Consider the following 138,791-nt stretch of genomic DNA (forward strand, 5'->3'; position numbering starts at 1 on the left):
GTCAATGGGAGGTGACGTCTAGATGGGGTTTGGGCACCAAAGGCTGATAGTGAAATTTCCTCTGTTTGGGTGGGCAAAACTCCGAGTTGCTTCGTTAGATCGGTGGTAATAAAGGACCGTTGAGCTCCTTCATCAAGAAGGATATTGGCGTCACATGTTAGTTGCCCTGTGCTGACAGTTGCAATTGCTGTTTTTAGGAGGGAAACATGCCGTACTGTTGCGGAATGGGTGGATGGGACAAGGGTTGCATGGGTAGATGTTGATTGTTGTGTATTTGCCATAGAGGAGGGAACCTGAGGATTGCTTTGTGTGTTTTGAGGAGTAGGGAGGGAAGGTTGGGGTGGAAATGTAGGGGGAGGAGGTGGTGGTTGGGGTGTAAATGTAGGGGGAGGAGGTGGTGTTGTTGATTGGGGACATAGGGTAGTATGGTGTTTACTCTTACATTTCAGACAACGGAATTTTGATTGGCAGTTAGATGATTTGTGATTTCCCAGGCAATTGAAACACAGTTTTTCCCTTTTTACTATTGACCATCTCTCTTGACAATCCTTTACAACATTACAGTTGTGGGTAGGGTGTGGTCCTTTGCAGTAGGCACATCGTTTTATGACATTTCCTGGCTTGTGCTTGGTGGTATAATGCTGGTTCCCTTGTGTTTGTGTTAGAAATGAACCCGCTGTTGTGTGTTTAGGTGATGGTAGTTTGGCTTGCATGAGGCTGGAATGAGCACCAGCTTCTAGAATTCTTATTTCTTTACGAATAGATTCTCTTAGTTGTGTAAATTTCCATTCATGACTGTCATGGTCGCGGGCCAAGTTTGTTCGGACTTGCTGTGGCAATTTCCCCAGAATGATTGGGACTAGGAGGTCTCCATAATTGCTGTGGGATTTTCCAAGAGATTCCAAACCCCTGATGTGGTTCTTCATTGTGTCATAGAATAGTTGTAAACTTGCTAGTTCATAGTTGGGGTTTGGCAATTCAAGTAAACAGTGCATGTGCGCATTAATCACTTTGGTTGGGTCACCGAATCTTTCCTTTAGGAGTTGGACAGCTTTGGTATAGTTGTGATTTGTAAGGGGAAACCCTGTAATAGCTCTTGATGCATCCCCCACCAGTTGGGCCTTAAGATAACTAAACTTTTGTACATCCCCTAGGGTTGGATTGGTGTGGACTGTGGCTTCAAATGAGTCCCAGAATGTAAACCACTGTAGTGGGTTCCCAGAAAATGTTGGAAGGTTTAATTTTGGTAAACGACTATTTTGATTGAGAGGGCTAGGGTGATGGGGGGTAGTTGATGGTGGGGTTGTTGGAAGTACTGGTGTAACAACTGGGGTTTCTATTTGTAATTGAGTCTCTGTAGGAGGGGGGACAGTCTCTTGTTGAGCAATCTCATTAGGGGTCCCCGAGTGTGTTTGATCATTTGTGTTGACGGATGTTGAGGAGGTTTGATCTCTTGCATTTTCTACGACTACTTGAGGTACTTCAGAGGGAGGGTTACTCGGAGACAACTTAGTTGATTGAAAGCGTTCAATAGTGCTACTTATCTGTGCTATTGTCTCGTCAATTTCTTCTTTGATGTCTTCAGATTGGAATATTTCTTTCTCGAGTTCTTTCGGTTCTTCGACCAACGCTACGATTTTTTCGTCCAGTTCTTCCAGAATCGACCTTTTCCGAGTCAATTGATCAATGATTCGCTTTATCGATGTAATATCACTGTCCGTTAGAGAATCCTCTTTCGTTAGAATATTTGCCGCCTTCTTGATTGTTTGTGTCAAATGGGCTCGATAGCCCGCTCGTGATGCTTGCAATTTTTGTAGATTTTCCGCCATAATCCTGGTCACGGCACCAAATTATGTAGAGTATAATATATATGACGGAAAGGATTTGATAACTTTGTTTTATTTCGTGGATTAGATCGATAGAAATAGTACAAACGTGAAACATGTAAACTAGAATTCTATTGTCGTTAGCGGAACACATGTTCTCCACTTTGCGCGCATGCGCTAAGAGTACTGAACTATATATGTGTCACTGGAATGTTCACATATCTTCGACAAAAACTTTTCCCATGTGAGGAATGGTCCCAGAGACACTGAATGATTCACTTCGTTTTGTTAAACATATTTATAAACATAATAATATACAAAGGTTTTCTTCTGATCTCACTCGCTCGCTCCATGTTCAAAAATGACAAAAGCACATGTTATTGTTCTCTTCCATGAATTAACATAATTTCACTATAAATGTCAATCCCAGCTCCCGCGCTGTCTCACAGTTTCTAACACCCTCCCCCATTAAAGTGTCCTGGCTGACAGCTTTAATGTCACTCATCGTCCTTCGTTTCATTCCTCTTCTTCTTCGTTCATTACAATTCCGACTATACGATTTCTTGCCGTTACTTTCGCTGCTCTCGAAGGTCTCTCACTAGCGCCTTGCTTATCGTTATTTCCCTCATTAGGAGTTGCTAAACTGGATTTCATTATCCCGACAAGCCTCTCGAAGAAGCCACCCCACCAGGGGGCTCTAGACAAATTAAATTGCCAAGTTATCCTCTGCGTCGTTTAGGTAGTTAAACAAGTCCGTATCCTTAGTAAGACTGTCTAGCCACTGTTTGGTCGCTTTTAAGGTTAACGCATTATCACTCACGATCTTGTTTGGTGTACCGCAACTAGCAACGAACTCTTTAAACCCTTTCTTGAATTCGTCAGCGTCCATGCTCTTGCTCAACTTCAGATGAACGGCTCTTGTCGTAGAGCAGGTGTAAAGAGCAACGTAAGCCTTGCTCGTTGACTTTCGGTTATCTCTGTAGAGAAGGGGGCCAGCAAAGTCCATCATATACAAGTACTGAACATCAGGAAAATGAATTCGTGCGACTTTTTTATAGTGCGTGGCACATTTTTCATAACTCAAGAATAATTTGTAACTCAAAAATAACACTGTAACATTTTCAACTATCATATCACCGTATGAATACCATTGCCATCGTCTACAGGATAATCTCATTAATGGTGTTTGTGAAAGCTACTGAATTGATCGACCAAACTTTAACACTAATATTTTCCCTTTTAGTTTTAGCTTGGCAGGAATAACTATTTTTCGCCGATGATTCATTTTACCTTTTTCAAAAGTATTACGGGTTTGCCTTATTAGCTCAGTGGCTTTTCCCATGCAGCATCAATCCTATCAATATACATGCAAGGAGGAGATCTAGTATGCATAAATGTAGACGTTGTAGGCATGTCAACAATGAAGACCTTGTCAATCATCATAATTATACAAGTACTGAACATAAGGAAAATGAATTCGTGTGACTTTTTTATAGTGCGTGGCACATTTTTCATAACCCAAGAATAATTTGTAACTAAAAAATAACATGTAACATTTTCAACTATCATATCACCGTATGATTACCATTGCCATCGTCTACAGAAATCTCATTAACTGTGTTAGTGAAAGCTACTGAATTGATCGACCAAACTTTAACACTAATATTTTCCCTTTTAGTTTTAGCTTGGCAGGAATAACTATTTTTCGCCGATGATTCATTTTACCTTTTTCAAAAGTATTACGGGTTTGCCTTATTAGCTCAGTGGTTAGAGCACTGGTCTCGTAAACCAGGGGTCCGGAGTTCAACTCTCTGATAAGGCTTGATTTTTTTAACTGTGTATGGTAAGGGTGAGTAAAAGACTTAAATATTTGTGATCATTACGCATTTAATAATCGCCGTGAAAAAATTTACCTGCAAAATACGTTTTTTGAAACTATTTATTTTGTTTACATTTCTATTTGCGCAAGCTTTTTTTCTGGGTGCCTCCTTAGCTCAGTGGTTAGAGCACTGGTCTAGTGAACCAGGGGCCCAGAGTTCAAATCTCTGAGGAGGCTTTCCACATTTTCCACTTAAACTTAATAAATATCTACGAACATGAACGAGTGTTTTGACCGGCTTCTTGTATATAACGATACTGAACAAAGTTTCATGACTTAATCTTTATAAATCAATATCTATAATAATTCATTGTGTTTTATTGTGTTCTATTGTAATCATCAACCAATAGCAAAGCTTGTTCATATAGGTAAGTACCTACACCTTAAACTTGGGCATGGTAAATAATGAAACTTCTTGTGTAGCCTCATAGTTCAGCTCCGTGGTAAAAATGTTTAGAACTGAATGAAACCAATTCCGTTGTTCTAGACTCTAGGGTTAAAACCTAGTTTGTTATCGTGTTTAAAAAAAATCGTCTTTTTTCTACCATTGCTCCTGTTTGTCTGCTCTCGGTACTAACAATGATTTAAGATACCTACAAGTCTTTTTTCACTCAATGTAACTTGGCTTGTAATAAATATGACATGAAAAGATTTTTATATTTTCCATGCATGCATGCTATACATCGCCTTTATTGTGAGCGTTGAAATATGCGAAAAAGAAAACTTCCCGTGTTCTGCACTTGGCTTGCTGGTCTAGTGGTATGATTCTCGCTTAGGGTGCGAGAGGTCACGGGTTCGATTCCCGTGCAAGCCCAGTTCGCCTCTCTTGCCTGAACTGAAGAGAACGGCCCTTGACAACAATTCGTTGATGGTCTAATTATGTTGTATTTTCTTGAGAAAAAAATGTGGTACGTGTTCTCGTTCAAACATTGGATGCACTCTCTCAACTTAATCTACGTATCAACCTCATACAAAGATTGTGCGCTAGGATTTTGCATCAATGTAATTATATAGACAGTGTCCACGCATGTTTTTTACGCGTGCATGCCTCTTTAGCTCAGTGGTTAGAGCACTAGCCTTGTAAACGAGGGGCCCAGAGTTCGAATCTTTGACGAGGCTCTTCACATTTTCCACCTAAACTCAATAAGTATTTGATTTCTATACTAATTCATTGTATTTTATTGTGTTCTATTGTTATCATCAACCAAGAGCAAAGCTTGTTCACATAGGTAACGTACGTAACCCTTACACTTGGGCATGGTAAATAATGAAACTTCTTGTGTAGGCTCATCTTATATAAGTTCTAATTTGAAATAAAAAAGCGTGTAATATCTTATACTGTAGAGAACAACTAATAAAAATAAAAACTTAACGTCCAGGGCCAAAACTGCTAAGGCTTGAAATCAGAATTAGCAGCCATTGATTGCAGTTGAATTGCTGTCTCGGATATGCTGCTGAATGCTCAATCACTGATGCATGATTATTTACACACCCTGTGAACTGCCTGCTTTCTATCAATAATCAATTGCTATGATAAAAGCTTCCGCCAACCGTCACAGCGAGTTCCACGAGACCCTTTGCTTTTTTTTCAGTCTTATTATAATTCCAAAATTCTGCTGGCAATTGAAAAGCAGTTGGGAAGGCGTACCAATTCCAGAGAACCTATTAATGTGCCCACAACGTAAAATCTGTGGTAAACTAAAAAGGTAAGTTCCAAGCTATCCGTCTTAAAGCAAAATGAGCGACTCCTAACCAATTATGTAATCGTGGCCGAGTGGTTAAGGCGTCAGACTTGAAATTTTTTGGGATATTCCCGCGCAGGTTTAAATCCTACGACTACGACTCTTGATAGTCCGAAAGATGTTCATGTAACACGGAGAAATTGTTTGCCACAAGGTGGAATTTCGTTTCAAAACATACGACATAATATTTTTTTTCATTTTTTAAAAAATACCAGTCAGAGCAGTTAAAATTTCTAATACTTGATGTGAAATGGTTAATGTTATACCCTTTTAACGCAAATTTATGCATTCCCATTCGGTTACAAAAAAATAATGTAAATAAACATGGTGATTTGGACTAAAACGTAATTACCTCTTGTCAAAGGGACTTCTATTCAGAAATTATTGCTTTTTTATAGGCTTGTTTTCAACAGCAAAATGGGATGCTTTCCGCACGAATTAACGGAAGTCTCTTGAACCTTAGTTTTTCATGTAATATACCGGATTTTTTTAAAATTACACCGAAAGATAATGAACTAATTCCCAGGTGTGGCTTGCTGGTCTAGTGGTATGATTCTCGCTTTGGGTGCGAGAGGTCACGGGTTCGATTCCCGTGCAAGCCCTGATTGCCCTCATAACTTGAAATTTTTGCGCGATTGAGTTTCTTTCTTAGCTTTTAAGAAAAAAGCAGTGTTGAACTCAAGTTGCAATCTCCCGATAAAACTTTTCCCATGCAGCATCAATCCTATCAATATACATGCAAGGAGGAGATCTAGTATGAATAAATGTAGACGTTGTAGGCATGTCAACAATGAAGACCTTGTCAATCATCATATACAAGTACTGAACATCAGGAAAATGAATTCGTGCGACTTTTTTATAGTGCGTGGCACATTTTTCATAACCCAAGAATAATTTGTAACTCAAAAATAACACTGTAACATTTTCAACTATCATATCACCGTATGATTACCATTGCCATCGTTACAAGATAATCTCAGTAACGGTGTTTGTGAAAGCTACAGAATTGATCGACCAAAATTTAACACTAATATTTTTCCTTTTAGGTTTAGCTTGGCAGGAATAACTATTTTTCGCCGATGATTCATTTTACCTTTTTCAAAAGTATTACAGGTGTGCCTTATTAGCTCTGTGGTTAGAGCACTGGTCTCGTAAACCAGGGGTCCAAAGTTCAACTCTCTGATCAGGCTTGATTTTTTTTAACTGTGTATGGTAAGGGTGAGTAAAAGACTTAAATATTTGTGATCATTACGCATTTAATAATCGCCGTGAAAAAATTTACCTGCAAAATACGTTTTTTGAAACATTTGTTTACATTTCTATTGCGCAAGCTTTTTTTTGGGTGCCTCCTTAGTTCAGTGGTTAGAGCACTGGTCTAGTAAACCAGGGGTCCAGAGTTCGAATCTCTGAGGAGGCTTTCCACATTTTCAACTTAAACTTAATAAGTATCTACGAATATGAACGAAAGTTTTGACCGGCTTCTTGTATACAACGATACTGAACAAAGTTTCATGACTTGTTCTTTATAAATCAATATCTATAATAATTCATTGGGTTTTATTGACATGTGTTCCATTGTTATCATCAACCAAGAGCAAAGCTTGTTCATATAGGTAACGTATACCTAACCCTTAAACTTGGGCATGGTAAATAATGAAACTTCTTATGTAGGCTCATCTTATATAAGTTCTAATTTGAAATAAAAAAGCGTGTAATATCTTATACTTTAGAGAACAACTAATAAAAAAAAACTTAACCCCATGACCAAAACTGCTAAGGCTCGAAATCAGAATTAGCAGCCATTGATTGCAGTTAATTGCTGTCTCGGATATGCTGCTGAAGCTGTGATAACAATCACTGATGCATGATCTATTTACACGCCCTGTGAACTGCCTGATTTCTATCATGCAATAATTAATTCCTATGATAAAAGCTTCCGCCAACCGTCACAGCGAGTTCCCCGAGACCCTTTCTTTTTTCTCAGTCTTATTATAATTCCAAAATTCTGCTGGCAATTGAAAAGCAGTTTGGAAGGCATACCAATTCCAGAGAACCTATTAATGTGCCCACGACGTAAAATCTGTGGTAAAATAAACAGGTAAGTTCCAAGCTATCCGTGGTAAAGCAAAATAAGCGACTCCTAAGCAATTATGTAGTCGTGGCCGAGTGGTTAAGGCGACAGACTTGAAATCTGTTGGGATATTCCCGCGCAGGTTCAAATCCTGCCGACTACGACTCTTAATAGTCCGAAAGATGATCATGTAACACGGAGAAGTTGTTTGCCATCAGGTGGAATTTCGTTTGAAAACATACGACATAATATTTTTTTTCATTTTTTAAAAAATACCAGTCAGAGCAGTTAAAATTTCTAATACTTGATGTGAAATGGTTAATATTATACCCTTTTAACGCAAATTTATGCATTCCCATTCGGTTACAAAAAAATAATGTAAATAAACATGGTGATTGGACTAAAACGTAATTACCTCTTGTCAAAGGGACCTATATTCAGAAATTATTGCTTTTTTATAGGCTTGTTTTCAAAAGCAAAATGGGATGTTTTCCGCACGAATTAACGGAAGTCTCTTGAACCTTAGTTTTTCATGTAATATACCGGATTTTTTTAAAATTACACCGAAAGATAATGAACTATTTCCCCAGGTGTGGCTTGCTGGTCTAGTGGTATGATTCTCGCTTTGGGTGCGAGAGGTCACGGGTTCGATTCCCGTGCAAGCCCTGATTGCCCTCATAACTTGAAATTTTTGCGCGCGATTGAGTTTCTTTCTTAGCTTTTAAGAAAAAAAGCAGTGTTGAACTCAAGTTGCAATCTCCCGATAAAACTTTTCCCATGCAGCATCAATCCTATCAATATACATGCAAGGAGGAGATCTAGTATGCATAAATGTAGACGTTGTAGGCATGTCAACAATGAAGACCTTGTCAATCATCATATACAAGTACTGAACATCAGGAAAATGAATTCGTGCGACTTTTTTATAGTGCGTGGCACATTTTTCATAACCCAAGAATAATTTGTAACTCAAAAATAACACTGTAACATTTTCAACTATCATATCACCGTATGATTACCATTCCATCGTTACAGATAATCTCAGTAACGGTGTTTGTGAAAGCTACAGAATTGATCGACCAAACTTTAACACTAATATTTTTCCTTTTAGTTTAGCTTGGCAGGAATAACTATTTTTCGCCGATGATTCATTTTACCTTTTTCAAAAGTTTACAGGTTTGCCTTATTAGCTCAGTGGTTAGAGCACTGGTCTCGTAAACCAGGGGTCCGGAGTTCAACTCTCTGATAAGGCTTGATTTTTTTAACTGTGTATGGTAAGGGTGAGTAAAAGACTTAAATATTTGTGATCATTACGCATTTAATAATCGCCGTGAAAAAATTTACCTGCAAAATACGTTTTTTGAAACATTTGTTTACATTTCTATTCGCGCAAGTTTTTTTTCTGGGTGCCTCCTTAGCTCAGTGGTTAGAGCACTGGTCTAGTAAACCAGGGGTCCAGAGTTCGAATCTCTGAGGAGGCTTTCCACATTTTCAACTTAAACTTAATAAGTATCTACGAACATGAACGAGTGTTTTGACCGGCTTCTTGTATATAACGATACTGAACAAAGTTTCATGACTTGTTCTTTATAAATCAATATCTATAATAATTCATTGGGTTTTATTGACATGTGTTCCATTGTTATCATCAACCAAGAGCAAAGCTTGTTCATATAGGTAACGTATACCTAACCCTTAAACTTGGGCATGGTAAATAATGAAACTTCTTATGTAGGCTCATCTTATATAAGTTCTAATTTGAAAAAAAAAGCGTGTAATATCTTATACTTAGAGAACAACTAATAAAAATAAAAACTTAACCCCATGACCAAAACTGCTAAGGCTCGAAATCAGAATTAGCAGCCATTGATTGCAGTTTAATTGCTGTCTCGGATATGCTGCTGAATGCTGTGCACAATCACTGATGCATGATCTATTTACACGCCCTGTGAACTGCCTGATTTCTATCATAATAATTAATTCCTATGATAAAAGCTTCCGCCAACCGTCACAGCGAGTTCCCCGAGACCCTTTCTTTTTTCTCAGTCTTATTATAATTCCAAAATTCTGCTGGCAATTGAAAAGCAGTTTGGAAGGCATACCAATTCCAGAGAACCTATTAATGTGCCCACGACGTAAAATCTGTGGTAAAATAAACAGGTAAGTTCCAAGCTATCCGTGGTAAAGCAAAATAAGCGACTCCTAAGCAATTATGTAGTCGTGGCCGAGTGGTTAAGGCGACAGACTTGAAATCTGTTGGGATATTCCCGCGCAGGTTCAAATCCTGCCGACTACGACTCTTAATAGTCCGAAAGATGATCATGTAACACGGAGAAGTTGTTTGCCACCAGGTGGAATTTCGTTTGAAAACATACGACATATTTTTTTTCATTTTTTAAAAAATACCAGTCAGAGCAGTTAAAATTTCTAATACTTGATGTGAAATGGTTAATATTATACCCTTTTAACGCAAATTTATGCATTCCCATTCGGTTACAAAAAAATAATGTATATAAACATGGTGATTGGACTAAAACGTAATTACCTCTTGTCAAAGGGACCTATATTCAGAAATTATTGCTTTTTTATAGGATTGTTTTCAACAGCAAAATGGGATGTTTTCCGCACGAATTAACGGAAGTCTCTTGAACCTTAGTTTTTCATGTAATATACCGGATTTTTTTAAAATTAAACCGAAAGATAATGAACTATTCCCCAGGTGTGGCTTGCTGGTCTAGTGGTATGATTCTCGCTTTGGGTGCGAGAGGTCACGGGTTCGATTCCCGTGCAAGCCCTGATGCCCTCATAACTTAAATTTTTGCGCGATTGAGTTTCTTTCTTAGCTTTTAAGAAAAGAAGCAGTGTTGAACTCAAGTTGCAATCTCCCGATAAAACTTTTCCCATGCAGCATCAATCCTATCAATATACATGCAAGGAGGAGATCTAGTATGCATAAATGTAGACGTTGTAGGCATGTCAACAATGAAGACCTTGTCAATCATCATATACAAGTACTGAACATCAGGAAAATGAATTCGTGCGACTTTTTTATAGTGCGTGGCACATTTTTCATAACCCAAGAATAATTTGTAACTCAAAAATAACACTGTAACATTTTCAACTATCATATCACCGTATGATTACCATTTCCATCGTTACAAGATAATCTCATTAACGGTGTTTGTGAAAGCTACAGAATTGATCGACCAAATTTAACACTAATATTTTTCCTTTTAGTTTAGCTTGGCAGGAATAACTATTTTTCGCCGATGATTCATTTTACCTTTTTCAAAAGTTTACGGTTTGCCTTATTAGCTCTGTGGTTAGAGCACTGGTCTCGTAAACCAGGGGTCCGGAGTTCAACTCTCTGATCAGGCTTGATTTTTTTAACTGTGTATGGTAAGGGTGAGTAAAAGACTTAAATATTTGTGATCATTACGCATTTAATAATCGCCGTGAAAAAATTTACCTGCAAAATACGTTTTTTGAAACATTTGTTTACATTTCTATTGCGCAAGTTTTTTTTCTGGGTGCCTCCTTAGCTCAGTGGTTAGAGCACTGGTCTAGTAAACCAGGGGTCCAGAGTTCGAATCTCTGAGGAGGCTTTCCACATTTTCAACTTAAACTTAATAAGTATCTACGAACATGAACGAGTGTTTTGACCGGCTTCTTGTATATAACGATACTGAACAAAGTTTCATGACTTGTTCTTTATAAATCAATATCTATAATAATTCATTGGGTTTTATTGACATGTGTTCCATTGTTATCATCAACCAAGAGCAAAGCTTGTTCATATAGGTAACGTATACCTAACCCTTAAACTTGGGCATGGTAAATAATGAAACTTCTTATGTAGGCTCATCTTATATAAGTTCTAATTTGAAATAAAAAAGCGTGTAATATCTTATACTGTAGAGAACAACTAATAAAAATAAAAACTTAACCCCATGACCAAAACTGCTAAGGCTCGAAATCAGAATTAGCAGCCATTGATTGCAGTTTAATTGCTGTCTCGGATATGCTGCTGAATGCTGTGATGCACAATCACTGATGCATGATCTATTTACACGCCCTGTGAACTGCCTGATTTCTATCATCAATAATTAATTCCTATGATAAAAGCTTCCGCCAACCGTCACAGCGAGTTCCCCGAGACCCTTTCTTTTTTCTCAGTCTTATTATAATTCCAAAATTCTGCTGGCAATTGAAAAGCAGTTTGGAAGGCATACCAATTCCAGAGAACCTATTAATGTGCCCACGACGTAAAATCTGTGGTAAAATAAACAGGTAAGTTCCAAGCTATCCGTGGTAAAGCAAAATAAGCGACTCCTAAGCAATTATGTAGTCGTGGCCGAGTGGTTAAGGCGACAGACTTGAAATCTGTTGGGATATTCCCGCGCAGGTTCAAATCCTGCCGACTACGACTTTTAATAGTCCGAAAGATGATCATGTAACACGGAGAAGTTGTTTGCCACCAGGTGGAATTTCGTTTGAAAACATACGACATAATTTTTTTTCATTTTTTAAAAAATACCAGTCAGAGCAGTTAAAATTTCTAATACTTGATGTGAAATGGTTAATATTATACCCTTTTAACGCAAATTTATGCATTCCCATTCGGTTACAAAAAAATAATGTAAATAAACATGGTGATTGGACTAAAACGTAATTACCTCTTGTCAAAGGGACCTATATTCAGAAATTATTGCTTTTTTATAGGCTTGTTTTCAACAGCAAAATGGGATGTTTTCCGCACGAATTAACGGAAGTCTCTTGAACCTTAGTTTTTCATGTAATATACCGGATTTTTTAAAATTACACCGAAAGATAATGAACTAATTCCCCAGGTGTGGCTTGCTGGTCTAGTGGTATGATTCTCGCTTTGGGTGCGAGAGGTCACGGGTTCGATTCCCGTGCAAGCCCTGATTGCCCTCATAACTTGAAATTTTTGCGCGATTGAGTTTCCTTCTTAGCTTTTAAGAAAAAAAGCAGTGTTGAACTCAAGTTGCAATCTCCCGATAAAACTTTTCCCATGCAGCATCAATCCTATCAATATACATGCAAGGAGGAGATCTAGTATGCATAAATGTAGACGTTGTAGGCATGTCAACAATGAAGACCTTGTCAATCATCATATACAAGTACTAAACATCAGAAAATGAATTCGTGCGACTTTTTTATAGTGCGTGGCACATTTTTCATAACCCAAGAATAATTTGTAACTCAAAAATAACACTGTAACATTTTCAACTATCATATCACCGTATGATTACCATTCCATCGTTTCACAGATAATCTCAGTAACGGTGTTTGTGAAAGCTACAGAATTGATCGACCAAACTTTAACACTAATATTTTTCCTTTTAGTTTTAGCTTGGCAGGAATAACTATTTTTCGCCGATGATTCATTTTACCTTTTTCAAAAGTTTACAGGTTTGCCTTATTAGCTCAGTGGTTAGAGCACTGGTCTCGTAAACCAGGGGTCCGGAGTTCAACTCTCTGATAAGGCTTGATTTTTTTAACTGTGTATGGTAAGGGTGAGTAAAAGACTTAAATATTTGTGATCATTACGCATTTAATAATCGCCGTGAAAAAATTTACCTGCAAAATACGTTTTTTGAAACATTTGTTTACATTTCTATTCGCGCAAGCTTTTTTTCTGGGTGCCTCCTTAGCTCAGTGGTTAGAGCAGTGGTCTAGTAAACCAGGGGTCCAGAGTTCGAATCTCTGAGGAGGCTTTCCACATTTTCAACTTAAACTTAAAAAGTATCTACGAACATGAACGAGTGTTTTGACCGGCTTCTTGTATATAGCGATACTGAACAAAGTTTCATGACTTGTTCTTTATAAATCAATATCTATAATAATTCATTGGGTTTTATTGACATGTGTTCCATTGTTATCATCAACCAAGAGCAAAGCTTGTTCATATAGGTAACGTATACCTAACCCTTAAACTTGGGCATGGTAAATAATGAAACTTCTTATGTAGGCTCATCTTATATAAGTTCTAATTTGAAATAAAAAAGCGTGTAATATCTTATACTTAGAGAACAACTAATAAAAATAAAAACTTAACCCCATGACCAAAACTGCTAAGGCTCGAAATCAGAATTAGCAGCCATGATTGCAGTTTAATTGCTGTCTCGGATATGCTGCTGAATGCTGTGATGCACAATCACTGATGCATGATCTATTTACACGCCCTGTGAACTGCCTGATTTCTATCATCAATAATTAATTCCTATGATAAAAGCTTCCGCCAACCGTCACAGCGAGTTCCCCGAGACCCTTTTTTTTTCTCAGTCTTATTATAATTCCAAAATTCTGCTGGCAATTGAAAAGCAGTTTGGAAGGCATACCAATTCCAGAGAACCTATTAATGTGCCCACGACGTAAAATCTGTGGTAAAATAAACAGGTAAGTTCCAAGCTATCCGTGGTAAAGCAAAATAAGCGACTCCTAAGCAATTATGTAGTCGTGGCCGAGTGGTTAAGGCGACAGACTTGAAATCTGTTGGGATATTCCCGCGCAGGTTCAAATCCTGCCGACTACGACTCTTAATAGTCCGAAAGATGATCATGTAACACGGAGAAGTTGTTTGCCCCAGGTGGAATTTCGTTTGAAAACATACGACATAATATTTTTTTTCATTTTTTAAAAATACCAGTCAGAGCAGTTAAAATTTCTAATACTTGATGTGAAATGGTTAATATTATACCCTTTTAACGCAAATTTATGCATTCCCATTCGGTTACAAAAAAATAATGTAAATAAACATGGTGATTGGACTAAAACGTAATTACCTCTTGTCAAAGGGACCTATTCAGAAATTATTGCTTTTTTATAGGCTTGTTTTCAACAGCAAAATGGGATGTTTTCCGCACGAATTAACGGAAGTCTCTTGAACCTTAGTTTTTCATGTAATATACCGGATTTTTTTAAAATTACACCGAAAGATAATGAACTAATTCCCCAGGTGTGGCTTGCTGGTCTAGTGGTATGATTCTCGCTTTGGGTGCGAGAGGTCACGGGTTCGATTCCCGTGCAAGCCCTGATTGCCCTCATAACTTAAAATTTTTGCGCGATTGAGTTTCTTTCTTAGCTTTTAAGAAAAAAAGCAGTGTTGAACTCAAGTTGCAATCTCCCGATAAAACTTTTCCCATGCAGCATCAATCCTATCAATATACATGCAAGGAGGAGATCTAGTATATGCATAAATGTAGACGTTGTAGGCATGTCAACAATGAAGACCTTGTCAATCATCATATACAAGTACTGAACATCAGGAAAATGAATTCGTGCGACTTTTTTATAGTGCGTGGCACATTTTTCATAACCCAAGAATAATTTGTAACTCAAAAATAACACTGTAACATTTTCAACTATCATATCACCGTATGATTACCATTTCCATCGTTTACAAGATAATCTCATTAACGGTGTTTGTGAAAGCTACAGAATTGATCGACCAAAATTTAACACTAATATTTTTCCTTTTAGGTTTAGCTTGGCAGGAATAACTATTTTTCGCCGATGATTCATTTTACCTTTTTCAAAAGTTTTACAGGTTTGCCTTATTAGCTCTGTGGTTAGAGCACTGGTCTCGTAAACCAGGGGTACGGAGTTCAACTCTCTGATCAGGCTTGATTTTTTTTAACTGTGTATGGTAAGGGTGAGTAAAAGACTTAAATATTTGTGATCATTACGCATTTAATAATCGCCGTGAAAAAATTTACCTGCAAAATACGTTTTTTGAAACATTTGTTTACATTTCTATTTGCGCAAGCTTTTTTTTCTGGGTGCCTCCTTAGCTCAGTGGTTAGAGCACTGGTCTAGTAAACCAGGGGTCCAGAGTTCGAATCTCTGAGGAGGCTTTCCACATTTTCAACTTAAACTTAATAAGTATCTACGAACATGAACGAGTGTTTTGACCGCGCTTCTTGTATAACGATACTGAACAAAGTTTCATGACTTGTTCTTTATAAATCAATATCCATAATAATTCATTGGGTTTTATTGACATGTGTTCCATTGTTATCATCAACCAAGAGCAAAGCTTGTTCATATAGGTAACGTATACCTAACCCTTAAACTTGGGCATGGTAAATAATGAAACTTCTTATGTAGGCTCATCTTATATAAGTTCTAATTTGAAATAAAAAAGCGTGTAATATCTTATACTTTAGAGAAAACTAATAAAAATAAAAACTTAACCCCATTAACAAAACTGCTAAGGCTCGAAATCAGAATTAGCAGCCATTGATTGCAGTTTAATTGCTGTCTCGGATATGCTGCTGAATGCTGTGATGAACAATCACTGATGCATGATCTATTTACACGCCCTGTGAACTGCCTGATTTCTATCATGCAATAATTAATTCCTATGATAAAAGCTTCCGCCAACCGTCACAGCGAGTTCCCCGAGACCTTTCTTTTTTCTCAGTCTTATTATAATTCCAAAATTCTGCTGGCAATTGAAAAGCAGTTTGGAAGGCATACCAATTCCAGAGAACCTATTAATGTGCCCACGACGTAAATCTGTGGTAAATAAACAGGTAAGTTCCAAGCTATCCGTGGTAAGCAAAATAAGCGACTCCTAAGCAATTATGTAGTCGTGGCCGAGTGGTTAAGGCGACAGACTTGAAATCTGTTGGATATTCCCGCGCAGGTTCAAATCCTGCCGACTACGACTCTTAATAGTCCGAAAGATGATCATGTAACACGGAGAAGTTGTTTGCCATCAGGTGGAATTTCGTCTCAAAACATACGACTTAATATTTTTTTTCATTTTTTAAAAAATACCAGTCAGAGCAGTTAAAATTTCTAATACTTGATGTGAAATGGTTAATATTATACCCTTTTAACGCAAATTTATGCATTCCCATTCGGTTACAAAAAAAATAATGTAAATAAACATGGTGATTGGACTAAAACGTATTACCTCTTGTCAAAGGGACCTATATTCAGAAATTATTGCTTTTTTATAGGATTGTTTTCAACAGCAAAATGGGATGTTTTCCGCACGAATTAACGGAAGTCTCTTGAACCTTAGTTTTTCATGTAATATACCGGATTTTTTTAAAATTAAACCGAAAGATAATGAACTAATTCCCCAGGTGTGGCTTGCTGGTCTAGTGGTATGATTCTCGCTTTGGGTGCGAGAGGTCACGGGTTCGATTCCCGTGCAAGCCCTGATTGCCCTCATAACTTGAAATTTTTGCGCGATTGAGTTTCTTTCTTAGCTTTTAAGAAAAAAAGCAGTGTTGAACTCAAGTTGCAATCTCCCGATAAAACTTTTCCCATGCAGCATCAATCCTATCAATATACATGCAAGGAGGAGATCTAGTATGCATAAATGTAGACGTTGTAGCCATGTCAACAATGAAGACCTTGTCAATCATCATATACAAGTACTGAACATCAGGAAAATGAATTCGTGCGACTTTTTTATAGTGCGTGGCACATTTTTCATAACCCAAGAATAATTTGTAACTCAAAAATAACACTGTAACATTTTCAACTATCATATCACCGTATGATTACCATTTCCATCGTTTACAAGATAATCTCATTAACGGTGTTTGTGAAAGCTACAGAATTGATCGACCAAAATTTAACACTAATATTTTTCCTTTTAGGTTTAGCTTGGCAGGAATAACTATTTTTCGCCGATGATTCATTTTACCTTTTTCAAAAGTTTTACAGGTTTGCCTTATTAGCTCTGTGGTTAGAGCACTGGTCTCGTAAACCAGGGGTACGGAGTTCAACTCTCTGATCAGGCTTGATTTTTTTTAACTGTGTATGGTAAGGGTGAGTAAAAGACTTAAATATTTGTGATCATTACGCATTTAATAATCGCCGTGAAAAAATTTACCTGCAAAATACGTTTTTTGAAACATTTGTTTACATTTCTATTTGCGCAAGCTTTTTTTTCTGGGTGCCTCCTTAGCTCAGTGGTTAGAGCACTGGTCTAGTAAACCAGGGGTCCAGAGTTCGAATCTCTGAGGAGGCTTTCCACATTTTCAACTTAAACTTAATAAGTATCTACGAACATGAACGAGTGTTTTGACCGGCTTCTTGTATATAACGATACTGAACAAAGTTTCATGACTTGTTCTTTATAAATCAATATCTATAATAATTCATTGGGTTTTATTGACATGTGTTCCATTGTTATCATCAACCAAGAGCAAAGCTTGTTCATATAGGTAACGTATACCTAACCCTTAAACTTGGGCATGGTAAATAATGAAACTTCTTATGTAGGCTCATCTTATATAAGTTCTAATTTGAAATAAAAAAGCGTGTAATATCTTATACTTTAGAGAACAACTAGTAAAAATAAAAACTTAACCCCATGACCAAAACTGCTAAGGCTCGAAATCAGAATTAGCAGCCATTGATTGCAGTTTAATTGCTGTCTCGGATATGCTGCTGAATCACTGTTAATTTTGAAGTGTTAAAATAGCACCACCGTAGGTGCCAAATCAACACCATGCAGTGGTGTTAAATCGAAAGTGCTATTTTGGCACCAACTTCGGTGCTAATTTAACACCACTAAATCTGGCATTACGCTAAAAGTGTCAATATGACACCATATTACCAGCACCATTGCAAGGTGCCAAAATAACACCTCTTTTGCCGACGGAAAGTGTTAAAATAACGCCATTTAGGGAGTTAAATAATGGGGTGTCAAAATAACACCAAATGGCGGATTGGCCGGGAAAGAGCACTTTTGATTTTATTTAAGGTATTGGAAAATAAATTTGTATTTTCGAATGAGATGATATTGGAACAAAATTCCCGTGCGTTTTCGCACAACTATTCATCTAAAAGACGACATGCAAATTCGGCTTGTTGCTATAAATACGTCAGATACGTTTCTATATAAAAAACCCCGAGATACATCGATAGTGATCCATTGTCCTTTTTATTTTACCAAACTATGTTATTTTGTGCTATGTATTGATTGCTACAAAGTAAATATTTCGCAATCGCCTATGCATATGTATGTCCATATAAGGAACGAAATATGACACGTGGTCGGCGCTTGCATGCAAATATTTTTAGCGCGTCGTTTGAAAACTGTTTTGAATCGTTTATTCATCGAGATGTTCATGCTGCTGTGTTGAAGACGTTTTGAGCGTATTTACTCAACTATTTTGGTACTTGGTAATATCCTGAACAACAACGGGCTCCCATAAGGAAATTTCAAGGCAATTGGTTGTGGTATTATCTCAGAAATATCTTGGTAAGTGTTTGAATTTGATCATGCAAATACAGACATACAGTATCCATGTTCGCTCAAAGTCAAACGGCCAAATCGCTAAACAAATGTGTGTTATTTTTTTATTCTAGAGAAGCCAAATGACATATTCTACTTTACGATCTCTTCAGCAAGCTGTGGTCAAAGAAAATATCATTGCAATAATAGGTATCTATTCATATTTACTTTACCGTAATTTTTTCGCTTGTCTCTTTATATTATTGACATAATTTAGCGATATTTTACCCTGTATCAACGATTGTCCGTGCTCTATTTTAATATATTAACGATAATCCTTGCTCTATTTTGATAAATTTGATGTTAGAGGGCAAGTTATTTGTTTAAAATCAATGCCTGTGTATGTCTTTTGATAAAATTATTACTGTAAGAAATATAATCTCCTACAGATTACCTGAGAGTCCCATTTTAGCCTGCCATTTTTCAAATTCACATTTATGTCCGTGCTCTATTTTAATATATTAACGATAATCCTTGCTCTATTTTGATAAATTTGATGTTAGAGGGCAAGTTATTTGTTTAAAATCAATGCCTGTGTATGTCTTTTGATAAAATTATTACTGTAAGAAATATAATCTCCTACAGATTACCTGAGAGTCCCATTTTAGCCTGCCATTTTTCAAATTCACATTTATATTTTAGTCAAATAACAAAGTATGTTTCCATAATTTGGTAAAATCATTTTCTTTTGCAAGTAAGGTTTGCAACTGAACACATTCTATTAATTTTGTTGCAGGTAAGGACAGAATTTGGAAGTGAAATGTGCAAGAGCAAATTGGTCCATGGTATGGCTGGCAAATTTCAATCAGGAATGCCAAAAATTGTGCCAAGAAGTATGTATTGGTTCTTTCAAGAAACAAGATTAGCTGCACAGAGAATCAGGTAACTCATGCAATTAATATACTATAATTTTCCCAAGGACAAAATTACAATGTCACCTGTAGTTTATTGCCCCACAATTTAGACTGTCTTTACCCAATACTTAGTGTGCCTATTATAGTTTTGGTAACCTAACTAGATTTTCTGCTATTGATATTTGATAAACAATTTGTTTTTCAAAACAGACATTCAGAGCACAGCTAGTGCTTTAGGTCTAACTGAAGGAGAATCTCTCCTCTTTATGTTAAGAAACCATGTGGGCTGATTTCACTTTTCAAATTTATCTTAGGTTGATGACTCCATATACAGATGAGGACATACAAATAATAAAAAATGGCTATGGAAGAACATGCTGGGAAGTGAGTTTCTGTCGATAAATTTATAAGAACTTGACATTGCTTGTCGAAAATTGTAATGTTGCATTATAAGAACTTGACATTGATTGTCGAAAATTGTAAATATTTGTCTGGTTGTTTTTGTAAATAGTCCTACAGAAGCAATTGTAAATATGCAACTGTGACCAAATATATTGATTTTTTGTTCCCTTGTATAAGTGTCATTAATTTTGATTTAGATATGATTACTGATGTAAGAACTGCATATTAAATTGCAGTAGGTAAAAAGGTGCTGCTTTAACACCAAATGTAGTGCTATTTAAACACCCAAAGGTGTTATTCTGACACCAGAATGGGTGTTAATTTAGCACCAGGGATTGGAGTTAATTTAGCACCCAGGTCATGGTGTTAAAATAGCACCTCGATAGGTGTTATTTTTGCCATATTCATTCAACACCTTTTTTGGTGCTATAATGACACCTTCAAATTAACAGTGATGCTGTGATGAACAATCACTGATGCATGATCTATTTACACGCCCTGTGAACTGCCTGATTTCTATCATGCAATAATTAATTCCTATGATAAAAGCTTCCGCCAACCGTCACAGCGAGTTCCCCGAGACCCTTTCTTTTTTCTCAGTCTTATTATAATTCCAAAATTCTGCTGGCAATTGAAAAGCAGTTTGGAAGGCATACCAATTCCAGAGAACCTATTAATGTGCCCACGACGTAAAATCTGTGGTAAAATAAACAGGTAAGTTCCAAGCTATCCGTGGTAAAGCAAAATAAGCGACTCCTAAGCAATTATGTAGTCGTGGCCGAGTGGTTAAGGCGACAGACTTGAAATCTGTTGGGATATTCCCGCGCAGGTTCAAATCCTGCCGACTACGACTCTTAATAGTCCGAAAGATGATCATGTAACACGGAGAAGTTGTTTGCCATCTGGTGGAATTTCGTCTCAAAACATACGACTTAATAATTTTTTTCATTTTTTAAAAAATACCAGTCAGAGCAGTTAAAATTTCTAATACTTGATGTGAAATGGTTAATATTATACCCTTTTAACGCAAATTTATGCATTCCCATTCGGTTACAAAAAAATTATGTAAATAAACATGGTGATTGGACTAAAACGTAATTACCTCTTGTCAAAGGGACCTATATTCAGAAATTATTGCTTTTTTATAGGCTTGTTTTCAACAGCAAAATGGGATGTTTTCCGCACGAATTAACGGAAGTCTCTTGAACCTTAGTTTTTCATGTAATATACCGGATTTTTTTAAAATTACACGAAAGATAATGAACTATTCCCCAGGTGTGGCTTGCTGGTCTAGTGGTATGATTCTCGCTTTGGGTGCGAGAGGTCACGGGTTCGATTCCCGTGCAAGCCCTAATTGCCCCAATAACTTGAAATTTTTGCGCGATTGAGTTTCTTTCCTAGCTTTTAAAAAAAAAAGCAGTGTTGAACTCAAGTTGCAATCTCCCGATAAAACTTTTCCCATGCAGCATCAATCCTATCAATATACATGCAAGGAGGAGATCTAGTATGCATAAATGTAGACGTTGTAGGCATGTCAACAATGAAGACCTTGTCAATCATCATATACAAGTACTGAACATCAGGAAAATGAATTCGTGCGACTTTTTTATAGTGCGTGGCACATTTTTCATAACCCAAGAATAATTTGTAACTCAAAAATAACACTGTAACATTTTCAACTATCATATCACCGTATGATTACCATTGCATCGTCTACAGGATAATCTCAGTAACGGTGTTTGTGAAAGCTACAGAATTGATCGACCAAACTTAAACACTAATATTTTTCCTTTTAGTTTTAGCTTGGCAGGAATAACTATTTTTCGCCGATGATTCATTTTACCTTTTTCAAAAGTATTACGGGTTTGCCTTATTAGCTCAGTGGTTAGAGCACTGGTCTCGTAAACCAGGGGTCCGGAGTTCAACTCTCTGATAAGGCTTGATTTTTTTAACTGTGTATGGTAAGGGTGAGTAAAAGACTTAAATATTTGTGATCATTACGCATTTAATAATCGCCGTGAAAAAATTTACCTGCAAAATACGTTTTTTGAAACATTTGTTTACATTTCTATTCGCGCAAGGTTTTTTTTCTCGGTGCCTCCTTAGCTCAGTGGTTAGAGCACTGGTCTAGTAAACCAGGGGTCCAGAGTTCGAATCTCTGAGGAGGCTTTCCACATTTTCAACTTAAACTTAATAAGTATCTACGAACATGAACGAATGTTTTGACCGGCTTCTTGTATATAACGATACTGAACAAAGTTTCATGACTTGTTCTTTATAAATCAAAATCTATAATAATTCATTGGGTTTTATTGACATGTGTTCCATTGTTATCATCAACCAAGAGCAAAGCTTGTTCATATAGGTAACGTATACCTAACCCTTAAACTTGGGCATGGTAAATAATGAAACTTCTTATGTAGGCTCATCTTATATAAGTTCTAATTTGAAATAAAAAAGCGTGTAATATCTTATACTTTAGAGAACAACCAATAAAAATAAAAACTTAACCCCCATGACCAAAACTGCTAAGGCTCGAAATCAGAATTAGCAGCCATTGATTGCAGTTTAATTGCTGTCTCGGATATGCTGCTGAATGCTGTGATGAACAATCACTGATGCATGATCTATTTACACGCCCTGTGAACTGCCTGATTTCTATCAATAATTAATTCCTATGATAAAAGCTTCCGCCAACCGTCACAGCGAGTTCCCCGAGACCCTTTCTTTTTTCTCAGTCTTATTATAATTCCAAAATTCTGCTGGCAATTGAAAAGCAGTTTGGAAGGCATACCAATTCCAGAGAACCTATTAATGTGCCCACGACGTAAAATCTGTGGTAAACTAAACAAGTAAGTTCCAAGCTATCCGTGTTAAAGCAAAATAAGCGACTCCTAAGCAATTTTGTAGTCGTGGTCGAGTGGTTAAGGCGACAGACTTGAAATGTGTTGGGATAATCCCGCGCAGGTTCAAATCCTGCCGACTACAACCCACTATAGTCTGGATGATGTTCATAGAAATTGTTTGCCACCAGGTGGAATTTCGTTTCAAATTTCAAAACATACGACATAATATTTTTTTAATTTTTTAGAAAATACCAGTCAGAGCAGTTAAAATTTCTAATACTTGATGTGAAATGGTTAATATTATACCCTTTTAACGCAAATTTATGCATTTCCATTCGGTTACTAAAAAAATGTAAAACAGGTATGCACGATCAGGGAGTGTAGCTCAGTGGTAGAGCATTCGACTCCACATGCATGTTCTAAAAATTTGTAAAAACGGGGGTCCATACCTGGAATACAGGGAATATAATTACTTTATCTTAATAATGGGCGTGCATAGATATACTGTAGAGCCAGGAATTTCTCAGTAATTTTTTTAGGTGTTTATGTCCTGTGGTGTAATGGTTAGCACTTCGGGCTCTGAGTAGGATAAATTATATAGTTGCTATAGCTGCCCATATACTTTTGTAAATACAAAAGTATGCAAAAGCCTCATCAGAGAGTTGAACTCTGGACCCCTGGTTTACAAAACCAGTGCTCTAGCCACTGAGCTAATGAGGCGTATGTGCAAGCTTAACACGAATATAATTGTATGAATACTTAATCTTAATAATGTGCATGCGCGTAGCAAACTACATAATTATATATTATCCAGCCAACATTCGTCAGTAAGTTTGATAGATTTTTAGGGTCTGTGGTGTAATGGTTATCACTTCGGACTCTGACTTCGAGAATCGGAGTTCAATTTTTGGTAGAAACTCTTTGAAATAATTCATTCTCCGTCTTTATGTATTTTTTTATTTCAGACTTTCTCTTACAGGTGTCTAAGAATATAGCATATGACAGGTATGCTGCATGGAACGCTCAGAGAGAGTAGCATATAGTGGTAGAGGATCCGACTACAGGTTGACAGGTCACTGGGGTCAGTGGTTCAACTCCGCTCGCTCCTTCCTGTTCTATAAATTAAAGAAAAATTAAATATTTTTATGGTACCCATTAGTGCATGAAAAATCCCAATTTATTTTCGTGGAAAAAAGCCGTACGTTTGATAAACAATCCATGCAGTTTAGGTTTTTTGAATGACTCTCTGGGACACGTTCTATAATAATAGGGACCTTACGCATGTAGGACGGCAACACGACGACGACGCGGCTGAAATTCTCCTTTAAATAGATGCTATAGCAAAGTGGTTGTTGTATATTATTAATTGTACCGATTTAGTGAGATATAAGGCGTTAAAAACATTGTGTTCATGTTTAAGGACAATTCTATAGAGCCTAATTCGAAGTAGGGCTCGCTGGGTCCTGAAATGCAACCGTTCTAGGCAAGACGTAAAAAACGACGTTTTCCCGTTGTAAACAGAACGAAAACAACGTCTAAAACCCATCAAGGGTCTTTAATTATTCATTTCTTTTCAATGACCCATTGTATTGATAGCCGTCGTCGTCGTGTTCGCGTCCTACATGCGTAAGGTCCGTATTATATTTGTAAACCAGGGCTCCATACCTGGAATAGGGGGAATATATGTAAATACTTCATCTTAATAATGTGCGTGTATATAGACTATACATCACAGCGCGGGTCAGATGTATATGATGAGTCGTCAAAAGATTGCAGAATACGTATTCGGAAGAAAAATTGAACTTTTTCATGCTATTCAAAAGGTTTCTCTTTGATAGCGGTACAGAAATACACGATTGGGAACCAGCGATTAGATTTCCAGGTCGAAATGTCTCAAACACCAATTTCTGCTGTGTCTTTCAGTAAATAGTTAGGTTCTGTTGTGTAATGGTTAGCACTTCGGACTCTGAATCCGGGAATCCGAGTTCAATTCTCGGTAGAACCTTGCTGGAACTGTTAATTTTATGTCTTTATGTAAATTTTTTAGCTCAGGTTTTCTCTTATAGCCCATTTGAGAAAAAATACATGTTTTTGAATAAGATTTCGAAAAGATCTTTTTTATTGAAATGATAAGTTTAGCAGGAAATGGTTTCGATCCATTGACCTCTGGGTTATGGGCCCAGCACGCTTCCACTGCGCCACCCTGCTTGCTACACACTGCTTCTATGCTATGAACATAAAACTTGTGCTATTTCGAATAAGGTAAGAACAGCAAGAAATGTTGTTTTAGGAGAATAGCTTCAAACAGGTATGCACGATCAGGGAGTGTAGCTCAGTGGTAGAGCATTCGACTGCAGATCGAGAGGTCAGTGGTTCAACTCCGCTCGCTGCCTTCTCTTTTATCAATGAAAAAAAATCCAACATTTTTATCGTACTAATTTGTGAATTAAAAAACCCAAATTTATTTTCGTTCCAACAATCCGTTTGATTGATAAATAATCCTTGCAGTTTAGTGTTTTTTCAATGACTCTCTGGGACACATGCATGTTCTATAAATTTGTAAAACGGGAGTCCATACCTGGAATACAGGGAATATAATCACTTTATCTTAATAATGGGCGTGCATAGATATACTACTGTTGAGCCAGGAATTTCTCAGTAATTTTTCTATATATACTTTTGTAAATACAAAAGTATGCAAAAGCCTCATCAGAGAGTTGAACTCTGGACCCCTGGTTTACAAGACCAGTGCTCTAACCACTGAGCTAATGAGGCGTATGTGCAAGCTTAACACGAATATAATTATATAAATACTTTATCTTAATAATGTGCATGCGCGAAGCAAACTACATAATTTTATACTATGCAGTCAACATTCGTCAGTAAGTTTGATAGATTTTTAGGGTCTGTGGTGTAATGGTTATCACTTCGGACTCTGAATTCGAGAATCGGAGTTCAATTCCTGGTAGAAACTCTTTTAAAACATTCATTCTCCGTCTTTATGTATTTTTTTATTTAAAGCTTTCTCTTACAGGTATCTAAGAATATAGCATATGACAGGTATGCTGCATGGAATGCTCAGAAAGAGTAGCATATAGTGGTAGAGCATCCGACTGCAGGTTGACAGGTCACTGGGGTCAGTGGTTCAACTCCGCTCGCTCCTTCCTGTTTTATAAACTAAAGAAAAATTAAATATTTTTATGGAACCCATTAGTGCATGAAAAATCCCAATTTATTTTCGTGGGAAAAAGCCGTACGTTTGATAAACAATCCATGCAGTTTAGGTTTTTTGAATGACTCTCTGGGACACATGCATGTTCTATATTATATTTGTAAACCAGGGCTCCATACCTCGAATAGGGGGAATATATGTAAATACTTCATCTTAATAATGTGCGTGTATATAGACTATACATCACAGCGCGGGTCAGATGTATATGATGAGTCGTCAAAAGATTGCAGAATACGTATTCGGAAGAAAAATTGAACTTTTTCATGCTATTCAAAAGGTTTCTCTTTGATAGCGGTACAGAAATACACGATTAGGAACCAGCGATTAGATTTCCGGGTTGAAATGTCTCAAACACCAATTTCTGCTGTGTCTTTCAGTAAATCGTTAGGTTCTGTGGTGTAATGGTTATCACTTCGGACTCTGATTTCGAGAATCGGAGTTCAACTCTTGGTAGAAACTGTTTGAAAACATTCATTCTCCGCCTTTATGTATTTTTTTATTTCAGGCTTTCTCTTACAAATATCTAAGAATATAGCATATGAAAGGTATGCTGCATGGAACGCTCAGAGAGAGTAGCATATAGTGGTAGAGCATCCGACTGCTGGTTGACAGGTCACTGGGGTCAGTGGTTCAATTCCGCTCGCTCCTTCCTGTTCTATAAATGAAAGAAAAATTAAACATTTTTATGGTACCCATTAGTGCATGAAAAATCCCAATTTATTTTCGTGGGGAAAAGCCGTACGCTTGATAAACAATCCATGCAGTTTAGGTTTTTTGAATGACTCTCTGGGACACATGCATGTTCTATATTATATTTGTAAACCAGGGCTCCATACCTCGAATAGGGGGAATATATGTAAATACTTCATCTTAATAATGTGCGTGTATATAGACTATACCTCACAGCGCGGGTCAGATGTATATGATGAGTCGTCAAAAGATTGCAGAATACGTATTCGGAAGAAAAATTGAACTTTTTCATGCTATTCAAAAGGTTTCTCTTTGATAGCGGTACAGAAATACACGATTGGGAACCAGCGATTAGATTTCCAGGTTGAAATGTCTCAAACACCAATTTCTGCTGTGTCTTTCTGTAGATGGTTAGGTTCTGTGGTGTAATGGTTAGCACTTCGGACTCTGAATCCGGGAATCCGAGTTCAATTCTCGGTAGAACCTTGCTGGAACTGTTAATTTTATGTCTTTATGTAAATTTTTTAGCTCTGGTTTTCTCTTATAGCCCATTTGAGAAAAAATATATGTTTTTGAATAAGATTTCGAAAAGATCTTTTTTATTGAAATGATAACTTTAGCAGGAAATGGTTTCGATCCATTGACCTCTGGGTTTTGGGCCTAGCACGCTTCCACTGCGCCGCCCTGCTTGCTACACACTGCATCTATGCTATGAATATAAAACTTGTGCTATTTCGAATAAGGTAAGAACAGCAAGAAATGTTGTTTTAGGAGAATAGCATCAAACAGGTATGCACGATCAGGGAGTGTAGCTCAGTGGTAGAGCATTCGACTGCACATCGAGAGGTCAGTGGTTCAACTCCGCTCGCTCCCTTCTCTTTTATCAATGAAAAAAATTCCAACATTTTTATCGTACTAATTTGTGAATTAAAAAACCCAAATTTATTTTGGTTGCAACAATCCGTTTGATTGATAAATAATCCTTGCAGTTTAGTGTTTTTTCAATGACTCTCTGGGACACATGCATGTTCTATAAATTTGTAAAACGGGAGTCCATACCTGGAATACAGGGAATATAATTACTTTATCTTAATAATGGGCGTGCATAGATATACTAGTGTAGAGCCAGGAATTTCTCAGTAATTTTTCTAGGTGTTTAGTTCCTGTTGTGTAATGGTTAGCACTTCGGGCTCTGAGTAGGATAAATTATATAGTTGCTATAGTTGCCTATATACTTTTGTAAATACAAAAGTATGCAAAAGCCTCATCAGAGAGTTGAACTCTGGACCCCTGGTTTACAAGACCAGTGCTCTAACCACTGAGCTAATGAGGCGTATGTGCAAGCTTAACACGAATATAATTATATAAATACTTTATCTTAATAATGTGCATGCGCGAAGCAAACTACATAATTTTATATTATGCAGTCAACATTCGTCAGTAAGTTTGATAGATTTTTAGGGTCTGTGGTGTAATGGTTATCACTTCGGACTCTGACTTCGAGAATCGGAGTTCAATTCCTGGTAGAAACTCTTTGAAAACATTCATTCTCCGTCTTTATGTATTTTTTTATTTCAAGCTTTCTCTTACAGGTATCTAAGAATATAGCATATGACAGGTATGCTGCATGGAATGCTCAGAAAGAGTAGCATATAGTGGTAGAGCATCCGACTGCAGGTTGACAGGTCACTGGGGTCAGTGGTTCAACTCCGCTCGCTCCTTCCTATTTTATAAACTAAAGAAAAATTAAATATTTTCATGGAACCCATTAGTGCATGAAAAATCCCAATTTATTTTCGTGGGAAAAAGCCGTACGTTTGATAAACAATCCATGCAGTTTAGGTTTTTTGAATGACTCTCTGGGACACATGCATGTTCTATATTATATTTGTAAACCAGGGCTCCATACCTCGAATAGGGGGAATATATGTAAATACTTCATTTTAATAATGTGCGTGTATATAGACTATACATCACAGCGCGGGTCAGATGTATATGATGAGTCGTCAAAAGATTGCAGAATACGTATTCGGAAGAAAAATTGAACTTTTTCATGCTATTCAAAAGGTTTCTCTTTGATAGCGGTACAGAAATACACGATTAGGAACCAGCGATTAGATTTCCAGGTTGAAATGTCTCAAACACCAATTTCTGCTGTGTCTTTCAGTAAATCGTTAGGTTCTGTGGTGTAATGGTTATCACTTCGGACTCTGACTTCGAGAATCGGAGTTCAACTCTTGGTAGAAACTCTTTGAAAACATTCATTCTCCGCCTTTATGTATTTTTTTATTTCAGGCTTTCTCTTACAGGTATCTAAGAATATAGCATATGAAAGGTATGCTGCATGGAACGCTCAGAGAGAGTAGCATATAGTGGTAGAGCATCCGACTGCTGGTTGACAGGTCACTGGGGTCAGTGGTTCAACTCCGCTCGCTCCTTCCTATTTTATAAACTAAAGAAAAATTAAATATTTTCATGGAACCCATTAGTGCATGAAAAATCCCAATTTATTTTCGTGGGAAAAAGCCGTACGTTTGATAAACAATCCATGCAGTTTAGGTTTTTTGAATGACTCTCTGGGACACATGCATGTTCTATATTATATTTGTAAACCAGGGCTCCATACCTCGAATAGGGGAATATATGTAAATACTTCATTTTAATAATGTGCTGTATATAGACTATACATCACAGCGCGGGTCAGATGTATATGATGAGTCGTCAAAAGATTGCAGAATACGTATTCGGAAGAAAAATTGAACTTTTTCATGCTATTCAAAAGGTTTCTCTTTGATAGCGGTACAGAAATACACGATTAGGAACCAGCGATTAGATTTCCAGGTTGAAATGTCTCAAACACCAATTTCTGCTGTGTCTTTCAGTAAATCGTTAGGTTCTGTGGTGTAATGGTTATCACTTCGGACTCTGACTTCGAGAATCGGAGTTCAACTCTTGGTAGAAACTCTTTGAAAACATTCATTCTCCGCCTTTATGTATTTTTTATTTCAGGCTTTCTCTTACAGGTATCTAAGATATAGCATATGAAAGGTATGCTGCATGGAACGCTCAGAGAGAGTAGCATATAGTGGTAGAGCATCCGACTGCTGGTTGACAGGTCACTGGGGTCAGTGGTTCAATTCCGCTCGCTACTTCCTGTTCTATAAATGAAAGAAAAATTAAACATTTTTATGGTACCCATTAGTGCATGAAAAATCCCAATTTATTTTCGTGGGGAAAAGCCGTACGTTTGATAAACAATCCATGGAGTTTATGTTTTTTGAATGACTCTCTGGGACACATGCATGTTCTATATTATATTTGTAAACCAGGGCTCCATACCTCGAATAGGGAATATATGTAAATACTTCATCTTAATAATGTGCGTGTATTAGACTATACATCACAGCGCGGGTCAGTGTATATGATGGTCGTCAAAGATTGCAGATACGTATTCGGAAGAAAAATTGAACTTTTTCATGCTATTCAAAAGGTTTCTCTTTGATAGCGGTACAGAAATACACGATTGGGAACCAACGATTAGATTTCCGGGTTGAAATGTCTCAAACACCAATTTCTGCTGTGTCTTTCTGTAGATGGTTAGGTTCTGTGGTGTAATGGTTAGCACTTCGGACTCTGAATCCGGGAATCCGAGTTCAATTCTCGGTAGAACCTTGCTGGAACTGTTAATTTTATGTCTTTATGTAAATTTTTTAGCTCTGGTTTTCTCTTATAGCCCATTGAGAAAAATATATGTTTTTGAATAAGATTACGAAAAGATCTTTTTTATTGAAATGATAACTTTAGCAGGAAAAGGTTTCGATCCATTGACCTCTGGGTTTTGGGCCTAGCACGCTTCCACTGCGCCACCCTGCTTGCTACACACTGCTTCTATGCTATGAATATAAAACTTGTGCTATTTCGAATAAGGTAAGAACAGCAAGAAATGTGTTTTAGGAGTAGCATCAAACAGGTATGCACGATCAGGGAGTGTAGCTCAGTGGTAGAGCATTCGACTGCAGATCGAGAGGTCAGTGGTTCAACTCCGCTCGCTCCCTTCTCTTTTATCAATGAAAAAAATCCAACATTTTTCTTACTAATTTGTGAATTAAAAAACCCAAATTTATTTTGGTTGCACAATCCGTTTGATTGATAAATAATCCTTGCAGTTTAGTGTTTTTCAATGACTCTCTGGGACACATGCATGTTCTTAATTTGTAAAACGGGGTCCATACCTGGAATACAGGGAATATAATTACTTTATCTTTAATAATGGGCTGCATAGATATACTACTGTGAGCCAGGAATTTCTCAGTAATTTTTCTAGGTGTTTAGTTCCTGTTGTGTAATGGTTAGCACTTCGGGCTCTGAGTAGGATAAATTATATAGTTGCCATAGTTGCCTATTACTTTGTGAATACAAAAGTATGCAAAGCCTCATCAGAGAGTTGAACTCTGGACCCCTGGTTTACAAGACCAGTGCTCTAACCACTGAGCTAATGAGGCGTATGTGCAAGCTTAACACGAATATAATTATATGAATACTTTATCTTAATAATGTGCATGCGCGAAGCAAACTACATAATTATATACTCTGCAGCCAACATTCGTCAGTAAGTTTGATAGATTTTTAGGGTCTGTGGTGTAATGGTTATCACTTCGGACTCTGACTTCGAGAATAGGAGTTCAACTCTTGGTAGAAACTCTTTGAAAACATTCATTCTCCGCCTTTATGTATTTTTTATTTCAGGCTTTCTCTTACAGGTATCTAAGAATATAGCATATGACAGGTATGCTGCATGGAACGCTCAGAGAGAGTAGCATATAGTGGTAGAGCATCCGACTGCTGGTTGACAGGTCACTGGGGTCAGTGGTTCAACTCCGCTCGCTCCTTCCTGTTCTATAAATGAAAGAAAAATTAAACATTTTTATGGTACCCATTAGTGCATGAAAAATCCCAATTTATTTTCGTGCGAAAAAACCGTACGTTTGATAAACAATCCATGCAGTTTAAGTTTTTTGAATGACTCTCTGGGACACATGCATGTTCTATATTATATTTGTAAACCAGGGCTCCATACCTCGAATAGGGGGAATATATGTAAATACTTCATCTTAATAATGTGCGTGTATATAGACTATACATCACAGCGCGGGTCAGATGTATATGATGAGTCGTCAAAAGATTGCAGAATACGTATTCGGAAGAAAAATTGAACTTTTTCATGCTATTCAAAAGGTCTCTCTTTGATAGCGGTACAGAAATACACGATTGGGAACCAGCGATTAGATTTCCGGGTTGAAATGTCTCAAACACCAATTTCTGCTGTGTCTTTCAGTAAATAGTTAGGTTCTGTGGTGTAATGGTTATCACTTCGGACTCTGACTTCGAGAATCGGAGTTCAACTCTTGGTAGAAACTCTTTGAAAACGTTCATTCTCCGCCTTTATGTATTTTTTTATTTCAGGCTTTCTCTTACAGGTATCTAAGAATATAGCATATGACAGGTATGCTGCATGGAACGCTCAGAGAGAGTAGCATATAGTGGTAGAGCATCCGACTGCTGGTTGACAGGTCACTGGGGTCAGTGGTTCAACTCCGCTCGCTCCTTCCTGTTCTATAAATGAAAGAAAAATTAAACATTTTTATGGTACCCATTAGTGCATGAAAAATCCCAATTTATTTTCGTGGGAAAAAGCCGTACGTTTGATAAACATTCCATGCAGATTAGGTTTTTTGAATGACTCTCTGGGACACATGCATGTTCTATATTAAATTTGTAAACCAGGGCTCCATACCTGGAATAGGGGGAATATATGTAAATACTTCATCTTAATAATGTGCATGTATCTAGACTATACATCACAGCGCGGGTCAGATGTATATGATGAGTAGTCAAAAGATTGCAGAATACGTATTCGGAAGAAAAATTGAACTTTTTCATGCTATTCAAAAGGTTTCTCTTTGATAGCGGTACAGAAATACACGATTAGGAACCAGCGATTAGATTTCCGGGTTGAAATGTCTCAAACAACAATTTCTGCTGTGTCTTTCAGTAAATCGTTAGGTTCTGTGGTGTAATGGTTATCACTTCGGACTCTGACTTCGAGAATCTGAGTTCAACTCTTGGTAGAAACTCTTTGAAAACATTCATTCTCCGCCTTTATGTATTTTTTTATTTCAGGCTTTCTCTTACAGGTATCTAATAATATAGCATATGAAAGGTATGCTGCATGGAACGCTCAGAGAGAGTAGCATATAGTGGTAGAGCATCCGACTGCAGGTTGACAGGTCACTGGGGTCAGTGGTTCAACTCCGCTCGCTCCTTCCTTTTCTATAAATGAAAGAAAAATTAAACATTTTTATGGTACCCATTAGTGCATGAAAAATCCCAATTTATTTTCTTAACACGAATATAATTGTATGAATACATTATCTTAATAATGTGCATGCGCGTAGCAAACTACATAATTATATATTATGCAGACACATTCGTCAGTAAGTTTGATAGATTTTTAGGGTCTGTGGTGTAATGGTTATCACTTTGGACTCTGACTTCGAGAATCGGAGTTCAATTTTTGGTAGAAACTCTTTGAAATCATTCATTCTCCGTCTTTATGTATTTTTTTATTTCAGACTTTCTCTTACAGGTGTCTAAGAATATAGCATATGACAGGTATGCTGCATGGAACGCTCAGAGAGAGTAGCATATAGTGGTAGAGCATCCGACTGCTGGTTGACAGGTGACTGCGGTCAGTGGTTCTACTCCGCTCGCTCCTTCCTGTTCTATAAATTAAAGAAAAATTAAATATTTTTATGGTACCCATTAGTGCATGAAAAATCCCAATTTATTTTCGTGGGAAAAAGCCGTACGTTTGATAAACAATCCATGCAGTTTAGGTTTTTTGAATGACTCTCTGGGACACATGCATGTTCTATTTTATTTGTAAACCAGGGCTCCATACCTCGAATAGGGGGAATATATGTAAATACTTCATCTTAATAATGTGCGTGTATATAGACTATACATCACAGCGTTGGTCAGATGTATATGATGAGTCGTCAAAAGATTGCAGAATACGTATTCGGAAGAAAAATTGAACTTTTTCATGCTATTCAAAAGGTTTCTCTTTGATAGAGGTACAGAAATACACGATTAGGAACCAGCGATTAGATTTCCGGGTTGAAATGTCTCAAACACCAATTTCTGCTCTGTCTTTCTGTAGATGGTTAGGTTCTGTGGTGTAATGGTTAGCACTTCGGACTCTGAATCCGGGAATCCGAGTTCAATTCTCGGTAGAACCAGCAGAAACTTTCAGCAGAAACTGTTAATTTTATGTCTTTATGTAAATTTTTTTAGCTCTGGTTTTCTCTTATAGCCCATTTGAGAAAAAATACCTATTTTTGAATAAGATTTCGAAAATATCTTTTTTATTGAAATGATAACTTTAGCAGGAAATGGTTTCGATCCATCGACCTCTGGGTTATGGGCCCAGCACGCTTCCACTGCGCCACCCTGCTTGCTACGCACTGCTTCTATGCCATGAATATAAAACTTTTGCTATTTCGAATAAGGTAAGAACAGCAAGAAATGTTGTTTTAGGAGAATAGCATCAAACAGGTATGCACCATCAGGGAGTGTAGCTCAGTGGTAGAGCATTCGACTGCAGATCGAGAGGTCAGTGGTTCAACTCCGCTCGCTCCCTTCTCTTTTATCAATGAAAAAAAATCCAACATTTTTATCGTACTAATTAGTGAATTAAAAAACCCAAATTTATTTTCGTTCCAACAATCCGTTTGATTGATAAATAATCCTTGCAGTTTAGTGTTTTTTCAATGACTCTCTGGGACACATGCATGTTCTATAAATTTATAAAACGGGAGTCCATACCTGGAATACAGGGAATATAATTACTTTATCTTAATAATGGGCGTGCATAGATATACTGTAGAGCCAGGAATTTCTCAGTAATTTTTCTAGGTGTTTATGTCCTGTGGTGTAATGGTTAGCACTTCGGGCTCTGAGTAGGATAAATTATATAGTTGCTAGAGTTGAACTCTGGACCCCTGGTTTACAAGACCAGTGCTCTAACCACTGAGCTAATGAGGCGTATGTGCAAGCTTAACACGAATATATACTTTATCTTAATACTTTATCTTAATCCGGGAATTTCTCAGTAATTTTTCTAGGTGTTTATGTCCTGTGGTGTAATGGTTTATTACTTCGGGCTCTTAGTAGGATAAATTATATAGTTGCTATAGTTGCCTATATACTTTTGTAAATACAAAAGTATGCAAAAGCCTCATCAGAGAGTTTAAGATATACTTAATCTTAATAATGTGCATGCGCGTAGCAAACTACATAATTATTGACTTCGAGAATCGGAGTTCAATTTTTGGTAGAAACTCTTTGAAATCATTCATTCTCCGTCTTTATGTATTTTTTTATTTCAGGCTTTCTCTTACAGGTATCTAAGAATATAGCATATGACAGGTATGCTGCATGGAACGCTCAGAGAGAGTAGCATATAGTGGTAGAGCATCCGACTGCAGGTTGACAGGTCACCGCGGGGTCAGTGGTTCAACTCCGCTCGCTCCTTCCTGTTTTATAAACTAAAGAAAAATTAAATATTTTTATGGTACCCATTAGTGCATGAAAAATCCCAACTTATTTTCGTGGGAAAAAGCCGTACGTTTGATAAACAATCCATGCAGTTTAGGTTTTTTGAATGACTCTCTGGGACACTTGCATATTCTATATTATATTTTTAAACCAGGGCTCCATACCTGGAATAGGGGGAATATATGTAAATACTTCATCTTAATAATGTGCGTGTATATAGACTATACATCACAGCCCGGGTCAGATGTATATGATGAGTCGTCAAAAGATTGCAGAATACGTATTCGGAAGAAAAATTGAACTTTTTCATGCTATTCAAAAGGTTTTTCTTTGATAGCGGTACAGAAATACACGATTAGGAACCAGCGATTAGATTTCCGGGTTAAAATGTCTCAAACACCAATTTCTGCTGTGTCTTTCACGGTAAATGGTTAGGTTCTGTGGTGTAATGGTTAGCACTTCGGACTCTGAATCCGGGAATCCGAGTTCAATTCTCGGTAGAACCTTGCTGGAACTGTTAATTTTAATTCTTTATGTAAATTTTTTATCTCTCGTTTTCTCTTATAGCCCATTTGAGAAAAAATATATGTTTTTAAATAAGATTTCGAAAAGATCTTTTTTATTGAAATGATAACTTTAGCAGGAAATGGTTTCGATCCATTGGCCTCTAGGTTATGGGCCCAGCACGCTTCCACTGCGCCACCCTGCTTGCTACACACTGCTTCTATGCTATGAATATAAAACTTGTGCTATTTCGAATAAGGTAAGAACAGCAAGAAATGTTCTTTTAGGAGAAGAGCATCAAACAGGTATGCACGATCAGGGAGTGTAGCTCAGTGGTAGAGCATTCGACTGCAGATCGAGAGGTCAGTGGTTCAACTCCGCTCGCTCCCTTATCTTTTATGAATGAAAGAAAAATCCAACATTTTTATCGTACTAATTAGTGAATTAAAAAACCCAAATTTATTTTCGTTGCAACAATCCATTTGATTGATAAATAATCCTTGCAGTTTAGTGTTTTTTCAATGACTCTCTGGGACACATGCATGTTCTATAAATTTGTAAAACGGGAGTCCATACCTGGAATACAGGGAATATAATTACTTTATCTTAATAATATACGTGCATAGATATACTGTAGAGCCAGGAATTTCTCAGTACTCTTTCTAGGTGTTTATGTCCTGTGGTGTAATGTTTAGCACTTCGGGCTTTGAGTAGGATAAATTATATAGTTGCTATAGTTGCCTATATACTTTTGTAAATACAAAAGTATGCAAAAGCCTCATCAGGGAGTTGAACTCTGGACTTCTGGTTTATAAGACCAGTGCTCTAACCACTGAGCTAATGAGGCGTATGTGCAAGCTTAACACGAATATAATTATATGAATACTTTATCTTAATAATGTGCATGCGCGAAGCAAACTACATAATTTAATACTATGCAGTCAACATTCGTCAGTAAGTTTGATAGATTTTTAGGGTCTGTGGTGTAATGGTTATCACTTTGGATTCTGACTTCGAGAATCGGAGTTCAATTCTTGGTAGAAACTCTTTGAAATCATTCATTCTCCGTCTTTATGTATTTTTTTATTTCAGGCTTTCTCTTACAGGTATCTAAGAATATAGCATATGACAGGTATGCTGCATGGAACGCTCAGAGAGAGTAGCATATAGTGGTAGAGCATCCGACTGCAGGTTGACAGGTCACTGGGGTCAGTGGTTCAACTCCGCTCGCCCCTTCCTGTTCTATAAATTAAAGAAAAGTTAAATATTTTTATGGTACCTATTAGTGCATGAAAATTCCCAATTTATTTTCGTGGCGAACTGCCGTACGTTTGATAAACAATCCATGCAATTTAGGTTTTTTGAATGACTCTCTGGGACACATGAATGTTCTATATTATATTTGTAAACCAGAGCACCATACCATGAAGAGGGGAATATATATATAAAAATACTTCATCTTAATAATGTGCGTGTATAGACTATACATCACATTACAGGTCACATGTGTATGATGAGCTGTCAAAAAAAAAAGCAGTGCTAAACTCAAGTTGCAATCTCCAGATAAACTTTTTCCATGCAGTATCAATCCTATCAATATACATGCAAGGAGGAGATCTAGTATGCATAAATGTTGACGTTGTAGACCCTATCAATCATATACAAGTACTGAACATCAGGAAAATGAATTCGTGCGACTTTTTTACAGTCCGTGGCACATTTTTTATAACTCAAGAATAATTTGTAACTCAAAAATAACACTGTAGAATTTTCGACAATCATATCACCGTATGATTACCATTGCCATCGTCTAAAGGATAATCTCAGTAAAGGTGTTTGTGAAAGCTACTGAATTGATCGACCAAACTTTAACACTAATGTTTTCCCTTTTAGGTTTAGCTTATCAGGAATAACTATTTTTCGCCGGTGATTCATTTTACCTTTTTCAGAAAAGTTACGGATTTGCCTTATTAGCTCAGTGGTTAGAGGACTGGTCTCGTAAACCAGGGGTCCGGAGTTCAACTCTCTGAAAAGGCTTAATTTTTTTTAACTGTCTATGGTAAGGGTGAGTAAAAGACTTAAATATTTTTTATCATTACGCATTTAATAATCGCCGTGAAAAAAATTACCTTCAAAATATGTTTTTTGAAACATTTGTTTATATTTCTATTTGCGCATACATTTCTTTCAGGGTGCATCCTTAGCTCAGTGGTTAGAGCACTGGTCTTGTAAGCCAGGGGTCCAGAGTTCAAATCTCTGAGGAGGCTTTCCACATTTTCCACCTAAACTTAATAAGTATCTACGAACATGAACGGTGTTTTGACCGGCTTATTGTATATAACGATACTGAACAAAGTTTCATGACTTGTTCTTTATAAATCAATATCTATAATAATTCATTGTGTTTTATTGTGTTCTATTGTTATCATCAACCAAGAGCAAAGCTTGTTCATATAGGTAACGTACCTACACCTTAAACTTGGGCATGGTAAATAATGAAATTTCTTGTGTAGCCTCATAGTTCAGCTTTGCGGTAAAAATGTTTAGAACTGAATGAAACCAATTCCGTTGTTCTAGTCTCTAGGGTTAAAACCTAGTTTGTTATCGTGTTTAAAAATAATCGTCTTTTTTCTACCATTGCTCCTGTTTGTCTGCTCTCGGTACTAACAGTGATTTAAGATACCTACAAGTCTTTTTTCACTCAGAGTAACTTGGGTTGTAATAAATATGACATGAAAAGATTTTTATATTTTCCATGCATGCATGCTATACATCGCCTTTATTGTGAGCGTTGAAATATGCGAAAAAGAAAACTTCCCGTATTCTGCACTTGGCTTGCTGGTCTAGTGGTATGATTCACTCTCAGGGTGCGAGAGGTCACGGGTTCGATTCCCGTGCAAGCCCAGTTCGCCTCTCTTGCTTGAACTGAAGAGAACGGCCCTTGACAACAATTCGCTGATGGTCTAATTATGTTGTATTTTCTTGAGAAAAAAATGTGGTACGTGTTCTCGTTCAAACATTAGATGCACTCTCTCAACTTAATCTACGTATCAACCTCATACAAAGATTGTGCGCTAGGATTTTTCATCAATGTAATTATATCGACAGTGTCCACGCATGTTATTTACGCGTGCATGCCTCTTTAGCTCAGTGGTTAGAGCACTAACCTTGTAAACGAGGGGCCCAGAGTTCGAATCTTTGACGAGGCTCTTCACATTTTCCACCTAAACTCAATAAGTATTTGATTTCTATACTAATTCATTGTATTTTATTGTGTTCTATTGTTATCATCAACCAAGTGCAAAGCTTGTTCACATAGGTAACGTATATACCTAACCCTTACACTTGGGCATGGTAAATAATGAAACTTCTTGTGTAGGCTCATCTTATATAAGTTCTAATTTGAAATAAAAAAGCGTGTAATATCTTATACTGTAGAGAACCACTAATAAAAATAAAAACTTAACGTCCAGGGCCAAAACTGCTAAGGCTTGAAATCAGAATTAGCACCCATTGATTGCAGTTGAATTGCTGTCTCGGATATGCTGCTGAATGCTCAATCACTGATGCATGATTATTTACACGCCCTGTGAACTGCCTGATTTCTATCAATAATCAATTCCTATGATAAAAGCTTCCGCCAACCGTCACCGCGAGTTCCACGAAACCCTTTGCTTTTTTTTCAGTCTTATTATAATTCCAAAATTCTGCTAGCAATTGAAAAGCAGATGCGAAGGCGTACCAATTCCAGAGAACCTATTAATGTGCCCACGACGTTAAATCTGTGGTAAACTAAACAGGTAAGTTCCAAGCTATCCGTGTTAAAGCAAAATAAGCGACTCCTAAGTAATTATGTAGTCGTGGCAGAATGGTTAAGGCGACAGACTTGAAATCTGTTGGGATATTCCCGCGCAGGTTCAAATCCTTCCGACTACGACTCTTAATAGTCCGAAAGATGATCATCTAACACGGAGAAATTGTTTGCCACCAGGTGGAATTTCGTTTCAAAACATACGACATAATATTTTTTTTTCATTTTTTAAAAAATACCAGTCAGAGCAGTTAAAATTTCTAATACTTGACGTGAAATGGTTAATATTATACCCTTTTAACGCAAATTTATGCATTCCCATTCGGTTACAAAAAAATAATGTAAATAAACATGGTGATTGGACTAAAACGTAATTACCTCTTGTCAAAGGGATCTCTATTCAGAAATTATTGCTTTTTTATAGGCTTGTTTTCAACAGCAAAATGGGATGTTTTCCGCACGAATTAACGGAAGTCTCTTGAACCTTAGTTTTTCATGTAATATACCGGATTTTTTTAAAATTAACCGAAAGATAATGAACTATTCCCCAGGTGTGGCTTGCTGGTCTAGTGGTATGATTCTCGCTTTGGGTGCGAGAGGTCACGGGTTCGATTCCGTGGAAGCCCTGATTGCCCTCATAACTTGAAATTTTTGCGCGATTGAGTTTCTTTCTTAGCTTTTAAGAAAAAAAGCAGTGTTGAACTCAAGTTGCAATCTCCCGATAAAACTTTTCCCATGCAGCATCAATCCTATCAATATACATGCAAGGAGGAGATCTAGTATATGCATAAATGTAGACGTTGTAGGCATGTCAACAATGAAGACCTTGTTGAATCATCATATACAAGTACTGAACATCAGGAAATGATTTCGTGCGACTTTTTTATAGTGCTTGGCACATTTTTCATAACCCAAGAATAATTTGTAGCTCAAAAATAACACTGTAACATTTTCAACTATCATATCACCGTATGATTACCATTGCCATCGTCTACAGGATAATCTCAGCAACGGTGTTTGTGAAAGCTACAGAATTGATCGACCAAACTTTAACACTAATATTTTTCCGTTTAGTTTGGGCTTGGCAGGAATAACTATTTTTCACCGATGATTCATTTTACCTTTTTCAAAAGTATTACGGGTTTGCCTTATTAGCTTAGTGGTTAGAGCAATGGTCTCGTAAACCAGGGGTCCGGAGTTCAACTCTCTGATAAGGCTTGATTTTTTTTAACTGTATGGTAAGGGTGACTAAAAGACTTAAATATTTGTGATCATTCGCATTTAATAATCGCCGTAAAAAAATTTACCTGCAAAATACGTTTTTTGAAACATTTGTTTACATTTCTATTTGCGCATGTTTTTTTTCTGGGTGCCTCCTTAGCTCAGTGGTTAGAGCACTGGTCTAGTAAACCAGGGGTCCCGAGTTCGAATCTCTGAGGAGGCTTTCCACATTTTCAACTTAAACTTAATAAGTATCTACGAACATGAACGAGTGTTTTGACCGGCTTCTTGTATATAACGATACTGAACAAAGTTTCATGACTTAATCTTTATAAATCAATATCTGTAATAATTCATTGTGTTTTATTGTGTTCTATTGTTATCATCAACCAATAGCAAAGCTTGTTCATATAGGTAACGTACCTACCGCTTAAGGTGGCTCGATACAGTTTCTCGAATTTTTTTTGGGCTCATTTTAAACAGGGATATTAAGCACCTAAATATTTCACTATAAGGCTAAAAGTTAATATACTTTGCAGGAAACATATCTAGAGCGGAAATATTCTCAGAATTTTTGCCTGGCAGCCGTTACCATGGCAACAGAGACGTTTCAAAATGGCCGCCAAACAAGGTTTTATCGTATTTATATCACAAACGAGTTCGGTGACCCCCACTTTTTTTTGCATTAAACGTTTACGCTATAGATTATTTATCTATGAAAAAGTTTTAAAAAAATTCTAACATGGGGGAATTTTTTAAAAAGCAAAAATAACGTTTTTGTAAATAGAAAAAATTCCCCATGTTAGAATTTTTTTAAAACTTTTTCATAGATAAATAATCTATAGCGTAAACGTTTAATGCAAAAAAAAGTGGGGGTCACCGAACTCGTTTGTGATATAAATACGATAAAACCTTGTTTGGCGGCCATTTTGAAACGTCTCTGTTGCCATGGTAACGGGTGCCAGGCAAAAATTCTGAGAATATTTCCGCTCTAGATATGTTTCCTGCAAAGTATATTAACTTTTAGCCTTATAGTGAAATATTTAGGTGCTTAATATCCCTGTTTAAAATGAGCCCAAAAAAAATTCGAGAAACTGTATCGAGCCACCTTAAACTTGGGCATGGTAAATAATGAAACTTCTTGTGTAGCCTCATAGTTCAGCTCCGCGGTAAAAATGTTTAGAACTGAATGAAACCAATTCCGTCGTTCTAGACTTTAGGGTTAAACCTAGTTTGTTATCGTGTTTACAATTATCGTCTTTTTTCTACCATTGCGTTTGTCTGGTCTCGGTACTAACAGTGATTTAAGATTCCTAAAAGTCTTTTTTCACTCAGAGTAACTTGGCTTGTAATAAATATGACATGAAAAGATTTTTATATTTTCCATGCATGCATGCTATACATCGCCTTTATTGTGAGCGATGAAATATGCGAAAAAGAAAACTTCCCGTGTTCTGTACTTGGCTTGCTGGTCTAGTGGTATGATTCTCGCTTAGGGTGCGAGAGGTCACGCGTTCGATTCCCGTGCAAGCCCGGTTCGCCTCTCTCGCTTGAACTGAAGAGAACAGTCTTTGGCTTTGACAGGGTTGAGACCTTGGAATGCATATGTAGATGATCTGGTAGCTAGAGCGAGCAAACGACTGTACTTTCTACGTGTATGCCGTAAAGCAAATCTTCCTTCTGAAATTGGTGTGACCACATATATAACTAAAATACGCCCTCTTCTTGAATACGCTTCACCAATTTGGGGTGGGATCCCTAACTACTTGGCTAAGGATTTACAACACATTCAAAATCGGGCCATGAATATCGTTGGTCTCCCTAGAGATACACTAGAGACTCTTGAGGCAAGGAGAGATTTGCACACAAACAAGGCGTTTAAAGTACCTATATCAACCTCAGGGAAATAACCTACTTAGATAGATTAGACGATTTTCAGAACATTTGCAATATATTTGATAAGTCGAAGATTTGATCTTCATGTACTTTTCGGGCCTCAAAGTTGGCTTTTTTCGTGTTTGACCGTGAGGTGCTGTGAGTGGGAACTAGTTGCCCTTTTTCACCTGAAGTGACGTACATTGAAGAACACGCTAATTTTGTAAACAAGAAACACGTCGTTTTAGCGAAAAACGAACCAAAAAGTTTATATACTACAAGATTTCGTAGTTTATTGCTGCAATATTTCTATATTTTAAAGCGTTTTTCTTGTTTACAAAATTAGCGTGTTCTCCAATGGCAACTAGTTCCCACTCACAGCACGTCACGGTCAAACACGAAAAAAGCCAACTTTGAGGCCCGAAAAGTACATGAAGATCAAATTTTCGACTTATCAAATATATTGAAAATGTTCTTAAAATCGTCTAATCTATCTCAGTATGTTATTTCCCTGAGGTTGATATAGGCACTTTAAACGGTCGGTTAGCTCCTTGTAAAACGACACATCAAGCTCGTACTTGTCAAAATAACAATGCATTCTTACAGCAAACACTGAAAAGGAAAATATAGACACCTACCACTTCAAAGATTATAAACTACGAGTCGTTCCTATTTTACAAACTGTTTCTGTGCTGTGACGATCTTTAAATCTTTTATTATTGTTTTAATATTTGACTCCATGATTTCATTTGATATTTTTAAAAAATAGTTTGCAAAATGACGTTTAAATGCTGACGCTCTCATGCATATATTTTTTTAAATGAATAACTACGCTGGTTAAATGGTCTAATATGGTCCTATGTAAACTGGAAAGTATATGATTGGTGATCATATATACAAACATTAAAAAATTTAACCACGTTTTAGTTATGATACCAAATATTTTGAAACATAGACAAGCACGCTGATTTAATGGCCAAATGATTGTCCCATATTAATTTGTAAGCCTGTTTTGTGGTCATATCAAATCAGACTAGCGATAATTGATTTATTTTTCTATCAACTGTTCCTGGTTTGAATTTGAAGTCTGTATCATTCCACACGAAATGATGAACCTTTAAACCTTTAGAATTTACCTACATCGAATGAAGGCAAAAAATCATAACAGATTTAACCACACATATTCCCGGCATTACCATCATTATACACATTAACCGCGCGTGGTCTTTTCGGCTACCTCTGTAGCTCAGTTTGCAAAAACGCTGCACCAGCATCGCCAAAGCGTAGGTTCGATTCCTGACGGAAGACCGAAACGTTGATAAAATTTTTATCATCTGTTTTTGGCTTTCATTTGAAGTGTGTATAATTCCACTCGAAATTAGGACCTTCTTTAAGAGTATAAGCAAATAACCATGCTTTTTGGTTAGGATGTCGAATATTTTGGATAAATAGAGAAAAACCTTTTTTCCGGTTTCTTTATGGGCATGTTCCGATACGGCTACTGAAGAAAAATATGATGTCACTTCAAAACGTGACTTCATTAAAAAAATAGAACCATGCTTTGGTTACGATCTAAAATGTTTTGGCATGGATAGCCAGGCTGGTTAAATGATTTAATTCGGGTCCTATTTAAAGTTTCAATTTTCAAGCATGTTTGCTGCTCATATACAAACATTATTTAAACAATAACCATGCTTTGGTTATGATGTCAAATATTTTGAAATGAATAACCACGCTGGTTAAATGGTCTAATATGGTCGTTTGTAAACTTGAAAGCATAATTGGTGCTCATATACAAACATTAAACAATATAACCATGCTTTGGCTAGCTATGATGTCAAATATTTTGAAATGAATAACCACGCTGGTTAAATGGTCTAATATGGTCGTATGTAAACTTGAAAGCATAATTGGTGCTCATATACAAACATTAAACAATATAACCATGCTTGGTTATGATGTCAAATATTTTGAAATGAATAACCACGCTGGTAATTAAATGGTCTAATATGGTCGTCTGTAAACTTGAAAGCATAATTGGTGCTCATATACAAACATTAAACAATATAACCATGCTTTGGTTACGATGTCAAATATTTTAAAATGAATAACCACCCTGGTTAAATGGTCTAACATGGTCGTATGTAAACTTGAAAGCGTAATTGGTGCTCATATACAAACATTAAACAATATAACCATGCTTTGGTTATGATGTCAAATATTTTGAAATGAATAACCACGCTGGTTAAATGGTCTAATAGATAACTTTCACCGAAGCACGAGAACGAACGAATAGCTTCATTAATATCATTAATATCATTAACGCGACGAAAGAATTGTGAAATCCTCATTCCCCAGAGGTTGGCTTTTATTATGTGATCAAATCAAAATAAGCACAGCTGTTAAAGCATGGATATCAGTATACATAGCCAATTTATAAATACGTGTTTTTTTTCAACATCAAGTAAAAAATCCGCAGTCATTAAACTAGCCTATTGTTAGAAGTTCTAAAACCCTGTAGCACTGGGCTAAGCGCTAGAATGCGTGAATAATGACAGCAAAGATTAAAAGTATTGAATTTTGGTGAACATATATAACATGTGTAATTTAGCTTTTTCTTACAAGCAACAATTTTACCCTTTTACAATGTTTGTATCTAAGAAAGGCAACCCTTTTTTATGAACACCACTTTGTCTTTGCTTAATAACACAAATATAGGGAATATGGAATATATGAGGTTTTTAATCGTATCCTAACAGCACAATTGTCCACAGGGTCATTGTTATTGAATAAATAAATATAGGGTTGGCAAACAATAGGGGTTTTATTTATGTGCGCTTTTTTGGGGTATTACAAACAAACAACTTTGGTAAATTACTAAAGATGGCAAATGAAATGCAAGTTCTGAATATAGCCCTAATACATTTGAATAATGTTGTTATGTGTTTAACATCAGTATATTTGCCGACTCTTCAAGCAGTAGCGCAAGAGGAATACGACGTGATTAGGAATAACGAGTCAATCCAATCACTTCTTCGTTCTTTCACTCATTGCACTGGCAGCTACATGCGGGCATATACATATACCCAGACCGCGAGTGGAACATACACTGCATCCCAACTTTGTCCATTCTAATTTCCGTGGGAATAACTTTTTCGAAGAATTGGAAACTTGCGAGCATTTATTTTGGAGCTTGACTGGAGAAAGCATCGAATCCTTTCGACGAATAGTTAATGATGTGACACTACATTTACAAATGTTCACCCGTCGTCGGAGACTAAGGATTCGTGACAACCCCTTTTCACTTGATATTCGAAATCGGATACTCATGTTTATCATCTGGCTTCGAATGTATCCTGAACTTGTCATGCTTAGCGGATTGTTCATGGTTAGTCCAGTGACGGTTGAAAGAGAGATAAGATTTTTACTTCCTGTTTTGTGAAGTTACTTTAAACGTTTTGTAAAATGGCGTACGGAAGAAGAATGGTTGGCTATAGCAAATGAGTGGGACATGTTTCCAGGTGCTGTAGCAGTCATTGATGGAACTCGTCATCAAATACAAAGACCACAAACTGAGCCTCAGCAGGATTTTTACAGTGGACACTCTAGATACCATAACGTTTCCACTCAAGTTATCATGGACAACAAAGCCAATATTGTCTTTATTCAGTCGGGGTTCTTGGGTCAGAACAACGACAGTGGCCAACATGCCTTCCATAGGAACTGGTCAAAATCTTCATTTGCCTGCTGGTGTTTACATTTTAGCTGACAAAGGATATCCCTGCATTTATCCTTTTCTCATGCCCTATAGACAGGTTGTGGTGATTTGAGGAAACAATTGTTCAACAGAGAGTTTTCAAAATGTCGAATACGCATCGAACATTGCATCAGAAGAGTTAAAGAATACGGAGCCATACACCATATTTGGCGTCATGAGCGTTGGATGTTTCCAATTGTCAATGAACTTTGTGCTTTTTTGGCCCAGAGAGATATTGAACTGTCGCAAAACTTTTAATGCCGTTACTGCAATGCATTAGTTTACAGAATAGTTCACAACTGAATTAACGTTAAATAATTTCCTGATTTGACAAATTTAAGTTTTCATTATTGTCATCATTATTGTCATCATACATTTTGCATGTTAAAATGGAATTATACGTTTGAGTAGTTTATGCAGCACTTTTGAACTGTACTTTTGCTTCAGTTAGTATTAAGGTAACGTAACTTCACTCAAAATTTATAACCTGGAGCAGGTTGCATCAGGCCCTTTTAGCTTAAAATATAGCATATGACAGGTATGCTGCATGGAACGCTCAGAGAGATTAGCATATAGTGGTACAGCATCCGACTGCAGGTTGACAGGTCACTGGGTTCAGTGGTTCAACTCCGCTCGCTCCTTCCTGTTCTGTAAATTAAATAAAAATTAAATATTTTTATGGTACCCATTAGTGTATGAAAAATCCCAATTTATTTTCGTGGGAAAAAGCCGTACGTTTGATAAACAATCCATGCAGATTAGGTTTTTTGAATGACTCTCTGGGACACATGCATGTTCTATATTATATTTGTAAACCAGGGCTCCATACCTCGAACAGGGGGAATATATGTAAATACTTCATCCTAATAATGTGCGTGTATATAGACTATACATCACAGCGCGGGTCAGATGTATATGATGAGTCGTCAAAAGATTGCAGAATACGTATTCGGAAGAAAAATTGAACTTTTTCATGCTATTCAAAAGGTTTCTCTTTGATAGCGGTACAGAAATACACCATTGAGAACCAGCCATTATATTTCCGGGTTGATATGTCTCAAACACCAATTTCTGCTGTGTCTTTCTGTAGATGGTTAGGTTCTGTGGTGTAATGGTTTGCACTTCGGACTCTGAATCCGGGAATCCGAGTTCAATTCTCGGTAGAACCTTGCTGGAACTGTTAATTTTATGTCTTTACGTAAATTTTTTAGCTCTGGTTTTCTCTTATAGCCCATTTGAGAAAAAATACATGTTTTTGAATAAGATTTCGAAAAGATCTTTTTTATTGAAATGATAAGTTTAGCAGGAAATGGCTTCGATCCATTGACCTCTGGGTTATGGGCCCAGCACGCTTCCACTGCGCCACCCTGCTTGCTACACACTGCTTCTATGCTATTAATATAAAACTTGTGCTATTTCGAAAAAGGTAAGAACAGCAAGAAATGTTCTTTTATGAGAATAGCATCAAACAGGTATGCACGATCAGGGAGTGTAGCTCTGTGGTAGAGCATTCAACTGCAAATCGAGAGGTCAGTGGTTCAACTCCGGTCGCTCCCTTCTCTTTTATAAATGAAAAAAAAAATCCAACATTTTTATCGTACTAATTAGTGAATTAAAAAACCCAAATTTATTTTCGTTCCAACAATCCGTTTGATTGATAAATAATCCTTGCAGTTTAGTCTTTTTTCAATGACTCTCTGGGACACATACATGTTCTATAAATTTGTAAAACGGGAGTCCATACCTGGAATACCGGGAATAAAATTACTTTATCTTAATAATGGGCGTGCATAGATATACTGTAGTGCCAGGAATTTCTCAGTAATTTTTCTAGGTGTTTAGTTCCTGTTGTGTAATGGTTAGCACTTCGGGCTCTGAGTAGGATAAATTATATAGTTGCCATAGTTGCCTATATACTTTTGTAAATACAAAAGTATGCAAAAGCCTCATCAGAGAGTTGAGCTCTGGACCCCTGGTTTACAAGACCAGTGCTCTAACCACTGAGCTAATGAGGCGTATGTGCAAGCTTAACACGAATATAATTATATGAATACTTTATCTTAATAATGTGCATGCGCGAAGCAAACTACATAATTTTATACTATGCAGTCAACATTCGTCAGTAAGTTTGATAGATTTTTAGGGTCTGTGGTGTAATGGTTATCACTTCGGACTCTGACTTCGAGAATCGGAGTTCAATTCCTGGTAGAAACTCTTTTAAAACATTCATTCTCCGTCTTTATGAATTTTTTTATTTCAAGCTTTCTCTTACAGGTATCTAAGAATATAGCATATGACAGGTATGCTGCATGAAATGCTCAGAGAGAGTAGCATATAGTGGTGGAGCATTCGACTGCAGGTAGACAGGTCACTGGGGTCAGTGGTTCAACTCCGCTCGCTCCTTCCTGTTCTATAAATGAAAGAAAAATTAAACATTTTTATGGTACCCATTAGTGCATGAAAAATCCCAATTTATTTTCGTGGGAAAAAGCCGTACGTTTGATAAACAGTCCATGCAGATTAGGTTTTTTGAATGACTCTCTGGGACACATGCATGTTCTATATTATATTTGTAAAAAAGGGCTCCATACCTCGAACAGGGGGAATATATGTAAATACTTCATCCTAATAATGTGCGTGTATATAGACTATACATCACAGCGCGGGTCAGATGTATATGATGAGTCGTCAAAAGATTGCAGAATACGTATTCGGAAGAAAAATTGAACTTTTTCATGCTATTCAAAAGGTTTCTCTTTGATAGCGGTACAGAAATACACCATTGAGAACCAGCCATTATATTTCCGGGTTGATATGTCTCAAACACCAATTTCTGCTGTGTCTTTCTGTAGATGGTTAGGTTCTGTGGTGTAATGGTTAACACTTCGGACTCTGAATCCGGGAATCCGAGTTCAATTCTCGGTAGAACCTTGCTGGAACTGTTAATTTTATGTCTTTATGTAAATTTTTTAGCTCTGGTTTTCTCTTATAGCCCATTTGAGAAAAAATATATGTTTTTGAATAAGATTTCGAAAAGATCTTTTTTATTGAAATGATAAGTTTAGCAGGAAATGGTTTCGATCCATTGACCTCTGGGTTTTGGGCCCAGCACGCTTCCACTGCGCCACCCTGCTTGCTACACACTGCTTCAATGCTATGAATATAAAACTTGTGCTATTTCGAATAAGGTAAGAACAGCAAGAAATGTTGTTTTAGGAGAATAGCATCAAACAGGTATGCACGATCAGGGAGTGTAGCTCAGTGGTAGAGCATTCGACTGCAGATCGAGAGGTCAGTGGTTCAACTCCGCTCGCTCCCTTCTCTTTTATCAATGAAAAAAAATCCAACATTTTTACACGAATATAATTATATGAATACTTTATCTTAATAATGTGAATGCGCGAAGCAAACTACATAATTTTATATATGCAGTCAACATTCGTCAGTCAGTTTGATAGATTTTTAGGGTCTGTGGTGTAATGGTTATCACTTCGGACTCTGACTTCGAGAATCGGAGTTCAACTCTTGGTAGAAACTCTTTGAAAACATTCATTCTCCGCCTTTATATATTTTTTTATTTCAGGCTTTCTCTTACAGGTATCTAAGAATATAGCATATGACAGGTATGCTGCATGGAATGCTCAGAGAGAGTAGCATATAGTGGTAGAGCATCCGACTTCTGGTTGACAGGTCACTGGGGTCAGTGGTTCAACTCCGCTCGCTCCTTCCTGTTCTATAAATGAAAGAAAAATTAAACATTTTTATGGTACCCATTAGTGCATGAAAAATCCCAATTTATTTTCGTGGGAAAAAGCCGTACGTTTGATAAACAATCCATGCAGTTTAGGTTTTTTGAATGACTCTCTGGGACACATGCATGTTCTATATTATATTTGTAAACCAGGGCTCCATACCTCGAATAGGGGGAATATATGTAAATACTTCATCTTAATAATGTGCGTGTATATAGACTATACATCACAGCGCGGGTCAGATGTATATGATGAGTCGTCAAAAGATTGCAGAATACGTATTCGGAAGAAAAATTGAACTTTTTCATGCTATTCAAAAGGTTTCACTTTGATAGCGGTACAGAAATACACGATTGGGAACCAGCGATTGGATTTCCGGGTTGAAATGTCTGAAACACCAATTTCTGCTGTGTCTTTCAGTAGATGGTTAGGTTCTGTGGTGTAATGGTTAACACTTCGGAGACCGAATCCGGGAATCCGAGTTCAACTCTCGGTAGAACCTTGCTGGAACTGTTAATTTTATGTCTTTATGTAAATTTTTTAGCTTTGGTTTTCTCTTATAGCCCATTTGAGAAAAAATATATGTTTTTGAATAAGATTTCGAAAAGATCTTTTTTATTGAAATGATAAGTTTAGCAGGAAATGGTTTCGATCCATTGACCTCTGGGTTTTGGGCCCAGCACGCTTCCACTGCGCCACCCTGCTTGCTACACACTGCTTCAATGCTATGAATATAAAACTTGTGCTATTTCGAATAAGGTAAGAACAGCAAGAAATGTTGTTTTAGGAGAATAGCATCAAACAGGTATGCACGATCAGGGAGTGTAGCTCAGTGGTAGAGCATTCGACTGCAGATCGAGAGGTCAGTGGTTCAACTCCGCTCGCTCCCTTCTCTTTTATCAATGAAAAAAAATCCAACATTTTTACACGAATATAATTATATGAATACTTTATCTTAATAATGTGAATGCGCGAAGCAAACTACATAATTTTATATTATGCAGTCAACATTCGTCAGTCAGTTTGATAGATTTTTAGGGTCTGTGGTGTAATGGTTATCACTTCGGACTCTGACTTCGAGAATCGGAGTTCAACTCTTGGTAGAAACTCTTTGAAAACATTCATTCTCCGCCTTTATATATTTTTTTATTTCAGGCTTTCTCTTACAGGTATCTAAGAATATAGCATATGACAGGTATGCTGCATGGAATGCTCAGAGAGAGTAGCATATAGTGGTAGAGCATCCGACTTCTGGTTGACAGGTCACTGGGGTCAGTGGTTCAACTCCGCTCGCTCCTTCCTGTTCTATAAATGAAAGAAAATTAAACATTTTTATGGTACCCATTAGTGCATGAAAAATCCCAATTTATTTTCGTGGGAAAAAGCCGTACGTTTGATAAACAATCCATGCAGTTTAGGTTTTTTGAATGACTCTCTGGGACACATGCATGTTCTATATTATATTTGTAAACCAGGGCTCCATACCTCGAATAGGGGGAATATATGTAAATACTTCATCTTAATAATGTGCGTGTATATAGACTATACATCACAGCGCGGGTCAGATGTATATGATGAGTCGTCAAAAGATTGCAGAATACGTATTCGGAAGAAAAATTGAACTTTTTCATGCTATTCAAAAGGTTTCTCTTTGATAGCGGTACAGAAATACACGATTGGGAACCAGCGATTGATTTCCGGGTTGAAATGTCTCAAACACCAATTTCTGCTGTGTCTTTCTGTAGATGGTTAGGTTCTGTGGTGTAATGGTTAGCACTTCGGAGACCTGAATCCGGGAATCCGAGTTCAATCTCGGTAGAACCTTGCTGGAACTGTTAATTTTATGTCTTTATGTAAATTTTTTAGCTTTGGTTTTCTCTTATAGCCCATTTGAGAAAAAATATATGTTTTTGAATAAGATTTCGAAAAGATCTTTTTTATTGAAATGATAAGTTTAGCAGGAAATGGTTTCGATCCATTGACCTCTGGGTTTTGGGCCCAGCACGCTTCCACTGCGCCACCCTGCTTGCTACACACTGCTTCTATGCTATGAATATAAAACTTGTGCTATTTCGAATAAGGTAAGAACAGCAAGAAATGTTGTTTTAGGAGAATAGCATCAAACAGGTATGCACGATCAGGGAGTGTAGCTCAGTGGTAGAGCATTCGACTGCAGATCGAGAGGTCAGTGGTTCAACTCCGCTCGCTCCCTTCTCTTTTATCAATGAAAAAAAATCCAACATTTTTACACGAATATAATTATATGAATACTTTATCTTAATAATGTGAATGCGCAAAGCAAACTGCATAATTTTATACTATGCAGTCAACATTCGTCAGTCAGTTTGATAGATTTTTAGGGTCTGTGGTGTAATGGTTATCACTTCGGACTCTGACTTCGAGAATCGGAGTTCAACTCTTGGTAGAAACTCTTTGAAAACATTCATTCTCCGTCTTTATGTATTTTTTTATTTCAAGCTTTCTCTTACAGGTATCTAAAAATATAGCATATGACAGGTATGCTGCATGGAACGCTCAGAGAGAGTAGCATATAGTGGTACAGCATCCGACTACAGGTTTACAGGTCACTGGGGTCAGTGGTTCAACTCCGCTCGCTCCTTCCTGTTTTATAAACTAAAGAAAAATTAAATATTTTTATGGAACCCATTAGTGCATGAAAAATCCCAATTTATTTTGGGAATATATGTAAATACTTCATCTTAATAATGTGCGTGTATATAGACTATACATCACAGCGCGGGTCAGATGTATATGATGAGTCGTCAAAAGATTGCAGAATATTTATTCGGTAGAAAAATTGAACCTTTTCATGTTATTCAAAGGTTCTTTTGATAGCGGTACAGAATACGATTGGGAACCAGCGATTAGATTTCCGGGTTGAAATGTCTCAAACACCAATTTCTGCTGTGTCTTTCAGTAAATGTATATGTTTTTGAATAAGATTTCGAAAAGATCTTTTTTATTGAAATGATAACTTTAGCAGGAAATGGTTTCGATCCATTGACCTCTGGGTTATGGGCCCAGCACGCTTCCAATGCGCCATCCTGCTTGCTACACACTGCTTCTATGCTATGAATATAAAACTTGTGCTATTTCGAATAAGGTAAGAACAGCAAGAAATGTTCTTTTAGGAGAATAGCATCAAACAGGTATGCACGATCAGGGAGTGTAGCTCAGTGGTAGAGCATTCGACTGCAGATCGAGAGGTCAGTGGTTCAACTCCTTTCGCTCGCTCCCTTCTCTTTTATCAATGAAAAAAAATCCAACATTTTTATCGTACTAATTAGTGATTTAAAAAACCCAAATTTATTTTCGTTCCAACAATCCGATTGATTGATAAATAATCCTTGCAGTTTAGTGTTTTTTCAATGACTCTCTGGGACACATGCATGTTCTATAAATTTGTAAAACGGGAATCCATACCTGGAATACAGGGAATATAATTACTTTATCTTAATAATGGGCGTGCATAGATATACTGTAGAGCCAGGAATTTCTCAGTAATTTTTCTAGGTGTTTATGTCCTGTGGTGTAATGGTTAGCACTTCGGGCTCTGAGTAGGATAAATTATATAGTTGCTATAGTTGCCTATATACTTTTGTAAATACAAAAGTATGCAAAAGCCTCATCAGAGAGTTGAACTCTGGACCCCTGGTTTACAAGACCAGTGCTCTAGCCACTGAGCTAATGAGGCGTATGTGCAAGCTTAACACGAATATAATTGTATGAATACTTTATCTTAATAATGTGCATGCGCGTAGCAAACTACATAATTGCAGATTATGCGAGGGCCGCTTGCGGCCTGAAGTGTAATATGAATTATATGAAGATAAAGGAGACGAGATATAACAATGTAATACCACTTTATTTCACTCAAAATAGCGATACAAAGTAAAACTTTAACTAATTAACATAATATTAACAGCAAACCCCCAAACTCCTTCGCGCGCCCAGCTCCTTCGCCATTTTATTTAGGCACCTGAAAAAAACAGAAAACAGCAGACAATCATAAACTCCAAACCAATAGTTCATGAGCCCGAATCTGAGAAAAACTGGGCGGGGGGAGGGACATTGTTATATCTCGTCTCCTTTATCTTCATATAATTCATATTACACTTCAGGCCGCAAGCGGCCCTCGCATAATCTGAAATTATATTTCAGAACAGTCGTCTCGATCTGACGGCTGCTGAAGACGTAGCACTTCGGGTTGAATGGGCTTTAAAAATACTGGTATCTACTCCTGCTTGTTTTAAAAATTCTACTATCCAACGACTAAGAGTATCCGAAGTAATAGGTTTATGAGGACGAATATAAGATAGCAACAATCGATTTGGATCTGATCGACCTATTTGTGTTCGAAATTCTTTCGTGCGTTTTTCATACTCTTGAAGACAATTTACTACACAAAGATTGACGTTTTCTGGAAAACTCGCATGGAACGATTTCTTAACCCCATGAAGGAAGCGAGACTTTTTCACCAAGTCCGGTAGCTCAAACACGACTCCTTCTGGAGTGAAGCGTCTAAATCGAAGGTCGTGAGCTACGACTTCTGAAACACGTTCTAGTGAAGTTATGGCTAGCAGTGTTCCCAACTTTAAAGACAAGGTTTTGAGAGGTAATGCCTCATTACTCCCAAGAGATTTTATATAGTCGATAACCATTTGAATATCCCATGTTACCGAATAACGTGGCAATGGTGGTCTAGAATTGAACATTCCTTTCAACAATTGAGTTACTAAAGGATGTTCGCCAACTCTTAAACTATCGATTGGCGGGTGAGTCATTGAAATAGCCGAACGATATACGTTTACAGTTCGATATGCTTTCCCGGAATTAAATTCAAAAGTTAGAAAGTCCAGGATGAAGGCTAGATCTGCACAAACTGGATTAATTTCACGTTCACTACACCAGCTGACCCATTTTCGCCAAGCTGAGGAATAAGTGTCTGAAGTACCTTTCCTCCATGCAGCGAGAAGCAATTTTTGAGCTGACTGCGAAAAACCTGCTGTTGAGTACGATTGGCGGATACAAGCCAGCCTGCTAGTTGGATATTGTTTAGTGGGTGAGTTTCCTGTTGTCTTGTTAGAAGACCTGGAAAACTGGGTATCATTCGAGGTGGTGCTATGCTCAGTTCGAGGAGGAGAGGGTACCAAGCTTGTGTCCTCCACACTGGAGCTATTAGAACCAATCTTGGCACATTCTGCATAAGCACCTGCTTTAAACATCGACCCACTAGGGAAAATGGGGGGAAGGCATAACCTTGGAACTGGCTCCAATCTTGAGCCCATGCATTGAGAGATTCTGCCTCTGGATCCGGTCTCCAACTTACGAAGCGAGGCAATTGTTTTGACAACCGGGTGGCGGAAAGATCTACCTGAAGGGGCCCCCAAATTTGATTTAAACTGTCGAACACCTGGGGTGCAAGTTTCCAATCGTTGTTGTCGGCAAAAACTCGGGACTCTCTGTCCGCTTCTACATTTAAGACTCCCGGGATATGCTGTGCCTCCAGCATAATCTTGCGGTCGAGACACCACTGCCAAAGGTCTTTTGCTAGGGAGGCTAGAATGGGGGACCTGGTCCCGCCCATTTTGTTTATGTAATGGGCTGCTGATGTATTGTCCATCAACAGTCGAACGCGCATTTGAGCCTTGTTCTTCGTGAAAGCCTTGAGGGCAAATGCTCCCGCTAGCAGTTCCAGACAATTTATATGGAGATGTTGTTCTTGGAGGGACCATCTTCCTCCGGCTGTCTGACCCATGCAGGAGGCCCCCCACCCTTTGCGGGAGGCATCCGTTTCTATTATTAGATCCGGATCCCCTGTAACAAGAGCTTTCCCATTCCAAGCATCCAGGTTGTCCCTCCACCAGATCAACTCTTCCTTTGCCTGTTGGCTGAGGTTGAGAGTGGCCGAGTAGTCTTGGCAAGCGCTCAAGGCATTGTTTTTTCTATTTGTAAATGCCGAAAATGAATTGGTGCAGGGAAGACTGCCTGAATGGTGGAAGTTAGGTAGCCCAGGAGTTGGGAAAGTTGTTGTATGGATGGCAGGGGGTTGTCTAAAATTGACTGACATGCTTTCTTGGCTTTCTTTATTTTTTCCTTTGGAAGAGATAAATTCAAAGTTTTTGAGTTTACCAAAAATCCTAGGAATTCCATTGTTGTTGACGGTATTAGAATTGATTTTTGGTAATTTACAGTGAACCCTAAACTTACTAGGAGGTTCAGTGTTGTTGTTGCATGACCCTTGGCCATTTCTAGAGACTCCGCCATAATTAGCATGTCGTCTAGGTAAACTATTACTCGAATCCCTAGCAGGCGTAACACACTTATTACTGGCTTCATGATTTTGGTGAACACCCTTGGCGCTGATGCCAGTCCGAATGGAAGGCAGGCAAACTCGTAGAGGTTCTCGTTCCACAGAAACCTCAGGTATTTTTGGTGATTTACCCAAATGGGGACTGTGAAGTAGGCATCTCTCAAATCTATTTTGACCAGATAATCGTCTTTTTTCAAAAGATCGCGGAGCATATGGATATTTTCCATTTTGAAGTGTTCGTATTTTACAAATTGATTTAGTCTCTTCAGGTTTATTACTGGTCTCTGAGCCCCTCTCCCTTTTTGGGTACAAGAAAGAGGTTGCTGACAAACCCATCTTGCTTTTGATGCCCTGAAACTGGGTGGATGGCTCCTTTTTTTAATAATTCCTGAACCTCGGTCTCTATTAAATTGCTCTCCTCTGGGGTATGAATTATGCCTGGAGGAAAACTTGTTTGACATGGTTGACTTATGAAATCTATGTGGTAACCTGTTAAAGCTTGTAAAACCCAAGGGTCTTTGCAGATTTTTTGCCAATTTGTTAGGCAATGTTTTAGCCTGCCCACTAAGGGTAGATGAGTTAAGTCCAACTGTATCAAATCTAGGTTGGTCCCTACAATTTCTGGAGCTGAAGAATGACTTACCTGCTTTATTGTTGTTGATTCATGTTCTGGGCTGCATTGGGTTGATAGCCCCTGCCCCATGATCCTCGGTAGTGGGGTTGTCGACCTCTGTTGTAACGGCTCCTTGGGGCACCTCGAAATGCACCAACCCCTCGATATCCCCTGCCCCGGAGAGAGGTGGTGCGTCCTCGAAAAAACATTGGATTCTAACCAACATTAGCTGCTGAAAATAAAGTCTTAGCAGTCTCTGATCGACCTTTTAGACGTTCCTCAAAGCCATCAACAAAGAGATTTTTCTGGGCATCAGGAAACTCTTCAGATGCCAAGGAGTTAAGAGTTCCTTTGGAATTAATCTTCTTGAGGACCAGACTACGCCTTTCTTTTGAGAGTAATGCTGAGGCATTGCCCACAAGTAACATACTGTTACATGTTGCATTAAAAAGTCCTTTAATTTGTTCTTGGGATAGTGTTATATCGCTCCCATCATCAGATTGATGCAAAATCATATTTAAGTGCTCATAAGCAAAAGACATAGGGCCTAAAATGTCCAGTACCCTATCTTGTAGGAAGCGAGCGTCCTTATCGACTTGCTTCACCCCCGAGACGAGGCTACATAAATAGTTGTCTAGGGTTGGAGTATAAGCCGATGCAACGTCAGGTCTTGGGTATTTTCGACATAATGTCTTTCGAGTGAACGGCGCAAGCGGTTTGCGAAAGGATTCAATAAACTCAGTAAGCTCTGGGCTTGCCTCCCAACGTGAGGCAGGCGAGGCTAGTTCATCGTCAAGTTCTTTGACATCGTTTTCTTCATCAGCCTCGTGGTAAGCATTCAAACGCGGCCGTTTGGCTGCTGTCTGTGAATGTACAGATTCTTCGGACACTGTTTGATCAATTGTCCGTGCCGTTTTGCGGGCCTTGGACGCCCCGGCATCAATGATTTGAATATCTGGTTCAATATGAGGAGGCTTTGGCCCTCCTGAATTTGATCCGGTTGGAGCCTTGACCGATCTTTCGGATGTGTTTGTAAACGCTGATCGTAGCAATTGTAAAGCCTCAGGATCAGCGAAAATGGACTTTACTAGGTCCGACGCATTAGAGTTACCTTCCTCCGTTTCTGTGTGGCTTGGTTCTTCATGGATGCGGTCCAAATCAGAAGGATTTCCTCTTCTGCTTGAGTGATCAGCAATGATTTTTTCATGAGCGAAATAAAATGGCGAAGGAGCTGGGCGCGCGAAGCAGTTTGGGGGTTTGCTGTTAATATTATGTTAATTAGTTAAAGTTTTACTTTGTATCGCTATTTTGAGTGAAATAAAGTGGTATTACATTGAGATATCGAGACGATTGTTCTGAAATATAATTATATATTATACAGCCAACATTCGTCAGTAAGTTTGATAGATTTTTAGGGTCTGTGGTGTAATGGTTATGACTTCGGACTCTGACTTCGAGAATCGGAGTTCAATTTTTGATAGAAACTCTTTGAAATCATTCATTCTCCGTCTTTATGTATTTTTTTATTTCAGGCTTTCTCTTACAGGTATCTAAGAATATAGCAAATGACAGGTATGCTGCATGGAACGCTCAGAGAGAGTAGCATATAGTGGTAGAGCATCCGACTGCTGGTTGACAGGTCACTGGGGTCAGTGGTTCAACTCCGCTCGCTCCTTCCTGTTTTATAAACTAAAGAAAAATTAAATATTTTTATAGTACCCATTAGTGCATGAAAAATCCCAATTTATTTTCGTGGGAAAAAGCCGTACGTTTGATAAACAATCCATGCAGTTTAGGTTATTTGAATGACTCTCTGGGACACATGCATGTTCTATATTATATTTGTAAACCAGGGCTCCATACCTGGAATAGGGGGAATATATGTAAATACTTCATCTTAATAATGTGCGTGTATATAGACTATACATCACAGCGCGGGTCAGATATATATGATGAGTCGTCAAAAGATTCCAGAATACGTATTCGGAAGAAAAATTGAACTTTTTCATGCTATTCAAAAGGTTTCTCTTTGATAGCGGTACAGAAATACACGATTGGGAACCAGCGATTAGATTTCCGGGTTGAAATGTCTCAAACACCAATTTCTGCTGTGTCTTTCAGTAGATGGTTAGGTTCTGTGGTGTAATGGTTAGCACTTCGGACTCTGAATCCGGGAATCCGAGTTCAATTCTCGGTAGAACCTTGCTGGAACTGTTAATTTTATGTCTTTATGTAAATTTTTTAGCTCTGGTTTTCTCTTATAGCCCATTTGAGAAAAAATACATGTTTTTGAATAAGATTTCGAAAAGATCTTTTTTATTGAAATGATAACTTTAGCAGGAAATGGTTTCGATCCATTGACCTCTGGGTTATGGGCCCAGCACGCTTCCACTGCGCCACCCTGCTTGCTACACACTGCTTCTATGCTATGAATATAAAACTTGTGCTATTTCGAATAAGGTAAGAACAGCAAGAAATGTTCTTTTAGGAGAATAGCATCAAACAGGTATGCACGATCAGGGAGTGTAGCTCAGTGGTAGAGCATTCGACTGCAGATCGAGAGGTCAGTGGTTCAACTCCGCTCGCTCCCTTCTCTTTTATCAATGAAAAAAAATCCAACATTTTTATCGTACTAATTAGTGAATTTAAAAACCCAAATTTATTTTCGTTCCAACAATCCGTTTGATTGATAAATAATCCTTGCAGTTTAGTGTTTTTTCAATGACTCTCTGGGACACATGCATGTTCTAAAAATTTGTAAAACGGGAGTCCATACCTGGAATACAGGGAATATAATTACTTTATCTTAATAATGGGCGTGCATAAATATACTGTAAAGCCAGGAATTTCTCAGTAATTTTTCTAGGTGTTTATGTCCTGTGGTGTAATGGTTAGCACTTCGGGCTCTGAGTAGGATAAATTATATAGTTGCTATAGTTGCCTATATACTTTTGTAAATACGAAAGTATGCAAAAGCCTCACCAAAGAGTTGAACTCTGGACCCCTGGTTTACAAGACCAGTGCTCTAAACACTGAGCTAATGAGGCGTATGTGCAAGCTTAACACGAATATAATGGTATGAATACTTTATCTTACTAATGTGCATGCGCGTAGCAAACTACATAATTATATATTATGCAGCCAACATTCGTCAGTAAGTTTGATAGATTTTTAGGGTCTGTGGTGTAATGGTTATCACTTCGGACTCTGACTTCGAGAATCGGAGTTCAATTTTTGGTAGAAACTCTTTGAAATCATTCATTCTCCGTCTTTATGTATTTTTTTATTTCAGGCTTTCTCTTACAGGTTTCTAAGAATATAGCATATGACAGGTATGCTGCATGGAACGTTCAGAGAGAGTAGCATATAGTGGTAGAGCATCCGACTGCAGGTTGACAGGTCACTGGGGTCAGTGGTTCAACTCCGCTCGCTCCTTCCTGTTCTATGAATTAAAGAAAAATTAAATATTTTTATGGTACCCATTAGTGCATGAAAAATCCCAATTTATTTTCGTGGGAAAAAGCCGTACTTTTGATAAACAATCCATGCAGTTTAGGTTTTTTGAATGACTCTCTGGGACACATGCATGTTCTATAATATTATATTTGTAAACCAGGGCTCCATACCTGGAATAGGGGGAATATATGTAAATACTTCATCTTAATAATGTGCGTGTATATAGACTATACATCACAGCGCGGGTCAGATTTATATGATGAGTCGTCAAAAGATTGCAGAATACGTATTCGGAAGAAAAATTGAACTTTTTCATGCTATTCAAAAGGTTTCTCTTTGATAGCGGTACAGAAATACACGATTGGGATTAACCAGCGATCAGATTTCCTGGGTTTAAATGTTTCAAACACCAATTTCTGCTGTGTCTTTCTGTAGATGGTTAGGTTCTGTGGTGTAATGGTTAACACTTCGGAGACCGAATCCGGGAATCCGAGTTCAATTCTCGGTAGAACCTTGCTGGAACTGTTAACTTTATGTCTTTATGTAAATTTTTTAGCTCTGGTTTTCTCTTATAGCCCATTTGAGAAAAAATATATGTTTTTGAATAAGATTTCGAAAAGATCTTTTTTATTGAAATGATAACTTTGGCAGGAAATGGTTTCGATCCATTGACCTCTGGGTTATTGGCCCAGCACGCTTCCACTGCGCCACCCTGCTTGCTACACACTGTTTCTATGCTATGAATATAAAACTTGTGCTATTTCGAATAAGGTAAGAACAGCAGGAAATGTTCTTTTAGGAGAATAGCATCAAACAGGTATGCACGATCAGGGAGTGTAGCTCAGTGGTAGAGCATTCGATTGCAGATCGAGAGGTCAGTGGTTCAACTCCGCTTGCTCCCTTCTCTTTTATGAATGAATGAAAAATCCAACATTTTTATCGTACTAATTAGTGAATTAAAATACCCCAATTTATTTTCGTTGCAACAATCCGTTAGATTGATAAATAATCCTTGCAGTTCAGTGTTTTTTCAATGACTCTCTGGGACACATGCATTTTCTATAAATTTGTAAAACGGGAGTCCATACCTGGAATACAGGGAATATAATTACTTTATCTTAATAATGTGCGTGCATAGATAAACTGTAGAGCCAGGAATTTCTCAGTACTTTTTCTAGGTGTTTATGTCCTGTGGTGTAATGTTTAGCACTTCGGGCTCTGAGTAGGATAAATTATATAGTTGCTATAGTTGCCTATATACTTTTGTAAATACAAAAGTATGCAAAAGCCTCATCAGAGAGATGAACTCTGGACCTCGGGTTTACAAAACCATTGCTCTATCCACTGAGCTAATGAGGCGTATGTGCAAGCTTAACACGAATATAATTATATGAATACTTTATCTTAATAGTGTACGGATTCTGATTTCTAGAACCGGAGTTCAATTCCTGGTAGAAACTCTTTTAAAACATTCATTCTCCGTCTTTATGTATTTTTTTATTTCAGGCTTTCTCTTACAGGTATCTAAGAATATAGCATATGACAGGTATGCTGCATGGAATGCTCAGAGAGAGCATATAGTGGTAGAGCATCCGACTGCAGGTTGACAGGTCACTGTGGTCAGTGGTTCAACTTCGCTCGCTTCTTCCTGTTCTATAAATTAAAGAAAAGTTAAATATTTTTATGGTACCCATTAGTGCATGAAAATTCCCAATTTATTTTCGTGGCGAACAGCCGTACGTTTGATAAACAATCCATGCAGTTTAGGTTTTTTGAATGACTCTCCGGGACACATGCATGTTCTATATTATATTTGTAAACCAGAGCACCATACCTGGAAGAGGGGAATATATTTATAAATACTTCATCTTAATAATGTGCGTGTATAGACTATACATCACATTACGGGTCAGATGTGTATGATGAGCTGTCAAGAAAAAAAGCAGTGTTGAACTCAAGTTGCAATCTCCAGATAAACTTTTTCCATGCAGTATCAATCCTATCAATATACATGCAAGGAGGAGATCTAGTATGCATAAATGTAGACGTTGTAGACCCTATCAATCATCATATACAAGTACTGAACATCAGGAAAATGAATTCGTGCGACTTTTTTATGGTGCGTGGCACATTTGTCATAACCCAAGAATAATTTGTAACTCAAAAATAACACTGTAACATTTTCAACTATCATATCACCGTATGATTACCATTGCCATCGTCTACAGGATAATCTCAGTAACGGTGTTTGTGAAAGCTACAGAATTGATCGACCAAACTTTAACACTAATATTTTTCCGTTTAGTTTGAGCTTCGCAGGAATAACTATTTTTCGCCGGTGATTCATTTTACCTTTTTCAAAAGTATTACGGGTTTGCCTTATTAGCTCAGTGGTTAGAGCACTGGTCTCGTTAACCAGGGGTCCGGAGTTCAACTCTCTTATAAGGCTTAATTTTTTTTAACTGTGTATGGTAAGGGTGAGTAAAAGACTTAAATATTTGTGATCATTACGCATTCAATAATCGCCGTGAAAAAATTAACCTGCAAAATACGTTTTTTGAAACATTTGTTTACATTTCTATTTGCGCATGCGTTTTTTTTGGGTGCCTCCTTAGCTCAGTGGTTAGAGCACTGGTCTAGTAAACCAGGGGTCCAGGGGTCGAATCTCTGAGGAGGCTTTCCACATTTTCCACATAAACTTAATAAGTATCTACGAACATGAACGAGTTTTTTGACCGGCTTCTTGTATATAACGATACTGAACAAAGTTTCCTGACTTGTTCTTTATAAATCAATATCTATAATAATTCATTGTGTTTTATTGTGTTCTATTGTTATCATCAACCAATAGCAAAGCTTGTTCATATAGGTAACGTACCTACCGCTTAAACTTGGGCATGGTAAATAATAAAACTTCTTGTGTAGCCTCATAGTTCAGCTCCGCGGTAAAAATGTTTAGAACTGAATGAAACCAATTCCGTTGTTCTAGACTCTAGGGTTAAACCTAGTTTGTTATCGTGTTTACAATAATCGTCTATTTTCTACAATTGCGTTTGTCTGGTCTCGATACTAACAGTGATTTAAGATTCCTACAAGTCTTTTTTCACTCAGAGTAACTCTGCTTGTAATAGATATGACATGAAAAGATATTTATATTATACATCGCCTTTATTGTGAGCGATGAAATATGCGAAAAAGAAAACTTCCCGTGTTCTGCACTTGGCTTGCTGGTCTAGTGCTATGATTCTCGCTTAGGGTGCGAGAGGTCACGGGTTCGATTCCCGTGCAAGCCCTGTTCGCCTCTCTCGCTTGAACTGAAGAGAACGGCCTTTGGCAACGATTCGCTGATGGTCTAATTATGTTGTATTTTCTTGAGAAAAAAATGTGGTACGTGTTTTCGTTCAAACATTGGATGCACTCTCTCAACTTAATCTAAGTATCAACCTCATACAAAGATTGTGCGCTAGGATTTTGCATCAATGTAATTATATCGACAGTGTCCACGCATGTTTTTTACGGGTGCATGCCTCTTTAACTCTATGGTTAGAGCACTGGTCTTGTAAACCAGGTGTCCAGAAACGAGGCTCTTCACATTTTCCACCTAAACTCAATAAGTATTTGATTTGTATACTAATTCATTGTATTTTATTGTGTTCTATTGTTATCATCAACCAAGAGCAAAGCTTGTTCACATAGGTAACGTATACCTAACCCTTAAACTTGGGCATGGTAAATAATGAAACTACTTGTGTAGCCTCATCTTATATAAATTCTAATTCGAAATAAAAAAGCGTGTAATATATTATACTGTAGAGAACAACAAATAAAAATAAAAACTTAACGCCCATGACCAAAACTGCTAAGGCTCGAAATCAGAATTAGCAGCCATTGATTGCGGTTGAATTGCTGTCTCGGATATGCTGCTGAATGCTCAATCACTGATGCATGATCTATTTACACGCCCTGTGAACTGCCTGATTTCTATCAATAATCAATTCCTGTGATAAAAGCTTCCGCCAACCGTCACCGCGAGTTCCACGAGACCCTTTGCTTTTTTTTCAGTCTTATTATAATTCCAAAATTCTGCTGGCAATTGAAAAGCAGTTTGGAAGGCATACCAATTCCAGAGAACCTATTAATGTGCCCACGACGTAAAATCTGTGGTAAAATAAACAGGTAAGTTCCAAGCTATCCGTTGTAAAGCAAAATATGCGACTCCTAAGCAATTATGTAGTCGTGGCCGAGTGGTTAAGGCGACAGACTTGAAATCTGTTGGGATATTCCCGCGCAGGCTCAAATCCTGCCGACTACGACTTTTGATAGTCCGAAAGATGTTAATGTAACACGGAGAAATTGTTTGCCACCAGGTGGAATTTCGTTTCAAAACATACGATATAATATTTTTTTTCATTTTTTGAAAAATACCAGTCAGAGCAGTTAAAATTTCTAATACTTGATGTGAAATGGTTAATATTATACCTTTTTAACGCCAAATTTATGCATTCCCATTCGGTTACAAAAAAATAATGTAAATAAACATGGTGATTGGACTAAAACGTAATTACCTCTTGTCAAAAGGGACCTCTATTCAGAAATTATTGCTTTTTTGTAGGCTTGTTTTCAACAGCAAAATGGGATGTTTTCCGCACGAATTAACGGAAGTCTCTTAAATCTTAGTTTTTCATATTATGTGCCGGAATTTTTTTAAATTACCGAAAGGTAATGAACTATTCCCCCGGGTGTGGCTTGCTGGTCTAGTGTTCTCGGGTTCAATTCCTGTGCATGCCCTGGTTGTTCTTCCCATTTGAAAGAACTCTTTGTTAGATTATAATTTGTTAATTATTTTATTGGCGTGGTGTATTTTTTCCGGACAGAATACAGTATACCCCAAACACACTCTCATGCACTCAGTAACTTATTCTTAATACTAGAAATACATGCATGCAAAATCCCCTCGCCTGAAGCAATAAACATATATTTCCATCACCGAAATTCTATAATACTCGTTTCTGCTGAATGATCGAAGTCGTAAAGTAAAATCCTATATCTTGGTACAATTATAGATTCGACTCTCGAGCTATCAAATTCATTTATAATCATAATTGTGCTACGAATAGTTTTTAATACAACAATTTTTAGCGAAATTTCAATTACTTTTTAAACAGATTCACCTTTAAAAATAAATACCTTCAAAATCAAAATGATTTCGACGAAATTGACGAATAAATTCAAAGATGTCTCATACATTTGTTGATAAATCCACATATTAAACTTACAAAATACTTTCATGCTTTAAAATACAAAATCTACCTGTTCAAAAACGCATTAAAAATGCTTCAAAATCGTCGATTTTTTATCATGCATTTGAATGAAAGTTTTTCTATCCGAAGGCATCTTTTACATTATATTTTAATCAATTATATTTTAATCAATTAGACTATCCAAATGAAAAGTATTACTTAAGAATAAGTTTTATGATTCAAAAATCAAAATATCGGTTATGATGACGTGCCCAAATTTTAATTTAACCAATCGCACGTTTGTAAACGTTTGCAACGTTTGCTAGTTACCAGTTCGTCTTAAACCCGTCTTAAACTCACGCATGCGCATAACTTACAAAGACGCCCAACGTGAACGATAACTCCTGACAAACATCCTTATTTAGCTTTAAGCCAAAATAGTTTTTCTGAGTTTTCAGACGAAATACTTGACGCCAGACGTTGGGCTGTGTGTCAAATTAAAGCTATTGAAAAGTTACGTTTTGTGTGAAAATTTCAAGACTTAAACTTCAAAGGAAATATTAAAAAAAAAAAAACAATTACAAATCTGCAAAAAAACGGGAAATTTTCAAATTTTTTTTAGATATTTCCCTTTAAGCTCAAGTCTCGAAATTTCTACACGAAATATAACTTTTTAATCGCTTTAATTTCATATACTGCTCAAAATTAGGCGTTAAGTATTTCGGCTCAAAACTCAGAAAAAGTAAAAAGCACTGGCTTTAATTCCCCCCCCCTAGGTTATCATTCCAGTTTATTTACAGTTCAATGCTTTCATTTCGCATTTACATTCCTGGGCGTGATTAAAATCTCCGGGCGGAATTAGTACGCTTGCCCTGTGCTTCGTACCGGCTCGGGGATCAACCTTGTAGTTTTATACCGAAGGGATTTTGCATCAATATAATAACAATATTTCCAGTCGCGGAATAATCACGTCTGCCTCATTAAGGCCGGGAGACACGTGCGATTTTTCTCTTGCGCGAGCAATGCAACGGGTCAAATTTCATTGCGTTGCAAGCGCGAGTGATAAAATTGCACGTGTCGCATATCTTGCGCGGCAACGCAATTGTAACGTGATACGTTCTGCATTTGTTGCAGGAAAGTTGAAATGCTTGAACTTTTCGCAACAGTTGCGAAAGATATCAAATGACACACACATTGTTTATGCAAGAAACGCAGCGGGTTTTTTTAACCAGCCAATAAAATTGCTCTATTTATGGCCAGTTTACTGTAGCGCAGGCTCATTTCTTTCTCGTTTGAATTTTGATCTTCACAAGAAACAAGCATGGACGATTACTTCGAAGCGTCTCAAGATCTGGTCGATATTGTCCAAGAGAAAATATCAGCAGATGATGTTAAAGTACTTTTAGAGTTTTATCGTGAGCACCCTATTCTTTGGAAGGCCTCGCACCCTCAATATCGAAACTATATTGTTGAAACAAAACACCGACAGGCGACAACACTGATTAGTCCCCAGTTTTTTTGTTAATGATTGCGACGCGACTGCATATTCGTTGCACGTGTCGCCACTTCGCTTGCGCTGGCAACGCAATGAAATTTGAGTCGTTGTCTCACTTGTTGCATTGCTCGCGCAAGAGAAAAATCGCACGTGTCTCCCGGCCTTTAGCAGTGTTAATTTGTTCTCGTGCTACGGTGAGATTTATATAATAAAAACCAAAACCATTGAAATTACCCATAACAATAAAACCAGGGGGCAGCGTCTTCAACTAATTAACTTCTCCTGACGAAGGCCCTTTATAGGTCGAAACGTCGAGAAGTGTCTTTCACTAGCCAAAATGGTAAGGGCTGTAGAATTCATTTTACATGTTAAGACATTTCAGAAAATTTTCGAAAATCGTAAATTTTGTCCGAAATGGTAGGGATACATATCCGTCACTATTTGGGTCGAAATTATATTTTTATTTTATTGTGTGCGGAGATTATTCTGGGAACACTAGCTCTTGTCGATTTTAGTTTAAAGAGTGACCAGAAGCGTTTTGAGTTGGTTGTCCTATCGTTACAAAGAGAGTTGATGTAAGCTAATCTACTTTCCTTCATCATCTGCTTCTACAAGGTGCGCACGGACTTGCATCTGGGCAAGGGCCGTAGCTAGAAGCTTTATTGGGGGGATGCATATTCATATATTCGTCATATGCCCGAATGATTTCTTTGGTATGCTATTGTTCCTATGGTATATAAACATGAATATATGAATATACACCCCCCTCCCCCCAATTAAGCGGTCTAGCTACGGCCTTCTTTCTGGCTAGGAAATGTTCTGTTGGTGATCTTTTAAGACGTTTCCGACTATATTGTTGTTCTTTTTAATTTCGTATAGTATATCTCCGTGGATTCATGGAACATGATAACGGTTTCCGAAAGATTTTAATGGAATATGTTCATTAACCGCATTAAGAAATGCATCTTTCCAGCGTGACCAATCCCCATCAATGTCACCATCTGCTAGTTAATTAATTAAAAAGCAAAATAAAAATTTGGTCTTATATATACAGTATATATAAGCACCTCTTGCAATTTTAGAATTAGATGATTTTCTCAGTGCATTGGCTAACAGATGGACTATAATAAAAAGCAAATCAAGCTAATATCTGCGCTTTCTTACTTTTAGGATATATCCAGTCAATACTAGACAAATTCAAATTCTGCTCCTTCAGAGTAATACCTTTATAACAGGGGAGGAAACCAAAAAAAGGGGGAACTTATAAGAAATTTAAAAGACTGCACTGCATGTGATGTAGAAGTTAGAATTTGGTCAACTTACTGAGGTTTTCCCACATATGTAATCCACACAGTAAATATCACAAATGGCAAACACTGAGTGTAGATACCATATACCACACAGATTATTATTAAAAGGGTGACAACTTCAGTAATCATGTTACAATGTAAATATATAGTGTCATAAGTGAGTAGCATTATTTGATCTTTAAACAATTTTACCCTTACACACTTGTTTACACAAAATTATAATTCAGCAAATGTACTATAATTGCAATTTTACAACCTATGATGATAAACTACAATGTAGGTAATATATTTTCCCCCGCTCGGATATTTACACCCACGATGTGTAAATGCGAAATCACAGTCGTCCGTAATTATGCAATGGGCCTCACGAGTGACGCCATGGACGGTCTTATACGTTTTGCGTGTCCGCCAGTGTGAACTACTAAGCTCCTGATTAGTCGCGAAAAAAAATTGGATTTTCAACTCTCATTTCGCAAAATTTTGATGAAATTTATAAATTTATGTTTTCATAAATATGGAATAAATGTATTTTTAATTAAACAAGACGCCTATCTAGGCGTAAGCTTGCGATGCTGCGCGCTGAAAGTACTCACACTACTCGGACTACTTAGCCTCCTTCGCAGGCAACTCTGTGCAGTGTAAATTACTTGTGGATTGTGCTGTGAATATCGAGGAAGAATGCCTACATTTGCTATTACTAGAGATGCCTGCGGAGGAGGCTAGACACTACTGACATCACTGGGCAATTACATGGATTGCTGCAGATTCTGCATTTGGCAATTATTTTTTAATTATATACTATTTAAAACAATTAACAAGAGTAGGAGTGTTTTATCATATATAAAACAGGACACGAGTGTTTTAGATGTGAAAAAACACGATCTACGCGTGTTTTAAATAGGAAGCCCTAAACTAGTAATATGACTTGTAGTTAGCCGTTTGTCGTTAGCTTGACGTCTATAGAGAGTTTTAGCTTGACGTTTTGCCTTCAACGGCTAACCGCAAACCGCGGCTTGTTTGCGGTTCACGTTTTCAACCGCTGGAGGTGTATTTTCACGTAGCTCGTTTACCTCAGCGAATTGTCATTGCAATAGTGTCTCGCTTATTTGTGTTAATTTTCCCGCCTGTCTTCAAAAAGTTTACCAGTTTTCTTTAAGAAAGCGACTACCACTATTCAATAACGCGACTGCCAATATGGGCGGTTTACCATGATATCGTATTTCGATAGTCGCTTATCAAAATTGACGTTCTTTTCAACCACTAGGTGTAACATTTGATTTAAAAAACACCGAAGCATTAGAAATAGCTAAAAGCAATTTAACAGCGAAACTGTTTACTGAATGGCAATGTTGAATCGTTCTAACATAAGGTATTGGTAAATGGCCGCAAACTAAAAGTCAAATTCAGTTTGTAACAACGGCAACGTGAAACCGCGGTTTGCGGTTTGCCGTAAACGTCAAACTAAAACTCTCTCTCTCCAATGTCACAATACAACTGCTTTTTTATTATGTTAATGGCCAATTGGCTAGAAAAAATCAACTTTATCAACTAAACTTAATTTTGCAAGTATATCTTATCATACACACGACAAGTCTCACTATTCATCATCGTTGCTATCACAAACGTTTATCAGAAAACTAGAATTCGAATCACGTCGCAAACACCTTTTGCGACAAAGTTTGGAAAAACACTTAAGACACGCCCTGCTGCACACGAAAAGAAAACGAGCAAATATCGAAATAATTGCAAAGCATACAAGAAGAACAAGAATTGCAGGAAACATCCCTAAAATAAGAACTTCCAGCCATTTGAAAGCTTTGAAAACTGGCACAAAAGGTCCCTCGATATTTTGATGCGAACTAGAAAACACGGACCTAAACAGGTTGATCTGACCTAAAACAATCAAAAAAATCAAGGAAACGGACTCGAGGTTGTTCAAGAAAGAATTTTGAAATGGTTTAATTTTGAGATGAAGACAAAGGATGACAATGCAAGAAAGCGTCATGCAGAATAATCTGATGGATGGCTCGGTCACCACGCAAAAGATTACAACCAAAATAAATCGACGAGCAATCAAAATGCTCTGCCAATACAAAGCTCCACGCTTGCTCGTTTCATTTGGCTGTGCGTATGGACCTAGAAGCAACTCTTTTAAAGCGCTCAAATTTTCGCTTTCCTCGGCATGTTCGTCTTCATATCGACATGCGATGCGAAATATCCTTTGGAACAAGAATGACACAGGACAAACTACAGCTAGGAGGAAATTTCTAACCGTTATTTTATGATGGTAAAGTTTGAACGGAATCCAAGCGAGAACGAAGATAAATGGAACGACAAAGATGGCATTGAAAACGAACGATGCATATTGCCACCATTCGTAGCATACGACGTTCCCATTGTAGAACCATCTGAGCTTGCCTGCAACGGGGACACAGCGAATTAGCGAAATGCTGACAGTAGCCAGGGTCACGTAGCCAAGGAACACTGTTTTGACGCTGGCTTGAAAGTAGGGAGAAATGTTAGGTCGAAGAGAACCTCTCTTGCAACAAATGAGGACGTGGAAGGCATAGAGAAGAAAGATTGCAGCGAGCGTCCCGAAGACCGGAACAACTTTGAAAAGAAGCTTTGTCTTTGGTGTCAGACCTGGAATAGGACAGACATAACCATGGTTTGTTAAGCCTGGTTGTAAGTTGAAGAAGCCAAGGACGGGCGTGAGGAATTCACATTCAAAGAATTCGGTCAGTGAAGTCGACCAGAGAAGGAGTTGTGATATTTGGTAGAAATAAAAGATGATCTCCAATAAACCAGAAAATTGTCTTTTATCTTGTTTTGTTTGCTCTGATGAAGACAGCGATGGATTGTTTTGTTCAGTGTCGTCCTCAGGGACCAGATCAACGTGACGGTGTAAAGCCGTTTGCCGGTTTGCAAAGCGACTGCCAACTATAAACTTTTTAAACCAAAAAATCTGTCGTAAAGAATATTTTATCATTGGAGGTTTGAAGACGACGAGAGCTGCCATTAAGAAGACATACACTAGAAATACAATCCAGAACCAATGGTCGTTGCATTTTCGTGTTAAAGTACAGTTTGTTGACCACAGAGCCTCTGAATAGCCAGATGAACACATTCCACACATAAAACCAGTATGTTTACCTTGACATGCATTGTACTCAGTGCTGTCAGATGGCGAGGACTTGCAGTAGCCAAACGGGCAAGTGATAAAAGCCAACGTACGTGGATCCGAACTTGTTTTATATCCCCAAAAGTTTGGCTTTGATCTAATGTATGGAACACATACTGCGCCTTGCGGGCATGGGAGGCACTGGAAACTAGAGTCTACCTTCAATCCTCTCGCCGTTCCTCTTTGCAAAGAGTAGAAGTTATAGTCACATTTCCTGCATGATAGAGCGAGTGCGCTTTCATCACGACTGTTTCGGCCGAAGTATTGATAATTAGTCTTTTCAATGGCATGAGCCAAAGGACAGATGCTCAGGGAAGACTTATCCATTGAGATTTGCTCTGCTTTGGGTATCAAGATTATTGGTTCGTCGACAGGCTCAGTGATGTGATTGAATGTTGTATTATATATATCCACTTTTCCAGTGCCATAAAGCCTTAGGAATGAAGAGGCTACAAATTTCATCTCATTACTCGTAATGATCTTCGGAATAGTTTGCCTAAACACACAATGGTTTAAACTCACATTCGATTGTTCACGATTAACAATTTGACCGCCTTGGAACCGAGCAAAATTATTCAAAATTGTGCAATTTGTTAATTTAACTTCCCCTCCTATAACCGTCAAAACGCTGTAAACTACAGCGATATTTTCTTGGAACAATACATTGACAATAACAGCCGGAAAAGTCCGGTCAAAACTGTTATGTTTTTGAGACTTATAACTGAACAAACGGGGGGCAAATGCCAACTCTATTGCGCTTCCTGTATTGAACAAATTCCTGTTCCGGAAAAACAAGGAATCTTCTATTCTTAGCGAGGTAGTTCCTGCCAATGAGACAGAAAGTGCTCGGCAGGAATTGTTCTTAAAGGTTGTATTCGTAATCAGAGTCTTTGAATTGTTCAAAAGCAGCATCATTACAGCCGTCGTGCAAGGAATAATCCTGTTTGAATCGATGATAGAATTTTTGCATGTCATTGAAGCTTGACCCGTGATCAATATTAATCCTAGAATGCCGACATTGTCCCGAAATGCACAGGTGTCCAGAGTTACATTATTTAATCCAGAGTTTTTTAAAGAAACACGAATACTATAACCAACCATATTTAGATTCCCAAGGAAACGCGTGTTTTTTAAAGTGACATCAACTGGTGTACTTGTAAGTCCTAAAACCAATTCACCTAAGGCACCATTCCCCGGCAGTTTGTTTCGAACAAAGCTAACGTTGTTGGTTTGAAGATGAAATATCGACGTTTCAGATGAGACATTTGCTTCCACAATACCAACTTCAATCATGGCCAGAAATTGCGGACATGGAATATGCAGATTGCCGTAGCAAATTTGCATATCTGTTCAAATATTATTCGTTTGCAGAACTATAAATTATATTGCGCATTCTTAAATTTTGCAAAATTTAAGAAAATCATTGCATCTTTGCTATTTGCCCTGGTTGTTTCTTGTAACTCGTGTCATATTGAAGATCCTGAGGTAATATTTTGCTGGTAAAGGTTTATGTCGGCTCTGCATTTTTATTTTATTTCTACGCTATTACGGTTTTCGTTTTATATGGTATTCAACGTGATAAATGACCAAAACTTTGTTTTGAAAATGCAGGACGAATACTGATAAAACATTTTGAAATACTGTATAAAAATATTAAGATTAACTTGCTCTGCAACGAGCAATTAAGGCAAATTATAATTGACCTACCTAAAGGTGTATTTTTAGCGTTTAGTACTGTGCACATTACAGTTTACTATAAACTCACGAAGCTTTATTTTGACACCATATGCAAATTTAGGCGGAAGTAGAATGTTAAATATGTCCGAATTTTCTGGCCATGAGCGCTATTTTCAAGAAAATTATTATCTTCAAGACGAACATTAGCAGCATCGTTGATATAAAAAGCCAAAACTCCGCCAATATTTCTCAAAAATGAACTGCCACGAACAATTGCAATAAGGTTGTTGGCAAATATGGACACCGCAGCATTGGCTTCCGTTACGACTCCTGAAAACGATGAATTAATTATATTTAGGAAGACGGAATTCTTCGACCCTGGTGTGTCTGATTTACCAATATATACCACGCCACCGTAATATGAAGTCCAAATGTTTTCAAAATTTGTATTTTGGATGGTTAGCATCAAAAATGATGCGTCGATTGCAATTACACCACCCGAACCAATGTTTTTGCCATTACGAAAACATGAATCTCGAATGAGTAGGTAACAGGCAGTGACACGTACATCAAATACACCCCCCCCGGGAATGATCGAATTGTATCCGTCCAACTGAAAGTTTGAGATGTTCATGTGCGCTGAACCTCCATTCACAGAAAGAAAAGCAGCAAATGTTTTGTAAATAAACGCGTGATCCAATGTCATGAACAATTCGTCAGTGAAAAGAGTAAACATGCTGTCATAATCGTCGCTCGGGTTTGTGTTACTATTTTCTTCCATCCTCAGTCGATTGACAGCAAGCTTCGTCGTTCCAAGTTGGTTGATGATTAAAATCATTCCGTATCCCTCAAAGAAAATTTCCTTAAAACTGCAGTTTCTCATTTCAATGCTGACCGTAGAGTTTCCCTCGCTGCAATTTACCAAAAGAATTGACCAAGGAGAATTACCACTTTGAAGGAAAGACGTATTAGTTACGTCCAAAGAAACCTCAATCCCAGTGTCGACATCAATTCGTATGCACGCTTTATTCTGTTGGAAGATAACAGAATCCAACGTCAGATCAAATTGCCGCAGGTTTAACATTTCAATACGCATGCTGGTAAATTTCGTCTCGGCAAATACGGTGTCCTTTGCAAATACGGAGGCGTCAAAAAAGCGAAGAGATGTATTCAAAAAGGTTAGTCCGGAGAAGTCAACTTGTACACCGTTCACTAGCTTAGTTCCGTCCACCAACCAGGGGTTTCCATGGAGACACGAGATGTAAGCACGTGATCTGATGCTGACGAATGATATGCTTTTATTAATACGAATTCCCGGTTGTCCAGGATTTTGGCTTTCGCATTGGTAAGGGTTTTTAGCCGTTTCTTTGCCATCCAGGTAGATTACTGACCCTTCTGTCTGTTGTAGAATGCCATAAGATATACTGCGACAAAGGAATATTGGAGTACCGCAATTTGTCGTATCATACCCATTGAAACGCGATACATATATTGAGTGTTGAGTTGATTCACAATACACTGAAATAAAATAACACGATTAAACAAATGGTATATATTCGGTAATGCCCATAAAGATAGACTATACGGTAATTGAACTGGACAAAGTGAGCCACACACACCAATTAAAGAATGAAACTGCTGTAAAATAGGAAAGTTAGACAATTCTATCGCGCAACAGTTTTCTTACAGATGTCACCATGTCAACACTTTTGCTTCCTCGAATAGCCACTCCCTATTCTTGAACCACACAAGTGTCGCTCCATGATTTATTTGTCTTTGATGTCTACAGCATTCATTCCATAGTCCAAGAGCAAAACTATCATTTTTACTGTAGTATTGTTGTCAGAAAAGTAACATTGTATAGTTCATGCGTTCTAACACATGCATAGTTCCTGCATATATGTGAATTCTTGCCTTTATTCACCTAATACTCTTCCCATTTTCGTCTGTATCGCTTTTGTAACCACTTAAAATGCATGCTAAATTTCTGCACGTTTATTTATTAAATTTAGTCGGAAATTGACGAGCGAAATCAGTCCCGAATCTTATAGTCCTCTGTCAAATCGTATGAAATTTCTAATCATCAGCTTGGAGTTTAAATGACAAGCTCGATTACTTAACATTATGAAGTGACATTTAAAAATACAAAAATATGCTTCTTACTAGATGAATATACTAAGATTCCATACAATCCTGCTAACCAGATCAGCGCCATCTTCTGATTAAAACAAGCGAAAAAACAATGACGAGCAATCCAAGTTACAGTGATATAGCCGACAGCTCAATTGCACAAAGAGCTTCTAATGCAATAAAGAAAAAAAAACAATTTGTCATAGACCTGACATCACAGAACTTAATTAAATTCCATTTCAAACAGGAAGTACACGCCTATATTTTCAATTTCATTTTTTGCCTCGTCTAAGCCTTCATAACAAAACGTTCCGTGATTAATTCAAAATTTAATTTTAAGCGTATATCTATCAGTATATTCTCTTTAAAACTGACTTTTCACTAAAGATTCAATACTGTGTGATTCAATAAGATTCAATATGACAATCTTTGCTTGTAGCACATCACATTATCGATGCGTACTGCTCATCAATATCAAAGCAGATATTAAATCTTGAATAATATGGGTAATTATTTCACTTATTTGATAGTGCACTCAACATATGATCACTGAGCAACTGCGTAAAATATTATATACTTGACTTAATTTCATTCTAAGCCATGGGACTTAATCTACTGACAAATACGGCACCAAAACGTTGAGTTTCTTGTTATATTTTAAGACACTTCGTTGATTCCTTTATTCATTATTTATATTTCTCAATTTCGCCAGAAACGTAAAAACATGAATAATTCAACGCAGTCTCTTAGTCATGCTTTCTAAGATGCACAAACAAAATAGTCTGGAGCTGAAGTGCATCTCCGATACGTGGATTTTTCTCAAAAACTGGATTCCAAAAGACGTACTGAATTCGTATGAAATAACAAAAGAGACAGGGATAAAGTTCACAGTTTAGATTATATCTCCAAAAAAAAATTATTAAACATGTTTGTCAATAATGCATTTATGTCACAATACAGTTCCTTTTTTATGATGTTAATTAGCTAGAAAGAATCATCTTTATCAACTAAACTTAACTTTGCAATACACACGAAAACATGCGCTTATGTCACAATACAACGGCTTTTTTATATTAAGTTAATTGCCAATTGGCTAGAAAAAATCAACTTTATCAACTAAACTTAATTTTGCAAGTATCTTACCATACACACGACAAGAGTCCAGCTATTCATCATCGTTCTTGTCAGAAACGTTTATCAGAAAACTAGAACTCGAATAACTTCGAAAACACCTCTTGCGACAAAGTCTGGAGAAACTTCAAGACAAGCCCTGCTGCAAACGAAACTGAGAAAACAAGTGAATGTCGAAATAATTGCAAAGCATACAAGAAGAACAAGAATTGTGGGAAACATCCCTAAAATAAGAACTTCCAGCCATTTGAAAGCTTTGAAAACTGGCACGAAAGGTCCCTCGATGTTTTGATGAGAACTAGAAAACACGGACCTAAACAGGTTGATCAACCAAAATAAATCGACGAGCAAACAAAATGCTCTGCCAATACAAAGCGCCGCGCTTGCTCGATTCATTTGGCTGTGCGTATGGACCTAGAAGCAACTCTTTCAAGGCGCTTCAAAAATGACAGGTCGAAGAAAACCTGTCTTGCAACGAATGAGGACGTTGAAGGCATAGAGATGAGAGATTGCAGCGAGCGTCCCGAACACCGGAGCAACTTTAAAAAGAAGCTTTGTCTTTGGTGTCAAACCTGGAATGGGACAGACATAACCATGGTTTGTTACACCTGGTTGGAAGTTGAAGAAGCCAAGGACGGGCGTGAGAAATTCACATTCAAAGAATTCGGTCAGTGAGGTCGACCAGAGAAGGAGTTGTGATATTTGGTAGAAATAAAAGATGGTCTCTAATAAACCAGAAAATTGTCTTTTATCTTGTTTTGTTTGCTGAATAGCCAGCCTCTGAATAGGCAGATGAACACATTCCACACATAAAACCAGTACGTTTACTTTGACATGCATTGTACTCAGTGCTGTCAGATGGCGGGGACTTGCAGTAGCCAAACGGGCAAGTGATGAAAGCCAACGTAGGTGGATCCGAACTTGTTTTATATCCCCAAAAGTTTGGCTTTGATCTAATGTATGGAACACATACTGCGCCTCGCGGGCATGGGAGGCACTGGAAACTAGAGTCTACCTTCAATCCTCTCGCCGTTCCTCTTTGCAAAGAGTAGAAGTTATAGTCACATTTCCTGCATGATAGAGCGAGTGCGCTTTCATCACGACTGTTTAGGCTGAAGTATTGATAATTAGTCTTTTTCAACGGCGTGAGCCAAAGGACAGATGCTCAGGGAAGACTTATCCAATGATATTTGCTCAGCTTTTGGTATCAGGATTATTGGTTCGTCGACAGGCCTTAGTGATACGATTGAATGTTGTATTATATATATCCGCTTTTCCAGTGCTGTAAAGTCGTAGGAAAGATGAGGCTACAAATTCCGTTCCATTACTCGTAATGATCTTCGGAATAGTTTGCCTAAACACGCAATGTTTTCAATAAGTTTACCAGTTTTCTTTAAGAAAGCGACTACCACTATTCAATAACACGACTGGCAATATGGCGGTTTACCATGATATCGTATTTCGATAGTCGCTTATTAAAATTGAGGTTCCTTTCAACCCATGCAGGTGTAAATAACATTTGATTTAAAAAAACCCGAAGCATTAGAAATAGCTAAAGGCAATTTGACAGCGAAACTGTTTACTGAATGCCAATGTTGAATCATTCTAACATAAGGTATTGGTAAATGACCGCGAACTAGAAGTCAAATTTGTAATAACGGCAACGTGAAACCGTGGTTTGCGGTTTGCCGTAAACGTCAAACTAAAACTCTCTTATGACAAACCGCTAACGGCAAACGGGAAACTTTAATTCCATGTTTACAGTCAGCTGTTGATCATAAGAGTTAAGATAAGGTTCAATTCAACATTGCAGAACCATAAGCTAATTACTGAACTGAAGAAAACGTGGAGAACTTGCCTGAAATTGCGATTTGAACTTTGAAGCTTGCAGGCGTTTGCCGTTAGCTGTTTGCCGCAAAAATCTGCTAAATGTCCCTAATATCAAGTCTAAAGGGTCACTGAAGTAACAGATCTCTACTACGTTCGGTGGACACTGGACGACGCTCTTAAGATCACGCATGCGCTTTATATTACATCAAGTTTTAGCTAAATGTGTCCCACAATCTACGCGGAAGGCAGAACTTACCATTATATTTACATTGTGAGACTTATGTATACAGTAATGAATGATAATAGCGTGATGTTTTGAAGTAAACTTCGAAAGTTTCCGAATAGCGGACGACTGCCAAGTGTGCATACTAATTGCCTAGCTGCTGGTAATTATGCGCTGGCCGCGCGGAGGTCTACTATCTAGAACCCGTTTAAAAAAAAAAATACCGCATTTAAAGCTTGCTATGCTACGCATCGCAAGCAACTATGCTACGCATCGCAAGCAACTATATTCATCACAATTGATAACATTGCGCGCGCATTTCCGTGACTACCGTGTTCCAAAAGGGAAACTATTTCGTTATACAGGAATGACAAGCACCGAAGTTTCCAAGCCTTAGTTTTCCTTTATTATCACAAAAAAATCTTTCGCTTTTACTAAAGATTTCCGTGGAGGAGAACAACATAATGGTCCTAAGGGTATTTTTTTGTCGCCCGCCGGATTTTCCAGGCGGGTGTTTATCAAAATAATAATAATAATAAAAGTATTTCTATAGCGCACAACCAAATTGTGTTCTGTTCTAGGCGCTTTACAGTAAAATCTAATATTTAAACTATTAAAATATCTAAATCATTAACAAACCTAATAATATAAATGTTAAGACCAACGTCATACATTATTCAAAAATAAGTTAAAAAGATATGTTTTAAGATTTTTTTTAAAAACAGTAGTTGATTTGCACATCCGAAGATCATGGGTAATTCGTTCCACAATCGTGGTCCCGCGACACAAAATGATCTATCCCCAAATGTCTTCAGTCTAGAACAAGGAATCTGGAGCAATTCACAGTTATTTGATCGAAGTGAACGCTGCGAAGTATGATAATGCAAGAGTTCCTTCAAATACGGTGGAGCAAGGTCGTTCATAGCCTTGTACACATGAAGGATAATTTTGAATTGGACACGATATTGGACTGGTAGCCAATGCAATTCAATAAGTACTGGTGTAATATGTTCCGATTTCCTAGTACCAGTTAATAGACGTGCTGCAGTATTTTGGACTCTCTGTAGCCTCTGGAGTAAATATTTTGATACACCATATAGCAGTGAGTTACAGTAATCCAATCTTGAAGTTAGAAAAGCATGAATGATTATTTCAAGACAGTCCCGAGACAAATACTTCTTTATTCTTGAAATGTTTCTGATATTATAAAAAGATGACTTGCAGATACCATTAATATGTTCCTCCAATTTAAAGAACTCATCAAAAATAACCCCCAAATTTCTAGCTGAACCAGTTGGTACAATTCTGTCATCACCCACCATGATATAATTCAAGGGAGGCATAGGGCGATAGCGTGAATGGACTAATATAAGTTCTGTTTTTTCACTATTTAGTTTCAATTTATTCAGCATCAACCAGTTTCTAATTTCAAATATACATTTTTCCATACGAATCTTAGATGAAATCAATTCACCAGGATCATTTGTTTTGAATGCAATGTAAAGTTGTCCATCATCAGCAAAAAAGTGAAAACGGAGATCATGACGCCTAGCCACATCTGCAAGCGGGGCAGTGTAAAATGAATATAACAGCGGACCTAATACCGATCCCTGCGGTACACCACATTCAAGATCACGCTATAGCGAATCTGTTCCCTCAACACGAACAAATTGTTTCCTAGATATGAGATATGAAGTAAACCAATCCAAAACACGACCCTTTATACCAAATCGCTTCCATAATCGTGTCAATAAGATCGAATGATCTACGGTGTCAAACGCTGCTGACAGATCCAGTAGAACGAGAATGACAGAGTTTCCATTGTCGAGGTCTTGGAGAATATCGCTTTGAACCCTTAATAATGCTGTTTCTGTACTATGACGAGACTTATAGGCAGACTGGAACTTCTCATGTAGTTTATTCTCGTCAAGATAATTCATTAATTGTACAGCAACTGCTTTGTCAATAGATTTCGAAACAAATTTCAAATTAGATATTTGACGAAAGCTGCAGAATTCTTCATAGGAGAGACCACACTTTTTTAATAACGGTTTAAGAACAGCAATCTTTAGAGAGTCAGGCATTAAACCATTTTCCAAAGATAAATTAATTATTCTCGTTATAATGGGCACGATGTCTTTTAGGCAATGTTCCAGCATAACCGCTGGAATAGGATCTAGAACACATGATTTCATTGCAATCAGGGGCGCCGGAATATCGATAATAACGGGGGCAGATATTCATATATTCGTGTTCGCAGATCGTAAAAACAATCGATTTCAAAAGGAGTTAATAATGCAGAACACGAATATATGAATATCTGCCCCCGTTATTATCGATATTCCGGCGCCCCTGATTGCAATCTGTCGAATTAAATCGAACATCTCATTGTTACCAACTTCCTTAAAAACACGAAGTTCATGGGGACATGAATCACCATCGGGAAATGGGTTTTCTATATCATTAATTAAGAGGGTGTCATTGATTTCACCTCGTATTTTAACAATTTTCTGCGTGAAAAAATCACAAAATGAGTTTGCAAGTGACATTGGGTCAGGAGATGATGGATATCGGGTAGTCGTATTTTTGTGCAGCAAATTACTTACGGTCTTAAAGAGAGTTCTTTGATCAGATGACCCATCCTTGATTAAGTATTAAGTATAGTAAGCCGATTTTGAGGAGTAAATCAGTTTATTCACAACATAACATTGTTGTTTATACAGATTTCTATCAGCATTCATCCTTGTTTTCCTCAAAAGTGTACGAGATCAACAGTTACAGTAATCCGGATTCCCAATGCTCCTTTTCCTGGCAGAAGGCTATTGATCACGCCAAAATATCAAACGACAACCCACAATTGATTGAGCAACTACTAATTATAAAAACAATTATATTCGTCACAATTGATAACATTGCGCGCGCACCTCCGTGACTACCGTGTTCCAAAAGTGAAACTATTTCGTTTATACAGCACTGACAAGCACCGAAGTTTCCAAGCCTTGGTTCTCCTTCATTTAACACGAAAAAATCTTTCACCTTTTACTAAAGATTTACGTCGAGGAGAACAACACAGTGGGCCTACGGGTATTTTTTGTCGCCAGGCGGGTGTTTATCAAAAGTGTACGAGATCAACATCTAGCGTAATCCGGATTCCCAATGCTCCTTTTCCTTGCAGAAGGCTATTGATCACGCCAAAATATCAAATGACATCCCACAATTGATTGAGCAACTTCTTATTAGAAAAACAATTATATTCGTCACAATTGATAACATTGCGCGCGCACTTCCGTGACTACCGTGTTCCAAAAGTGAAACTATTTCGTTTATACAGCACTGACAAGCACCGAAGTTTCCAAGCCTTGGCTACCTTAACTTGTATTACCGACTGTTTTTTTCGCAACGTTCACAACGCTGAGATATTCACTGCTAGTGATCGGCAGGGAACGTTCTAAACCAAAATTTTGAAGGCTTTGAAACCATGTTTTGAATAAAGACGACGTTTCGCTCCTTCAATCGAAATCATCGAATTCGGCAAAGTGAATTTTTAATTGAGCGCAAAACCTCTCTAAGGGGACCCTCCTCCCATTTGACGTCCAGTAAGGTTACATGAGGCGTCCATTTGTTCGATCTATGGCAGGCATCCAAAGGCATCTCCTATGTATTTATATTAGGCATTTATATTTGGCTTGGGTTAGCTGTGTTGGGGAGCGAGGAAAAAAGTGTCCCGCTAACCCAAGCCAAATATAAATGTACACATACACATGTTTTAAATGTATACATAATGCCTGCGGAGGAGGCAAGGCAGGCATCTCCTCAATAATTTTTTTTTCGCTCCCTCGACACAGCTAGCCCAAGCCAAATATGCATATTTTAATAAATAAGATATGCCTGCGGATGAGGTTAGCCAAATATGCATATTCCTAATACATAAAAGATGCGAGGCTAATACTGTTGGTCGTTGGCATTTTCAAAGTGAAGGTACTAACAGGATCTTGTTGAATGCTGACGCCGGGTAAGTTTTGATCATTTTATAGCTGGCGTATGCATTTTCGCGTTTCTTCAATGGCTACCAAGTCAACGTTCAAACGTGGTGTATTGCTTAATATACATAAAATGCCGATTTATGCATGTTAAAATGATGATATACTTGCATGTCGCAATCAGCGCAATGGTGTACGTTATCGAGACTCCACTATGCGTGTTTGATGGTAGTGAAGTCGCAATTTTGTTTGCGCGAGAATATTTAGCTTATTTGGCTAAATTTTCCCGTTTCTGAGTAGGCTTTTACATGCCAGTGCTATTATGTTTATGAATGAGAACCTGTAATTTAACACGCAAATCAATGCTTAGTTTATGTATCATTTCTGGTATTGTATTAAATGAGTTTTAAATATTGCTAAAACGGAGCTTGGAAATTTTTAGGTTTGCCAGCTCATTGCTACAATATAGCTATGTAATTTTTTTTTAATTATTATTAAGATTGAAACCAATTTGTAACCCGAAGGTTAAATAGACATTTTCAGCTTGTATGCAAAGTCACATGGTCTGAAATGGTTTTATTGGCATGGTCACTACATCTGAAAAGGTCTATGACAAAGTTCTTACAACAAATAATGTTTAAGTCTATGTTAATTTACATATTCTAAAAATACTATATAGTACATCACTAAATACACGTTATATAATAAACAATTATTGGATGAGGTTTTTGTGATATGCGGAATAATCGAGGTAAGCGTTATTTGAAGAATACATTTGAAGAATAAGTTTGAAAATCTATCCATATTCGCTTTTTCTACGTTTGCTTTCTTTTGTCTGAATGAGAAACAAATACCGCTTAGTAACCACCGCAGGCTCACTTGCAGATAACTCAGTTATCTGCTAGTAGGTAACTCAATTAGCAAATAACTGAATTTTACGTGATTGCGCTGATAACTGTCAACTATTAGCCAATCAAATTGCTTTTACCAACTACAATGTATAATAATATATCAGTTATAATTACATTTTCAATAAAATAGAAGTTAGATAAACCTACTAGTCTCTTTCGAGATAACTTGGGGTAAAAAAGTTTTTAAAAGACCTGTTTTGCACGAATAATCTTTACATGTGCGTGTTGATTGTAAATCATATCCTACGGATGACAGTTTAGGTACTGACAGTTCTACTAATTTATCGTTCTGCTTATTTTTTTTAAAAAAGGAATTACATAAACTTTCATGTCGATCTTTTATTGTAATTATTCCTATGCTATTTAGTGCATCTCGATAGCTTAGTGAGGGTAGGATAATCCTCAATGCTCGTTTTTATATTCATTGAAATACAAACGTTTTGCCTTAGCCAATCAGCAAGTTGCTAATTACCAGTCCTAATTACCATAACCATTATACGGGGAGGAAGGGCCTGCACTGATGTAATGGAGTTCGGGAAATACAACGATGTTCTACGATCTATTTTCGGTGATCAATGAAGTATCAGATAAAGGGTTCATTGTCGCCGATAAATTACGACATTAAATTACGTTGACGTAGTTGATGAAATTGCATCGTGATTTCCACCAATTTTACGGTGCATCACCACGCGGCAGAATGTGTTCGATGTTGTTTGGAGTGTTTGAAGATCGACTATATTTATTATATAGTTAATAAATGTTTAAGGCGGCTCCCTAATTAATTAAAATTGTCAATTACACATTTTAAACAGGGATATTCAGTCATCTAAATTTTTGGCTAGCATACTAAACTTTAATATATCTTTTAGTCAACATAATTATGTAGAGCGGAAATCTATTTCGAACTTTCCCTTAGCAACCGTTGCTATACCAACAGAGGCATTTCAATATGCCCACAAATTAAATTTCGGAAACGAGTTTGGTGACCCGCGCCTTTTTTTGCCTCAAAATTTTACACTTCGGATGCTTTATCGATAGAAAGTTTAACTAAAATTTTGTGCAGTAGGATTTTTTTAAAGAGTTAAAATAACATTTTTTGCAACATAAAAAATCGAACTGCACAAAATTTTTTTAAAACTTTGCAAACGGAGTGTAAAATTTTGATGTGAAAAAAATCGGGGGTCACCGAACTCGTCTCCGTTATAAACATGGTTAAACTCTATTTGGTGGCCGTTTTGAAACGCCTCGCTATAGCAACGGTTGGCAAGCTAAAGTTTCGAAATAGATTTCAACTCTACATATGTTGTCTGAAAGTTATATTAAAGTTTAATATCCCTGTTCAAAATGAGTGCTTGACAATTTCAATAAACTGTAGAGAGCCACCTTAAGAAAAGAAGGAAACTTGAAGAAGCAAATCAAGTGTATATAGTAACACGTACTTTTACTTGAATACCACAATATCCAGTAAATATATTTTTGCTGGGTTGCCGTAGCCGTTGTATTTCCCAAACTCACTAATCATGGGCCCCGCGAAGCGTTAATCCGGCCCTGTCCCTGATTATAATTATTTTAAGGTAATGTAAATGAAGTCAGTCGCGTTGACAAATGTTTTGAGCATTGAAACTGGAACGATTATGAGGGGAAATTAGAGCCAGTGCCTTTTACTTTTTCTGAGTTTTAAGCTGAAATACTTGACGCCAAATGTTGAGCCGTATATGAAATTAAAGGTATTAAAAAGTTATATTTCGTGTAGAAATTTCGAGATTTTAGGTTTTAAATATCTAAAAACATTTAAAAATTTCCCGGTTTTTTAACGGTTGGCGATTGACGTTTTTGTTTTTTTTAAATGTTTCCTTTGAAGCAGGGCCTTTTTTAACATATATACTGGGGGGGCCAAGGCCCCCCCACCCTCAATGTTGCCCCCCCCAGGTTCACTATTTTGCCCCCCCCCCAGTGAAAATCCCCTTTTTAAAAGATATTAACAAAAAATTAAGAATATTGAATAATTTAGCTCTGCGACAGTGTATTACTATTAGCACTCTTGTATTCTGTAACCCAACCTTTGTTGAATGTAATTCGACGAATGTTATTTGTCGAGACAGTCGAGCACGAAAATGGCTTAAATAGACAAATAGATTCATCAATGATCAATCATTTTTCTGTTGTATAATGTACAATATTTCAAATGCATCTTTACCTTTACAAATATACATGGATATTTGAGTGTACAGAGATTATACAGTTAAAAGAAAATCTTCTTCAGACTGGAAAGTACACTAAACTGTCAAATATACACTCCATTACTCCCTTATTTTTGGTAAGACGTAAGTTAACTTTGTATTTTTTGTGCGTTTTCCATATTTTTATCTGAGATACAAATACAGTTTTTAGAATAAATTTGAAGGCTCAGAATATAGGAAATGGCGTTTCTTGACTATACTGATTTCAAAAATCTCCCGGGTGCCCCCTAGCTTTCGGCCATGATCGACATTCCTACTTCTTTCCGCTAGTGGGGAAGCCCTTTTTTGCCAATGGCCCACCCACTCGAAATTTCTTAAAAAAGGCCCTGCTTTGAAGTTGTTTGTCTTGAAATTTCTACATCAAATATAACTTTTCAATAGCTTTAATTTGACACACAGCCAAACGTCTGGAGTCAAGTATTTCGTCTAGATCTCAAAACTCAGAAAGACTATTTTGGCTTCAGGCTGTAAATGGATGTTTGTCATGAGTTATCGTCCCAGTTGTATAAAGTTCACTGGTTTTGAGTCGTTTATACTACGATTGTGTGCGACCAATTACGTATTACTTTATCCAGTACAAATGCACTGCTTATTTAGGCCGCGGCTTATTTTCCCTCCTATAAATGGCTTTATTATGACCCTGGTGTCTAAAATCTTCTCATTTAAGTTCATTTACCTTCGATTCGAAACATGAAAAGTTTCATGTTTGAAACGAGCCTTAAAAGTTTGGAATTTTTGCCAAAAATTTGCAAAAATGCAAAGCATGTATATCATATTGGTTTGCGCCTAAGGCAATGTTGTATACAGTGGATACACTCTACATTTATCTTTCGATTTATATAAAAGATCAGGGGGCGTCATGCTTAATGTGGTATTAAATAAAAACAATTCGTGATTAAATAGAACGAAGATTACACTTGATATACTGGAGTTAATGACGTCGACGTGAGTAAAATAACGTAGATATTATATATGGTTGCAGAAATTTAACATTAGTCAGTGGTTAAAAAAAAGGTAAGCTCATCCCTATTCTCTAATATACCATTTAATAACAAACCAACATCATATTCACACGTTTATTAACTGTCATTTCAGAAGGCGTAATTCACTGCCACTTCAAATGTAAATCAAGAATAATCTAGACATCGTTTACACTGTCTATAATTATCCTCGATTTATTGGACGACAATGCTTATAAAGCATGTAAATATTGTGTTAGTTGTGCCGTGCCAATAAATCGAGTGTAATGGGAGCGAAGCTATGTTTATACAATTCGTGATATTCACACATGCCATAATTATATAGTGATATACGCTTAAGACTTTTATCGCCAAGCAAGTACGTGCTTATCGTATACACGAGCAAACAAAGGAAAAATTGCCGTGTGGTTTTATTTTCAATTAACATGTAGATTGTGTTTTAAGTGCTATCTATCGATACGATTGAGATGACTCGATGGCGTGTAATATAAAAAAATGATTGATACTGTTCACAATGTTACAAACGCCACCATGAAATGCAAGAATTACTTACTAGGTTTACTCGATCATATTTTGAATGATCAATATTCAATATGCTATAATTGAATATAATTATGCATGCCTAAGTACGTTATTTATATACTGGGCCATGTCACGACACGGCAGATTCAGTTTGAGTTTTTAGGCAGAGTTGTTAGTATAAGAAACTCCAAAAGAAAGTAATTTGTGCATGTTCACAGAGGGTGCGACCCACGCAAACCTTCAGCTCCTAAATTAGTATTAGGGAATTTTAGTTTCGCTGCGGCTACAAAATCTTCTAAAGCCCGTTTCATGCAGACGTCGAACTTTTCATGTGCCGAATCGAATGCAAATGAACTTAATAAACAAAGACTTCAGCTCATTTAACATTAGGTTCGGCAAATGAAAAGTTGACGTCTGAAACGGGCCTAAGACAGTTAAAGCTCCGCTTCTAAGGCCATTGATACATGAATTGGCGTAAGTGTTGTTACAGATAAAGATGTTATGTGCAAATTAAAGCCCCGTTACACTTTACTCAATTTTATTTGAACAACATATTAAAGCCCCGTTTACACTACACTCTATTTATCGGCACGGCACGGCTAAAATTGGTATACCCGTACCCAATTTCATTAGTGTTCAGGATGCCAAAACAAAGGCTGAGCACAGATGAAATGGGCCTAAATCGAGTGTAGTGTAAACGGGGCTTATGATTTTGTGAAAAAATTGATTTACCCTTATATATCTAAATACTATTTCAGGAAAATTAGACATGATGTATACAACCCAATTTACATTCTTTTAGAGTTCAACAAAAATGATGCTTGAAATTGGACTATTGCTGTGTCTGGTATTACTGCTGCGGGCCATTACAACTTACAAAATTAGGAAAAAGATGCCACCAGGACCATTCCCGTTTCCCTTCATTGGCAATATACCTCAGATAGTATTCGATCCACTTTATCCCTTCGGCCGACTGGCCCAAACTTTCGGTGATATATTCACTCTTACTACTCCTGTTGGAACAATAGTTGTACTAAACAATACCAAGTTAATACGAAACGCAAGACTCGAGACCAGAGACGATCTTGCAGGAAGAACCCCGGATTCGATGTATCCTTGGAGTGTCATACAACGCTGTAAAAACGTAGCGACAGCGGACTATTCAACAGCGTACCTTTTTCGGAAGAGGGTTTTCAAGACAGCATTGCACACGGCAGTAAATGGCGTGGAAAAGGTGGAGGATCGAGCGAGAAGCGGGTTGGTGAAGGCAATCAAAGAGATTGATCGAAAAAATGGAGAACCATTTTCAGCTCTGGAACTTTTTGAAAGCGCAATAATCGCACAACTTTGGGAATGGCTGACCTCAAAAAGCGTATCATTGGACGATGCGATCGTAAAATCTTCCCACGAACTGGGATACATACTGTCGAACCTTGCCAAACAAGCTTCGTTGTATCAAATGTTCCCATTCTTAGCCTATTTTCCGACTAAATTTAACCGTGATATAAAAAGAGCCAAACAGTTGGTGGATGACTTGTTTCTCCCGGAATTCCATGCACATCAGCAAACCTATGAATCAGGCATCATTCGTGACTTAACCGACAGTTTTATTACTTTATACGAAAGGGAACGTACCAAAGACGGCATCACGGAAATAGGTTCAACAGAAGATATTCCATACCTAATGTTGGATGTCATCATCGCCGGAACAGACACAACTTCCACCGCATTATCTTGGTTCATATTGTACATGGTTTTGTATGATGATATCCAAATAAAAATCCAAAAAGAAATTGATGTTATAACCACGAACGACAGCGCGCCAGCTTGGAAAGATGTTCAAAACATGTCGTACCTTCAGGCTACTTTGTGCGAGGTTTTAAGGATCTCCGGTTTGGTTCAACACACGGGAACAAACGCTATTCGTGACACCACCATTGCCGGTTATCACGTACCCAAAGGAACTCTTGTCGTGCTCAATCTCAAGAAAGCGCTTCACGACGAACGAGAATGGTCAGAGCCTGTCACGTTTAAGCCTGAACGATTTCTTGGTTCCGATGGCAGATTTGTCGGATGGTCGAAGCTTCGTGGTTTCGTGCCATTCGTCTTGGACGGAGGGAATGTTTAGGACAATCCGTAGCAAAAATGACGCTGCTTACATATGCTTCAGCATTGTTGCATCGCTACAAATTTGTGTTGCCAGATAAAGAAGCACTTCCTAGCACAGACGTTTCTACTGACGCGTTGTTGCTCCGTCCCAATGACTTTAAAGTCGTTGCAAAATACCGGTCTAGATATATCGAATGAGAGTTAATGGTACACTATAGTAATACAATTGCTTAACTCCTTTTATTTTTATTTAAAAACTGTGATACAAATCGATGGTAACGTAGTAGCCGTCTATAGAGCTAACCAAATAGGTAGTGTGCGAGTCGCGATAAACGGCGGAGAATCACTCGAAAAGTATAACGTGTAGCAAATGTACGAGTGATATGCCATTAATTACATTAGATATGTTTAGTGTTTAAGATTTTGGGTATTCCAAAAGTCTAGAGAACCTGTATTATAACTATAGTTAGAGTATCTATTACAATCAGCGCAATATGCATCGAATAATATTCTTGGACGTTTGCATGGTGACAATCGATAAGTAATTAAGCTTGTAGGTACACCACGTAAGTATGTAATACTGCAAAGCTTTCGGTCCGTTAACCCGGGCCTATTGCACTGATGAAGGCCCGGGTTAACGGACCGAAAGCTTTGCAGTATTATATACTTCCGGGGTGTACCTACAAGCTTAATTACTAATATGCATCTAATTTAATAGGACACTGTCTGATCTTTAAACTATATAAAGTTATGACATCAACTCCCAAGGCAAATAAGAACTTACCTATATACTTACTTACATATTTTATGAAAGAAGTGTCTTGTAGCTATATTAGTTTCACTATCATAGCCCTTTTGCACGAAATAATTAAGTGAGAACAATTTCGCGAAGGAAAAACATGTTTTCCCATTAGGCATTACACACGGCCACTTCAACCTATTTATTGCCCATATATAGTCAGACATATATACAAAATCTATAGACCAAAACTGATTAACTGTTAAAATAAAAAAAAGAAATATTGTTTCGAAAAGACATTTTTATCGTTGTTTCCACAACCTGCATGCATGCATGGTTTGCATAAATTAACAACAGATCAATCAAATCCCCCTCGTCGTTATACTAGGGACCTTAAACATGTAGGACGGGAACACGACGACGGCAGCTATCAAAACAATGCTTTATTGAAAAGAAATGAATTATTAAATACCTAAGTTTTAGACGTGATCTACGTTCTGTTTACAACGGCAAAACGTCGTTTATTACGTCCTATGTACAGGGTGTATAAAAAAACTGCAAATACCATAATTTGTATGCACTTTAGAATTTCAATGACTGTGCAACTAATTACGCTTCTGAGATTTGAAAATACGTTTCCCAGGGTTATCAAAACAAGCAACAAGCATTCATTAGAACGCCGTGCTCGTAGTGATTTGATCGAAACTTTTAAAATTATAAAAGGAACAGTGAATTATGGAGATGGTTTTTTCCGTTTCTCGAGATCAGGAAGAAATCTTGTACATACATCAAGTTATAAGCTTGGTAATAGTGTGGACTTATTCAAGCAGAGAGTAGTTAAGTACTGGAATATGTTGCCATGTGAGGTAAAAGAAGCAACTTCGGTTGATGATTTTAAGGCAAAATTAGAATATCATAAATTGACTAATCTTGGCAGAGACAGCACTAATGGTTATTGGGACTTATCAGATGAAGTTTTTAATAGAATTTAGGTTTTTAAATATGAGCTAGTCTATTTGTATATATAAACTTATAGATATGTTTTTATAGAGGTTTTTGTAAGTAATTTTTATACCGAATTGTTTTTGAACTTTGTAACAACATAGAGATGCTCAAAGAGGCATATTTATTAAAGTTAAAGTTAAAGTTATACAGAGTGAATTGAAATTAGGTCGATTACGAATGGCTCAGCTAACAACAGAGCAAACGTATTTTCAAATCTCAGAAGCGTAATTAGTTGCACAGTTATTCGCTCAGTTGCTCAGTTATTTAGAATTAAAATTCTAAAGTGCACACAAATTATGGTATTTGCAGTTTTTTGATACACCCTGTAGAACGTCTGCATTTCAGGACCCAGTGAGCGCTACCTGGAACGTCTTATATCTCATTAAATTGTCACAGTTGAAAATATACAACAACGCTTCACCATAACATTTATTCAAAGGAGTATTCCAACCACGTCGTCGTCGTGTTGCCGTCCTACATGCTTAAGGTCTCTAGTGTTTTGATGCAACGGCCAAACTATATATTTTCTCTGGCTCTATATTCATTGCGATTTAGTAAATACTTTGGTTTCCACTTGGTATATAAGCTCGTTTAAAGTTATTGACATTGGGATATCGGATAAATAATGAAAGACTACTTGCTAACTTTGGGCTGCAATAATTAACTGCAGCTGCTCGATCATTTATCGATTTGTTTTTACCAGCTCAAACCAATGCTTTTTTGCTAGATGGCGAAGTTAGTGAAGGTAAGTTTTTATATATTATAACTTATAGTTTGGGAGGGGTTATGACTTTATATATTTAGAGTTTTGACATCAAAACAACAGCAACCTATATACCATATGGTTTATCGCATTAAATCGTTAATATCGGTGACTAGTCAGTGCAGTTATAACAACTGCATGTTTATAATGCCAGTTCTAAAAATTTGCAATACCTCAAATTCTAAACGTAAATCTGCGAGTGTGTACAAATATTCAATCGTATATCACTCGTGCAAAGCTATTTTATCCATTACCTGCGAGTGGCTCATTGGGCACTCGTTAATTGTAAGTGACTGCACACTCTACGTCATGTTTCTCGCTCTCCTGTGCCTCTCGCTCTCAACTTTAGCGTCGAGATAATTTCAAATACTGCATATTCAATTAATTACTGCATATTCAAGTTAATTATCAACGTATCAAATATGTGTTAATATTGAAACATGGTCTGCTATATAATGATTTTCTCATACATTAAGGTTGTGATTTCACCAATTGTTTCATAACTTCATGAGTAAACGTGCATTGCCTCCACTCGTCTTCTACAATTCCGCCGATTTTCTTATAAAATGAAATTGCGATATCATTCCAGCATAAAACGTTACAACGAATCTTTGCCAGCCCATTATCGAGTGAAATCTGGAAGAAGTTAAAAGAGTTTAAACACTTTTATATATATTCACCCCTTTGTATATAGGACAAAATACAACATCTTTAACATTGGGTAGTTGCTTAATTGCTTTTCATAATCTCCGGGATTATTTATGTACGAAAAATGAAGATCGTCTCGTAAGCCTTTCATGCGTGTAAATTCTCTATAGAACTATATTTCTTTATTGATGGTATAAAAATGGAAGATATAACTATATAAAAAACTTGGAAGACAACATGAAGGAATTTTTTATACCAATCAGGAAGTTTGTTTACATTTTCAGTAACCTAATCAAAATGCATAAATATTGGCTACTTCCAGTAAAAAGGTACATTATTCAACATTTTACATAAAGTATTAAAAATTGATTAGCTTAGCCTAAAGAATGTCGCCAACTGCAATTACCGATTGAATAGTCCTTGGAGATTTTGTACTAGCTTTTTTGATGGTTTAAATTCAATACTTAACATTTACTTAACCTGCGAAAGTCCATAATTTATAAACCGTCAGCCTTAATAATTCAGCAGGATAACGACTATATACTTTCGTATACCAAATGATAAAAATATTTCCTATCCACTCATAAAGATATAAGTTTTGGTCTAGCTAGCTCAGGAAATTATTTGCTTGGTTTGAAATGTCGAGGGTTGCTAGATGAGGGTTGCTTTTAGTAGAAATATGTGAACAAGGGTTTTTATTCTCCCAATGAGAACACCTCCAAATTTACTTTACCCGCTACTTATTTTGGGGACAATGCGGTTTTATCTCCGCATGAGGAAAAACCCTACCTTCCAATCGTTTAATTCTCATTGTATAGGCTCATATATAGTTATTTACCTTCGAGAGGCATTTTAAAAATTCTAGCCCAATTCCTTGACCTAATATAAATGAAAGAAGTGATATCAATTAGTGATATCGATTTCGGTGGAAAATAAAAAATTTGCCAGTGTATAGCTAACACGCGGTGATGCCGTTTTAAAAATATTTCAAAATCTACATCAACCTGTACCTCGTGAATCGGGTCTAACAAAGAGATCTTCAATCCAAAGCGATCTTCCTTTCCAAGTCGAATATGAATTGACATATATAGCATATCCTACAATTATTCTTTGTCCTAAAATTTTAGATAAGAGATTATTATTTTTACAGTCGATCTTTTGAAATCAGCTATATCTCAGTGTTTATCCTTTTATTTTAGCTACACCCATTTTTCGCCTTATTTTTATTTTTATAACAATAGATTTTAGATGAAAGTGGAGGTCAAGTCCGTAAAAAAGACGGAAAACGACGTGTTATCTGAATATCTAACATCTTCTGTGAAGGTTCGCTACGTGTCTAAATGAGTAGCTATAAACCAGAGCTTATATTCATAAAAATTCAAAACAAGCGAAACTTTGGGAAATTTTACATCAGGGCCAGCTAATTGATACAAGCACAACCGATGCTCAGAAAAGACTTGACTTCCACTTTGTAACAACCTAGGCTATACAGGGTGTATAAAAAAAAGGTAATCCAACTTTGGTGTGCTATTGTACGTGAACTACTCATTCTATTAACGAATTTTATTTCACATTCGGAAAGGCTAGGCTCTTAATTAACTATCGAATGACATGTTTTTAATTGGTAATGGTGAAAAAATGAGCAAATAGGAGGGTGATAAAAAGTGTTAGTCAAAATCGTATATTTTCAACTCTGAGAGTTGGGACTAAAACCATTCAAAATTAACCCCCTTTGGGACTTAATTGAAGAATTTTGCTTCTGAATAAACTACCCGCATATGGATATTAAGTAGGAATAAATCACATCAGAAGAACATTCGAAGAAATGTGGCGTAAAACCAGTGCAAGCTGTGACATGTTCATGATTAATTGTTTTTTTTTATGCACTGCTTTAATTAGGCTCAGTATTGAAAATATGCGATTACGTTTTTTATCAGCCTCGTATGTTCTCACTTTTTCACCATTTGGTATTAAAATGTCACCCGATAGTTAAAAGCCTGATCCTTCCGAATGTGAAAAAAATTGAGTAGTTCACGTACAATAGCGTGTTGAAGTTGGATTATCTTTTTTTACACACCCTGTATAGGATTGCTTCCCAATCTATATTAATTAAAAAAATATATTTTGTTTGCTGTCGTTTAGGACGTATACAGATTGTGCAGCAATGTTGATTTTGTGATATTGATGATTACTATTTTCGTCCCAAATGTTGTAAAAATCTCCACATGTTATACACACATGGAGTAGTATACCAAATTTGCGAACTTTCAACATTTTGCAACGAAACTTCCAGTTTCTCTGATTATGATGTTAGTAGGTTTTTTCTAGGTGTAGAGTACACTTCCTTTCCATATTTGGAAAACATCTCTCCTTCAAATAATGTTTTAAATAAACAATCGTTCGACTAATGTTTTCAATACCATGCATGTGTTTTTACAATTCTTATGTTGAATATGCTTCGACCTATCTTTTGAGAGTTTCGTTTCTAAAACTATATTCTAGGGAAAACGGTATTGATTTTAAAACAAATGTAATTTAATCTGTATAAACACTTAGCTATAAAACCATATATAGACACTTCCAAAAACTTACCTTCATTTTGTTTTTCAGCTACAAGACATCTAAACGTAGGTGAATCTCCGAAACCATCTTTCCTCAGCACTATATATAAAGATATACACATTATAAGCTTCATCAATAGTTGACCGTAGGTCTAAGAAGGCACTTTCGAGTTTTGACAAAAAAATAAATATATTGGTCATCGTAAAGTGAATTAAATCTAGCTTAATTAAGCCATATTTCCCGTTTTAAAGAATTCACCTTCTTCAGTAACTTCAACAACAGATTCTGGTTCTTTTTCATAAACAGCTAAATCCTAAAAAAATGATCAAATGTCATAAATTGTATATAGCTAGCTAAAAAATACTACAAAAAATTGATGGCAAAAGTATAAAAGAATCCTTTGTTGCAGAGAGAATTTTAGATTTCTCCCTCATATAGTCATATTTCATCTTCTCCAAATTTCATGATTGAAGAAGTGACAAGAAAACAATAAATAATATTAGATTTTACACATGTTATTTTATTACTTTAAACAACCCCAACTCGCGAAAAAATTCCTTACCAGGTACTGCATATACAAGTTATGGTAAAAGGATAGAATAGTAATGAGAGCACAATTAAACTCTATACGTTCAGGAAATTTAAATTCATTTTTTAAAAGTTTTCACTACTGGGTACTACCGCAAAAATGTTAGCTAATTCGAAAAGCAGAATAATTTCTCTAATAACGACAAACATTCGAGTGCCAAATTTTGTTTTTGGGCGTTAAAGGTGTTGTTTGCATGTTAACCGGCGAGCTAAAATCTCTTTCAACTATTCCAAAGTCCATTACCAGCAGCATTAGCTCATTTTGAGATTTGAACAAAAATTGGTTGGCAATTACTTAATATAAAACCTAATTTGTTGCTTTATTGTGGACGCTCGCCTCCTCCGTAATCCACAATGTCACAATTTATTTTTATGTATTTTTGTTTCACACTCGCGGTTGTGTCATAAGGTGACGACAGTTCGATACTTTATATTACTGTTTATATATAATGTATTGTTCATCTATTCATTCAAAGTCTTCGACAGCTGAAATAAATGTTAATTTCACCAATTTCACCCTACTGTTATTATCAGACTTCAAGGTTTGGTTGACAAAGTGAATGTTTGCATGTTTTTTCCAAAGTGTGTGTAGCACAAGTTGCTGACGATTTAATAAAGATGGCGGCTTGCATGTACAGCCAAAAAATACCAATATAAATATAGTAGGGGTCAAAAGTCGATAAATTTTCTTAATTTACAATAAATAATATATTGTGAGTTGGAAATTAGATATGCTGATCTGAACGTGCGCATTTTTTATAGTAATTATCTCCCCCAATATGTTTTCTTGTTAATTCTCGTCGTATTTAAGTTCTACAAGAAATGCGGATTATTCTTTTTGTGGACAAAAGATGGCAAAACTCGTTAGCGGAGAAAAGAGAGGTCAGATAATCGAAATCAACAATGAACTGGATGTTTTAGTGAAAAATTGAAGTGATGTTATGTGAAACAATTACTTTATGGTTTTCGTATTTTGGTATCCTGATCCAATTAAACTTTTAGGATGTTGCAAAAGCTTTCTTCAAGCCTCTTTTCGTTAACTGCAACATTCCCGCAAGCAAGTTTCGATCAGGGCATCCCCAACAGGAAAACCATAAATTACTGAAATATCAATAATATTATTACAGTTTGCACAATAATACGTTTGGTTTCTTTTGTACAAGAAACATAACACTAATACTTCCCTGATGGGGTAGAGATCCTTGCATTGAAACATTCTTAAGGCAGCTAGGAAACAGGTATTAGAGGCATGTGACAGAATGTTGGTGTTTTAAAAATTGTAAAATATTTTGAGCATATATTATATAATTATTACATATTATATATTATACACTTAATGTATGCTCCCGAGGGAAATAGTAAGTTTTGTTTTCCCAATTATAAGAGTCTGATTTCTGAATGTTTCTGAATGTTTCCCAAGATGAAGTTGAGGGAAACATTGGGACTCGAGGGAAAACAAAACTCACTATTTCCCGAGGTAGTGTACATTAAGTGTTTTGTTATAGGAATGAAAACATACATGTTACACAACAATTTCATTTAAAAAACCCCACTTTACTTTGTTATGACAAGAAGCGGGCAACAATTTCTTACTTGTTTTCTTGGCGTGAAACATTGCATTTATGTAAAATCATGTGACTACGAATGAACCAATCACATTTAAAGTACAATGTAAAATCATGTGACTACGACTGAACCAATCACATTTAAAGTTCACAGTATACCTATATAACAATACATATTATATATAATTTATGTTGATATTAATATCTAGGTGATATTAGTATCTAGGTATTAGTATCTGGAATTTAGAATTCTATTATTTTGACTAACATATAAAACATCTTGGACCTAGCAAGGTTCATATAAAATGTTGCTATCTGCTAATAGTAAAAAAAATTAGAAACAGGGGTTTTTTGGTAATTAAACTCTCCAAGCCTCAAAAAAAATCTTGATTTTCTAATATAATTGCAAGAGAAAGCTTGGAGCTAGGGCAAGCATTGTAGAGCCAACCTGGAGCCAGAGGCCCCTTAATTGGGCCCAAATCTTATTGATTTAAAATTAATTATTGGTACCTTAAATGTTGGGAACCTAATTGACAACTGGGCAACAGTAGCCTTTTATGTATATAAGGGTAATTTATAGCATGCATAAAAAGGTTATCCGTAAAGGAGCACTTAGCTCTGTGGGTTTTACCAGTCTTTAATTGACAAAGATTGTAAAATTGAAATTAAAAAATTAAAGTAATTTCGATACTTGGGTCATTTTTTAGTACTCTGGGCCCTTTCTTAGCATTTTGGTATTTGCTAAGTATTTGCTTACCCTAGCTTTGCTGGCCAGTTGGTCTTGAATTAATCAGGTGCCTGAGCTAGTGCATGGGATGCAAATTAATTGTACCACACAGTGCAACAACATATTTATGCTTGCCAAATGGAGCATCCGGTTTCAGGGGTTGAAATTGCCAGCCTTTAAACCTGGCCTTGTGTGGTTGAATTCTCACAATTAATTCCCACAAGGTTACAATTTTTTAAAGTACAAGCTTGACCTCCTCCACAGTCCACCCCAGGCCAACCCTAATTTAGTTCCCTTGGAAACTTGCAGACTTACAGTGTGAGAGAAATTCATAAAAGGTGAACAAAAACAATTTTTCCTTTTACCACTTTTCCATTTTACCTAACTGCACAGCACTGGACAACAACTATGTCATCAGCTACTTTGCCATGAGCCAACATACCTTTATATACCTTACAATTGCAGCACAATCATCAGGTCTACCATTTCTGATGATAAACCCATCTTTCTCAACAACTTTTGGAAGTTGAGGAATGTTTTCTGCAGCAGTTCCCATGACTCACGATAAAATATATGTGCTATAAAGCCGTTGTTTTATTATCAAACTTTATTATTCAAATGAAAAAACTATGAGCGAATGAAGTTCAATGAACTGGACAGTAACTGGTCACTGTGACACTTTCGCATTGCTATGACGTAATGCATAATTACGTCATAGCAATGCGAATGGGGAATATAAAAAATACAAATCGTATTCCTGGCCCAGCCTCGTACCCAGGCGCTTTTAAAGCTTTGAAAATGGCGTGCGTGGGCGTCGCGCAGCTCCCCGCGATTTTTCGCTTCCCCCGCGTGTCGTCCCACGCAGCTGCGCGACGCACACGCACGCCATTTTCAAAGCTTTCAAAGCGCGTGGGTACGAGGCTGGGCCTACAATGAAAACTTAGTCTTCCACCTTGTCAAAATTTTCTTTTGGCTTTTTTCACTCCCTGAGGCTTAGGTCTGCAAAGCACCTGAGGGTGCGCGAACACAATTTCTCTAGTGTGCAAGTTGTAATTTTGATCCGTTTGATGGTTAGCTGATGGCATTATGGTGGCAACGTAGCAGAACTGGAGGCATTGGTGAGGGGAAATTAAATATGAATTTCGCACCGGTCAACAGCAAAGCGTAATTTGATCCTAAAAATTTCATTATGATAATTGGTATTAAAATATATGTGTACATCAGTAAAGCGTGTGAGAGGTTTAGTACCAAAAGCAAATACATGGCGCTGTTTCTAGGCTTTGTCCTGCTATTTTTCATCCAACTTTCTGGCGAAGGTAGAGCGACAAAATTGAAGTCGCTTAATTTTGGAACTAAAACAGCTTACAATCATGACAAATTCTCAAGTGTTTCTTCACAACGTCCTGATAATTGTACGCCTGCTCGCATCGAATTCATATCTCGGCACGGTTCGAGATTCCCTAGTAACGGCGACAGGAAGGATATCGATAAACTATTGAAAAAATTAAACGGAGTTTACACGGCAACCCCTTCATTTCGGCTCAAAAATCTCACGTTACCTTGGCGTAAATGGGCGGTATGGAACGACGCAGATGCGAAGGAATTATCGCCTCGCGGGGAATTTGAGCAATATACAATCGCGAAACGGTTGCGCTCGAATTTCGCTGAAGTATTTGATAAACCGCATTGGAATAAGTACTACAAGTTCATCGCAAGAGATAAACGTCGCACAGCTCAAAGTGCAATGGCCTTTGCCTTAGGACTCTTTGAAAACAATACCACACGGTCGCAGGGTGAGTACTAAGCCTGTAGGCTTTTCAACAAGCGATATTTTTCGCGCGAAGCGGATTTATTCAATTGTGCTTAAGCAATTTGTACCAGATGGTGCAGTTGGCAGCTCTGAAACAAAAGTAAAACCGGCCCTATGCGGTAATCAAATGAATCAAATGACCATCGTCGTCATATACAGTATAACAAGAAAAAAATGAATTGACATTGTTGTATATTGCACACAAATAATCTCTTAATTGTTTTTAAAAATCTTAAATAATTAACACTTATTTACTGCGACCGAAGGAAACATTATGTTTTGTGGACCGGAGAGCTGAAACACTGAGCCAGTTTCCTCACGCCTCGACTAAACCACTAAACTCAAGCGTTTCAATTTGTTCCAGGACCAGGGAGATCAAAATTCCGGTCGGTCGCTATAAAATCTGCAGGTCCAGAAGAGAACGACAAACTGCTGTCGTCGTACGACGCATGTCCTCGTTATGTTGCCGACAGCGACAAAAATGGCCTTCCTGAAGTCGAAAAGTTTACCCAAGGCCCGGAAATAAGAAATGTCATACGAACAATAGAGAAACGTCTTCGAATCAACGGAACAATATCCCTGACATTCGAAGACGTAGATGTGATAAGACGACTTTGTGCTTTTGGAATAATGAACCACGAAGATGATAGCTGGTGTGCTTTACTCGACAGTGCAAGCTTAGATGTTATGAATTATGTCGGAGATTTGAAAAACTTCTACGAACACTCGTTTGGGAACGAGCTCGGCTATGAAATAATTTGCGTTCTTTTGGCAGACATTATCGAAAACCTCGAGGACTTTTCGAAGGGATCTAGTGAAGCTCGTGGAGTTTTTAGATTCGCTTCCTCGGGAACAATGTTTGCTCTCTTGACTGCGTTGGGGGCATATGACAATGGCACAACTTTGAGCGCTTCCAATTTTCGCCCGAACAGTAGTCGGCGGTTCCCGTCACGTCTCGTACCAATGTCGGCTAATATCGCCTTGGTATTGTTCAAGTGTAATCTGAGAGGAAAACAGAACGAAACACAGAATTACAAGGTAAAAACATAACTCAGTTCCTCTATTAAGTCCAGTGTCCTGAAGAAGTCTACACTGCATGGCATTGGCAGATTTCCGTTTTAACCAAATCTTTCAGGCCTGGGCCAGTTGTTCGAAACGTGAAAAAAGCTATAGTGATAAGTGATTTTTCAGTTCAACCGTCGTAAAAAGGCTTTAAAAAGTTATAAAGCTACTGCAATCAGTAAAAAATAAAAAAGAGCTAAAATTCGATGTTTTGACTGTTTTATCGAACTTACTCGTGCATAATCTTTTTGAAATCTTGCTTCCTTTCAATGTGCGGTTGAACTTCCCAATGACGTCAGTATAGTGCACAGGTTTGCTTGAACTTGCATGGACAAAAGGATTTAAGATATATTTACAGCAGCGTCTATTTCGACTGTACATGTTCATTTCAGTCTTCCAAGAAGGATTACGGCAATCACAACCTCTCAGAGTAATTTGGGGGCCCGGGGCAAAATCCGGCTTGGGGCCCTTTCACTATGGGCGCAGTTTACTCCGATCTTATCTTATTGTATCGCATCTGCAGCTCCATTTACACTATATAATTTATTGTCACAGCAAGGCTAAAATTGGTATCGGGTACTTGGTACACAGTTTTTATCAATTCTCGGCCATTCGGATCCAATTGGTGCAGGTACCCACTTTAGCCGTGTCGCGCCAGGAAAACTATGGTTTGCCAGTTTTTTTACCGGGGAATAAAATTTCAAGTAGTTAAAAATATAGTTTTAAAGTGGCAACGACATTTGGTTATTTCCTTACTAAAAACTTTCCGAAATCAACAACAGCATAGCAGAATGAAACGTGGTCAAATCGCTTAAAAATGACACTAAATATGATACTAAATGTCTTGCATTTTATAATAAATTGTGAATTAGAACAAATAGTTAAGTACAAAGCGTTTGAGTTGCCATTGTTATAAAATTGTTGTCACATCCAACTAATTTTACCATGGCTGTGCGATCCTGCTAATAAATTAGCGAATTTGCAACTGTGAACGCCGTTGTGAACGACACGACCATAACGCCTAGTAGGCGTCTTGTTACTTTTAAATAATTTCACGCTATACTTAGTTGGCTTCTTTGTTTTCACACAAATAGCAGAGAAATTCTTAAGGATTTTCAGCAATATTCTTTGAAAAGCAATAGTTACTGCTGAGAGTTGTCTAAACAATTTTTATTTTATTCTTTATTCTTGACTCACTCATTCTTAACTAGGGGTCCGGGGAAAATTGACCCTTTTTACCCCTCCCCCCCCCCTCTGAGAGGCCCTGACGGCAATAGATAATTCGGCAGGGTTGAATGAACCAGCCAGCGGTAACTTGGTCGGACACCATGCAACCAAACTTTGAATGAAAACTACTGAATCATATGCGTCATGTTTTTTTAGGTGCAAATTTTGATCAACGAGAAACCCATGGGTTTACCGTGTTGTCAAGGAAATATCACGTGTAGCTTTAAAGAATTCCTGGCTTATTTTAAACACACTGTCGACAATTGCGACTTCGATGCGATGTGCGCCCTACGAAAAGATAAATCGACTACACCGAAAGCGTTGGGATTGGTTAACCGACCAGGACTCTTGCTGGTGATGATGGAAATGCTTTTTGCAACATTTAAGATGTTAAACTTCTAAAACTCCCTATCGTTGGACGTGCTTTTTACACTGTCGCTTTTGTTAATTGTTATTTTGAGAAGGTAATAAAAATGTATAGTTGTAGTATTGCCACGTCGTGCTTTTTTCATGAAATATTTCGACTGAAATAAAGGAACTTTCCTCCACCTTGAAGTGCCTTCTAACCTCATTAACCACAATTTTGATGGCGTCACTTCCGGGATTGACTGTTTAATTAAATTCCTCCTAGCTTATAAAATCCCAACCAAAACATCGTCGATCTTTTGTATTTCCGGCTCAAATTACACGGATTTACCTATTATATTATTATACTCCTTCCATAAAACTGACTAAAAGACAAACTATTTTCTATTGCCCCCTATTTTATTTTGTAAGGAAGTCCAAACCATCACACTAACTGTTAACTCGAGCTAACTGCTATTTGCACGGGATTGCATGTCACTAAACGAAACAATTATAGTTAATGAAATAAATATTAGTTGAAATCGAATGTACATAAAAAAAGAAAATTTTCTTCAATTCTCGAAATTAACGGCGTAAGATAGTCAATTTCTAACTTTATATTATACAAACCACAACATTGCGAGTCACAAAGAAATCGTGTTTATTGCCGTCATAGTATAATTGTGTTGAGAAGCCGTTTAGAATAAGTACATAATTTCACGAACGTATTTCAGATTGATCTGAACATATTGATGATAATATTTACCACGTTTCAGAAACCTTTACCGGCTGATAATTCACTTATCCAAAAGGGACGTCATTGTGAGTCGTGATGCTATCTGGGTTATACATGAAGCGAAAACTCTTTTTCTCTTTAAAACCTTTTTCTCTTGTAGTTCACCTATTCCTTGTTCAACAAGTTAGCTGTTTTAGCCATTTAGGTGTTTTAGCATCCCCAGTTGGTAGCAACTATAAAGAATCAGGCTTTATCGTGTACATGTCTGGTTTTAGTTTTTTCCGAAATCGCTGAATAATCCTGCATTAACCCTGCATTGTCTGAATAGGTGAATTTCAGCATGTATAAAGGTAAAGGTTTTTATTGAAAAGATTAAGAGTGTGTGAACAAAATTCAGATAACCACACTGAAACTTTTATTCAATTAAATTGGATCGTACATAAATGTACACCATTTGCTATTTAGTGACAATAAGAAACTATTGTCATTGCTTTTGCACCGCCACATACATAATATATGTATATCGATGTACATATAATATCTAATATATCTATTTCAATAACGAAAAATTTTGAGATCGGTTACAGACTGTAGAAGTAGTGGGCAAACAGTGTACATTTATGTTATGAATAATTACTCGAGCCATAAATCAATTCATAATATAATAATTTCCGAGGTATGCCTAAAATAACCGTTTTTCGTACCTAAAAGGGAAAAAAGGCATGTACTCAGCTTAGACGAAATTTAAAAGAGGCTGAAAGATGCGATTCATTTAATATAAAACTTTCAATCGTTGAAATTGAGTTAGGATTAGGGCTAGGCTAGGTTTACGATTAGGAGTTGTGGAGTATACCAATGATATAAATTGTATGTACAGAGGCTTGAGAAATATGTTCTTTATTGAAATTTTTGGTAAAAACGTTAACTACTTTATATTCGAAGCCTAAATTGGGAAAACCACCACACTTTAAATAACAAATTGTCGTTTAACTCACGAATGCAATCCGTGAACACCGCCTTCTATTTGCCCAGATACTGTCCTTTTTTCAAATCGTATCTCACCACTGTACGTCATTGCCCTGCAAACGAGAACGTGTGGCAATGCGATTGAAAAAAAAATTAACTCAGATACATGGAAAAACGAATCGCCAAACTGGAGTCACAAAGGGATCGCAAATAGGCCACAAAAAATTTTTCGGTTTTGGAATGTAGCGTTATTTCATGGATAGAACTATAGCAATGCCAGAAATATTCCTGCTTCGTTTACAACTTGAAACTTTGCTGCGATTTATGCATGTGCCATTTTTATTTGATATAATCCCTATTTATATATGATGAGGGGCCGGTTGTATAAAACTCCTAGTTAAATCCTAGAAAATCAGAAATACACGACTCTTATTGGCCAATTCTGTCCTTAACTACAGTTAAAAGTTAACTAGCTCGTTTGAATAAAAATGTAAACAGGACTAAATGGAAAAATGTCTTCGTAGTATAATGTGAAAAACTCAGGACTTACGAGGGTTTATAGAACCTGCCATTTGGCCCAAATATAGTCGAACTCACCTCAATTTGTCCAAACTGCATGCACCAATATCTTGACATCCTTGTTGTATGCCAGTGATAAGGTACGGAACGAACCGATGGATCGTCCCTTTGTCTACCACGGACCCAGCAACGCCTTGGGCAACCTTCACTCTTGCACTTTCACTAAATATCAGAACACTCAATTTATTCCAAAAAATGTGTTTTATATATAGGCTATAGGCAAACAGAGCCAGTGCATTCTTTTCAATGAATAATGTGAAAAATTTAATCTCGTGGGACGATACAGCTCCAAAACGTAAATGAGGATTCGCAATGGAAAGTGTTTAGCCCTCCTGTCACCACATAAAGAAGATTATTCCAGCTTACCTAAAATATCTCGCCTGACTTGACTTGTTCGCATCCATAGCATTAAGTGATCCCATTCCTGTGATGAGAAAAATAGCGTTGTAGATAATCGAACTATGTACAGTCAGGCCATAGAAATAATAGACATGTCTATTATTTCTACGAGTCAGGCACACGACCCACTTTGTTCTTATTTTATCAAGGTTGTGACTGGCGTTGTTGGACGTTATAACATACTGTCGGAGCAATTTTGACTATAGTGCAACAAGCATGAAAACAAGTCGTTTAATAAATATAGCAACAATTGGAGATCTATTTCGTAATAATTTCAATATTTCCGCTTCTATACAGCTATTCTATAGTTTCAAACGTTTTTCAAACAATTATTAATGTCTTTTCATGACGTATAAAACTACACTAGGACTACCTAAGAGATGGTGGTGAAAGATTAAAATCATTTCATTTAAACCATCAAAATCACAAAACATGTCTAAACAAAATCCAGGGCCAGTGGTATAAAAGACAAGTTAACTATTAACTGCAATTAAGGACAGAATTGGCCAATGAGAGTTCTGTATTTCTGAGTTAACCATGACTTAACTATGCAAAATGTAGTTAAAGGATTTTATACAACTGGCCTCTGTATATCAGTAGGTGCTAAGCATTTTATTGTCAAAATCTATTAAGCGACTACTGACTACATGTATGTAAGAATTACTATAAATATGCAACATACCTCGATATTTCTTTAAACGAACACCATCGGCAAAGTAGTATTCACCCGGAGCTTCCGAGGTACCGGCAAGAAGTGAACCCATCATTACTAGCGAACGAAAAAGACAAATGAACCGAATTGACCATTCTGAAGTGAACAAAAATTCACCGTTCTACAAACAGCCTTATATATTGTTACGCAAGGCTTTATTGTGTTTAGATATATTCATGTTAAAAATAGCTGTAAAATAGGAATATCAATTGCATGACAGGGATTGGTGATTGATTTTTGCCGCAAGATGCCTGAGTAAATATAATTTTCGGCCATTCGCAATCATTAATCGCCTTTCCCTTTCATGTATGACATATCGTGGGTTTAAAAAAGTTATTAGGTGAAAATATTTATCACCCTTATTTTCAGAGCTAATACCTGGATAAACAGTCTTAAGTCGTCACTTATCTTAATTGTCGTATTTTTTAAAAAAAATGTGCGTGCTGTAGGCAATGCAAGCTCTTATGTCAAACAATTGTGGTTAAAATTTTGCGCGGTTGAGCATGTAATAGATTACGTCATCAAAAGTTCAATTCGGCAAAATGAGAGTGAAAATAGTTTAAGTTAAAATATATTGTTCACAGACGTATTATTTGTAAATTTTACTAGTTGTTGATGATAAATATTTTAAGTTGTGAAAATTTTTTAATATTGATCGATTGAACAGAAAACCAACTCGACTAGTGCGACAACGCCTTAAATAAACAAGATATGAGAGCTGGAGCGAGCTTCTAAGGCCAACCCACATTTCTAACTTACAACGCTGATTGGTGGGAGAAGGGTCAGCCCACTCTGGTTGATGACGTGAGCTAGTTTCCCTCAACCGTTACTATAAAAGGGCGAGCACAACACCCGAACCTTCAGTGGACCAACGGAGTAAAAACCATGTGAAACGTTGAAGAAGCTCAACAATACAGAACCGACGAAAAGACAGAACAGTAACGACGAAGATCCAGAAGATGGCTGTGATGTACTCACTATTTATCTCACTATAATACCGCTTCTCTGTTACAGTTTCAGAATGGACAAGAAGTTTTACTAAAGGAATTCTAAAGGAGCATGCGTTCGATTCATAGAGGAAGGTATTCTCAGATCGTGAAAGGAGGCAGAAGGGTGTTCAGTGCATTAAAGAGAGAAACGGACGCACTCGTCCAAAAATCCTCAGGTGCATGTGCATGGCGCTTGTTTCGACCCACATATATGATGAAGTGTTTCGACACGTCAGAGAACAAGTTTAAAAAGATTTATAGACCTGGCCTATCCCCAGCTATATTGGTTAGCAGGCTAACCTATAGAAATTGGTCAAGTGCATGATTGCCGGATGAACAGCATTAAAATTCGATCACTTTCTCTCAAATAGCTTGTAACCGATCTTTAATACTCCTAAACACTGTATTTGTTGCACGATTTAAAAACAAATTTACAGCAAGACTACATGTAGTGAGGTTCGACGGATTTAAGGACGATCGACGCCAAAAATTTGTTTTTTACGGCCTACTGCACAAATTAAGATGCTGATACGCTCGCTCGCAAAACACAAGAAATAGAGTCATAGGTGGACGTCCACGAACAACAAAAGGAATGCAGTAAAGATCCCTGTGGAACACCATCTTTATTTGCTCGTGAAATGCAGTTGAGATGCCGAAAAGCATTGCGGCATTTAAAGTAATACAACCCCAGAACTGGTGAGGGTTGTTTGGGTTTAAATAGAAAGCAATATTTCAGTTTGAAAAACTAAAAATAGGGTTCAACTTTTAGCCGGTTATGAATACACACATACGCTGTATACAAGAGCATGCGCTGTATACAAGAGTAATCATTAGATGATACTTTAAGCAATTCTTCTGCAAGACACCTGATATTTTCTAAAAGCTCATGATGTAGTGTGATGTCATTAGTTGTGTTATTTGAATATTATCTTACAACGTTCAATATCCTGAGAACGAAGAAAGTTAACAAAATTCTACAAAAGCTCGTTTTAGGTTTTCTTTACAGTGCAACCATAAAAATAGAGGTAAAATTTCGTTGCAGATGCATGCATGCACTTTAGGCCGAAATATCTATATCTCAAGGCGGATATCCATTGAGTGCAAAATGTCGCGCGATCGATTTTTTTTGCGATCGCTTCCTTTTGAAATGTTTTCAATCAAGCCCATGTATATATATAATGAGATCACAGTCCCATAAACTTTACTGTTGGTATTTTAAAAGTAAACGATCGCGAAAAGTTGATCGCGTGATATTTTGCACTGAATGAAAATCTGTCTTAATGCTAAACGTTCACCTACCCGTAGATGCTCCCAAGGCCAAAGCCTTTGTGACGAATCCAACAGTCGATATTCCGCCATCAGCGATAACTGGTATTCCAAATTCTCTCGCGTAGTTTGCAACTTTGTAAACCGCAGTTCCTTGTGACCTTCCAACTGCCATAACCTCTTGTGTAATACATATCGAGCCGCTGCCCATTCCAACTCGCAAGCCGTCCACTCCGGCGTCGATTAAGTTCTTCGCTTGAGCGACCGTCACCACATTCCCACCAATGATCTGGAGGCCAGGATACTGCTCTTTTATGTACCTGGAGTGGGGATACTTCATTTACTTCATGTTATTGTAAGAAACCGAAAATTGCTCAATATTACGATTCATCGTTGTTTCTAGCAAACTAAATACACATAGCTTAGCTTGAAAAAAACGACGAGAGAATGAAGTAAACGATGAAAAGACTGCTGTGTTTCCACATACTTGATCATATTTATTTGATATATCGAGTTTCCTTGGGACGAATCCAATACTATGACATCAACTCCAGCTTCAAACAAGGCTTTAATTCTGGGTTTGTCTTCTTCTCTTGTACTTACGGCTGCACCAACTGAAATAAATAAAGCGGTACATTAATAATGAACTGTTCGCAATCTATAGCGTTATGAATATAAACATTTTGCATGCACGTGCATGAAATACATCCAAATTTTAAAGCCACGTCTTTTGTCATAAGTGTGAAAGATCGGAGTCGGACTAAATCTTGGATAGTCTATCTTCTAAACACAACGGAACAGCGAACTGTTGGAGTGCGAAGAAGCATTTTCTCTACGGAAGTGAAATGAACGAGATTGTGGGGGCTAGCTTTCCGCTCCACACATACGGTGGCAAAAAGCGAGCGCTGTATTATGCGGACATATACTCGCTCTCTCTCGAATCCATCACGTACGTTATCTCGCAATTAGCCATAATTCTGGTGGAGCGTGATGGTCTTAGCAGCCTAAATGCCATGCATTATTAAATGGTAGGGGCTATCCGTATGGTTCCTAAATCACTTACAGCACAAAATCACTATTACAATAGACCTACAAAACATTAACCCGACAATTTCATTCACATTGGTACATAACTTATATATCACCCAAAAATTGTCATCTACTCTAAAGCTTGTATCTCGAATTCACAAAATAACTGCGAGTTGCGACTTATGAGAAGCCCAGTAACGCACTAAATAGAACTAAACTTTCGAAAATCATGACCGGAAGTAATTCTCAATGAATCTTCTTCTCTATAAATTCGCTTACAATGCCAACAACGGCTTGCTGGCAGAAATATGAAAGCAGTGAAATAGAATGCAAGCCATCATGACATTATGATAAAGTTTGGTGGCGCGGTCGTTAGAACAAGTACCTTTTACCCTCAAAGGTTTCTCGTTGAAACCTTTTGCGCATTGGGCATTCGGATTTCCTTTCAGGAAAAAGAGGGAATATTGAGCGAATGGGTCAGGTTATTCAGATAGAAAGTTTAATGTAAGTATAAGAGCGAGGCACTTGACATAAAAATCCTTCCATAAAAACGTCCAGCAGGAAGGCGAAATGAATAATTGTGTGTTCGTACAATATACGAGGAAGCGGAAGAACGTAATCGTTACAGACAAATTCGAGCTCTGGCTGAAGGCAACTTCACTAAGGCAAGTTTCACGAAATAATTACGATGAGGATGATGCCCACGGAAGTTATCCGAATCAATTTCTTACCCGATTTAAATTTAAGTCAAGTACAGTGCGTGATCGGTGTTAACAGTTTAGTAAGTCGTCTGCATCGTCATACTGTACTAGTGTATCGAAAAGTGCCAATAACAATAGGGGCTGGTTGTTGCTTTGGAAAATAGTTCTAACTATAGGTTAAAAATAATAATCATAAATTTCTAAAGCGCTCTTCCGAAAAATGTTCAAAAGCGCTAACTCGCGGAAAAAGGCTGTTCCCGAAACTAATGGAAGAGGCTGTTCAAAAACATTTAAGAATAAGAGCCTTAATTAATTTTATTGCGTTCATTTTAGGAAATGCTGCATGTAGGATAATATTGTTGTTTTATGGTTCAGTCAACAACGACGCTGACACAAAAACATACAGTTATATTGCTATCACCTTCAGAGGTGTAGGAACCCCTGGCGAGTTAGCCATCCCCTCCCTATCAACATTTAAAGTCATGAGAGGTGAAAAGTTTTCTTTTTCTATGGCTAACATTGGTATGTCAAACATTTGGAAGATATCCGAAATAATAAAATTAGTGAACGTCTCGCTGCAAAGAAGCTTTATCAAGCTCTGGGTTGTCATTCACGATATTTAGGGAACAGCACCGGGAATAGTAGTAATATTGACATTAAAAAGTGCCCATGAAAGACTTCTACCCCTCCTAACATTAACTTGCACGCCCAGATCACCGTGCAAAGCAACACAAATTCTATACTTCAACAAACAAATAATGATATATAACCATGATATACCCAGTAGCTGTTTAGTACTGTCCTTTGAAGCGAGAGGATACTCGCGGTTTTTCTTAAGATCAGACCTCGCAATTAACGACACCAGCTCATTTTTTTCGTTCACGATCGGTAATTTTCCTTGAAAATAGAAAAAAAATTCTTTAACATTACCCACGTGATTACCCATTGATAGAAAAGTATGAAGAAAGCCTGATATATAGACTAAATGTTTTCTAATTTAATATATTTTCTGGCTTATTTAGTGGCCGGATTATTTCTAACTGCTCCAGGTAAGGTCTTGCAAGTACGTAAACCATGATCCCTTTCTGTATGTTTTAGTCTGTTTTAGGAAATTTTAACGAATAATGGTTTCCTTAAAAGATTCGGCCCTTGGTGGTTTTCAGTAGGATGTCCTACAGTAAATGTGTTACTGAAATGCGTTTCACGTATTTCACAACATTTCACATACATTGTTTCCAATCTCTGCCTTTACACTCTTTCATTACGTGAATTTCAAAAAATTAAAAAAAGGTGTTAAAAAATTACAAAGCCTTGAGAGCTCAAGAACGTATACTAATTCTAATCAATGCAAATTTATTCAACCGTTAATAATATTTGAGAAATAGAAAGCATTTTCGTGTTTTCATACAGTTCTACGGTTCCATGGAGTTTGAAAGAACAAGAAATAATATTTGATTTTGTGGATCACCAATTGAGATTGAAGCAATTTTCTACGTTATTTCTAGTTCCACCATGCAAACTTCCACAAGTGTTTCTGTAAGCGTTTCTATACTATAAGTGGCATCAAAAACATTTGTTAGAATCAACTGAAAATTACCTTTCTTGCTTTCTTGAAGTATTTTGTTTGCCTCTACCAAGGTGCAGCCAGCTTTGGCGACGATTAACTTATCTCTTGGAGTCATCACCTGTAAAACGTATCGATACGCCGTTAAACTCGACCTATTTTTTGCGCACATTTATATGAAATCGTTGTTGGCATTATGACACACCTCTGTCACTCGAACCGAGAGGCTGTCAGCATTGAGAAAGTCCACATCACGGTGTGTAACAATACCAAGTAACAGGCTCCCCATAGTACCGCTCTCTGAAAAATATGGAGTTACAGTAGGCACTTGTAATATGACGTATCACACAGGTAGTCCACCATCTTGGGTGGCCATTGTTTATTTTTAAGTAATTACTGCATACCATGGGAACCTCACACCCTTTTCGAAACAACAAATAGGACAAAATTACAAGCCACAGCGCTACAATGTCAGGTGCATTTTATGATGTTTCTTTCAAATATAGTAGCTGTATCTAATTTTGGCAAAATATACACATACGCTGTGGATTCGTGCACATTCGGATTATACCCGTCTCCGAGCTCTAAGATATATGAATAATCAACTATTCTGAAATAACAAAATATGTTTCATATGAGTCTGAAATCAATCACGAGTTAAAAAATAGGCCCAAACATGACACGAATAGGAGCAACACTTTATTTTGATCGCGAGATGATCTAAGGAGGAGAATTATCAACTAACAACTGATTGGGGCTGCTTTTCCGAAGTTCTACACACATGCGTCTGTGATTTTATAAGCTCAATCACGCCCACGCTCACTAAATGAAAGATATTATGTCAGTTCATTAGGTACTTAAGACCCTTGAAAGATCAAGTACGAGCACTCGAAAGTGCTTGAAAGTACTAGAATCGTAAATAAGCACCATGTACCATCTATAAGTAAATTTACTCCACAATTTCGTGTTGGTTTACCACGACTTAAGCCCCGTTTACATTACATGCACTCGATTTATTGGCACAGCATGGCTAAAATTGTGTGCCCAAATTTTATTAGTGTTCAGGCTAACAAAACAAAGACAGAGCAGAGATGAAATGGGTAAGTTTACCCTGACTTGGTGTGCCTATTAAGGTCACCGATCACACGATCCAATTTTGTTGGATCCAATTCACTTCTGACGTATGTAGTCGGTTATTGATAAAGCAGTACTGCATTGGCCTCAGTGGATTTGCTGCTCATATACATTACAAGACAACAGACTATAAAACATCCATCAGAGGTGAATTGGATCCAACAAAATTGGATCGTGTGAACAGACCTTCACACCATCTGTGGGTAAATTTACCCGAACATTTCGTGTTAGTTTACCATGACTTAGTGTGCCTATTACACCAACTGTAGGTAAATTTACCAGAACATTTCGTGTTAGTTTACCCTGACCTGGTGTACGGACAATGAACAATGAGAATTCAGAAATTAAAAGTGATTCCAAATGACTCTTATTACATGGTTTTAAAGCGACACGTCGATTTCAATAGACTAACTATATACGTACATAATGAAAGCCGTTATACTAACGTCTAACCTGTAACCGGAATTCCAGAAAAGCCTTGTTTGTCTTTAATATCAAAAATATCTTTCACAAGAGCATCGGGACCTACGGCGACGGGATCGATAATAAAACCTTGTTCGAAACGCTTAACTTTCCGAACTTCGTTAGCTTGATTTTCAATCGAACAGTTATGATGAATGATGCCAATGCCACCTTGCAACTGCAAGAGAACACGAGGTAAATTGTCAGCATTGTAGCTATATCTGTTGTGATTACGGCATTAAAATTAATATGAAACGGCAAAACCGTCAAAGGTTACGAAGAAGATAATTTACATGCTAACTAGGGGTAAAATGTATTTATTAGTATAATAAAAGAAGTTAATATCGAAGAGTTGGCCCTCGCTTGGGTACCTAGCCGGGTGTTTGGCACGGGGGTATTTTCCCCGGGCCTTAGTATTTATATGGTTTGCCTCGTTGTTTATCTGCTTATTATCGCTTCGTTCGCCCCGCCTTCCTCCCCTGACATTCCACCCGTCTGGGGATGGTGTCCCTTTATTGTTTTTTAGTTTAGCTTCCTAGGTTCACTTAATTTGCAAAAGACTCCTGCGGTATGTATCTAATTATTTACTATGTGTGCATCGTGTGTGTTCTTGTTTTTCTTCCACGGTTTTCACTTCTGTGATTCCGTGTGACAGTGTGATCACGGGATGGAGAGGGTACCGTTTAGGTTCCATATCTGATGGACGTACGCATGATTGAAAATGACAGTAAAGACTACGCATCGCCAACCTCGTTCGCTTCGCCGAGCTCGTTCGCTTCGCCGTGCTGCCGTCTCCATCCCTACCGATCCGCAGCGGGCATAACCAGTTAGGTTACTATAGTCATAGTATTAAGTAAGCCTCGCCTAGCCTCGTTGGGCCTTATCTGAGTATATTAGCTAATGTTCAATCAAATAATTCTGATAGGATTTTTAGCGATATACAGGGTGTCCTAAAAAACCCAAATGAAAATTAATAGAACTATACGCAAGATATAATGAATTTCATGTTTTAATTTTTGTGCAGTATGAAAGAAAGAATTATCAAGCTTCCTGATTATGCCATTCTTTAGTTCACAACAGCAAGAAATGATCAAATATTTTAAAATGAAAATTAGTGATCGAAATCGAACTTCAGTGCCCGATTGAAGGCAAAACTGAGGAAAATTACATTTATAATTTATGAGCTTTATTATGCACCACATATAAGACTGCCTGTTTAATTCCCATGCAGCGGTGAGACAATGTGGAAACAAAAGTTCCTAGTGGCAAAACTAAAAACATCGCCTTTAAATTTATACTAAGATACTGGTAACTTACTGCCATTGCGATAGCCATTTTTGATTCTGAAAAGTAAAGAAAAGAGGAGATTTTTACCCTATAGTAGGACTTAATTTAGCATATACGAGGAAGTTGACAAACAGTCAATATACAGTGGTGATCAAAAGTCTAAGTCCAGTCGATAATTTTTCTTATATTACGATAATTTACAATAAGAGATATCTTGTGAGTTGAGATTGGATATGTTGATCTGAACTTGCGTATTTTATGATAGTAATGCCTCCCATAGATTTCTCGTTAATTCTCATATTTAAGTCGAATAAGAGATGCGTATTGTTCTTTTTGTGGACCAAAGATGGCAAAGAGAGGGCCAGCAATGAGGGTCTCGAAAAATTGCGAGAAATTGAGATGAGGTTATATGTGTCGAACGTTTTGTAAATCAGGTTCGCATTCAATTTAATAAAAATCTGCGAGACCAAGAGCTACTCCTGCAAAGGAAAAAGGAAGAAAAGCAGAAGGAAACCAGTTGACTGTCTTTAATCAATGGCGAAATAGAATTGAACCAGTAATGCTAACAAAACTGTTTCACTCTATCCCACAATAGTCAAAGCTGTTTTGAAACGTAAGACAGGTCATACAAAATAGAACAGTGCCATTTTGTGTTATATCCTAATAGTTCAACTCTATTCCATGATTTCCATGATTTATTAAGATCAGTTCACTGGTTTTCCTTCTACTTTCTTTCCATTCTCCTTTAAAGCAGTAGCCCTTGGTCTCGCAGATTTTCATTTACTTGAATGCGAACTTGACTCACAAAACGTTTCCAACTTTTCATTCGAATTTGACACATATAACCTCATCTCAATTTCTCTCAACTTTTTGAGACATCCCATCATTTTGGCCATCTTTGGTCCACAAAAAGAATAAAACGCATTTCTCATTCAACTTAAATATCATGAGAATTAACACAGTAGCGTAGCCAAAACAATAATTGGGGGGCGCATATTCATATATTCGTGATACGCAGGATTAATTTTTTTTCAAATCAATTGTCTTTACAGTCTGTTAACATGAATATATGAATATGGGCCCCCCAATTATCGATGCTGGCTATGCCACTGAATTAACAAGATATCTACGGGAGGCATTACTATCATAAAATATGCAAGTTCAGAACAACATATCCAATCTCTAACTCACAAGACATCATTTAGTGTAAATTATCCTAATGTAAGAAAAATTATCGACTGGACTCAGACTTTTGATCACTGCTGTATTTGGTTGATTAAATAAAATTGAAAAACAAAAATAATTTTCAACAGTAGGAAAAAAAAGGGAAATAGGCCATGACACAAGAATGAGTCCCCAGGTCCTACCCTACCCTGAGTTTCAGCCCAGCAAACTGGGGCCAAAGTACTTTTTAATTACATGGCAAGTTTCAGCCCGGGCTGTGTTATGACACGTCAGAATTATTTTAACACCAGGGCTGAAATTTCAGGGTTGAGTTTGTAAAGGCTGGGAGTAGACCTATTTCGATTCTTTGAGCGATTTAAAATCCCGAATGACAATAACTTGACCTTTAAGGGGCTATGACTGCACATAAAAATTAAATATACAAACCAAAACGCATTGTCCGGGTTTAAGTTTATTTATGATTATATGACAACAACACTAAGTTTAAACCTGGGCTGAAATTCTTGTCATGTATAATCGCGTACGCAATTTTGTTGGGATTTTATAACAACCCCGGGCTGAAGTTTCACAGTTAGCCAGGCTGAAACTCAGCCTGAGCTGGAATTCCTGGAAACACTCCATGTAATTGGCCCTTTAGTTTATAAATAGGGAAATGGTTCTATTTTGAAGATAAAATTGTGATGCAAGCAAAACCTGAATGTTGTTTGTCAATTAACCATACCAGTGACAGTGTCCATAGGTGAGCTAATCAATGGTGTCTTTAATGTTATTTTTCTTGTAAGTGAAGATGTTAAGTCCTAGAAAAATTGCAAGTGAATGAATAATAATTAATTGGTAAAAAGAGTTCTTATAAAAGAGTAAAAAACATAATTTAATTTTATGTTGGTACTAAAAATTCTTCAAACTGGATGTATAAACTCATACAAAAATCTAAAAAAAGTTTTTCAGCATCTTTCAACTAGCAAAACGCATGATTGCAAATTGCATGCATTGAGCTTGACTTTAAATGCCTTAAAACAGAAAACTATGAAGAAGCAAACTATGTACATATTCACTTATTACACAGAACTCACTAACAGACATATCTAAATTGCATCACATGATATAAGTAAAAGATATCACTAATATTAGTCATGTCAGCTGGCCATGGCAAGTCTGTTTTAGAAAAAAGCAATTTCCACATTTCATTTCATATTCATATTCACTTCTTGCACTGTTGAAAACTCAGGTTGATATACCAAAAGCTTTGTGTATTGCAAAAAATATAAGTGTAATTAACCTTCAAACTAATATTTATGCACCCATGGTTTGCAATGTACCTACCACTTTATCTGGAGTAAAGTCAATGTAACCAGGTAAGATGATGAAATCACTGCAAGAAGAAATATATATTATTAGACTTAGGATTATTATCATCAATTATCCATTTCTTGCATATTTAGTTATTAATATATTACAACCATAGCAAAAAGCTATAAGCCATTAACAGCGCAGTGTAACCCTTGGAGGGATGGGGTTTCTTGCAGCAAAATGGTAGAATATACTTGATGTGGTAGAAAAAATGAAAGGGATTTTTTAGCACTAGAATAATTATTGATTCAGCTTTATATACTGTATATACTTTACATATAATAGCAATAGAATAACCAGCTGGTAAGACAGATACTTTTTCTGCTTATTCTTTTGCTCAAAAAATTGTCTGGCTCTCCTTCCTTTGCAATTATCGACGGGTGCATTGTGAGACGTTGTAGCATTAAATAAATTGAAAGAGAGATCGCATTTGCATAGAGGGATTACATTTGCAGAGAGCTATATATTTTGAAAGGATTTGTCAGTTACTATATCAGATTTATGTGCGATGACACATTGGTTGATGGTTGTATTTTTCGAGCTGTTTTCATTTTTACTAAGCTTAATTGAATACGTATGTACATTTATCACATCCTAGTCGCCCTATACAGTAGAGTGACGGGTCCATGATCCGTCCATCATCTGCCATTGTTCATATTTCCAAAAGGCAGCAAACATTCATTTTGGTAAATTCGTTATTGTGGCATTCGTACCCTTGTAAATTCGTTATTGAGGCATTCGTTCCCTTATAATATGACAAGTAATTTGTTGCCCCAAATAAGATTAGGATTGCACAATAGTAATCCACGATCTGTAAACTTCAAGACTGGAGAATGCCGAGGAGAATACGAAACCTCTCTACTCTAAGAGGGGAAAAGTTACATTCGCTTTGATCTGCGCAATATCATTATAAGTCTCAAACCCCGTCCACAGCAGGAAATATAGCTCAGAAAGCCAGTTTCATAGACATAGTCCTAATTGTGCTCTGATGTTCAAAATGCATTTTCCGGTCGTATTATATGTCATATTTCCCACATTAAAATGAAAATCGCACATACTTATATGTAATGCCGTGCCCTGATTCTAGCAGTTGCTTCGCCGAAAGGCCATCTTCATGTTCGCTCATCTCTGGAACGGTATGTGCCATGTTATACAAGTGTATCGACACCAAATTTCAGCGTCGTTCAGTCTTCCTCGCACCTATATAGTGTATGCTTTGTACTGCTGTAGCCTGTAGTGCTGTTGATTAATTGATATGAATAAATATATATAAAAGGCCATGTGTTATTGCGTACCGCTTGGTCATTTCCGGTTTTTTTGCTTCCGCTCGGTTCATGTGGTTTATCTTTCAGACTACCACGGTCAGGGAGCTGCGTTGCAGAATGCATAGTCTCCAAACAACTTCGAATCAAATGTTGTATATCAACTGTCATTTGATGCGAAATTCATCCTCACAGAACTTTTTACCTATTTGATTTAATTAAACGTAAAAGCTATAAAAGCAGACAAACTTAACAATAATCCATTGAATGTAGGGCTAACTTAGATATTCGCGACATCCGCCTTGCGATGTCTAATTCCTTGCGAGTTAATTCGAATCCCAAGGGAGTGAAGGGACATCAAATGAAACATTCTTTGAAACATTCCACTAAATGCAACTTGAATTATTACTATTTTATTCCTAAGAACAATTCTTTGATTTCTTTCGTGTAATTTTTATTCTTAAAAGTAAGTTTGCAATGGTAAAACCTACAGTTAAGCGGTTAAAAACTTTCCAGGGGAAGTGGCAAGTATTTTCGAATTAATTTAATAGCCAATTTTTGTCGCTATTTTCATCAATTTTGAAAGTAACTGGAGACATCAAATGCTTGTACTAGTATCTCCGGCAACATCGTCATCAGTTATTTAGTGTTATATATGAAATCAATCAGCTCGATAACTTTTATAGTTTTTGAGTTATATCAAAACAAACAGGTAAAGTTTTTTTACAGGGCCTATATTATATTATTATTACACACTTGATTGACTTCATATAATCGGTTTTGAAGACTATATATATATATATATAATATAATATATAATATATATAATATATATATATATAATATATTATATATATATATTATATATATTATATGACTAGTGTTTGTTTTTGTAAATCCTGCAATTTGATTGGCTGCTGACGAGGCGGAATTTTCCCATGCAATACGCTCAATTTTTATTGCCCTCGGGAAAAACAACAGCAATTCGAAATGAATTATTATTCGTGTTTATGGTTTTCCCAAATTAAGTCATATAATAAATAACTTACTGACTGAGAGTGAGGTCTGTACGGTAAAATATGAAACCGAGGTCGTGCCGTATTGACCTCGCCATCGCTCGGTCAATACGGCACGACCTCGGTTTCATATTTTACCGTACAGACCTCACTCTCAGTCAGTAAGTTCTTAATATACACCCATTTGCAAAAACGTTGGCCGCAGATAGATATATAGATAGATACTCGAAATCTAATTAGAATTGTATATGTTGAGTAATATGATTGAAATCCCATGCAAATGTAATCATATGCAATTCTAATTAGACTTCGAGTATCTATCTATCTATCTATCTGCGGCCAACGTTTTTGCAAATGGGTGTATATATATATATATATATATATATATATATATATATATATATATATATATAATATATATAATATATATATATATATATATATATATATTATTATATATTATATAATATATATAATATATATATATATTATATATATATATGTGCATGCATGCATGCATGTATTTGCACGCATTCACGTTCTATACTGTGCACATGCAGTGACCATCAATAATGCATGCACAAAGCGTCACCTTAAAATATTCCCCTATCGTGGTCACCCTTATCCGTAAGGCAAGTTTCTCAGTCCAATGTGAGTGGTCTTCACCTGTGAGAAGAATGGAGCGGAAACAAGAATGATCGGACAATAGCCCAGACAATAAATAATCTACAACAAAAATATTTCATTGAAAACACCTGATATAGAACAAAGTCTCATAAGCTTGTCTTATAAACTGCATAATTTGCCTATAAACCCAAGAACTAAAACTTCTTTAGTTGTTTTTTTGGGGGGACACCATACGCGAGGAGGGATAATATCCGCGTCGCTGCCCAATCCGTGTCCGGAGAGACCGGGAAGACACTTTCTGGGGGGGGGGCAATAGGGACCTTACGTTCGGTCGACCGTCGACGTTGTCGTAGTGCCAGCGTAAGGTCTTTAATATCCGCTAGGACACCGGAACTTGAAAGTACATGGCTTAGCCTTGTCATTTATGGTCAAGAAGGCAATGTATCTCGATTGGGTTTCGTCTGGCTGTCGAAATGCGACATCGCCATCGGAATTATCGACGATTACAGCTTCATTCTCGTTCGTACTTCTTATCATCACAGTTCCAACCAATCTATTTGTCTGTTTATCCATAATCATCGATCCAAATAAAGAACTTCGCACACAATTTAACTGCTTTACCTTCAACCTTGCTCTGGCAGACTTACTCGTTGGCTGTTTAACGGAGAGTCTAGCTGTATTTATCCACATCAAACAAAGCATCGATACGGAATTCGGTCATAGAGACTATCCAATGATCCAAAAGCTGCTACATATTCCATATTTTATCGCATCTTGTGCTTCCGTTTTGAGCATTTCAGCGTTAGCATTCGAAAGATGGCTTGCGTTGACATCGCCATTCAAATATCGTGTGTATTTTAGTGTCAAGCTCTGTGTCTTGATTTCCGTTATTATTTGGATAATAGCCCTTAGCTACGGTGCAATGAATATCTGGTTGGATTATATACTGGAGAATTTCATACTTGTGAACACAGCTTTGTTGTTTACAGGCACCGTGGTCAGTTTTGCCTGTTTAAGGATTCGCTGTACACTATTACAGGTAATTCGTACAAGAGTAGTATGTTGTGCTTTTTACCATAAGACCATAATTATTACCATATAGAGATATGTATTCTATTTGCTCGCGGTCCCCCAGTGCGAATCATTTGAAATATCCGTTAATTTTCCAAGTTCTTACCTGGGTTATACGATATTTAAGCGTTGCATTTACAACGGAAGTGACTAAACTTTATCTTTGTTATCTAAATTAATTAAGAATTTCTTTCACTTTGTAGAGCATCCGGTCGTTTTGTTTTTTATTTGTTAGATGATTAATTCAGTGGTGTCGATTAATTTTATTTCGTGATGATTTCTTCGCTCAACAATTGTATATATATTATTTATATATATATATATATATATATATATATATATATATATATATATATATATATATATACACCCATTTGCAAAAACGTTGGCGCAGATAGATAGATAGATACTCGAAGTCTAATTAGAATTGCATATGATTACATTTGCATGGGATTTCAATATCATCTATCTATCTGCGGCCAACGTTTTTGCAAATGGGTGTATATATATATAAATATAAATATATATATATATATATATATATATATATATATATATATATATATATATATATATATAACGTGTGTAAAACAATGTGCCCTCCCGGCTATCACCAGAGCGCAATGGTGACTCCTGCACTTGGGACACAGGACGTACGGTTACACATTGTTGGAATTGTATAGTGAAGTCACCAGAGTGCTCAAACTTATATATGTGAGCTTTGCATAATATATATATATATATATGATAACAAGAAAACACGCAAGAAGCTAGGACAGTTTAGGACTGCTCTTCTGGTTATAACAACGTGAGGTCATAAAAAACACTAGTACATTTATCTAAAAGCATAGCGAACCTAAATGTTGTTAGATACTTAGACAGCACATCGTAATTCAACGAAGTACGAATTTCATCGTATTCAAATTCCTGGAGGACGTGAACGTCATTTTTCGGTCGGTCTTCACTCTGGATTATGGTAGCTAAACGAATGTTATATATTATAGGTTTTCACTTCATGCTTATATACTATAATGCCGTGTTCTCGTTTTCAGGTTTCAAAGAACTTGGAATTAGAAGGTTTGCGCTCGTCTCAAAGAAACGACGCATACATTCAAAATCAATTAACAAAGACATTCGTGCTGATGATTGGCGCCTTGATGTGTTGTTACATCCCTGCATGTACTGCAGTGTATTACATGAACCTATGCAGTCCCTGCAACTGTGATGTGATCGAGTGGCTACGCGATCTTGTATTTTGGCTAATACTGCTAAATTCGGCAATGGATCCTTTCATATATGCCCTTCGCACCAGACCATTTCGTGATGCAGTGCGAAAAATCTTATCGTGTAAATGTGGACAGAGGAGGAGCGAAAGACAGCAAAGATTTACTGCCACTTTTCAGAACAGGAGAGGTTATGGAAAGCTAGCTAAACTTGTTCCTAACCAGAAAACATATGGCTCAACAAGTACAGCGAGTACTGAAATCTCGCAATAATTACATTTAAGCCTGGTTCACACTTGTCCTTGGTGCGCAAAATGCTTTGTCTATCGGAAAGTAATACAATGGATCCCCGATTCTTAGGAGCTAGTGCATGTGAACCAGGTCTAATGGAGTGTCTAAATTCAGTAGGCATTTAACTATTAAAACTGCATCATAATTGTTCGCAGATGGCTGAACACGAGGTCGAAACCGAGACGAAGTCGAGGTTTTTATTTAGTGACATTTTACCGAGCCTTGCGAGGCGATTGTTTTACAAAATAAGTGAAAATAAATGTTTTAAAAAACGTGAACCCGATATTTACAAAACGATATTTTATGCAAAATAAAATACGTTTTACGGTGTCTAATTTTATTTTGCATAAAAAGCTACGTTTTTTTTGTTATTTTGCATAAAATACTACGTCCAACGTAGTTTCTATACTTCGAAATAATTTTAGGCCATTTCTTTCGCTTGTTTCGTGGTTTTAGCTTGAGCAATTTCTCTAGAATTACTGATTTCTGCATGCATTTGTCACTTTGACAAAAACAACTCCTCGCCATTTTGAAAATTCCGCTTTGGCCAAAGATTATATTATGTAACATACTGAAAATTTTGATCGAACGCAACATTCTGATTAAACGCCTAATTACAAGTATGAAAATTCATGCGTGCATTAATTATCGGTGCAAAATTAATAGAGGAGGAATCAGTCTGTACAAAATGATCTCTGTCCGACATTCAGTTTCAGTATACAGTCATGCTCGATCCATAAAAAAAGTTATATCAACAGTTATTTACGTAAAAACTTGATACAATTTCTCTTAATAACGTTTATCCGGCAATCGAAGGGCGTAGTCTGAGACAGGTAGTTTTATTAATATAATTATATATAATTATAGAGGACGCTTTATTTAATTAAGGGCAACATATTATAAAGCCAATTCATGTTGTTACTTCGGCAACAGCTTACTTTAGTGTCTTACTTTAGTTGCGTAAAGGTCAGTCACACCAAATAGGACGGTTATTTTAAGATTGAGATCGCCAAGAAGAAACTGAATCCCTAGCGTAACCCAGGAGTATACATCAGGTAAGTGGACGCAGTGGCGGATCTTCGATTAGGAAGAATTTTTACAACCGCTCTAAAGTATACCGTGTGCATTCATTAGTGTAGATCTTTATTGTAAAAATAGTTTGGGATGTTTAAGATTTCGCATATATCACTTATATAGAAGAAATTACCACTGCAGGCTTGCAAGGCGTGCTATTCCTATTTTAAAACTTCTATTTGAAATGTCATAGATAAATAAGCTAATATATACTATAATTTATTTTGCCTTGTGGACCCGTCACTAATTTAGACGTAAAATTAATGTTTTCCGCTCTGCTTAATGTTCATCATATAGTTAAATACATAATATACATGCATCAGTATATTATTATATACAATACAAAGAAAACGATCACAGTTTAGAAACTTAAGATGGAAAGTTACAAAAAAGGCCTTCCTCTTCCTAACTAAATTGATATTACAGAACAAAAGTGTAATTTTTTTTTCTCATTCTTCATTCTTGATATGAATTGACAAGTTATATGCCAGTTTCAAAAGTCAGACAGGAAAACGAACAACTCGGTTATCGGTACCCAACATTCCGCTTCCCCCTCGCCCTCAATTTTAGAAAGACATAATTACAAATGATAAATGCTGTTGGAAATTAAATAGAGTGACGGAGAGTGAAGCAATCAGTTCGTTATAAATACAGCTTAAAGCAGTTTTCGACTTTTTCGCTCTAAATTCTGATTACTTTTGAAACGTAGTTTTCACAAAATAAAATATGAAGCAAATCGATGGACAATTAAAAAGAGGGATACAGACACATCAGATACGGATAGGCGATGAAAGAGAAGGATATATAATCGATAAGCTCCCAAGTGTTTTATACCAGTATAGGTGTATGTCTTTTTTTCCGTATTTGCCGTCTTTAAAAGATACATGCAGTTTACTTGCATGGGCTTAATAATTTATGTCGTTTTGCAAACACATAACTGATTACGAAATGCGCATCTCAACATTGCTTTATTTGTAGGTACTGTTTTGATGTTTTGAAGGTTGAATTAGCCAATTTTATTCATGCAATAATATTTTGTTTATTTTCAGCGGGTTCGAGATTTTCGATTATAAGTTGACAAACAATGCCGCTGCTGAATATCAAACATACAAATGAAACAGATACATCTGGAATGTCAGATAGTGATAGATTAAAATTGGAAGCCTATCTTGACCAACTTGCTTTCTGCACTGTTATTTTCAGGGAGTTATTTTAACTCTCCCATTATCCTTTTTTAGTGGAGTTAAAAATTTAACTATAGTTTTGGAGTAAAAATAACTCTCTTTGCGGGGTTAATAATTTTTAGACCTTATTAACTATGCAGAATTAACTCCTTTTGGGGGAGTTAAGCAATCTAACCCTCTTTTATGAGTTATTTTGACTCACCTATTACCCTTTTTTGGGGGTGATAAAAATTCAACTCTTTTTTTGGAGTTAAATAAAATTCAAAATGGCGTGCACAAGAGGAGCGGGTTAATAGTTTATTATAAATTTTAGTCTTATAAACGTGAATTGATTTAACTCTGGAGTGAAAAAGGCGGAAAAGGCTTGTAAAAATTACGAATGTTTGTGCCACTAATATAATTTGACTTCTAAACCCTATATTTTAACTTATATTGCTTTCTTCATCCCGATGTATAATGTTTCTTCCTACGGCATTTAACTTTTAAGTTCAAGTTTATAAGGCTGTTCTGTTCATCTGTATATCAAAGCCATTCCCCCCATAAAATAGGGAAAAATGGCAGGGCTGACGATGATCTATTGGTTATATATGTTATTTCTGGCTGTGAGGTCGTTATTTCCGTTTTCGAGACCGTCGGCACAGTTTTTTGTATCCGGGCCGAAGCTGCCGGTAAAATATAATGTGTTTATTTTTTAACCTTTGCCGTAGGCCGAGGGAAGTTTTCGAGACCGAGAGCACAGTTTTTGCCTCCGGGCTGAAGCTGCGGTGTATAACGTGTTTATTTTTTTACCTTTACATTATTGACTTCATGAAACACAAAAAAAGCAAAAAAATTAGCAAATAACTATATAAAAACTATAATTTCTGCAATCTACAAGGCTACAAGCCATTTCAGAATTTTAATACGTCAACAACTCCTTAAAAGGATATCCTAGTCGGGAAACAGCCAATGAAATGGCAGATATTGTTACCATAGCAACTAAATCACGGCAAATTCGGGCAAATCGACTAGAAAAACAACGTAAAATGCAGCGAAAAAAGGAGTAAAAAATCCAAACTAAGACGTTTTTCGGGTATGTTTTTTATTTCTAACATACTTTTAGCCTTTTCCGGAAAGGTTTTTACACATTTTAGCCTTACGTTGCTTTGGTTTGGCCGTTTTATTCACATTTCACACCGGGCCGGATGCATTTCAAGCGGGCCGGATGCAAAAATCAATATTAAATAAGACATTTTATCACTTTAAAATTTACAGTAATCAAAGTCTTTCAGAAGTAGTCCATAATTTAGGGTATAGGAAGAGTATTATTGAGGTTAAAAGCAACAACTGATGTTAGAATTATTTAAAAGTGGGCTATGAAAAGGTGATCCTTTCCGACAATTAATATAGCAATTCAGAGCTTTTGTATTGATCTGTCTTTTCAAATATACAACTCACAATATTATACAAATGCATGTGAATTGATAATAAGAAATTTTGTGAGATAAATTTACCAATATGACACTACGAGAACCTTTGGTTTTAATTTTTTTAGTTTAATAATCCAATACACAGACACAATTTGCATCAGAACTCTAAAAGTAGAAATAATATAACTCCGATAGTGGAGTTATCACTGCTTAACTCCTTTTTAAGAGTTACATTTTAACCCCTAAATGATAGTTATTCTGACTACAAAAACGGAGTTAATATTTTACTCCAAATCTGGAGTTACTTTTAACTCCAAAAAGTGAGTTGTTCTGTACCTTTTTCCGTAACTCCTATTTTAGGAGTTAAAATAACTCCCTCAAAATAACAGTGTGGTGGAAAGTTGTAATAGCCTTCATCGCTATACTCACAATTCTTGGAAATATTTGGGTCTTGATTTTGACCTGGAAAGAAAGAAGTCTTCATCAGCCAAATAAGTATTTTATCGCCTGTCTGGCTGTTGCTGATCTCTTGGTTGGGGTAATTTTAATACCACTGAACGTGTTTACCAGACTGAATTTCGATCCCAAGTCGGTGCGATCGACACCATCGGCTTTTTATCTTTGTCGTTTTATGGTGTGGATAGATACCATTGCGTTAGCGACATCCATTTTTTCCTTAACCATGATCAGTTTTGATCGATATCTTAAAATTAGCAAGCCACTTCTTTACAAATCTCTAATGACAACTTCCAGATCGTTGAAAATAATCTTCGTCTTAGTTTTCATTTCAATTTCCCTTGCCTCTTACTCCGTTACTCCCAATTCAGGAAGCTATGGAATTTTGGACACCGCGTTGGGAACTTGCAGTCACGAGCATGACCAAGATAAAGCCAAAACATTTTACCTTTTGTTGTCGATGAGTGCGTTCTTTATACCCGCATTAATAATAATGATCATGTATGCTCTTATATTTCTCGTTGCTCATAAACGAAACAAAATGCTTTCGAATGGTGGTTTGGGTCAAACATGCAACAGTCAGATTCAACGAACTGAATTACGTCAAGATATTAAAGTGATCAGAATGCTGTTGGTTGTCGTTGGACTTTTCATATGTTGCTGGGGTCCCTGGTTCTCTTGGATATTGATGTGGTTTTACTCTCCGAATTTTATTGATTGGGAAAGCGTTTCGCTAAACCACAGGTACCGGATAAACATATTTCATTTGATATCACGCACACTGCCATTTTTAAACAGTCTGTGCAATCCATTAATTTATGCCTGTTTCGATCGAACGTACCGGGAAGCTTCTAAGCACTTGTGTCGCCGAATGACGTGTCCACCTCACTCAAGAGACCGACAGCGTCAGCAACAGCAGAGCTACGTTCTTCCTGAACGTGCATGACGAAATTGAGTCAATTGGCTGATTGTTTGAAATATGCCCAATAAACCCACTTGCAACAACAGATAATAATACATATATATTAAATAGGCTAAACACATAGTACATCAGGAATTATGGTAATGCACCGCGAGAAATCATCTCAAGTAAATGTTGACAAAGAGACAGAAAGATAATCCACTTTTCAGAACGCACAAGGTTACTAGACTTACCAAGCTTTTTCTTACGATGGACAGTGATGAGTGATCCTCGTAGTAATAATATGTACAGCCTCTACCAAAAAAGCTGCGTGTACCCACACGGGTATCCCCTGTGAGGAAGGTTTACTTTGATGGGGTTTGTGAGGAAGGTTCAATGTAAAGCACTCTAATAATTATTAATCACATGCATGACGTCATTTTGAGAATAGTTTTTGAAACTTGAAATCTATCTGTTGATAAATCATTTAAAGTGACAAAATGCATGACCCAGCATGCTTTGCTCGACGCTTAATATCAACAATTTTGCAGGGAAAGCTTTTATTAAACGCCTACGTGTTTATATTAAAAATTATTAAACGCCGGCAACAGTGGGCGGCAGAATGCTTAATAATTAACTAAAGACGCGTATCGCTTATGCCCTGTATATCATTTCAACTCAAGGGCTAGGCCTTTCAATGAGGAAAATTAATTTTATTGGGGAAATGATTTCTCCGCCATAACTATTGGAGTTCACATATTTATACATAATATATCAGGTAAATAGAAGTTAAATTAAGGAAGCTATATAACAATATATTTCGGTTCCTGGCGTAAATTTTCATGTGGATCCCTCAAAAATATATTAAACGTAGAAAAAATATATTAAATATATTAGACGCTTGAGCCGTAGGTAGGTAATCCCTGATGCGAAAATACCTTTTATCCTCTTCCAACTCTGATTTTTCCGACTCGGCCGCTTCTTCCGAATGGAATTCTCCCGTACTCGAAATGCTATCCATTTCATCATCTGTGCATTCAGCAGTCGATTTCGTGTCCGTATCAGTTGGAATGCCATATGGTAGCATTTCAGCATCCTCATAACCACACTCTTCTTCGTTTATAATATTACACTGCACACCTAAACAAAAAAAAACAAATGCGTAATTGTAGCAACCATTTGACTATGAAGACATCGTGAGTTTTCCCTACAGCGCACGCCCCACGGATCCTTTTGCTTTTTTATCCTATATAGCAATAATGCAAATATAATGCTTTCTCTTAACTTTATCCTACAAATGCATAAATAGTTCTATCTTACATATTTTCTAAAAAACTGTAAAGCGGTATATTGCTATTGAAACACCTAGCTGGCAAATTTTATAGGCTGAAATATTATATGGGTTTCCCCTGCAGTGCGTACAATACCTTTGGAACGTTTCGCTTTAGCCATTTCATCATATTTGGCTTTAAGCGCAACATATTTGTTCCACGTTTTCCTCTTCACCTTTAACAAGTAAGCGCATCCAACACAACCACCAGTCTCTGTCGAAACACTGTTTTTCTATAAGAGTAGAAAGTCTGTTTCGGAGACGCAAGTCACACAACAATGTAAACACAATGAGGACAATGTCCTTCCGTGTTTTCTATAATAGATTCACGTTCAGTTCAGTTGTTACGCAAATTATTTACAGTACAATTTGAATGAATATGAATTGTTCGCGTACATTGCCAGGAGAAGCATCGATCAGCAGCTGTTCACTCATTTCCACATTTGCGTGATGTATAGGCTCAAGCTCGCTTGGTTCCTGTGGTTCGTTTTGCACGCACATACTTGCAGACAATGCTTCTTTTACAACCTATTGAAAATAGAAATATTCTATCTAAAAGCCAGTCTCAATAAGCATAGCCTATATTTAAACCATTAAGAAGTAAAAATCCCACAGCAATATAATCACAAATCATATAATATAAATGCAACGAAAGAGTATTTACCATTCTTTTGTCCCTCGCAGATGTAGGTTTGCATTCTGGCGACGCGAAAAACTTTGGAATCGCAACTATCCCAATTTCATCGGTGGCTAACCTTGGTACTTTGCCGGAGATACCAGAAAACATTTCCGTAAAATCTTCCTTGGCAAAGTGAACCGAACAAATACTTGAATTGGGAGTTGGGTCCCATTTGGCTCGTTTCAAGCGCACGAAGTCTATCCATTGCCTGCGTCTCTTTTTAGCTTGTGGCCTTTCGTCGCCAGAAAACGGTATAAAATGCAGCGATATTCCTTTCCCCGCATTGGATACATTAGAGCAACCACCTACAATACATCTATTCGGCATATTTTCAATTTGCGTGCCTTTTTTGCGCTGTCGCCCTCAGTGAATAATACACGCTATAATGTTTTTCGCATGAATGACCCAAACCGGTTCCTATTGTGACATCACAACATCGATTTTGCACCAATCCCTTTTGCGCGGTTTTCATTTTTTTTACATCGCAAAATACCATGTTTAAACGAGAATAACTTCTAAACTAAAATAGCTATTGCAATTCGGTTTTCGAATATCATATATACTGCCAATGACGATCAAAATATCAAAAATTCATTTTTGTGTTAGGAGCACTTTATAATTAAGAGCTTTAGGTTATTGCATGCACCTACAAAATTATGATTTAGAACGCTTTCGTGTTTTTTTTCTAATTTACAGTCTATTATAGTATAGAGCGCTACACATTTTGACATTTAAAACGAGTGTTTCCCGGTTTTTGTTTTATGTACATTTATAGACTGTTGATTATGGGATTGCAATATTATGGAATCGCTACGATCAACGACAAAATTCGAAATTAATCGATCGCAAGCATTTAAAAGAATTAAGGTTACTAAAAACCCTACAGCAGTTAGTTCACATTTCGTTTCATGTAGAGAATCGATAAATTGATGTGAAATGACAAAATCGTTTTCTTAACTCATTTGAATTTGTAAAAAAAAATGAGGGTAAAATAGAGGTATTCTTTTTAAATTTTCAATTCTTCTTAAAAGAAACAAACCCCTTAAAGAAAAAAGAAACAAATTATCAGCACCCTATATTAATCCGCAGATGCATGTGTAGCCAGACCCTACCCCCGTGTTGTTTCGGTGTTTATTGACTGTGCAAACAATTAATTATATAATTTCTCATCCGATGATTGTCATATAATAACGCGTTAAATTTGCATAGCGGTACCTTGTGTTTGTTGTGGCAAAAGCTTGGAGAGCTATTCAATTAGGTATTTTAATAAATAAAAAATACATGCACTCCGATCATAAGTGTTTTAATTTATTATGAACATCGAGAACGAATGTTTTATCGCGGGACATCCAAACATGATAAAAAAAAACAAAAATCGCTTGGATATCCCGGTGAGACACCGAGCTAGAGTTGTTCATAAGGTTTCTCAATTGAATATAGAGTCAAAAGATTTCCGGAAGGTGATTTCAATTAAATTTCTAACCATGTGTAAAACAGTTTGAAATCGGTTAGTTGAGATAAGCAGAAATAAAACCATGATACTAACAGTGAAAATTGGCAATTATAAAATTGAAAGGGTCAGGGCGTACAAGCTATTGGGGCTTGCTCTGCATGGATCCATGACGATTTGAACCGGAAGACCAATACAGAGAAAATTGTAAAAGAGCTCATAGAGCATAAAGTTTTGACGAAATAAAAACTATTATATCGCTGTTATTAGGCAAGATAAGGAATATAGAGCGCAGTGTAAAGTGTGATGATTCTTCAGCAGGGTGGAGATTCTAGTCGTAATCGTCACGTTTCTACTCATAATCGCCAATATACGTTTTTGAATTTTTTCAATTCCTTTACATAATTATACATTGGTCCCTTCTAACGTTACTCCCCCACCACACTTCACAATACAAAAGAATCACCACACTTCACACTGCAGAAGAATCATTACATTCACACTACTCAAGATCACCACACTTCACACTGCAGAAGAATCATTACATTCACACTGCATGCTCAAGAGTCACCACACTTCACACTGGAGAGGAATCATTACATTCACACTGCTCAAGAGTCACCACACTTCACACTGGAAAGGAATCACCACATCTTCGCATGCGAAGATAGAGAGGTTGGAGAATTGGAGAGAGGCATTGTACTATGCATGTGTATCGAATTAATCAAGGATATGACGAATGTGGACCATAAGTTGCATATTACGTTATATTACTACGAAAAATTAAAAGAGTTCGATGGTAGAAAACTGGACAGAACAACAACAACTGATCAATCGTAATCAACAATGTGCATGTGTATATGATCTTCTCTCCCGAATACTACATAGCTACATATATCAATCCCGATCATTATTTATTCTGGAGGCCGAGCGGTTATATATACACTTCGTTTTAGTTCACATGATTAATCAACTTGCTCTTTAATTTTATAATTACTCTTTTGAAATTTTACTGGAAGGAGGCGTCTCGTCAACGGATTGTTTTTATTCGACGTTATTAAACTTGTAAATCTCATGCATATCACGTCACATCTTTACTTCGAAACTTATTTATTGTATCTACATATAATTAAACTTGATAATTAAATATATACCTTTTCGAAAACTTTTTCATTAAATATATAACAGCAATATATGAAACCGATCAAAAAGCATTAATAAAGAAATATATTAAAACTGATTATTAATGTTAAACACCGCGCTAACAGTTTGGTTATTAAAGACGCGCATATTATTGTGAGCTATACACATGCATAGCTGTATGAGACGGTGTTTTTAAGGCGTAACGGTTGTCAAGATGAGAGAATAAATTCCTAGCGTAACCTGGTTTGCCCATTTTATCAGGTAAATGGACGTAAAGTCAAGCTAGGCATATACCCTGGCTGGACATAATTATAGATATATATCTAACATGCATTTATATTCAGTTTCTGTGTTATAATATTGTACCCTTTTGAACCTTGCGAAAGAAATTACAGCAAGTATACACAAAATTACAAAATTAATCTCTAAGCCAGTCTTATTCTGGTGGATAATCAGATAATTGTCAAACATTAATAAAATAGCCGGCTTGGCCGCGTTGGCCGTAGAAATGGTTTCACTTTGGCACAAATGATTATCAAACACGGTTTTTCTTAGTCTTATACTGATATAGGCTGAGGCTAGTATATAGCTGAGTTTGAAGCCTGTACATGGCAGTGTGCACGATAAAAAAGCTACTGCCCGCATATGTTTCTCAAAATACTAAGAAAATAATTACACGCTTGATGCACCCCTCTCAGTTAAAGTTCAAATTATCATATATCAGGACTATATATGGTAAATTACTGAAAGGAGAGACTTTATTGCATGGATAGCTTTGATTCACTAAAATTTGATCTAATTATAAGTATACTGTCATGCAGTTGTAATAAAATGGCAACATGTCGAACAAAAGTAAAATTCAAAGATATTTGAAGAAATATGGAAATTATTTACGGCAATCTGCATGTAAAAAAAAACATTGCTAGCTATATAGCTTGTATAATCTGAAATTTAAGACTGTTTAAGAAGTTCAAAATATCATTGTTATAAACTTTTCGGGCTTTTTAATTGAAGAACCTTGAGAGTTTACATTAAAATCCATATGCGAATTTCTACAACTGCATGTAGCGAGTATATTTTAAACAAAGTTACATAGTCATAGGCGTTTTATCGCATGTGGGTTTGGGCTATACATATAGAGTAAAAAGTAAAAGCACACAATTTTACCACATTGTCATTTGGAAGATTGTTTATTCCCGTGTGTGTAATAACATGTAAAGGATTTGTAACGGGGGGATTGATTTCACCTCAGTAGCGATCTGTTCAGCTCACTTTCCTGGTAACATGCAGGCTTTAACTATTTTCTTTCCAAAAGACGGATCGTTGCATCGTTAGATAAACTCTGGTTTTTGCCCTCTGCTAAATTCCGCACTCACGTTGATATTTTGTTTTTCTAATTCGTCAGGTACGTTACTCTCTATAATTATCTTCACAGTTTTGCCTGTTTCACTGGTCTCATTTGCACGGCTTCTGAACTTTGCTTTACACCGTCATTGCTGATATATAAATCATTAAGTACTTTATTCGCTTTTGCATGTCTTGTGCCCAATTAGTACGCTTATGGATGAAATATAGTTGCAGGGGTTATTGTTATTTGGCGTCTCAGCTGGAGAAATCAAAGATTCGTTGATAACAATAGGATATATATTGCTTTGATGTTTATTGCTGTTTTTTTCTTCTTGAACAATTTGTACAACAGTTATATAAAAGGCTGTTCGTACGTTTCCAATAGTCTTAATTTTGGCTTGTAGTTCTGAAATCAGATCTGATTGGTCGGCCTATTTGATCTTCTAGGCATGAATTTTCAACCTTAAGGTAATATTTTCACTCACAATTCGGGATGCTGTAATTTCGAAAGACAATTCGCTGTGGTTGCCTTCAGTTCACGCAGTTTGTTATTGAAGAAAGCAAAAAAGATCTTTCCATCTTGTTTTCTAAGTGCTCCAGATGCTCCAAAATTACTGTCGAAAATTACTCTAAAATTACTATGATGTAACCGGTGTCATGCGGCAACCAAGTCGAAATTATGAACTCGTGTCTATTGAGCCAGTTGTCAATTATCGCGAGTGCCTTGCATTTGCAATGGTATCCATCGTCAGCCCAATATTTCGTACCCATAACAATTCATTACTTGTATAAGAAGCAACAAGAGGATAATTAGTAGTTAGTTTGAAATAACTACAAGTCTTGTATAAATAGAAACAAACGGAGAATTATTTTGAAATAACCGTGACTACAAATATTATTTCTATTTTCAGCGCGGTCCAAGTTTATAACAACGTAGACAAGAAATGTCACATTCACAAATCAATCATACAAATGAGACATCGGGAATGACAGATGGTGATAGGTTAAAGTTGGAAGAATTCCTGAAACAACTTGTTTTCTGGTGGAAAATTACACTAACCTTCATCGCCATACTCATAGTTCTGGGAAATATTTGGGTTTTGATTGTGACCTGGAAAGAAACAACACTTCATCAGCCAAACAAGTATTTCATTGCTTGTTTAGCTGTTGCTGATCTTTTGGTTGGAATATTTTTAATACCTCCAAGTGTGTTGATTAAAAAGAATAGTGATCACACGTCGCCGCAATCAACTCAAATTTCTGTTCACCTGTGTCGTTTTATAGTGTGGATAGACGCCGTTGCGTTAGCGACATCCATCTATACCTTGACCTTCATCAGTCTCGATCGATATCTTAAAATCAGCAAGCCACTTCAGTACAAATCACGAATGACAACTTCCAGATCGCTAAAAGTGATTCTCGTTATCGTTCTCGTTGCAATTTCTCTTGCAACTTACTCAGCTACCCCCAATTCTGGAAGCTACGGAGTTGTGGACACCGTGTACGGCACTTGCAATTTTAAGCACGACCCAAATAAAGTCAAAACATATTACGTGTTTTTAGCATTTAGTGCGTTTTTCATACCAGCGCTAATCATACTGACCTTGTACGCTCTTATCTTTCGTGTTGCTCACAAACGAAACAAAATGCTTTCGAATGGCGGACTGGGTCAAACGTTCAGCGATCAGAACCAACGAAGTGCTTTACGTCAAGATATGAAAGTGATCAGAATGCTCTTGGTTGTGGTTGGAGTTTTTATTTGCTGCTGGAGTCCATGGTTCTCTTGGATTTTGGTGTGGTTTTACTCTCGAAATATTATTGAATGGGAAAACGACTCGTACAAGAACGTGCACCGGATGAACATAATTCACTTGACTTTGCGTACACTGCCACTTTTTAACAGTTTGTGTAATCCATTCATTTATGCCTGTCTCGACCAAACATACAGAGAAGCGTCCAAACATTTGTTTCGCCGAATGACGTGTCAACCAGACACAAGAGGACGACAGTCAACAATAGACTTGCACACCTCGCGAATATGATCGAGGTGCTAAACTTAGATTAATTGAAATAGGTATAAAAATAAACCGGATGATCCCTATAGTTTGTGTATAAAAATCTTCCGTGCATGACAACTAGCTGCTAAGGGGTTAAAGGGTCTTGATTTCAAGCAGAAATCTGCATCTCAAATACAAGGAGATACCTACCCCCCCCCCCCAAGATACCCTAATAGTGATAAAATCATATTCGTATTATAGCAGCTAAAATGCAAATGTTTCAAACGAAACATCATGCACATGGGTCACCCTGAGGGTAGGACTACCCTGTTTAAGAAAGAGGGTAACCCTATTTGTGTATAGGGACAGGCCTTTATATCCATGTCAACACTTTGACTCGATCGGCCTACAGTGTTAACTATTAGTTTTATCATGATAAACGCTTGGTAAAGTTGTCTCGGAGGGTGGATGCCCCTGGTACCCGAGATAATATAAACCGCCAGCGCCTAAGTACCCTAACCCTAATCCCATACACCTGTAGGATGATTTCTATGTACAACATACATATATGTATTTACCGGCAGCTTCGGACCGGATGCAAAAAACTTCATGTACCCTCGGACTCAGAGTACACTAAGACTTTATATTATATAATATACATAAAAAATCGAGAGACCTTAGTTTTCCGCATATTTTAGTATTCCTTTGTTGACCAATGTGATAAGTTATAAAAATTTGAAAGCATTTTTTTGCCCGTAAAAGAACGCGTACTGAGTGAAAAGCAGCCTTTAACTTTAATACACTCAAAAAGATTTAAAATTTTCCTTTTACCATTTAAAATAGCAGCCTTTGCGATATAGAACGGTGTATAGATAATAATTTCGCGCGGTTCTATTGCGAACAAAATCTAGAAACCGAAAATAAAGAAAATAAACAAAGAGATTAAAATCGTAAATATGCATGTTGGAAACATTTTGAACGTTGAAATTCTGTGAGTGCCATTAGCTGTAAATATAAAATATTATATGCAATTTTGTATATCATTATATGCATGGCAAGCGTTTGTTTTGGTTAATTCTGCAATTTCATTCTCTGCTGACAGCCCTATTACACAGTGTGAGAAACCAAGCAAAACTGACGGCGAAAAATAAAATAATTTTTTTCATTAGTTCAAAAATTTCAGCGAATTGTGCATGTGTGCATAATAATAAATGTGCACATGTTTATATAGGTTGTTTTGATTTAAGTTGTTACTATGTTTTTTCACTACCTTGAGTATAAATGTACCACTTCTTTCGAGATTCTTTCTGGACGAAGTGGAATCAGCGTTCCGACAGATATCGCAAACAGTTTTGGCTCAATCAACGCTACTTACAATTGCCGTCCTCTGTTATATCTTGGTGAATGGTGATCCCATGGGGGATGTTTAAAAATCGGTATTTCGGAGTTGCCTCGCTTCTCGACATCGAAAGTAACAATGGCAGTGACAGCCATAGTAGTGATAGTGATATACAGGGTGTCCCAAAAAAACCGAAAACTATTGAAATCACTCATTGTTAAAATTTGAATGCCGTGTTCACGAATTTCAGCCCGTGGGGATTTAATGCAACTTATAAAATGCTAAATGCTTTGTGTTGCTAGAGAAAGGGGACATATCGAAGGTCATGGTCCTTGAGATGCACATTTAAATAACGTTATCCATATTTGTAAATTGTAAATATTGTTAATAAATATCATTTTTGCGAACAAGCAAATTTGATTGCATCATACGCATGCATAAAAATGCTTATGGCAACCCCGATTTATACATTCAAACTCTAACAATGGCATTGTTATGGGTGATTTCAATAGTTTTCGTTTTTTTGGGACACCCTGTACAGGGTGTCCCAAAAAACCCGAAAACTATTGAAATAACGCATAATAATGCAATTGTTAGAGTTGCCTAAGCACTCTGTTGGGACCCACAGGTGTATAAATGTTTACCATACTCATTTTTATGCATGCATATAATGCAGTAAAATTTGCTTGTTCGCAAAAATTATATTTATTAACAATATTTACAATTTACAAATATGGATAACAATATTTAAATGGGCATCTTAAGGACCATGACCTTCGACATGTCCCCCTTCTCTAGCAACACAAAGCATTTAGCATTTTATAAGTTTCATTAAATCCCCACGGGCTGAAATTCGTGAACCCGGCATTCAAATTTTTACAATGAGTGATTTTAATAGTTTTCGGTTTTTTTGGGACACCCTGTATATCGTCTGTTTTAATTCAACTCGTATTATATACAGCTAATATACATGTCAAATATATCGCTCTATTTGTAGAACCATTCTGAACCATGATGAATAACCATCGAAATGAAATACCTACGTGGTATTAAACCCATGATCAAGCGCTAAATTTTAGGTATTGCAAGGACACATCGGGTATTAAAGTTCACCGGATGTCATCGATTGTTCTCTCAACATAAAGTGCCCATATCAAGGTTATAAGGATTGCATAAATTGATTAGCTATATTTAAGTCGTTCAAAGGAGAATTGTAATATGTTTTATGTAGCAATAAACTTAATCTTTTTGGTATTTTTAACTATAAGGATATTAGCGGAAATTAATAAAGATTCCAGAAATTATACATTAAAAAAAGAAGAACTGCACATGAGATATCTGTTGCCAGTCTCTTTAGATTTTATTGAAAATTTCCGTTTTTATTAACGTGGCAATTAACGCTGCACCCCGATGTTAACAGTGGCGTGGGAAGGGGAGGGGGCACTGGGGGCACGCGCCCCCCCAACTTTCACTGAACAGATAAGAAAAAGTGCCCTTTTTATAAGGAAAGTACCCTTTCTCATACCTAACATTAGTATGCCCTTATGAGAGTTTGTGCCGAAATTAATGAATGTAGTAAGCGTTTTTAGGATTCCAGCATTCGCTAGCTTTCAAATATTTTTTCGAGGAACCCCGGCTTGCTAATTGCGACGTTTATGTTAATAAAAATAGCGCAAATACCGAAAGTTTCCAAACCGGAAACATCACGTCTTCTTGTTGCTAAGTTACCAAACCCAAAACCTTGGGATTTGACATCTACCGAATACAGATTTTATATGGTCAAAGTTAAAACATACTCAACGTTGCGAAATTTTCTTGTTAGAAATTCATGTTAAAATTTTAAACTCCTATTATATGAT

At 36.9% G+C, this 138,791-nt stretch overlaps 5 protein-coding genes, 1 long non-coding RNA gene, 79 other non-coding genes and 2 pseudogenes across 86 annotated transcripts; 67 read left to right on the plus strand and 20 right to left on the minus strand.

Annotated features, from left to right (window-relative positions):
- Positions 1-1,024: 1,024 nt before the first annotated feature.
- Positions 1,025-2,037, minus strand: LOC114526396 (the record flags this gene model as incomplete). Its single annotated transcript, XM_028547989.1, has 1 exon — positions 1,025-2,037. A coding segment is annotated over exon 1 (805 nt), but the record flags the coding sequence as incomplete, so codon positions are not given.
- A 1,538-nt stretch (positions 2,038-3,575) lies between these two features.
- Trnat-cgu lies at positions 3,576-3,648 on the plus strand. Its single transcript has one exon. It is a non-coding gene; the product is annotated as a tRNA-Thr (tRNA).
- Positions 3,649-3,809: 161 nt separating this feature from the next.
- On the plus strand, positions 3,810-3,882 carry Trnat-agu. The gene has a single exon. It is a non-coding gene; the product is annotated as a tRNA-Thr (tRNA).
- A 565-nt stretch (positions 3,883-4,447) lies between these two features.
- Trnap-agg lies at positions 4,448-4,519 on the plus strand. Its single transcript has one exon. It is a non-coding gene; the product is annotated as a tRNA-Pro (tRNA).
- Positions 4,520-5,977: 1,458 nt separating this feature from the next.
- Positions 5,978-6,049, plus strand: Trnap-ugg. The gene has a single exon. It is a non-coding gene; the product is annotated as a tRNA-Pro (tRNA).
- Positions 6,050-6,791: 742 nt separating this feature from the next.
- On the plus strand, positions 6,792-6,864 carry Trnat-agu. The gene has a single exon. It is a non-coding gene; the product is annotated as a tRNA-Thr (tRNA).
- Positions 6,865-7,599: 735 nt separating this feature from the next.
- On the plus strand, positions 7,600-7,681 carry Trnas-uga. The gene has a single exon. It is a non-coding gene; the product is annotated as a tRNA-Ser (tRNA).
- A 431-nt stretch (positions 7,682-8,112) lies between these two features.
- Trnap-ugg lies at positions 8,113-8,184 on the plus strand. The gene has a single exon. It is a non-coding gene; the product is annotated as a tRNA-Pro (tRNA).
- A 514-nt stretch (positions 8,185-8,698) lies between these two features.
- Positions 8,699-8,771, plus strand: Trnat-cgu. The gene has a single exon. It is a non-coding gene; the product is annotated as a tRNA-Thr (tRNA).
- Positions 8,772-8,926: 155 nt separating this feature from the next.
- On the plus strand, positions 8,927-8,999 carry Trnat-agu. The gene has a single exon. It is a non-coding gene; the product is annotated as a tRNA-Thr (tRNA).
- A 733-nt stretch (positions 9,000-9,732) lies between these two features.
- Positions 9,733-9,814, plus strand: Trnas-uga. The gene has a single exon. It is a non-coding gene; the product is annotated as a tRNA-Ser (tRNA).
- Positions 9,815-10,241: 427 nt separating this feature from the next.
- Trnap-ugg lies at positions 10,242-10,313 on the plus strand. The gene has a single exon. It is a non-coding gene; the product is annotated as a tRNA-Pro (tRNA).
- Positions 10,314-10,823: 510 nt separating this feature from the next.
- Trnat-cgu lies at positions 10,824-10,896 on the plus strand. The gene has a single exon. It is a non-coding gene; the product is annotated as a tRNA-Thr (tRNA).
- A 154-nt stretch (positions 10,897-11,050) lies between these two features.
- Positions 11,051-11,123, plus strand: Trnat-agu. Its single transcript has one exon. It is a non-coding gene; the product is annotated as a tRNA-Thr (tRNA).
- A 739-nt stretch (positions 11,124-11,862) lies between these two features.
- Trnas-uga lies at positions 11,863-11,944 on the plus strand. The gene has a single exon. It is a non-coding gene; the product is annotated as a tRNA-Ser (tRNA).
- Positions 11,945-12,372: 428 nt separating this feature from the next.
- On the plus strand, positions 12,373-12,444 carry Trnap-ugg. The gene has a single exon. It is a non-coding gene; the product is annotated as a tRNA-Pro (tRNA).
- Positions 12,445-12,958: 514 nt separating this feature from the next.
- Positions 12,959-13,031, plus strand: Trnat-cgu. Its single transcript has one exon. It is a non-coding gene; the product is annotated as a tRNA-Thr (tRNA).
- Positions 13,032-13,186: 155 nt separating this feature from the next.
- Trnat-agu lies at positions 13,187-13,259 on the plus strand. The gene has a single exon. It is a non-coding gene; the product is annotated as a tRNA-Thr (tRNA).
- A 736-nt stretch (positions 13,260-13,995) lies between these two features.
- Positions 13,996-14,077, plus strand: Trnas-uga. Its single transcript has one exon. It is a non-coding gene; the product is annotated as a tRNA-Ser (tRNA).
- Positions 14,078-14,504: 427 nt separating this feature from the next.
- On the plus strand, positions 14,505-14,576 carry Trnap-ugg. Its single transcript has one exon. It is a non-coding gene; the product is annotated as a tRNA-Pro (tRNA).
- Positions 14,577-15,095: 519 nt separating this feature from the next.
- Positions 15,096-15,168, plus strand: Trnat-cgu. The gene has a single exon. It is a non-coding gene; the product is annotated as a tRNA-Thr (tRNA).
- Positions 15,169-15,325: 157 nt separating this feature from the next.
- Positions 15,326-15,398, plus strand: Trnat-agu. The gene has a single exon. It is a non-coding gene; the product is annotated as a tRNA-Thr (tRNA).
- Positions 15,399-16,132: 734 nt separating this feature from the next.
- On the plus strand, positions 16,133-16,213 carry Trnas-uga. The gene has a single exon. It is a non-coding gene; the product is annotated as a tRNA-Ser (tRNA).
- A 431-nt stretch (positions 16,214-16,644) lies between these two features.
- On the plus strand, positions 16,645-16,716 carry Trnap-ugg. The gene has a single exon. It is a non-coding gene; the product is annotated as a tRNA-Pro (tRNA).
- Positions 16,717-17,233: 517 nt separating this feature from the next.
- Positions 17,234-17,306, plus strand: Trnat-cgu. Its single transcript has one exon. It is a non-coding gene; the product is annotated as a tRNA-Thr (tRNA).
- Positions 17,307-17,463: 157 nt separating this feature from the next.
- On the plus strand, positions 17,464-17,536 carry Trnat-agu. Its single transcript has one exon. It is a non-coding gene; the product is annotated as a tRNA-Thr (tRNA).
- A 1,350-nt stretch (positions 17,537-18,886) lies between these two features.
- LOC114524225 lies at positions 18,887-20,131 on the plus strand. Its single transcript, XR_003687086.1, has 3 exons — positions 18,887-18,958; positions 19,545-19,690; positions 19,977-20,131. It is a non-coding gene; the product is annotated as an uncharacterized LOC114524225 (long non-coding RNA).
- A 701-nt stretch (positions 20,132-20,832) lies between these two features.
- Trnas-uga lies at positions 20,833-20,914 on the plus strand. Its single transcript has one exon. It is a non-coding gene; the product is annotated as a tRNA-Ser (tRNA).
- A 429-nt stretch (positions 20,915-21,343) lies between these two features.
- On the plus strand, positions 21,344-21,415 carry Trnap-ugg. Its single transcript has one exon. It is a non-coding gene; the product is annotated as a tRNA-Pro (tRNA).
- A 516-nt stretch (positions 21,416-21,931) lies between these two features.
- Positions 21,932-22,004, plus strand: Trnat-cgu. Its single transcript has one exon. It is a non-coding gene; the product is annotated as a tRNA-Thr (tRNA).
- Positions 22,005-22,160: 156 nt separating this feature from the next.
- On the plus strand, positions 22,161-22,233 carry Trnat-agu. The gene has a single exon. It is a non-coding gene; the product is annotated as a tRNA-Thr (tRNA).
- A 737-nt stretch (positions 22,234-22,970) lies between these two features.
- Positions 22,971-23,052, plus strand: Trnas-uga. Its single transcript has one exon. It is a non-coding gene; the product is annotated as a tRNA-Ser (tRNA).
- A 505-nt stretch (positions 23,053-23,557) lies between these two features.
- On the minus strand, positions 23,558-23,630 carry Trnat-ugu. Its single transcript has one exon. It is a non-coding gene; the product is annotated as a tRNA-Thr (tRNA).
- Positions 23,631-24,843: 1,213 nt separating this feature from the next.
- Positions 24,844-24,915, plus strand: Trnaq-cug. The gene has a single exon. It is a non-coding gene; the product is annotated as a tRNA-Gln (tRNA).
- A 131-nt stretch (positions 24,916-25,046) lies between these two features.
- On the minus strand, positions 25,047-25,118 carry Trnam-cau. The gene has a single exon. It is a non-coding gene; the product is annotated as a tRNA-Met (tRNA).
- A 113-nt stretch (positions 25,119-25,231) lies between these two features.
- Positions 25,232-25,303, plus strand: Trnac-gca. The gene has a single exon. It is a non-coding gene; the product is annotated as a tRNA-Cys (tRNA).
- A 309-nt stretch (positions 25,304-25,612) lies between these two features.
- On the minus strand, positions 25,613-25,685 carry Trnat-ugu. Its single transcript has one exon. It is a non-coding gene; the product is annotated as a tRNA-Thr (tRNA).
- A 1,561-nt stretch (positions 25,686-27,246) lies between these two features.
- On the plus strand, positions 27,247-27,318 carry Trnaq-cug. Its single transcript has one exon. It is a non-coding gene; the product is annotated as a tRNA-Gln (tRNA).
- A 316-nt stretch (positions 27,319-27,634) lies between these two features.
- On the plus strand, positions 27,635-27,706 carry Trnac-gca. Its single transcript has one exon. It is a non-coding gene; the product is annotated as a tRNA-Cys (tRNA).
- A 386-nt stretch (positions 27,707-28,092) lies between these two features.
- Trnat-ugu lies at positions 28,093-28,165 on the minus strand. The gene has a single exon. It is a non-coding gene; the product is annotated as a tRNA-Thr (tRNA).
- A 2,267-nt stretch (positions 28,166-30,432) lies between these two features.
- On the plus strand, positions 30,433-30,504 carry Trnaq-cug. Its single transcript has one exon. It is a non-coding gene; the product is annotated as a tRNA-Gln (tRNA).
- A 129-nt stretch (positions 30,505-30,633) lies between these two features.
- Trnal-caa lies at positions 30,634-30,705 on the minus strand. Its single transcript has one exon. It is a non-coding gene; the product is annotated as a tRNA-Leu (tRNA).
- Positions 30,706-30,815: 110 nt separating this feature from the next.
- Positions 30,816-30,887, plus strand: Trnac-gca. The gene has a single exon. It is a non-coding gene; the product is annotated as a tRNA-Cys (tRNA).
- A 374-nt stretch (positions 30,888-31,261) lies between these two features.
- Trnat-ugu lies at positions 31,262-31,334 on the minus strand. Its single transcript has one exon. It is a non-coding gene; the product is annotated as a tRNA-Thr (tRNA).
- Positions 31,335-34,061: 2,727 nt separating this feature from the next.
- Trnaq-cug lies at positions 34,062-34,133 on the plus strand. Its single transcript has one exon. It is a non-coding gene; the product is annotated as a tRNA-Gln (tRNA).
- A 144-nt stretch (positions 34,134-34,277) lies between these two features.
- Positions 34,278-34,349, minus strand: Trnam-cau. Its single transcript has one exon. It is a non-coding gene; the product is annotated as a tRNA-Met (tRNA).
- A 113-nt stretch (positions 34,350-34,462) lies between these two features.
- Trnac-gca lies at positions 34,463-34,534 on the plus strand. Its single transcript has one exon. It is a non-coding gene; the product is annotated as a tRNA-Cys (tRNA).
- A 1,351-nt stretch (positions 34,535-35,885) lies between these two features.
- Trnaq-cug lies at positions 35,886-35,957 on the plus strand. Its single transcript has one exon. It is a non-coding gene; the product is annotated as a tRNA-Gln (tRNA).
- Positions 35,958-36,273: 316 nt separating this feature from the next.
- On the plus strand, positions 36,274-36,345 carry Trnac-gca. Its single transcript has one exon. It is a non-coding gene; the product is annotated as a tRNA-Cys (tRNA).
- A 384-nt stretch (positions 36,346-36,729) lies between these two features.
- Positions 36,730-36,802, minus strand: Trnai-uau. The gene has a single exon. It is a non-coding gene; the product is annotated as a tRNA-Ile (tRNA).
- Positions 36,803-37,919: 1,117 nt separating this feature from the next.
- Positions 37,920-37,992, plus strand: Trnat-cgu. Its single transcript has one exon. It is a non-coding gene; the product is annotated as a tRNA-Thr (tRNA).
- A 157-nt stretch (positions 37,993-38,149) lies between these two features.
- On the plus strand, positions 38,150-38,222 carry Trnat-ugu. Its single transcript has one exon. It is a non-coding gene; the product is annotated as a tRNA-Thr (tRNA).
- Positions 38,223-38,787: 565 nt separating this feature from the next.
- Trnap-agg lies at positions 38,788-38,859 on the plus strand. Its single transcript has one exon. It is a non-coding gene; the product is annotated as a tRNA-Pro (tRNA).
- A 950-nt stretch (positions 38,860-39,809) lies between these two features.
- Positions 39,810-39,891, plus strand: Trnas-uga. The gene has a single exon. It is a non-coding gene; the product is annotated as a tRNA-Ser (tRNA).
- Positions 39,892-40,321: 430 nt separating this feature from the next.
- Positions 40,322-40,392, plus strand: Trnap-ugg. The gene has a single exon. It is a non-coding gene; the product is annotated as a tRNA-Pro (tRNA).
- A 519-nt stretch (positions 40,393-40,911) lies between these two features.
- On the plus strand, positions 40,912-40,984 carry Trnat-cgu. The gene has a single exon. It is a non-coding gene; the product is annotated as a tRNA-Thr (tRNA).
- Positions 40,985-41,137: 153 nt separating this feature from the next.
- Trnat-agu lies at positions 41,138-41,210 on the plus strand. The gene has a single exon. It is a non-coding gene; the product is annotated as a tRNA-Thr (tRNA).
- A 1,239-nt stretch (positions 41,211-42,449) lies between these two features.
- Trnap-agg lies at positions 42,450-42,521 on the plus strand. The gene has a single exon. It is a non-coding gene; the product is annotated as a tRNA-Pro (tRNA).
- Positions 42,522-47,716: 5,195 nt separating this feature from the next.
- Trnaq-cug lies at positions 47,717-47,788 on the plus strand. Its single transcript has one exon. It is a non-coding gene; the product is annotated as a tRNA-Gln (tRNA).
- Positions 47,789-47,919: 131 nt separating this feature from the next.
- On the minus strand, positions 47,920-47,991 carry Trnam-cau. The gene has a single exon. It is a non-coding gene; the product is annotated as a tRNA-Met (tRNA).
- Positions 47,992-48,561: 570 nt separating this feature from the next.
- On the minus strand, positions 48,562-48,634 carry Trnat-ugu. The gene has a single exon. It is a non-coding gene; the product is annotated as a tRNA-Thr (tRNA).
- Positions 48,635-49,478: 844 nt separating this feature from the next.
- Trnaq-cug lies at positions 49,479-49,550 on the plus strand. Its single transcript has one exon. It is a non-coding gene; the product is annotated as a tRNA-Gln (tRNA).
- Positions 49,551-49,681: 131 nt separating this feature from the next.
- Positions 49,682-49,753, minus strand: Trnal-caa. The gene has a single exon. It is a non-coding gene; the product is annotated as a tRNA-Leu (tRNA).
- Positions 49,754-49,866: 113 nt separating this feature from the next.
- On the plus strand, positions 49,867-49,938 carry Trnac-gca. The gene has a single exon. It is a non-coding gene; the product is annotated as a tRNA-Cys (tRNA).
- Positions 49,939-51,004: 1,066 nt separating this feature from the next.
- On the minus strand, positions 51,005-51,076 carry Trnal-caa. The gene has a single exon. It is a non-coding gene; the product is annotated as a tRNA-Leu (tRNA).
- A 113-nt stretch (positions 51,077-51,189) lies between these two features.
- On the plus strand, positions 51,190-51,261 carry Trnac-gca. The gene has a single exon. It is a non-coding gene; the product is annotated as a tRNA-Cys (tRNA).
- A 1,065-nt stretch (positions 51,262-52,326) lies between these two features.
- On the minus strand, positions 52,327-52,398 carry Trnal-caa. Its single transcript has one exon. It is a non-coding gene; the product is annotated as a tRNA-Leu (tRNA).
- A 113-nt stretch (positions 52,399-52,511) lies between these two features.
- Positions 52,512-52,583, plus strand: Trnac-gca. The gene has a single exon. It is a non-coding gene; the product is annotated as a tRNA-Cys (tRNA).
- A 786-nt stretch (positions 52,584-53,369) lies between these two features.
- Trnam-cau lies at positions 53,370-53,441 on the minus strand. Its single transcript has one exon. It is a non-coding gene; the product is annotated as a tRNA-Met (tRNA).
- A 113-nt stretch (positions 53,442-53,554) lies between these two features.
- Trnac-gca lies at positions 53,555-53,626 on the plus strand. The gene has a single exon. It is a non-coding gene; the product is annotated as a tRNA-Cys (tRNA).
- A 387-nt stretch (positions 53,627-54,013) lies between these two features.
- On the minus strand, positions 54,014-54,086 carry Trnat-ugu. The gene has a single exon. It is a non-coding gene; the product is annotated as a tRNA-Thr (tRNA).
- A 5,363-nt stretch (positions 54,087-59,449) lies between these two features.
- Trnaq-cug lies at positions 59,450-59,521 on the plus strand. The gene has a single exon. It is a non-coding gene; the product is annotated as a tRNA-Gln (tRNA).
- A 131-nt stretch (positions 59,522-59,652) lies between these two features.
- Positions 59,653-59,724, minus strand: Trnam-cau. Its single transcript has one exon. It is a non-coding gene; the product is annotated as a tRNA-Met (tRNA).
- A 113-nt stretch (positions 59,725-59,837) lies between these two features.
- Trnac-gca lies at positions 59,838-59,909 on the plus strand. Its single transcript has one exon. It is a non-coding gene; the product is annotated as a tRNA-Cys (tRNA).
- A 1,510-nt stretch (positions 59,910-61,419) lies between these two features.
- Positions 61,420-61,491, minus strand: Trnai-aau. The gene has a single exon. It is a non-coding gene; the product is annotated as a tRNA-Ile (tRNA).
- A 113-nt stretch (positions 61,492-61,604) lies between these two features.
- On the plus strand, positions 61,605-61,676 carry Trnac-gca. Its single transcript has one exon. It is a non-coding gene; the product is annotated as a tRNA-Cys (tRNA).
- A 1,474-nt stretch (positions 61,677-63,150) lies between these two features.
- On the plus strand, positions 63,151-63,223 carry Trnat-cgu. The gene has a single exon. It is a non-coding gene; the product is annotated as a tRNA-Thr (tRNA).
- A 156-nt stretch (positions 63,224-63,379) lies between these two features.
- Positions 63,380-63,452, plus strand: Trnat-agu. Its single transcript has one exon. It is a non-coding gene; the product is annotated as a tRNA-Thr (tRNA).
- A 543-nt stretch (positions 63,453-63,995) lies between these two features.
- Trnap-agg lies at positions 63,996-64,067 on the plus strand. The gene has a single exon. It is a non-coding gene; the product is annotated as a tRNA-Pro (tRNA).
- A 937-nt stretch (positions 64,068-65,004) lies between these two features.
- Positions 65,005-65,086, plus strand: Trnas-uga. Its single transcript has one exon. It is a non-coding gene; the product is annotated as a tRNA-Ser (tRNA).
- A 14,293-nt stretch (positions 65,087-79,379) lies between these two features.
- On the plus strand, positions 79,380-79,502 carry LOC114531184. Its single transcript, XR_003687836.1, has one exon. It is a non-coding gene; the product is annotated as a U5 spliceosomal RNA (small nuclear RNA).
- Positions 79,503-81,985: 2,483 nt separating this feature from the next.
- LOC114531191 lies at positions 81,986-82,097 on the plus strand (annotated as a pseudogene).
- Positions 82,098-88,732: 6,635 nt separating this feature from the next.
- On the plus strand, positions 88,733-89,931 carry LOC114530327 (annotated as a pseudogene).
- LOC114529460 (diamine acetyltransferase 2-like) lies at positions 89,839-99,021 on the minus strand. 2 transcript variants are annotated; one of them, XM_028551284.1, is made up of 7 exons: positions 98,773-99,021; positions 95,709-95,763; positions 95,481-95,549; positions 93,899-94,003; positions 93,727-93,767; positions 92,711-92,876; positions 89,839-89,914 (listed from the first exon to the last, which is right to left on the minus strand). In XM_028551284.1, exons 1-6 carry the CDS (start codon positions 98,884-98,886, stop codon positions 92,712-92,714), a joined length of 549 nt encoding a protein of 182 aa, XP_028407085.1. In that variant the 5' UTR covers positions 98,887-99,021; the 3' UTR covers positions 89,839-89,914; position 92,711. The 2 variants fall into 2 exon arrangements, with proteins under 2 accessions (XP_028407085.1, XP_028407076.1); XM_028551275.1 differs by lacking the exon at positions 89,839-89,914 and having other exon boundaries at positions 91,070-92,876.
- Positions 99,022-99,574: 553 nt separating this feature from the next.
- LOC114528286 (multiple inositol polyphosphate phosphatase 1-like) lies at positions 99,575-102,884 on the plus strand. The gene is made up of 3 exons (XM_028549927.1): positions 99,575-100,123; positions 100,505-101,178; positions 102,586-102,884. Exons 1-3 carry the CDS (start codon positions 99,592-99,594, stop codon positions 102,829-102,831), a joined length of 1,452 nt encoding a protein of 483 aa, XP_028405728.1. The 5' UTR covers positions 99,575-99,591; the 3' UTR covers positions 102,832-102,884.
- A 532-nt stretch (positions 102,885-103,416) lies between these two features.
- LOC114525970 (inosine-5'-monophosphate dehydrogenase 1-like) lies at positions 103,417-118,369 on the minus strand. Its single transcript, XM_028547445.1, has 15 exons — positions 118,192-118,369; positions 117,107-117,155; positions 116,505-116,580; positions 114,629-114,654; positions 113,303-113,489; positions 111,921-112,015; positions 111,749-111,836; positions 110,932-111,048; positions 108,909-109,035; positions 108,455-108,741; positions 106,137-106,223; positions 105,422-105,479; positions 105,074-105,217; positions 104,506-104,589; positions 103,417-104,214 (listed from the first exon to the last, which is right to left on the minus strand). The coding sequence occupies exons 1-15, from the start codon at positions 118,278-118,280 to the stop codon at positions 104,193-104,195; spliced, it is 1,536 nt and encodes a 511-aa protein (XP_028403246.1). The 5' UTR covers positions 118,281-118,369; the 3' UTR covers positions 103,417-104,192.
- Positions 118,370-125,834: 7,465 nt separating this feature from the next.
- LOC114530335 (adenosine receptor A2b-like) lies at positions 125,835-127,501 on the plus strand. The gene is made up of 3 exons (XM_028551950.1): positions 125,835-125,901; positions 126,680-127,210; positions 127,491-127,501. The coding sequence occupies exons 1-3, from the start codon at positions 125,835-125,837 to the stop codon at positions 127,499-127,501; spliced, it is 609 nt and encodes a 202-aa protein (XP_028407751.1).
- The last annotated feature ends 11,290 nt before the right edge of the window (positions 127,502-138,791 follow it).

The sequence above is a fragment of the Dendronephthya gigantea genome, unplaced genomic scaffold (assembly GCF_004324835.1).
Source record: "Dendronephthya gigantea isolate DGI-Jeju-01 unplaced genomic scaffold, DenGig_1.0 000001F, whole genome shotgun sequence".
In the NCBI taxonomy this organism is placed as follows: domain Eukaryota; kingdom Metazoa; phylum Cnidaria; class Anthozoa; order Malacalcyonacea; family Nephtheidae; genus Dendronephthya; species Dendronephthya gigantea.

Excerpts from the sequence above, each read along its gene's own strand:
- LOC114529460 (XM_028551284.1), bottom strand. The coding sequence starts at position 98,886 with ATGGGAACTGCTGCAGAAAACATTCCTCAACTTCCAAAAGTTGTTGAG. Across the intron at positions 93,768-93,898 it reads TGTTAGACCCGATTCACGAG|GTCAAGGAATTGGGCTAGAA; the intron begins GTACAGGTTGAT and ends CATTTATATTAG. Across the intron at positions 92,877-93,726 it reads TTTTAAAATGCCTCTCGAAG|ATTTCACTCGATAATGGGCT; the intron begins GTAAATAACTAT and ends AACTTCTTCCAG.
- LOC114528286 (XM_028549927.1), top strand. The coding sequence starts at position 99,592 with ATGGCGCTGTTTCTAGGCTTTGTCCTGCTATTTTTCATCCAACTTTCT. Across the intron at positions 100,124-100,504 it reads CAATACCACACGGTCGCAGG|GACCAGGGAGATCAAAATTC; the intron begins GTGAGTACTAAG and ends AATTTGTTCCAG. Across the intron at positions 101,179-102,585 it reads ACGAAACACAGAATTACAAG|GTGCAAATTTTGATCAACGA; the intron begins GTAAAAACATAA and ends ATGTTTTTTTAG.
- LOC114525970 (XM_028547445.1), bottom strand. The coding sequence starts at position 118,280 with ATGGCACATACCGTTCCAGAGATGAGCGAACATGAAGATGGCCTTTCG. Across the intron at positions 116,581-117,106 it reads ACTTTACTCCAGATAAAGTG|GACTTAACATCTTCACTTAC; the intron begins GTAGGTACATTG and ends CAATTTTTCTAG. Across the intron at positions 109,036-110,931 it reads CAGTACTAAACAGCTACTGG|TTGGTGCAGCCGTAAGTACA; the intron begins GTATATCATGGT and ends TATTTATTTCAG.
- LOC114530335 (XM_028551950.1), top strand. The coding sequence starts at position 125,835 with ATGGCAGATATTGTTACCATAGCAACTAAATCACGGCAAATTCGGGCA. Across the intron at positions 125,902-126,679 it reads AAATCGACTAGAAAAACAAC|TGTGGTGGAAAGTTGTAATA; the intron begins GTAAAATGCAGC and ends TCAAAATAACAG.